The 144,179-nt window shown below is 43.5% G+C and overlaps 1 protein-coding gene across 1 annotated transcript; it reads left to right on the forward strand.

Moving 5' to 3' along the window:
* The first annotated feature begins 41,330 nt into the window (after nt 1-41,330).
* On the forward strand, nt 41,331-112,844 carry Rnf152 (ring finger protein 152). The gene is made up of 3 exons (XM_042668532.1): nt 41,331-41,410; nt 42,588-42,689; nt 104,568-112,844. The coding sequence occupies exon 3, from the start codon at nt 104,711-104,713 to the stop codon at nt 105,320-105,322; it is 612 nt and encodes a 203-aa protein (XP_042524466.1). The 5' UTR covers nt 41,331-41,410; nt 42,588-42,689; nt 104,568-104,710; the 3' UTR covers nt 105,323-112,844.
* Nucleotides 112,845-144,179: the final 31,335 nt, after the last annotated feature.

Genomic DNA, 144,179 nt, shown 5'->3' on the forward strand with positions numbered 1-144,179 from the left:
ATCTGTTGTTATTAGAGTTCTTGATTATAGCCATTCTAACTGGGGTGAGGTGATATCGCAATGTTGTTTTGATTTGCATTTCTTTTATGGCTAGGGAGGTTGAGCATTTCTTCATGTGTCTATTGGCCATCCTTCTTTCTTCTTCAGAGAAGTTTCTCTTCAACTCTTTAGCCCACTTATTTATTGGGCAGTTGTTTCTTTGAGGATTTGTTGTTGGGGGATTTAATTTTTTGAGTTCCAGGTATATTTTAGATATGAGACCCTTGTCCGTTGTATGGCTAGTGAAGATCTTCTCCCAATCTGTGGGCTTTCTATTGATCTTACTAGCTATGTCCTTTGCCATGCAGAAACTCTGCAACTTCATGCAATCCCATTTGTCCAACCTTTCTTTGATTTGTTGTGTTTCTGGGTCTCTATTCAGAAAATTTCGGCCGGAGCCAAGGAGACCTAGGGTTTCTCCTATTCCATCCTCTAATGTTTTCAGAGTGTCTGCTTTGACTTCGAGGTCTTTGATCCATTTGGAGTTGATTCTGGTGCAGGGTGATATATAAGGATCTAGCTTTAGTTTAGAATATTTTAGAAACATGTATCTTCTCATTTTATGTTTGCATTATCAGTTTCAGTAGCATAACATTTTTAGTAAATTATCTTCCACACTGTTTTGGTGACAAATGGCTTACAAGATTATAAATCTCATGAAAAAATAATGTCAGGCCCACAGAAATATTATGCAAAATTTGTCAGTATTGTCTAGAAGAAGTTAGCTAGTAGAGATGAGGATTTAAAAATTCCATTTTTACTTGAGGGGAATGGGTAAGTGTGGAGAGATGGAGAAGGATGGTATTGATCAAGGTGCATTGTACTCAGCCAGGTACCAGTGTCTTACACCTGTAATCCTAGCTACTCAGGATGCTGAGATCTGAGGGTTATAGTTTGATGCCAGCCTTGGCAGGAAAGTACATGAGATTCTTATCTCCAATTCACCTCCAAAAGGTTGGAAGTAAAGGTGGAGCTCAAGTGGTAGAGTGTCAGCTTTGAGAACATAAGGCCAAGAATAAGAAAATAAGATCTGAGAATTGTGATTCGAAGGCAGCCTGGGCAGGAAAGTCTATGAGACTTCTATCTCCACTAAACTACCAAAAGAGCCAGAAGTAGAGCTGTGGCTCAAGTGGTAGAGCACTATCCTTGAGCACAAAGAAGGTCAGGGACAGTGCCCAGGCCCTGAGTTCAAGCTCCAGGACTGGCAAAGAGAGAGAAAGTGAGAGAGAAAGAGAGAGACAGAGAGAGAAAGAGAATAAGCTAAGGGACAAAGACCAGGCTGAGTTCAAACCCCAGTCTGGCACACAAAAAAAGAAAAAGATACATTGTATTCATACATTGACATGTTGAATTGAAACCCTGTTGTACAATTACTTACAGGTAATAATATTATACTAATACTATTATGAATATTATGAGAGGTGATGTTTATTGAACCACCATCTTTTGGGGATTTATACTCAGGGCATCATACTAGGTAAGCAAGTGCTCTGCCATTTGAGCCATCCCTCCAGCCCCTTAAACTTGTTTCTTTATACTTTTGACATCTGCGTAGTTAATTGTGATGAGTTAACAAACCCTATGTATTTACTGAGTACCTCTTGAAGTACAAGCCCTGCCCCACACTGGAGGACAAAATAATAGATAAGGTAATTCTTATCCTTAAAGCTTTTAATCTAGTTAGCAAGTCTGTATGAACATAGACAATAGATGTGTGGAAAAGCAACTGAGGCTAAATGATTCATTTGCATTGAAGGCCTGTAGAATAGAAGAGAGCCGTGAGGAGATGAGTAAATCAGGAAAGTTGGGAAAGGTGAGTTTTAATGAATGAAATACACTATTTTCAGATAGGAGGGAAAAAAACCCTCTAAAGAAAAGGGACTGAATTCATCAAGGGCAGTAATTTATTAAGTAAATCATGTAGAAAGCATTTCTAATTAAATAGGTGTTATTTTTTCAAAGATTTGCCTGTGCTTTTGGGTTTGAAATGGAGACATAATGAGGAGCTCAGGAATGTTGATGTTCAATCAGGAAGGAATTAAAATCATTGAAGATTGTCATTGTTGCAGCATTATCTGAGAAGGATGGATAAAAGCACAAGGCTCCTTTCCAGCAATGTGTCCCGCAAACCTGCATCTCCCCCACTGCAGTTCACATAGGAGACAAATATTTTTTTTTCTCCAGGCCCACGATTTAATGCAGCAGAACTGGGAAGCAGTTTAAAGTCTATAAGGAGGAAATTGAATTGGAGCACTCCCTAACCCTTTTCAGGCCTTGATAACCTTCTAAATTTAGTCTGAAGAAGGTAAAGTTGTTAAAGGAGAGAGCAGCGCTTACTCTGCCCTGTGGCTACTGAGATATCTGCAGCCTAACAGTTCCAAAGGAAGTTTGATGTTGGAATGAAGTAAAACAGTGGCAATGGACACCAGTGGGTGAACCGGGCAGGGCAGGGGTGAGGTAGGAAGAATTAGGAGAAAGGAAGAAAAAGCCTTCCTACTTACGTCCTTATGTCCTCCTCACAATTGTGCAGAAATGTTAAGGATAAATTCAGGAAGGGATCATGAGCTCTGAATAGATTGTTTTTTCCCTAGTAGATTTGCTAGATTTCCCTAGGAGGTTGTTCATTTCTATCTAGTTCTCAGCTTTATGTACCAAGTTAGTGTTGTTTTTTTAAAGAAAAATTACTCATGTTGGACTCAGAACAAGGAAAAAATGATCAATCAGATAGAATTAGAGAATCATAGTGAAATAAGCCAAAGTTAAAAAGCCAGTTCTTGTATGTTTTCGCTTGTATGTGGAAGCTAGACCTAAAAGATAGACATATTCATGGATGTGTATATATGTCTATATACATCTATCTAACAGTCTAGCTCTCTATCTAAACTATCTATCATCTACAAGTAGAACATGATTGGAACTGAGACTGCCTTGGAGGAGGAGGGAAAAAGATGGGCTAATTGCTGGTAGCTCATGCCTTTAATCCTAGCTAATCAAGAAGTTGACACATGGAGAATCATGGTTCAAAACCAACCTAGTCCAGGCAGAAAAATCTGTGATACTTCATTTCCAATTAACCAGCAAAATGTCAAACTAGAGGCATGGCTCAAGTGGTAGAACAAGAGCTGTGAGCAAGAACACCTACTGCAAGCATGAGACCCTGAGTATACACAGACACAGACACAGACACAGACACACACACACACACACACACACACACACACACACACACACACACAGAGGGTGGGGAGAGAGAAAGGAGAGAGAGAGAGAGAAAAAAGAAAGAAGTGCTATTCAGCCAGATCACCTTTACAATATTTTTTTTAAAAAAAGAGTGCAGGGGCTGGGGAGGTGGCTCAGTGGTAGAGCGCTTGCCTTGCATGCTCGAAGCCCTGGGTTTGATTCCTCAGCACCACATAAGCAAAAAGAAAAAAGCCAGAAGTGGTGCTGTGGCTCAAGTGGTAGAGCGCTAGCCTTGAGCTGAAGAGCTGAGGGACAGCGCCCAGGCCCAGAGTTCAGGCCCCACGACTGGACCCCCTCCAAAAAAAAAAAAAAAAAAGAGTGCAAAACAAAAAAATAAAGAACAAATGGAAGAGAAAGAGGGGAGAGAAAGATGGAGGGTAAACAATTTCAAAATACAGTGAAACTATGTGTGAAGATAGCATCAGGAATTTCAGTGAAACCTGTTGATCAAGCAAGGATTGGTGGGTATGGGGGGAGGCATTAGAGAGGGTTATTCTGAGTAAAACATAATGTATAGACATTTTAAATACAATAGTGCAATTAATACACACTTAAAAACAAGAAGAAGCCAAGAGCTGGTGGCTCACACCTGTAATCCTAGCTACTCAGGAGGCTGAGATCTGAGGACTGTCATTCAAAGAAAGTCCCCATAAGACTCTTATCTCCACCAAACTATTCACAAAAGCCAGAAGTGATGCTGTGGCTCAAGTGGTAGAGTGATAACCTTGAGCGTGAAGAGGCCTAGGGACAGTGCCCCGGGCCTGAGTTCAAGCGCCAGGACTAGCAAAAAAAAATTTTAAATGACAGGAAAGTAAAGCAGGCTTGGATAGGGAACAAGCAGGAGAAAGGAAGGCTGATGAAGAGGGTCAAAAAGGATGAATATGATTGACATCATTGATTTATATATGTGCAAAGAATAATAAAACATACTGAAATTATTCAGCAAGTAATATGGGAGGAGTGATTAAGGGGGTAAGGTTGGGGTGCGGGGAGAGCAACAGGGGGTGAATGGTTGGGATCCATAATTTACATGTGTAAAATGTCACAATGAAATCCCCTTTAGAATTAATGCAAGCTGATAAAAAGAAAGAAAAGAATTATCTTCCTCTCTTCCATTAAAATTGGGAAGGGAATGGACAGAACAAATTTCTAAGAGTTGGGTCTCTCTTTCTTTGAGGACAATCCCAAAAGTCACAGACTACAAGACAGAATGATATTTAAAGAATCAATGTATAAGTCACTCTGAGACTCTTCTGTGTGTCCTGGCTACTAAATCCTTCTTCAGGACTAAGGTTGGGACTACTTTAATCACTTAATCCACAGATCTTTCTTGGAACAACTTCCTCATAAAGCCAGTCTTCCTCCTTTGAAGGGTCAGTCTGAGGATTAAAGAGGATAATATGTCTAAAGTACTTTGTGCCATTCTGAGTCCTAAGTAGGTAGAAGGCAGCGTGGGTGGGGTTCCTTCCTTCCTTCCTTCCTTCCTTCCTTCCTTCCTTCCTTCCTTCCTTCCTTCCTTCCTTCCTTCCTTCCTTCCTTCCTTCCTTCCTTTCTTCCTTCCTTCCTTCCTTCCTTCCCTCCCTTCCTTTCTTTTTTTTGTGACAATTAGTAGCATTAGACTTGAATTTTTACCAGCAGCCAAGGGCATTTTAGAGGAAGTCCAATGAACAGGATATGAGAATCAAGCCAAGACTTGGTCCTCAGAGTCCACTGGCTGGCACAGGCGGAGGTGGTTTCATGTGGTTCCATGAGCTGAAAGTGAAAAGGTTGTATTTCACTAAATGCTCCTGGAAAAGAGAACATTCTGAGTGTATCTCCAGAGGACAGCTAAGCTCGCCTAAGATGACAAGCTTCATGTGCATGTGTACACTCCAGTGTGCTTTCTGCAGGGCTCCATGGGTATTAAAATGGTAATCGAGGAGCTGAAGGTAGAGCTCAGTGGTAGACTCTCGCCTAACATGTGGGAGACCCCTGGGTTTGACTCTGAGCATCGCAAATAATTTTTAAAAATTTTAAAAGGAGAATCCAGCTATGAGCTTTGTTAGTTGGGGGGCTGAGATCTGAGGATCAAGTTCAAAGTCAACTCAGTCAGACAAATCAGAGAGACTCTTAAGAGCTGAAGTGGAGATGTGAGGGTAGAAGGCCAGCCTTGAACAGAAAAAGCCAAGCAAGTATGTGAAGCCTCGAATTAATACCCCAATACATACACATACACACACACACACACACACACACACACACACACACACACACACACACACACACACACACACACACACACACGAAAAAGAAAATGCATGAATCCAGAAAGGTCAATAAAGTCTTGGTTTGAAGTCTCTGAAGATTTGGGATGGAAGTGAGGATGAAAAGCCAAGAAAAATTACTGGAGGAGTTGCTGCTGAAGCTGTGGATGCCAGTACAGCAGTACAGCACTTGCTTTTGAGAACAAGGAAGAATGATTTCTGTTATCTGTATGGATCAGGCCAGAGAGACAGTGTCCTGAGATAGCTTCTTTGACTTTGTGGGGACCAAAGGTTTTAGAGTCAGACAGACCTAGATTTGAATTCTGGCTCCACTCTGTCCTAACAATTGGGCAAATTATTCCATTATCTTGTGTTAAGTTATCTTTTAAAAACTAGGGCAAATGAACACATCCTTCCAAGTACTTTCTAATTTTGTTTTCAATTCTTATTACAAAAAATTTCAAACAATAGTATCTACATAAAGAACCTGCACATATTTCACAACCTGTTTTAACAATTACTACCTGAAGCCAGTATTTCTTTCTCTCCTTTGCTCATTACCCCCACTGAAGGTTATTGTAAAGTAAATCTCAAGCATGTCATTTACCTCATGAATATTTCATTGTGAATTCTAAAAGACGGGTCTTTTCTTAAAGCTAGTACAATTTCATTATCATACTAAAAAAATGATCATCAATTTCATACTATTAGATATCAGCTCCTTAGTCAGGGTTTCATTTTCCCCAATGTCCTTATAATATTTTTTAACACTTGGTTCAGACTTTAGTCCAGGCATTGAAATTGGCTGATATATTTCTTCCGGCTTTTTTAGTCACAAATTCTCCCTCCCTTAATTCCTATTGATGCTCAAACTGTCCCATTCAACTCAAGTCATTTTGGTCTAACAAGAGTAGTCTTTTGGATGGAGAATGGTTCTAGTTTGTAGCCTATATCTCCACCCCAGACCTAGAGACAGCCATGTTCCCACGCCATAATCTCATTGCTTTGGTGCCCTTTGCTTATAGACTCTCTTCTAGATATACATATCCTCTATCCTTTGGTTTTTTTCTTCTTTCTTCAGGTTTCTTCACCTTCCAAATTGGTAGTAAGAGTCTCTTCTAATATTTCTAACTCAGATTCCCAGGTGTTTTTCTCAGCTTTTTCCATAATATCTCTGCATTGCTATTTTTGATGCTGACAAATCGTGGATTTTCCAACTGAACTAATTTATTTACTCATTTACTTTATCTCAAAATATACAGACAACAGTCTTAGAATATTAATTGCAGCACACTACTGCCAACAAGGCGATAAGCAAAAACAGTTTAAATTTTTAATAGTTCTTTTTGTCCTTAGGTGATATTTCACTAAAAGCTGTTTGTTTAAACGTTGGATCGGAGCCACTAAAATAATCCCTCTCTGTGTAGTCCTACAGCCAGCTCGATTCTCTACTAACTAGCTCATTCATTTACTTCTTTTTGCTTTAGATTTTGGGGATTACATATTTTTTTTGTTTTCAACTTATGGTTGATATATAGTTAGGGTATATTCTGAGAAGTCTAGCTTTGATCCTAGCCTTTTCTATCCTGTTCTCTACTCCTTCCTTCCTTCCTTCCTTTCCTGTCTCCTCCCCTCCTTCCTTCCCTCCTTCCTTCCTTCCTTCTTTCCTTCCTTCCTTCCTTCCCTCTCTCCTTCCCTCCTTCCTTCCCTCCTTCCTTCCTTCCTTCTTTCCTTCCTTCCTTCCTTCTTTTCCCTGACCCTTCTTTTAGTACAAGTGATTATTTTTAAATATAAACAAACATGTGGAAAATGATGAAAGAAGATACACTGTATTTATAAACTGACATGTTGAATGGTAACCCCTTTGAACAGCTACTTAAAGATCATAAAAATATAATTAAAAAACACAAAATACAAGAAAACATTCATTTCCCCTTTTCTAAGATAAAGGTATCATTATACATGCTTTATTCTACCTTACTATTCGTACTTAATCTCTATGCTGATAAGTACTTTATGGGCTACTTAAAATATGAAATAAAACATAGTCATTGTCCCTTATAATTGTCAAATCTCCAAAGCTTTGAAAACCCAGAAGTTTATCATAAACTTGCAACAGACACATGTAAAAAAATCAGAACTTAATGCTTGAAATTATTTATTGTCTTTTTAAAACTTTTAAGTAGTTATGGCTATCTTTACTGTGTTTTATTAAGATTTCTTTATTAAGCCGGGCGCTGGTGGCTCACGCCTGTAATCCTAGCTACTCAGGAGGCTGAGATCTGAGGATCATGGTTCAAAGCCAGCCTGGGCAGGAGAGACCGTGAGACTCTTATCTCCAGTAAACCACCAGAAAACCGGAAGTGGCGCTGTAGCTCAAGTGGTAGAGCGCTTGCCTTGAGCTGAAGAGCTGAGGGACAGCGCCCAAGCGCAGAGTTCAAGCCCCATGACCGACAAAAAAAAAAAAAGATTTCTTTATTAGCATATATTAATTTTACAAGGAGGGCTTCATTGTGACATTTCCATGCATATATTCATATGTTTCTAATGCTGAAATGTTATAGCCTTATACCTTGATGGAAAAGTTAAATATTTTACAGTATATTCACTGTGTCACCTTTCTAGAACCTGGAAACAGTGAATTCAGAAACTTATCTATTTCCAAGAATTTCATATAAGACATTCTGACCTTCATATATAAATCATTTATAGGTGACTTTTAGTCACCTTCTGTCTCCCAACACTTGCTCTCAATGTTTTTGAAAGGATTGTGACCATAATACTCAGCCTCTGTTTAAGGATAGCCCCATGAATGATATGAGCTTTGAAATACAGTTTGGAAAATGACCAGGAATCCATGGTTTTTCCTTGCTCAAACAATGTTGGGTGAGGTCCTTAGATTTCCTCCTAAGTAACATCAGGAACATATGTTTCTGGTTCCAAGTTTAGCAATATTAGTATTTTGAAACTTTGAAGCAGATAACATTTTAAAGATAAACTCTGGAAGTGGCGCTGTGGCTCAAAGTGGTAGAGCACTAGCCTTGAGCTGAAGAGCTCAGGGACAGTGCCCAGGCCCAGAGTTCAAGTCCCATGACCAACAAAACCCAAAAACAAACAAACAAACAAAAAACCTTTATTATCAGACATAGTCAATGCTTTCTGGGTTTTAATACTATAGAATCTCAAGGTGATGAGAGAGCCAGTCACTGCTGGAAAGTGTTTTCCAGAAAATTTGAACTGATTGACCGTGACTTGAACAAGAATTCTTTCCTAACTGTGTCTAGAGCTTTTATGAGGAGCCATTGCATTTATGGGGCTTACAGCGGCCAGGTATGACCTGTAATTATAACACTGCTCTCCTTTATTGCCAAGTGGTTTTCAGAACCATTACATCATAAGGTTTATTGGAGAAGTAACTTACGCCAAACTTCTCACAAGGAAGAAAACTGGGTCTTCTTTGTCGTAGAGATTGGACACCGTCCCAACACTTGCTACTTCAGTGTCTGTATCTCCTGAACAGAGCCATTGGACTTGCTCTGGACATGGCCTAGGAGTGAACACAGGCCACTTATAGGAAGAAGCTTAAAAAACAGCCTGTTATGTTATTTTGTGTGTGTGTGTGTGTCCTTTCTGCCACAAAACTGGCCAGTGAAAGTAAGCATGATCACAGCTACCCTGTGAAGGATATATACCATGAGTGAGAAACAAGCCAATGAATTTGGGGACTCTTTATTACCACCGCATAACCTAACTTACTGACTGATACACTTGCTAGGGTCATGCAGTCAATCAGTGGTAGATGTCATAAGAGCCCCCAAATCCACATGAATTCCCCAGGTTTTCCTAGCAGAGAGCAGTTATCCTTTTTTATTTCCTCAAATGTGCTTTCCTTATCTACTCCAATTTCTGAAATAGTATAAGAATCTAATTAATATTCATGAAGTTTGAGAATCTATGTATATGGCAAGTATTGAGTACTAAAGCATTAAAAGTTAGATATAGGAAGGGTAAACAAAGGAGGAGGCTGCAATGCTTGGTAAGAAATGTATGAATTATCCTGCCCATGTAATTGTAACCCCTCTGTACAGTATGTTCACAAATAAAATTAAATTAAATTAAAAAAAAAGTTAGATATAGCAAATCGGAAGTATTATAAATATTCTCACCATCATACAAGTGAAAACAAGGTGACTGAGTGATCAGTAATCTAGGAAGCAGAGGAGAGATGAGAAGAAGACAAGAGGCAAATGATGATGGATGAATTTGTTGGGCATTTTAATTTTCTTTGCTCTGATCTGACCGGGAAGACTTTTGAAAGAAAGGTGTTTTCATCAATTTTCTCATTTCCTCTCTAGAATAAGGAAATGGGAAAGATTCATCTCATGAAAAATAGTGGACCACTCCCAGACTGGAATTTTAAAATCTTCAGTTTGCATATGGCACCAATTTGTTCTGATATGCTTATATAAATATATTGAGTTTTGTGGCTAAAAGTCCCTCTCCCTCTTTTCTCTCTCCTCCCTTTGCTCTTTCTTCTTACTTAGAGAAGACTTCTAGGAGCAAACTATTATGCTAGTGTCCAAGTTCATATGAGAAAATGTGTTATAAAGGTTTTCATAGCTCAGGGACTAATGAATCTTGAATAGACTCCTGAATTCTGTATCCTTGTGGACTAAATAACTGTAAGGCATAGCTCATTTCTGCGGATCTCTGAGGAAATCAGTTAAGCATTGGAGATGGCACAAGAGCCAGGAATTCTATTTAGTGTCCTCTGTCATCAGAGAGATCTTGGATCAGTTTGCCACATGCCAGAAACATCTTGCTTCTACTCTGTATTGAGAAATTGCCTCAGTCAAAACCCATTGTGTATAGGGACCAGGTTCCCATAAACATTTGCTGAGAGCCTACTGTGTGCCAGACCTTTCCAAAACTCACTGCCAAAATAAGCAATTTGGAATAACTTCAGGTTTGGCTCACAATTCCAAATCATCTTGGATCCAGCTCATAATTAGAGAACAACAGAAAATCTTAGAGTAAACTCTTGAAAAGCATCAATTTGGCTTGATTTTAAAGCTAGGAATCGAATTAAAAGTGTGAGTTAGGGAACAAGACAGACCCACAGGTAAGCATCCAAATGGAAGAGAATCAAACTGGGCCTGGGGTGGGGGTGGGGGATGTTCTGGATTTTGGAAGGATTTGCATGGTTTATTTAATCAGACTTTGAGCAGCTGAGAGGCCAGAATCCAGTGGAGATCTCCTGAACTCACTGACTTTCTGTGAGAAATTTTATTACCAGTAAAGCATGCATTTCTTTGGAAGGATGACTACTGGACAGTGATTATGATGAGTCACACTCTACTTGGTGTAGAAGCTCCAAAAAATGCATAAAAAATCCTTATGAACATGGAGTTTGTACACACACACACACACACACACACACACACACACACACACACACACACACAGCATTCTTTCTATAGTTCTGACAGAACTGGAGGGAACAATTTTTTTTTCCTTGCCTTTATCCTGGTGTCAGTATGAATTCAAGTCCTGAGTCACCTATAATTTGAGGACAGTGAAGTTATCCTTTCCCTTCCATCAGCTTTTTCTTAGCTTGTAGATGTTTGAACAAGTATGAGAGAAATAAGTTCTGGCAAGCAATAACTTGCAACTGCAGCTGTTTCCGTTGTTTGAGGATAAAAGGCAAGAGCGTAAGTTCAGTCCACCACAAGAAGAACACCATTGGCTGTTGTCAGGAAAGCAGGAGCAAGGAGCAAAGACGGGCTCCCCACCCAGCCCCATCTCCTGTTTTATTACTTCCCTGCAGCAGTGCAGGACGGCTCTGACTATACTCCCAAGACTCTGAAGAAAAGAAAGCATGTTCATGGCTATAGCCACATCAGGTAGGTTGCACATATTGTTATTACAAGATCATTTGGGGAAGGAGCTGGGAAAAGAAAGATGAAAAAGATCATTAATGAAGGGCTGGGAAGGTGGCTCAGTGGTAGAGCGCTTGCCTATGCAAGGCCTGAGGCCCTGGGTTCGATTCCTCAGCACCACAAAAGAAAAAAGAAAAAAAGCCGGAAGTGGCGCTGTGGCTCAAGTGGTAGAGCACTAGCCTTGAGCTGAAGAGCTGAGGGACAGTGCCCAGGCCCAGAGTTCAGGCCCCACTACCGGACCCAAAAGAAAGAAAGAAAAAGATCATTAATGAAGACAAAATACATTCTTACACTGAAACCCATTGCCTCTGCTACCCATTGAAAATCAGAGGTTTATTCTGTGGCTCCTAGGGCAAGGTGGCAGAGAGCAACCTGTTGCTGGAGATCCTGGTTTTTACCTTGCCAAGATTTGGGGCATGGTGATAAAGGTCAAAACACATGTGTAATTCAAAAATCTGTAACAGAAAATCCTTGGTAAATAATGAAGTGTCTCATTAAGAACCAAAGGAAAACAGGAAGGAAGAGTTCTTCCATTTTCAAGTAAAAAGTGGCTAAATGTTTTCTTTTTTTTTTTTTTATTGTGAAAATACCATATAGAGGGGTTACAATTACATGGGCAAGGTAATGAGTGCATTTCTTATCAAGCATTGTTGCCTCCTCCTTTGTTTTCCCTTACCATCCCTTACCATCTACCCCCCTCCATCCTCACCTCCCCCTCCCAGCCAAAGTTCTAAAGTTCATTTTTGACATAACATCTTGTACATCTCATTGGTGCAATGGGTCCACCTGTATCCCTGTTTAAACAGTTTGTCAAAAAGTGGCTAATTCTTGATAGTCTCATAATTGTATGCATTCCCCATGTATTAATTACCTATTACTTGGAGACCAATTACTGTATAACACAGCAACCTCAAAAATAACAAATAACAAAACCCTCAAAATCTGCTGTCTGTCATGGTTTCTGGGGTTTAGGAAACCAGATGTGGTTATGTTGGTAGTTTTGAGGATGAGGAATCCAGATGTGGTTTCTTTTATCCCCAGACAAGGTATTTTGTGAGGTCACTGTCAGGATGCCAGCAGGGCCGCTATCCTCTGGAGGCCTGGGGTAGAGGACTTACTCTCAAGATCATTCTGTCACACTGCTCTGGGACAGGGGCTTTAGCTCTTGCCAAGTGGGCTTCTCAACAGGCTGCTGGATTGTCTCACAGGCTGGCACCAGTTCTGAGGGAGGGAGGGAGTGGTGCCATGGACCTTTTATGACCTGTTTTCAGAGTCTCATGTGCCTACTGCCAAAGTCCAATCCACACGTACAGCAGAGAAACTAGGCTCCACCCTCTGAAGGGAGGAATAGCAAAAAATGTGTGGACAATTTAAAATATCTACAGTAATGTATCACAGGAAAGCAATTCTGTCATGTTGTGGCAGAAAAGATATTTTTGATTATCTAATATGAATAAATTGTTTATTGTTCATAAGTCAGCCGTAAGTCAATCTCCCTTTGTTTATACACAAAGGTGTGGAAGAAAGACTTCTCCTGAGACAAAAGGTGACTTAGAAATTGTGAATATATATGGCAATTTAAAAGAAACTGGGGGCTGGGAAGGTGGCTCAGTGGTAGAGCGCTTGCCTTGCATGCCTGAGGCCCTGGGTTCACTTCCCCAGCACCACATAAGAAAAAAGAAAAAAAAGCCAGAAGTGGCGCTGTGGCTCAAGTGGTAGGGTGCTAGCCTTGAGCTGAAGAGCTGAGGGACAGCGCCCAGGCCCAGAGTTCAGGCCGCATGACCGGACCCAAATAAAAGAAACTGGAAGCTGATAGCATTGGAAACTGGAAGCAGGTAGCCCTGTTGTGTAGGAATTTAATAGGAGAAACAGAGAAGCCACATTCTGAGAGGTAGAATTGGGAGTCTTATTGGAGGGCTGGCGACTGCAGGTGGACTCCTATTGCAAAGACCTGCAGTCCCCTCGAATACACTTAACACTGTTAGAAAACTGAGCCATGAGAGTATGAGAGGAAAGAAAGAGCAACAAACCAGATCAACTCCAATGCCATGGTGACTGACTGGGAGCAAGCCAAGAGACATGAAGCATAACGTAATGACACCTAAGCTGGTCCTGGTCAGGGGGGCGGGTCGTAGGGAGCTTGAGAGTTCATGATCCAAAACTGGTAAGCCCAGAAACCTATTGTCCAAACCTCTGTCCCATAGGAATTCAGGCATGCTCATCACCTGAGAGGTGGGACTTCACTTCCCTCAACATGAAAACAAAATGGCCCCAGTTAAACCCAATTTCCAGTCATCTACCATGTGGCCAAGATGGCACTGGTTAGACCCAGTATCCTAATTTCAGCCCATGCCTATAATCAGTGCCCAGATCCTGAGTTTAAACCCCAGTGTCAGTTTACCCAGTACACGAGAGAAGGAAGGAAGGAAGGAAGGAAGGAAGGAAGGAAGGAAGGAAGGAAGGAAGGAAGAAGGGAGGGAGGGAGAGAGGGAGAGAGGGAAGAAGGATTTTTCAGTGGATATACTGAAGTATGGTTCTAGCAAAAGCCATGAGGGACCTCTCCATTCTAATTACATTCTAATGTAATGATACATTAGAATTGGGTAGAAAGAGGAATCATCATGTTAAGTGAACTAAGCCAGTACCACTAAGACCAGTTTCATGCTTTCCTCTCATATATTGAATCTAAGGGGAAAACAAAAAATGAAATAAAAAAGGAATGCTAATTAGGATGTGTAAGGGACAAAGGAAAATGAGATATAAGATTAAAAGGAGTAATTATGGGGGGGGGGCGAATATGATTAAAGTTGTCCTAATAAGCTAAAGGCATGGCTCAAGTGGTAAAGCATCTGCCTACCAAACATGAAGCCCTGAGTTCAAATAAAAAAGAAAAGGAAAGTGTTCCAAATAAAAAAGAAAAGGAAAGACAAAAAGAAAAGGAATGTTATAAAGAGCCAGGTGCCGGTGGCTCATGCCTGTAATCCTAGCTACTCAGGAGGCTAAGATCTGAGAATGGAGGTTCAAAGCCAGCCCAGGCAGCAAACTCTGTGAGACTCTTTTTTTTTTTTGCCAGTCATGGGGCTTGAACTCTGGGCCTGGGTGCTGTTCCTCAGCTCTTCAGCTCAAGGCTAGCACTCTACCACTTGAGCCACAGCGCCACTTCTGGCTTTCTTCTGCTTATGTGGTGCTGAGGAATCGAACTCAGGGCCTTATGCATACAAGGCAACCACTCTACTACTGAGCCACCTTCCCAGCCCCTTCTGTGAGACTCTTATCTCCAATTAACCACCAGAAAACCAGAAGTGGCACTGTGGTTCAAGTGGTAGAGTGCTAGCCTTGAGCTGAAACGCTGATGGACCGCACCCAGGCCCAGAGTTCAAGCCCCATGACTGACAAAAGAAAAGAAAAGAAAACTCTTCACTTTGTACAATTAATACACACTAATAAAAATGGGCTCATCCTCAGTGGAGATAACTCACAGGTACATGTTTTCCTCTGGCTTCTCAGGATTTCCCAGTAGGATTTCACTCTAGTTGCCCATGGTAGTAATTGGGTTGACAACATATACTTTATTGGCTGCTTTCCCTTTTCTTTCAATTCCCTACTCCCTTACTGGTGTTTCTAGAACCATCTCTCAAACTGCTGCAAATAAATCCTTCAGACAGGGTCTGTTCTTTAGAGAACCCAAATTAAGACAGTGGGCAACATGGCTACCATCTTCCATGCTTGGATGACTGATTGCCTGTGGAAGCAGGATCAGGTTTATCATCAAGGAGACTTAGATAATAGTTATTTGGAAGTGGTTTTTGTTTAGCAGAAAGAATTCTGTAATAACTCAAGATGCCTAAAAATGGAAAGAATTGCCTTGAGAGGAAATAAACTCAATGTCACAGGGAATGTTTACACAGAGGCTGGTTAACCTCGAGGGATATGTAATTGATACAGGCCTAAACTCAGTGACAGCCGAGGTCAGAGGTGGGTTTATACTGTTAAGGAAGCAGAAACTTTTCAATCCCTTCTAGCGTAAGATCCTTCCTATTAAGAGCCTAGCATTCTTTTGCCTGATCAGACATTTCTGTTATTTGCAGATCCTTGTATCACAATTGATTCAGAACATTGTCAGTTTCCACTCCTATTTAATTTTATTCTTTAACTCTTTTTTTTTTGGGGGGGGGGGTCCGGTCGTGGGGCCTGAACTCTGGGCCTGGGCACTGTCCCTCAGCTCTTCAGATCAAGGTTAGCACTCTACCACTTGAGCCACAGCGCCACTTCCAGCTTTTTTCTTTTTGCTTATGTGGTGCTGAGGAATCGAACCTAGGGCCGCATGCGTACAAGACAAGCACTCTACCACTGAGCCACCTTCCCAGCCCCTTCTGTAACTCTTTTAAAACACAACCTATTAGAAGTTAGTAGGCAGCATGTTTATAGAAGGGCTGGAAATAAACATAACATAGTGTGAAGTTACCTGGTTTTATGCACCCCGACATTTGGAATTGAATTTTAGCCTATCTGACACATCTTGTCTTGACAAAGCATGGTGGTTCTAGATGACACAGCATGCAAAAATGCCACTGATGCATCGTGATAGCCTGACATGAGCAAAAAAGACATTCCAGGGACAAAACACGGAGAAGACTTTGATCACACAGCTATGCCAGTCTCTATGGGCAACAGCAATTGTAAAAGTATTCTAATTTCCCTGTTAACATTTTTAGATTAAATCCAAATAGTTCTGGTCATTATTTGAACTGACGAAACATTTAAGTTTGATTAGGAAGGAAGTATGTTGGTGAAAACCCAAGATGTAATCTGAAAAAGCTTTTAAAATTTTGTCACCTGTTGAGATATCTCACTAGAAACAAATATTCATTTTTGCACCTAACTTCACATTCATAATTTATATCTATCATGTAGCTTATCTTTTTATAGCTTTTTTCAACTAAAAGGATTTTTTGTATATTTTTTATTATTATGAAGGTGATATACAGAGAGATTTTCATGTCATACGTCAGGTAATGACTCCATTTCTTTTTGAACAATGTCACTCTTTCCTTCTCTTTCTCTCCCAGTTTTTCCCTTCTGTCCCTGCCCACAAGTTGTATAGTCATTTTCAACATAATGTCTAGTGAGTACCATTGCTGTATTTGTTCACTCTTTGTTCCTCCATTTCTGTGCCCTCTCCTACCTCCCCACAAAGGCAGACAAATAAACATACCAGAAAAAAAAACCCAAAAACCTCAAGAGGCTGGGAAGGTGGCTCAGAGGTAGAGTGCTTGCCTTGCATAGATGAGGCCCAGGATTCAATTCTTCAGCACCACATAAGCAGAAAAAGCCAGAAGTGGCTCAAATGGTAGAGTGCTAGCTTTGAGCTGAAGAGCTGAGGGACAGCGCCCAGGCCCAGAGTTCAGGCCCATGGCTGACAAAAAAAAAACCAAAAAACAAAAAAACAAACAAAAAAAAACAACCTCAAGAAGCAAACAAAAAACACCAAAAAGTAAAAACAAACAATACCATACCATCTTCATCAACAGCAACAGAATCTCTGTTTATCTTATTTAAAGAATTCATATATAATTGAGGCCCATCTCAGTCTATAGTTCTTGATGATTCCTGAGTCCTTTGAAAATGTAAATGGCAGCCAAGTTTCTTTATGGTTTTGATTTAGAATATGTGGTAGAGTGGGATACTTAAATGCATGACCCTATAGCTCAGAAATGAAGAGAAGTTTTTCACTTATGCCTTTAATACAATCCTAAAATTGAAGTCAAGGCTAGAGAGACCTCGACTATCTCTATTGTGCCTTTGTTCCCTTTTCTCCCTAGAGGGGAACCATTTTAGATACCTACTCACATTTACTACAATGAATATTATAAGCCTGGCATGGTTATACCTGTAATCCTGGCTACTTGAGAGGCAGAGATTGGGAGATCGAGGCTTGAGGCCAACCCAGGCATAAAAGTTTCCCGAGATTCCATCTCAGTCAGTGTCTGAGGGTGATGGCGTCCTCCTATTATCCCAGCTACAGAGGGCCAATGAGGAGGATTGTAACTCAGGCTTCTGGGCATAAAGTGAGACCCTTCCTTGAAAATAAACTGAGTAAAAAAAAAGTATAGCTCAAGTGGTAGAGTGACCTGCCTCGCTAATGTGAGGCCATGAATGACATTCCCAGTATGGCCAAGAAAAGACACTAAATGTGTTACCATTATAAAAGTAAGTGGTGAGCCCATTCTTTTGAATGCTTTCTAATCCATGTCATACTTTCTCAAGCACCCAAGACACTTGATAATGATACAGACATATGTGATCATTTTAATCTGAATGATCAATATGAAGAGAAAACAAAACAGAAGACAAAATTAAAATTGACCTGTAACAAAAATAGATTAAACAGTGGGCTGGGAAGGTGGCTCAGTGGTAGAGTGCTTGCCTTGTATGCATGAGGCTCTGGGTTCGATTCCTCAGCACCACATAAGCAGAAAAAGCTGGAAGTGGTGCTGCTCAAGTGGTAGCATGCTAGCCTTGAGCTAAAGATCTGAGGAACAGTGCCCAGGCCCAGAGTTCAGGACCCATGACTCCCCCCCCCCCCCCCAAAAAAAAAGAGCTCAGGAACAGAACCCAGGTCCTGAGTTTTAAAAAGTGGATTAAACATTCCTTGACTACAAAGGGATAAAGCTAGATTAGTTTAGTAGAGAATTCAACAAATCACCAGTTCTACTTCTTCATTTTTTGGGGGGGGGTCTGGTCTTGGGGTATGAACTCTGGGCCTGGGTGCTGTCCCTCAGCTCTTCAGCTCAAGGCGAGCGCTCTACCACTTGAGCCACAGCACCATTTCTGGCTTTTTTTCTTTTTGCTTATGTGGTGCTGAGGAATCGAACCCAGGGCCTCATGCATGCAAGGCAAGCGCTCTACCACTGAGCCACCTTCCCAGCCCTCTTCTTCATTTTTATAAATAAAGTTTTATTAAAACAAAGCTGCGTTCATTTATTAATAGTGAACTGTAGCTACCTTCATGATAATATGACACAGACTGTATGGCTTGCAAAGACTCAAATGTTTACTGTCTGACCCTTTATATAAAGGGCTTGCCAGCCACTCATCTAGAAGGACTAATTGGGCTGAATACATCTCTGTGGAAGTAACAAGGAAGTGTTGATGAAGAAAATCCTTTCTCTCTATTTAAAGGGACATCATGGGGACATTAATTCTGTATGGAACTCAATGGGATTCCCATTGCCCTAGTTAGAGGAATTTAAAAATAAGACAAATTCTTTTTTTTTTTTTTTGGCTGTGGAAATTGTAAAGCTCCAGTGAGTTCAGGAAGATCTATTAGTGGCGACTACAGCAGGAGAGGAGAAAGAACAAAATATGGCTTTCATGTTCACTGAAAGTCTCTAAAATGGCAGTTCTGATAGAAAAAACAAAACTTACCTCCCCAGGCAGGCTGGGGCTGTTGAAGTGCAGGCCTGGTTATGGAGAGGGCCTCTCCCTGCCCCTGTCCACAAGCATATGCGCACAGTGTACATTGATGGCTCTGACCGCAGAGCTCACCTACCCCCATGTGTGTCCAGGGCTCCCTTGTCTGTGCTTTTGCTGTTTCTCTGTCTTTCCCACAGCCTTTGGAAGAACCACTCTTTTTTAAAAAACATTTTATTTTTATCTTTAAGTAGTTGTACAAAGAAGTTTCCATTCTACAGAACAGTATATGAATGACAACAATAGCATTGTCGCCCATGGTAGAAGCACCATTCTTTTGCCCCAGGAAATCTGGTTGTAGAGAACATTAAATCAGATTTATTTTCTCTCCTTTGGAACATGCTGGGAAACTGTGCTCTTCTATTTCAGTCTCCTGTATCTGTGCTCTCATTCTCTCTGCTGTTGGGTGAGTAAGAAAATCCAAGGTGTCTGATGAGTGGATGACTACCGCTGGACCTTCTTTCCAAACTATATTTTTATACGGAGAGGAAAATCCTAAATTTATTTAAGAGCAAGAGTCTGCAGTGGCAGGAAAATTTGTTGTCTCTTTTACAATCAAGAACTAAAGTTGTTTGTTTGTTTGTTTACTTTCTTCACTGTAAGCAAGACAAAGTTAGTGTTTTATTCTTTGACTGGCCCAGAGTCCCAAAGGAACTAGCTTGCATGTGTAGGCATGGTGTCTGTGTGCATTGTAAGAAACAATATGGAAACCTGGATATCAAAGAATGTTACATTCACACAGCTACCTGGCATTTTAGTGCCATATTAAAATAATTCTGAGCCAGGCCCTGGAGAATTATGCCAATAGTTCTAGCAACTAAAGAAGCTGAGATCTGAGCAATGTAGTTCAAACTCAGGCTGGGCAGGAAAGTCCATAAGACTCATGTCCAATTAACCACCAAAAGGCTAGAAGAAAGGTATGACTCAAGTTGTAGAGCACCAGCCTTTAGTGAAAAATGTTAAGAGACAGTGCCTAAGCCCTGAGTTCTAGTGCGTATGCACGCGCACGCACACACACACACTCATTTCATTGCTATATAGAGTACAGGACTACCACACTGCATTACTTGAGACCCTCCAGTGTCCCGGATGACATGTCACATGTAGTCACTCTGGGCAGGAGGTTAAAAGCATAGATTTTGAGCCTCAACATTTGGCTCCATAGAAGTTCCTTCCTCATCTTTATCACCGGAGGAATTACTGATCACTATTAACGTAAGCATTAAATGAACAAACGTATGACGCTTAAGAAAATGACAAATGCTTAACAAGTAAGCTTTTTGGTGGCACGTGCCTGTGCTAGCTGAGCACCTTCCCTGGGGGTTTATGTCACTGTAAAGTATCTTAGACTGGAATAAGGTTTGGGTGCAGCTGTGTATGATGGCCATGTATTAGTTTCTTCTGGCTGCGATAACAAATGAGCACACGTTGAATGGCTTAGATGCCAGAAATCATATGCTGATGGCTCTGGATGCTGAGAAGTCTCAAGCCAAGGTGTTGGCTGGGCCATGCTCCCATTGAAGTGTGGCTGGGAGAGTGAAGGAGGGTTCCTTCCCTGTCCCTTCCTAGCTCCTGGTGGTTGCTCACAGTCCTTAGCTTGTAGCTTCCTAACTCCAATCTCTGCCTTTGTCCTCACTTGGTCTATTATTGGGTTATACACCATAACCTCATCATAATGTTATTTACATCCGCAGAGGACTTATTTCCAAATAAAGGCACGCTCTCTGGTATCTTGAGTATATTTATTTTGGGGACACATTTCAATCTGGAACAGAGACTGTGAACAGAGTGAGGAGAGGTGGCAGAGAGGAGAAGGTCCTGTCCTTGGGCCTGATCCTTGATCTCAGACAAGTGATTGAAAGTCTTTTTTTTTTTTGGTACATTTTTTATAATAAAGATCCTGTACAGAGAGGTTACAGTTACATGAGCAAGGTCACGAGTCCATTTCCTATGAGCATGGATTTAAGGTCTTTTGCCTCCGTTTCCTCATCTATATCATCTATGAAATGAAACCACACCCTGTTCTTTACATTTGATGGTTTCATAAAGAATCTCAAATTCCCGATTGCTGAATGTGAATTCATGAGTCTCTTCTGTACATAGAGGTTGATAAAAACCTCCGAGCGGGACCGGTCAGGGTGGGTTTGGGGGCAGAGTTCCCTGGACTCATCCCAGAACAGCTCCTGAGAGAGGCCTTCATGTGCTGCCACCTCTTCTCAAACTTGTTCTCTTATTCTTTTTTTCATTTCAAATTGCTAGCTTTAAAATTTATTTCTATTTCTATAAAAACACATTTCTCTTCCAGTAGATGGTCTCAATCCAGTCACAACTTTTGAGCACTACTATGAGTCCAGATAAAATACACAGCTTTTCTGGCCTTAAATAGGACATCTTCCACATGGGACGTGAGAGGGATTTACATTCATTTTAGGATTATAGAGACCCAACTCTTTCAATAGGCCACAGACGTCCATGGAGGTCATTAGCTAAGATTGGACTAGAGAGTTATACCTCATGTGAACCTTAAATAAAGGGGAAATTTTCCTGTAGTCCAGCAAATATTGGATAAATAAAAATATTTGTTTCATACCTAGGAAGCAATTGAGTACATTTTATTGCCTAGTAAGAACCTCTAAGGTTCTCCCCAGAGTTTTCGTGTTAAATAACTTTTAAATCCCAATACTACTGGCATAGAAATTGAAGTTTTTGTTATGAATGATGTCATTACTAGGAAATAACCACCAGAATCACATTGTTTGTGAGGACTCCAGTGAATGTACAGCCTAAGTATGGATTTTTCTGTATACATGCATTAAACACCCTGTACTTGCCCATTTGGTTAGACAGCTTTCAAAAAAAATCAATTCAAAGAAATTTCTGAATAACATTTCTAAAATCTGTACTCTATATTCCATATCCTAAGGACTACATTTTGCCTTTCTATTAAGGTTGACAAGCATGGCTTAATATAACAGTAATAGTCAAAATGGAAATTCAGAATTTTAATTGAGTATAATAAAGTGCTCTGGAACTCAATAATGAATAAAACTGACAACTGTGTAATTAATTTCTTGATTTCTTAGGAAAGGGTTAGCAAAGGTAAAATTGAACATAGTTTCTATTAATTTCACACCGACTATGAGTTAGTGGCATCTGAATTAATGAGGTTTTATTTTGGCTATAACTTTATTTTTAAGTAACTTAAGTATATTAATATTTTTTGTGGTTATGTTCGCGATGCCTCTGATAACTGAAAATGTTCATTCATAATAACCAAAAATACTACCGACGATGATTACAATATTAGGGCATGCCATTTTTAAGGTAATTCTGATTTTTATAATGTGGTAGGGTTTAGTTTTGCTTTTGTGCTGATAGTGGGCTTGAACTCAGAGCCTTGAGCACTTGCTTGGTTTTTTTCTTTCAAGGCTCTACTGTTTAAGCTATACCTCCACTTCTAGCTTTTTGCTGCTAAGTCAGAGATTTGAGACTCTTAGATTTGTTCAACACTGGCTTTGGACTTGGATCTCAGATCTCAATCTCCTTAGTAGCTACCCTTAAAGTCATGAGCCACTGTCACCCAGCTGTGGTGGGTTATTTTGATCCTGAGTCAGTAGTTTATAGCAAAGCAATCCAATCCTGGAGAAGAGCCAGAAGGTAGAGTGGGTAAGATAAAGAATTCTTATAAATGTGAAGGGGAAAAAACAAATCCTTTAAATAGGGATACAGGTGGACCCATCGCAACAATGAGATGTACAAGTCATTATGTTGAAAACGAACTTTACAACTTAAGTGGGGGGTGGGGAGGAGGGGTGGGGGAGGGGTGGGGGAGGAGGATGGGATGGGAAGGGGAAACAAAGGAGGAGGCTAGAATGCTTGATAAGAAAAGTACTCATTATCTTGCCCATGTAATTGTAACCCCTTGTACAGTATTTTCACAATAATAATAATAATAATAAAGAATTCACACCCTAGAGATAGACTTGAGCTTCAGATGCTATTTCCACAACTTACTAGTACATAACCTTGGCCTCTTCAACTTTTCTAGGTCAAGTTTCTTATCTGTAACCTGAGTCCCCACAGGGTTAATGAGTTTGAACAAGATAAAGTTGGGGCAGTGTTCAAAGTACTGTCAAAATATTTGTCAGTGAGATTAGCTTGCTCAAAATCTCTCCTACCTTTCCCCAACCGTAGTGCCTAGAACTCATAATTGACTTACAGGAAATGTGTATGGAATAAAATTGAAATCACCATTATATGCAGGAGGAAGAAAGGAAATGGATGTCATTTCATCTTATTATGAGATAACTGGTCTGGATTAGATGATCTCAGAGAGGTGGTTTTTGTTTTGTTTTGGGGGATTTTTTTTTAGGCTTAATGCTAGATGAGCCTCTGGGGTATAATCATATATATTTGGTCCCTGGCACAGGGCTTCTAAAACTCTTAGACTCTGCTGATGATGGGGTGACAGGAACATCTTTGCCTATGTATAAGAAATCAGTCCACCCGTGCTTTTAGTAATTAGGTGACGCATGGTCAGGTCCTAGCAAACTTCAGGATGAGAGCTGGAGGCCTGAAATACCAAGCTTTGATTAGAAGATTGGATGTTTCGGCCCTATCTCCAGACCTCCAAGAAAGGGAGAGAGGCTGCAGACTGAGTTCCATCACCAATGGCCAATGCTGTATTCAATAAGGCTTATATAATGACACATCCCTTCAAATCCTCAGGCAACCTTGCTTCCAGGCTTCCAAGCTGGCAAACATATACTCATGTTTGGGATGGGCAACATACGCCAGTGTCACAGGGACAGAGGCGAATGTGCTAGACCTCATCCTCTGTGCCCCTCTCTGACTGTTCAATTGTGTCCATCATGATAAGCTAATAGCAAGTGCAGTCTTTGTCCGAGTCCTCTGAGTCAGGCTTGAAAATTAATGAGTCTGAAAAGGGGAGACACAGAGGAATGCCCCTTATAGTTGTAGCTAAGCTAGACTTAAAAAAAAAAAACATGTATAGCCCAGGTACCCCATTTGCCATTGGCATCTGAAACAATAGCAGTCCTTTAAGACAAAAGTCCTCAACTTGTAGAGGCTGATGCACAGAGGCAACTGAATTGTGGGGCGAGTGGAGAGTGTCGTTTGCTTACAGTAGGTTTTGTAGCCCATCGCATGGAGGTTGGTGCCAGGAAGGCGTGGTGTGTTTATTTGTGCCATGTCACTGATGTGGGGGAAGTGGATTGCTGCCACTGGGTGGACAACAATCACTGGTAAGAAATTGGTGGCCTGGATGAGCAACCTTAAGGCTGAGAGTCAAGAACATAGAGAGGTTGGTTACCATTGCCAAGAGTATCCCAGAACTGCCAAGGGCTAGCTGTGTGTAAAATTCCTCCACTCCTCCATGGGTACCGTACCTATGGTGCAAGAGTCTCAGATGTGTTCAAAGCCCCACTCAATCCAGACTGAAAATCTCCCTAGCTCGGGATTTCTCATTTGCTATGAGTCTTATAAAGTGGTCAAGGTACTACAAATACATACATAAATACATAGATGCATCTCCTCTTCATTATCTTATTATGTCATTCATAGTACCACTCCAAGGAACTCCCATGCCTCCAAGAACCACCATTTACTCCTGTGGTTCATATTTTCAATTTTGACAGTACTGGGATTTGAACTCAGGCCCTCATGTTTGCTAAGCAGGTACTCTTAGCACTTGAACCATACCTCCAGCCATACTTTCAGTTCTGAAATGCCCATCTATGTACCACTTTCTTTCTGATACTACACCTATGAAGTGAAATTAATTTCCTTGCCTTTCTTCTGTGGTGTCTGCTCAGCCCCGTTAAGTTAGATGTCAGAGGACATGTGTTCCAATGCTGCAGGAGAACTAAAAATGTTTTCCAGCTTGTAAATGGCTTTTTGTTTATTTAATTGTATTTTTCACGGGCTATAGATTCAGCACATGCCTCTGGGGTCTTTTATACATTAACAATTTAAAAACCACTGACCTATAATCATATTAAAATTCCCATTTTTATCTCCAGTTTAACCACAATAGAATCTTGGGTGCAAGTCTGGTGAAAAGATCATCTTATCGCTACAACACTAGGCCTGTGTGGAGTAACTAGGGATTATAAAATCAAATTGTGAGCCATTCAATTATGGTTCATAGTGTTATTATCACATGATTGCAAAACATTCCAAGCTTAGCCATCTCCTTTGACGTTTTGGTTAGGATTATTACACTTCCGATAGATTTCCATCTTATCAGGAAAGAAATGACTTCCAAGCTCTGGGCAGGGGATGAGAAGATGCAGAGGATCTCTGTGATTTAAAGGCAGAGTCTCTCCAGAATAACTCAAAGGTGGGAAATATGGCACTTCCCTGGCTTGTCTTTTCAAAAACATAGTTGCAGCAGAGCATGCCTATAATCCTAGCTACTTGGGAGGCTGTGATCTGAGGATCGAAGTTCAAAGCCAGTCCAGGCAGGAAAGTCCAGGAGACCCTTATCTCCAATTAATCACCAAAAGATAGAAGAGGAAGTGTGATTCAAGTGGTAGAATGCCAGCCTTGAGAAGAAAAAAAGCCTAGGAATAGTGCCTAGCCCGAGTTCAAGCCCCACAACTAATATATATATATACATAGAATAAAAAAGTAGTTTGAGCTTGGGACATTTGAAGTGTTGGCTGAAATTTGTTTCTCCAAGTAGACTATGTCCTTATTAATCTTCAGGTTAGTCCCTTGGCCTGTTTCCCAGTGAAAAGCTGAAAGTGTTTGTTTAAAACAGTGATGCTGAATGTCTGCCAGGTTTTGATTATCCAAACAAGTGATAATGTCATGTTAATGACAGTGTGATCTAAATTTCATTATTGACTGCTATGGAGAGTTAGTCTGTGGGAAAGCAGGGAGGCATGTTCAAAACTGCTGCTAGGCAACCTCTCGGCCCATTGCTGTGTGTGTAGACTTTCCCACAATAATTAGTTGAGTTTTTGAAACCATTATCTGGAGGATTACCATGAGGTGAAGTCAACTGAATCATAACCACTAACAGAATGGACTCTGTAGCACTGTATTTATTTTGGCCATGTTAAGACAAATGAGGCTAATTTTTTAAGGATTTATAAGCAATTCATTAGGTGGAAAGACCTTATGGATAGGAAGCAGACAGGGAATTATTTTTCCTTCCATTGCTGCATTCCTGTCCCTGACCTTTGCCAGCCCCGGGGCAGGGGCAGGTCTCATTGCCTTCTGATAACTGTCACTTATCAGAACAATCTCACTGGAGGGTGGTGACTCACTTTCAGGAGTTAAAGTATCTCTGAGTCCAAATCAAAACCAGTCTCCCTTTCCATCTAGAACTTCTTTCCTCCCACCCGCTGGTCTCATCCAAAGCCTCACAACACGTGACAAAGAACACGTTCCTTCACTCTTCCTCCTTTTTATGCTTTTTCCACCATCTTCTTAAAGACACCCCAGACTCCAAGTGGGGGGTCTCACAATGGCCACAGTCGCTCCTGCACTGAAGCCGTCTGGCTAATAACTGCGTAACTTTCTCCAATTACTCCTTCCCCCTTGCCAGTGTTTCTTAAATAAGCTGGAGGTGGACTCCGGGGAATTTCTCAATTGTTTTTGGCATTGAAGTTGGACTGAAATCCTTTGCCAACAAGAAGTGTCTCATTAAACATCTTTCTACAGATACATAGATCACAGCAATGGTATCATTGTAGAGAATCAGAGTTCTTTGCAGACAAGAAGTGGTTTCTAGTTCTTTAATTTACTAAGCAAGAAGAGACCACAGAAAGTGAGTGGGACCAGACATTGGTAGTTAATACCTGTAATTCTAGCTACTCAAGAGGCTGAGATCTAAGGATCCCGGTTCAAAGCCAGCCTAAACAGGCAAAGTTGAGAAAGTCTTATCTCCAATTAATAAGCAAAAAAGCTGGAAAGGAGTGGCTCAAGTAGAAGAATGCCAGCTCTGAGTAAAAAAAAAAAAAAAACTAACCAAGAGTGCAAGACCCTGAATTGAAGCCTCATTACTGGCATAAAAAAGAGGAAAAGGAGGGACGAAGGGTGGGAGGGAGGGAAGAAGGAAGGAAGGAAGGAAAGAAGAAAGGGAAAAAAAGGAAAGGAAGGAAGGAAGGAAAGAAGGAAGGAAGGAAGGGAGGAAGGAAGGAAAGAAAGAAGGAAGGAAATGGGCAGTGATTATGAACACTGTTATTTCTCAGGATGGGGATGAAGGGTCAGAGTGTCTTCTGAGTTGTCTCTTGTGCACACAGTGAGTGGTTTTGACGCTGGTGTCCACGTTGGCACAGGTGGAGATTCAACCAGGCTGTCTCCTCTCCACAGCAGGCTTCGGGAGAGTGTTGTCTGACCGTATGGACAGGAGTCCTGAGCTTTGTGTTGATTCTGCTTTAATTTGTTTACATTTTCATTTACCTACTCTGATGGGAATATATTAAATCAATGTGGCTGATTTTTGAAGAAAGCAATCTAGAAAATTCAATTATTTAGTGCCTGGAAGGGTTGTGAAGATTAAAACACTACATTAAAATGTGTAAGTGTTTGTTATTACAATCAAATCCATGTTTTCTTCATGCAATCAAATTGTATTGTCAAAAGACTTTGTACAGCTCCTCAAAACTCATTTTCTGTTCTTTTTTGTTGCCTCTTCCCCTAATTCCCCCAGGCACAATTAGAGACTGTTTTTCCTCTGTTACTCTGATAACTTTTTCCTCATACCTTCCTTTTAGCTAGATTCAACTGGACTTGATTTAGTTTCCAATAACATTTATAAAGTGAACTATGTGGCAGGTGCTAGGCTAAGATCAGAGGAATGGAAAGGTTGAAACCTGTCTTCTTTCATGGAGCCAGAGTGTTAAGGTGGGAGTGCGTGTGTCTGTGCCACCAGGTGTGTGTGTGTGTGTGTGTGTGTGTGTGTGTGTGTGTGTGTGTGTGTGTGTGTGATCTTTCATGTTGTTAGTTCTGTGACCAGTATAGAATTCAAAGATAGAAAAGGGAAGGCAACATCTATTATTGTTCTAGGTACAGGAAGAGTCCAACAATGATGACCTCCGCTGTACATTCTGTACCATCAGGTCTTTTCCTTTTTTTGTAAGGATTCACATGTTCCTGAAATCGATCTCCTCCCACTTCCAGGGAACAGCCTACATGGACCCCTTTGGCAGGAAAACTTGCCTTTCACCATGTCTGCCCTGAACTTGGTGAGCACACTTCGGCACACTGGAAATATTGCTACAAGTTTCCAGCAAGGATGCCAAGTGGGAGGGCCGGCTCCTCCCCGTCAGGCGGCTTCCTCCCTGCTCAGAACTCTGACTCGTTCCTTGGCTAGTTGATCCTGAACAAAACTCCTGGTGTTCAGGGAAAAACAAATAGCAAAGAACACCACTTACCATTCATGTAGCTATTGCTAGTATAAGAATCAGAAAATGAAGATTTTGACTTGTGTTAGAGATATTAAAGGGGAAGAACATAAAACAAACCAACATAAAACAAACCAAATTTATGTCCCTCCAAAATGTACATTAACATGGAAATACCAAAAAAAGAAAGAAAGAAACCCAAGATAGTATAAAACATTTCTCTTTGTTAAATATGCAGGCTAAAAATGAGGGTAGGGGTAACAAGTTTGATAAGAAATGCACTCATGGGGCTGGGAAGGTGGCTCAGTGGTAGAGCGCTTGCCTTGCATGCATGAGGCCCTGGGTTCAATTCCTCAGCACCACGTAAGCAAAAACAGAAAAGCTGGAAGTGGTGCTGTGGCTCAAGTGGTAGAGCGCTAGCCTTGAGCTGAAGAGCTGAGGGACAGCGCCCAGGTCCAGAGTTCAGGCTCCACAATCAGACCCTCCCCCCCCCCCAAAAAAAAAGAAAGAAAAAGGAAAAAAAAGAAATGCATTCATTACCTTACTTATGTAACTGTAACCTCTCTGTACATCACCTTGACAATAAAAAAAAAAAAATGCAGGCTGCTACAGCCAGGCACTGGTGGTTCATCCCCATAATCCTAGCTACTCAGGAGGCTAAGATCTGAGGTTCCCAGGTTGAAGCCAGTCAGAGCAGAAAAGGCCCTGTGACTCTTATCTCCAACTAACCACCAAAAAGCCATCAAAAAGCTAGAAGTAGAGCTCAAGTGATAGAGCACCAGCCTTGCGTGAGAAATCTCAAGGACAGTCCTGAGTTCAAGTCCCAGTACCAGTACAAAACAGAGACCCAAAAAGAATTGCATATGTAAATCTATGCTAATCTATTTAATGTCCCTCCATAAGGGTTGTTCCATACTTTACCATATATAAATTTGTGTTGCTTTTATTCGTTTTCTTCATTCAAATATTCAGATCTGAAATATATATATACACACATATATACATGCATACATGCATCCACTGGAGAGAAATTTGTGTATCCATATATATATATATATAATATATATATATTATCCACACATACATACATGGTTAAGCATCTCGTATTTTTGGCTACTCTCTTAACGCTACAGTTAACTTGGTCTCTTCAGTACACAAGCACATTTAGGTCTCCACTGGCCTTGAAGCTCTTCTCTCATGGCTGATATTTCCTTAGGCTGTTATCACACTCTCCTTATCTACACTAATTAAGTCCTTAGAAGTCACAATGCCAGGCATGGTGGTGCCACCTGTAGTCTCTGTGATCAGAAGGCTGAGGCTGGCACACGGAGAGTTCACAGAGGCTCCGGTGTGGGGTAGGCGGTGGAGGCAGGGTCAGGTGAGATATACTAGCTCTGAAGGAGTTGCAATGGGGTGGAATTCCAAAGCTCACATCCGGGCTCTCTGACTGTGTTGGGAGAAGACATCTTTTAGGCTGAAGCCGTGGTGACGAGTGAAGAACAGAGGCAGAGAACTGCGAATCCCTGCAGCGGCTTCATCCCGGTACCTTCTGCCTCCCCTTGACCAAGAGGGTGAGGGCGGGAAGGGGAGTGGGCAGCCTGACACGTTTGAGCATCTGTGGCCAGGAGAACTGCTGAGCAGAGAGCATGGCCAGTCCACAGAGCTGCCCGGAAGCCTCCGGAACCTTTGTGTCTTTGGCTGAGACCGGTTGCAACAGGGAATTGTTTCTCTGTGCACTCTCTCTGTCCTTATATAACTATAACTCCCAATATTTGAAGCTACTTGATGCAATTCAAAAGGGTTTTCTCCTTTAGAATCAGCACACCGGTGTGTCTATGGTCCACATGTACTCATCCTTTCCTTCTGAAACACAGATGGGTTATAAAATACTGTGGCTTCGCTAGGCAACCGTGGCTCACACCTGTAATACTTGCTACTCAGGTGGCTGAGATTTGAGCATCAGGGTTCGAAGCCAGCCCGCGCAGGAAAGTCTTACACTGATCTCAATGGAACTGTTAGCAAAGCAATACGACTAAATCTAGAAAGGCCCTGGCTTCGGAGAATAAGAGCTCAGGGACAGTCACTGACTGGGTCTCCCTCGGCTTCTACTTCCTTCCATGTGGATGTTCAGTCTCCCCATGGCTGATTGAGATGCCTACCGCCATCCCTGCAGGCTGACCTGTGAATCAGGAGAAAGCAACTCCTTTATTTCCATGGAAAATGTCCTAGAAATGGCTCACAATGGCCTAGCCTGTCATATGTCTACCCTTGAGCCAAAGACACAGGTCAGGGCATCTCCTTTCCAAACAGCCAGAGAAAGGGCGTCTGTGGTATGGGAAGGGGCAGGGGAAGTGCTGAGGCGCAGAGGAGTAACCAAGGGAGACACTGCACCCCAACTGAGAGAGGGTGAGGGAAGGGCGACACTGGCCAAGAGGAAGTGTACTCTTTACCTGACTTTTGTACCTGCAGCCCCTCTGTACATCACCTTTCTAATAACAATAAAACATTAAAAACCAAAACATTCCACCTGCAACCTTCCAATTCCCCTCATCTCTGCTCTCCCATTGCCCTTTCTGGGATTATCCATCCTCCAGCTTGAACTCAGGGCCTGGGCACTGTCCCTGAGCTTATGTTAACGCAAGGCTAGTGCTTTGAGCCGCAGTTCTACTTCTTAGTTTTTTGGTGGTTGATTGGAGGTGAGAGTGGCACAGACGTTTTCCTGCCTGGGCTGGCTTTGAACCGTGATCCTCAGGTCTCAGCCTCCTGGATGGTTAGGGTCACAGGACGGAGCTACCAGAGCCTGGCTTCCCCTGTTACACTGTCCTCGTTTCTCTGCAGCTATGGTGATTGTTGCTTTGTGCATTTGCTACTTGTGGACTGAAGTTCAGGTTGCCTGTCTTATTTTATGTCGCAGGGTGGTACACTGGTCAGTCCTCCAGGGAGGCTGGCCAACCAACAAGATGAATCAAAAGGCAAGACTTCCAATGAAGGGAAGGCTATGGTAGGTGCAACTTCGTTGATACTCTCCCCTGCATAAAGGCAGAGCCGGTTCTCCTAGTCTTAAATGTGCATTGTACTTATTGACATACTTTTAACAAACTGAATAAAGAAGAAATAATGCCATGGAACTTTGGATACTAGGTCATAAAAAACATGTGACCTCCACTACCACTACCACCTCCTCCTCCTCCTCCTCCTCCTCTTCCTCTTTCTTGCTCCTCCTCCTCTTTATCCTCCTTCTCTTCTTCCACCCCCTCCTCCTCCTCCTCCTCTTCCTTCACCTCTGTCTCTGTGTCTGTCTCCCTCTCTCTCTCCTTCCCTCCCTCTCTGTCTCTTTAGGCCCCTATCAAACCCTCAGCCAACATCTAGCTATTCCTTAGAGGCCCTGGTAACCCACCCCCAGATCCCTAAACCTAGGAACTAAAAGTGATAATCTATGTTTGACTATTTTTTTTCTTGCAATGGTTAAATTCAAGGGTAATTTGCTACACAGCAATACACAGATCCATTCCTGTGAATAGGGCTTTATAAAGAAGTGAAGTGAGGGTTTAAGAAGAGAATGATGTCCACCTGGGAAGAAAGTAGGTCTGTCTCCAAAGGAGACACTGGCATTGCAGGCACTGAGTGTTTCAGTGAACTAGGCAAACACATGAAGGTGAACAAGACAAGAAACATTTCAGAGTAAAGTACAAGGAGATGGAAGAGTGAAGACCGTGTTCAGGGATTTGTTTTCTGCAAAAAGTAGAACACCTTAAGAGCTTGAGCTTGCTCTTTCTCACCATTTGGTCCTTGAACTGTTGCCTTTTTTTTTTTTTTGTCAGTCATGGGGCTTGAACTCTGGGCCTGGGCGCTGTCCCTCAGCTCTTCAGCTTAAGGCGAGCACTCTACCACTTGAGCTACAGCTCTATTTCCAGTTTTCTGGTGGTTAACTGGAGATAAGAGTCTCACGGACTTTCCTGCCATGGCTGACTTTGAACCGAGATCCTCAGATCTCAGCCTCCTGATTAGCTAGGATTACAGTATGCCACTGGCGTACTGGCTTGCCTTTTCTTTCTTGAGCTGCTTTCTTGTGCTCTTTCACCTCTAGGATTTAAATCAAGTTGTGATAGGTTAAGATCCAACCCAGACAGAACTGCAGTGATTGTGTTCCACATCTCTGATCTTTCCAGCCTGAACATGCTATCCTATACCAGCATTGTAGCTCCCAAGTTCATCTTCTCTCCTTCTGTTCTTCACTGAGTGTCCTAATTCTAAAGATAGACCTGATGCATTTGTCATCACTGGGGTGGCTTTCCCTGGAGCTATGAATCTTAGTATCCATGTGGGAATGCCAGGAGAAAACAATCTCATGAAAGGTTTCTGACAGAACTTTACTCCACTAAATGGAAGTTTCTAGGACAATCCAGAGGAAGCCTTGTACATCTCACTAACTTTATAGTTACCTCACCCCCAGCCCCACCCCCATCAATGAATACATATTTGTGACACACATGTACAGGATTCCTTCTGTGGCATGACTAATTTTCATGACACCCAAAGCAGCAATTATCCTTTTATTTTGATCCTGAATACAACTGTTCCCAAGCGTGTGCGTGGCTGCTCTGGACTGGTGAGATTATGGGGAAGGCAGGTGCCGCAGGCTTTCGGCATTTCTCTGCAATGTGTTGTCAGGTCCCATCAGTTCTGTCTCCCCATTGTCTCCTGTCTTCAGGCTCTGCCTCTTGGCCAGACTATACTGCAGCCCAGAGGGGCTCCACCAGGCTGACAATTAGAAGCCTCTGGTTAGCTCGGAAAGCTCCCTCACCTGGGCCTCACCCAAGGCCATTTAAATCCGGCCATTTGGGCGGATCCCATACACGTTATAGAAACGTTCTATACGTCTATTCTATACGTTCTATCCTATACGTTCTATCCTATACAGGTTATAGAAACGTCCTATAGAAACGTTCACCTGTCAACTCTGATGGGAATGTGGTCCGGTCGGAGGAGCAGCCCGCCTTCCTCCACCTGGCCAGACAGTGCCCTCCCCTCAGTCACCAGGGAAATCAGTCACACCCCTGAGAATCCATTTGCAAGTCTATCAAGGGTGATAACTTTCTGTAGGAGAGGTGCAGTGAAGGGGACAGAGGTGTGGAAAGGTCGGATCATCATGGAGAACTAGGTACTCTGTGACAAATGCTGTTTTGGTTGGATGGTTTTGATTCTTGAATTGCCAAAGAATAGATTTTTTTCTGTATATTTGATATAGGCCATTTACTTTTAAGTTTTTACTTTTTAGTATAGGCCATTTACTCCCTACGTGTGTGTGCGTGCATGCGCGCGCGCAAGCGTGCACGCGGGCGCGCACATGCATGTGAGTGTGCCAGGACTGGGGCTTGAACTTAGGGCCTAGAGCTCGTGCTGAGCTTTTCTGCTCGAGGCTGGCACTCTACCAGCCTACCACTCTACTTGAACCACATCTTCTCTTCCAGTTTTATGCTGATTAATTGTCAACGTCTAGATTTTGTTTCTGTATATCTGATATAGGCCATTTACTTTTATTTAAAAAAGTATACTTTTATATTTAAATGGAACCACAGCTTCCCTTCCAGTTTTGTTTTTTTGTTTTTTTTGGTAGTTAATTAGAGCTAAAGAATCTTACAGACTTTTCTGCGCAGACAGGCTTCCAACCATGATCCTGAGATCTCAGCTTCCTGAGTAACTAGGATTACTGGTGTGAGCCACCAGCACTCGACTATGTTTGTACTTTTTAATTTTTTTAATTTAAATTTTATTATAAAGGTGGCACACATAGGGTTACATTACATAAGTCAGGTAATGAATGCATTTCTTTTTGAACAATGTCACCCTCTCCCTCATTTTCTCCCAGTTTTTCCCCTCCCCACCCCCTAAGTTTTTATTTTTTTAATATAGGCCATTATGGGCTGATTTTGAGCTGTGATGCTCAGATCTCAGCTTCCGGAGTACTTCCCATTTACTTTTTACTTCTGCTCCTTATCCCCTCTTTTTTCCTCCCAAAGTGATATCTAAATCACAACATTTGCCTTTTACTATTTATTTTTAAATAGTATTTTATCCCTTTCTTTAGCTCTTCCCCATTTATACCTCCCTTCTATCTACAAACAAAACTGTTCTAGAGCTCATATTTTCTTCTACCCCTCTTCCCTCATTGCTAGACTTTCCTCATTACCTGTACTCTTACCTGGTATCTAGATTGCCTAAACATCATTTGTTTTATTGTGCTTTTAAATCGTTTTTGTTGTTTCTTTCAATTCATTTTTTTCTTCTATGTTAGTGTATCAAAGATAATTATATGCAATTCTCTTAATGTCAACGCCCAGTCCTTATCCCAATACAACCTTAACTAGACTTTTTCTCCTTACTTCATCCCACTTTCTTATTACCTCTCATACTAAGCTAAGCTTTCTTTCCTTCCCTTCCTATATAACCCAATACCCATTACTATTTGTTGGTGTTAGCCACACCATCTCCTTCCTATTACCATCCTTGAGCAAGAATGCCAAGTGAAAGCACGAGGCCCTGAGTTCAAGCCCCAGTGCCAGCACACACATCTACACACACGCCAGCACCCTACCCAGCACCTACAGCCACACAAAGCAATAAAATATATGATTATGCTAAACTATTGGGAATATTGTTAAAGATTTATGAGGAAACAGAAAAGAGAAAGGTTGAGAACTGGGTAGGGGGGTCTTTACTCCATCCCCTCTTGGGAAAGGAGAAGACTAATAGCCGAGGGCAAACATGAAAGCAAGAAATGGGAGAAAGTATGTGGAGGCTGATTAAAATATGGTCCTTCAAGGAGCTCTGCATATCTGACCTCTGAGCCCTATCCAGAGCTTGCTACTTCTCCTCCTGACCACGAGAGGGCGCTCTGACTAGATCCTTTAGCAAGATTGGGGTGTCCACAGAATGATTCAGGCAAAACCATTTGGTACGCGCCAGGACAGACACCTGTACTTCTAGCTTCTCATTGGCTGCCCCAGTGTCTGACTGTATTGATAATTGTGTATGGCCCAAGAATCGATGTTTGAATATCCAAATGGTGGTTGGAAGAAAAAAGGTTCCCCACCTTTGCTGAAAACAGATGTTTGGGCAATTAGGCGAGTAACTAACTGCAGAAACAGTGAAGGTGAAGCTGAAGTCAGGTTTTGATCTGGAGCAGGCACAGGGTACCAGCTCTGCTTTGGTAAGGTGGAGGCTGGAGAGGGGGTACAGGAGCCTGGGGCCTACCCCAGGATGTAGCCAGGAGGAGCCTGGCAAGCTACTTTGAGTCTTGAAAAATGGTGGTGGAACCTCCTGGCTCTCTTGTTCCTTGTCTCCTGTCTTAAAGCACCAACCACCATTGCACTATCTGGCAGCTGGAGCAGCAGCCGGTTGAGGGAGGGGCAGAAGTCAGCAACCTGATAGCTGATGGGACACAAACAAACATCAGGAGGACCCTACAAACCACTGGCAGGAATAGAAGGTGGGGTGTATGGGAAGGGAAGAAGATTAGGACAGCAACGATTTATGGATGGAAGTAAAGATCTCACACTATGGCAGAGGGTATCCAGACGGCTTGCACATTAGAGTTGAAGCTGGCATTCAGCCAGGACACCATCATGGCCATAGTGATTGCCTGTGGGTGACATCCAAATGGATGGATAGATCTTTGATTTTGGTCACTTAATTCTGGCCAGCTGCTTCAGAATGGCATTGTGCATGTGGAAGATAAGGTGCGGTTACAGAAATGCTTCATTTAACTCAACACACTTGTTTTAGAAAACAGTCCTGAATATAATTCCCATCAAAATCCTTGGGTGTTTTCGCACTACTCTCGAATTTTGTTTCAGATAAGGTTTCATTGTCTTTGGGCAGCACTGGGTTTTAAATTGGCAATGTAATATGTCAAATAGAGGACCTGTCTCACTCAGAACACGGTACTAGAATAATGAATGTGTTGGGACTGGCTTATTCACTCTGAAATGAAATCCGATTTTGAGATGTGTACTATCTTTAGCAGTCATCATTGGTTCATTTTATCAGAGGATGTATGATTTCAGACGACTTGTATTTTAAGGTAGCAAGTATCATATAAAGGCAAAGTAAAATTTTAGACCAATTCTGTTTAAACAGCTATTGCAAAGGGTGACAATAATTTTGGTTAAGGATATTTCCATGTTTTCATTGATAGCATGGAAAATGCTTAAATGTAGAGTCCAACTCTATTTTTTTTTCTTAGTGTGTACTGGGGCTTGAACTCAGGCATTTTTTTCCCACTCAAGTGGAGCCACAGCTCCATTTCTGGCATTTTTACAGGTTAATTTAGAGATAGGATTCTCGTGGGTTTTTTTTTTCTGCCCCTTCTAGTTTCAAACCATGATCCTCAGATCTCAGCCTTTCTGTAACTAGGATTACAGTAGGAGCCTGGCTTCCACTGTAATGTCCTTAAGCAACCTTATTGAGGTATAATTTATACACCATAAACCCACTTAAGTGTAGATATATTGGTTCTCAGTAGATGTACCAAACTGCGCAAATATCACCACCATTCAGTTATGAAATGAAGTTTTAACATGGAAAATTCAAACATTTGGCATGGTACCCAGTCCAGCTGCTTGTCACTGAAAGCCAAAATACTCTAGAGACAAGGGTTGGTGGCAAGGGGTGACAAGGAGGAAGGTGGGGAGCTGTTGCCATAGAGCCCTATCTTAGGAAACTCGGGGTACAGAGCATTTCACTGGGGAGTAAAGGAGAAGCAAGGAGCAAAACAGAAAGGCTTCAAGCTGAGTGGTGTCTTGTCATGAAAATATGTATATTGTCTTCTCTTTTATTTTATTTTCCCTGGCCTGAACAATGCAATCACCCTTGATCTCTTGGGGCTAGTTACAAACATATTTTGTCTCTCTAAGTTAAACATCACAGCAGTTTATATGTGTTGTGTTCATTGTTGCACAGAATTAAAAAATAAGAAGAAGCAAATAAGGAGAGGCATTATACATTCAGATGTTTTCAGAAAGCAGCCAGATGTTCTAGGTTCTGTAAATGTAAAGGAAGATTATTTGGCAGCTAACAACTTGTTTTGTTGTTTTCCTTTGTGGAGAAGGAGTTTCGATGTGGAGTTCAGGCTGGCCTCAAAACTTGTTTCCAGTAGATTCTTCCAGCATGCTAGGATTTACCAATTGGTTGAGCAGTTAACATCATAATAGTGTAGGTGTAGCTTCTCTCTAGATTTTAGGATATCAAGCAAAGGAAGAGGAAGTAACCTTGCAAAAGACAACAACAAGCTGGAGAATAGAAAGTCTGCCTTCCATATTGGGCTGGATTTGTATGTGAAGAAGTCCAAGCACTGACCAAGGTTGGTTTCTCCCAATCCTCTCTCTCGGTCTTCCTTCTTCCTTCCCTGCCCTTCTCTCTCCTCAGTGTATTAGGTGCTGAGCACAGAGGTGAACAAACCCAGAAGACAATGACAAAAGCTATCAAACAGATCCTCACATTCTTCTGTGAAAGTGTCGTCCCCGATAGAAGGACGTCACAGGCATTATGAGATTATATTTATCTCCCAGATCAGCCCAGTCAACAGCACTGGGCCTCAGTGCTAGTGCAGCAGGTACACAGATGAATAAGAACTCAGTCCTGCTTCAGTCTCCTCGGACTCAGCGTCCATTCTTGTGGGATCCAGTTCCTGGGTTCTGACCTTTGCCCAAGGCCAAGGCTAGACCTCTTCTTGAACTGTTGCTGATAATGGGACTCATTTCCTGGCCTTGTGCGCTGCCCTACCTTCGTTTAGCTCTCAGGTCCAAAGGCACCTGATTAGCCTTCCTGGCCACCTGTCTAAAACGCTCTCCCTTCCCTGTTTTATTCCCTTCCTCTCTTTCCTTCTCCAACATTATTTATTTCTGAGGCTGCTTATCATCTCCATTGGAAGGCGAGTTCTATGAGCGCAGGAACTGCTGTGTCTTTTCTTCTGTTTTAACACTATGGGTATCTAGTCTGTACTCAATAAATGTTGATCATATGAAGCCATGAATATTTGATTTTTTTTTTCTGGTCTTGGGGCTTGAACTCAGGGCCTGGGTGCTGTCCTTGAGCTTTTTTGCTCAAGGTTAGTGCTCTACCACTTGAGCCACAGCTTCATTTCTGGCTTTCTGGGTGGGTAATTGGAGATAAGAGTGTCAAGAACTTGCCTGCCCAGGCTGGCTTTGAACTGACATTCTCAGATTTCAATTTCCTGAGTAGCTAGGATTACAGGCATGAGCCACTGATGCCTGGCTTGAATATTTTGAAACTTCTCTCCAGTGCTGGGGCCCCGTCCTCATGAGCCTAGTTCATCCAGACCCGGGATATGGTCTTGTGCAGGGCTTTGGTTCTGGCAGGATGGAAGAGCCTCTGATCATACCACTTACCACTCAACATGGACTGGCCTCGCGGCTTTGTTCCTGGGGCTTTCTCACGCAGGAATCTGTTACGGCATGTTCTTGCCCGCTCTTCCCCTGACTCTCACTGCTCCTGCCTGCCCGGGTGCTGGCCTCCAACTTGTCTTAAGAACTGGCTCATCTCAGACTGTCCCAGTTAATTAACCTTCTCTGTGTGACAGCTTTACAAGACTGGACAGAAGGCAGAACACCCATGATGCTCTGTGAATGAACCCAGCAGCCAGTGGGTATGAATGAGGTGGGAGCATTCCCGCCACACACACTAAATGCTCGCATCTTGAAAGTAAATGAAAAAGGAGTTGAAGCACTTTGGAATCACTGCTGTGTCCTGACATTAGCTTCATAAAACCAATTTGGAAAGTCACTCTTGCATCATATTACTATGTCTAGACTAAACTTTTTAAGCTTTCCTGGTAAGATCTTGAGATGTTATAATAACTCACCTGTTGGGCTGAGAATGTGGCCTACAGGTAGAGTGAGTGCTTGCCTAGCATGCATGAAGCCCTGGGTTTGATTCCTTAGTACCACATACACAAAAACAGCCAGAAATGGCGCTGTGACTCAAGTGATAGAATACTAGCCTTGAGCAAAAGAGACAGGGACAGTGCCCACGCCCTGAGTTCAAGACCCAGGACTGACTAGCCCAAACCAAACCAAACCAAAACAACAAACCTCACCTGTGTTAGTCTAAGCTCTGGCCAGCTTCTGAGTTGTCAATATCCTCATTAGCTTCTCATAATTTGTTTTTTTGAGTCAGGTGCTGGTGGCTCAGGCCTAGCTTCTCAGGAGGCTGAGATGTAAGGATTGAGGTTTGAAACCAGCCCAGGCAGACACATCCTCAAGACACTTATTATATCAATGAATCAGCAGAAAGCTGGAAGTAGAGCTGTGGCTCAAAGATAAAGTGCCAGCCTTGGATGAACTCAGGCCCTGAGTTCAAGTCCCTGTACCAGGGCAGTTTTTTTTTTTCTTCTGCCTACAAGCTGAAGCGCAAGATAAGCCTCTGCAAAGTTACCTTAGGCTTCTAATACACAGGGACATCTTGGCATTCTTGCTTCTTTTTCTTGGTATACAACATAGATTATACCTTAGGGCATAGTGGAACCAGGCTCAGCCGGGTGGCTGTACAATACCATGCTTGAAGTCGGATCCCAGAGATCTATTTTTTATAGTTGATTAATGTCAGGTCATCAACAGGTTGTATTTGTGGAACAAGACAAGGCCAGCCAGCTGAAAGCATTATGAGCTTTAGATCTTCCTTTGCTTGTTATTATCAGGACAGAAGCTACGTGGAGGAGGGAGGGGATGCAGCCTCGGGCATGAAGTCAGCTCAGCCTGAGCGGCTAGATGAGGCCCTCTGCTTCGCCAGTTCAGAGCCGCCTGAATTTTGTTACTCAGGACCCAAGAGAGTTGGAAGGTTCAGCTGTGTAAGTTATATTGTGTGGTGGTGGTGGTGGTGGTGGTGGTGGTGTGTGTGTGTTGGTGTTTGCGTGCTGCGTCTTAGCTTTTGCCACTCAAGGTTGGCATTCTACCATTTGAGCCACACCTCCACTTCTGGCTTTTTACTGGTGAACTGCGATAAGAGTCTCTGGGCCTTGCCTGCTGGGGCTGGCTGGCATCTCTACCCTCCATTTCAGCCCTCCGTGTAGCTACGATGACAGGGAGAGCCACCAGTGATCCTGCGTACAAGTTCCATTTTGTAGGTGTTTTTCCGTCCATTCCCCTCTGCAGCCGCCCGGGGACGCAAAGCCCTTTTGCCTTTAGATTTCACTGTGGAGGAAGGAGACGTTCGAAGCAAGCCCCTAGGGTGGGTGTTAGATTTTTTTGCCTTGCTTTGGCGGTGCTGGCGAGGGACTCACTCATGCTAGCCACGCACTGGACCCCCTGCTCTTTAGCCTCAGGCCGAAGGCTGGGTTTTAGGGCGAGGAGCCGGGTGGACTCGGAGGTCCCCCACGGGAGCCCCAGCATCTGCGTCCCCATCCTCCCTGGGCGCGGGGCCTCTTCGGAGGCATCGTCCAGGCCTCTGGGGGAAAGTAGCATCTGCCTGGAGGGACCACAGGAACTTTTAAGGGCAGCCAGAAAGTGTCAGCCCGCGGGGCGGTGTCCCCCACTCCTCGTCGGCCCTTGGCCGCCTTCGCGCCGCCTCCTTTCACACCTGATTCAGCTCTGCTCTGACCACCGCGCGGGGGCAAACCAATCTCCAGGTGCGGGCCCAGGGTCGGCAACTGGGCCGGTGTGTGTGCTGGGGGAGGGGGGCGGCCCAAAGGTGCGCCCCGCATCCCGGGGGAGTTGGGCGAGTCGGGACGGACAGACTGACGTGCGGGACGGGCGGCGGGGAGGGGGGTGGAGCCGCCGGGGCGGGGCGGGGCCGCGAGCGGCGAGCCCGGCCTCCCGCCCCCGCCCCCCCTCGGTGCCTCGGTCTCGGCGGGCGGCGACGCCGAACGCTCGCGCTCGGTGCCCAGCGCCCGGCGGGCCGCGTCCGATCCGGGGCGCGGAGGGTGGCTCGGCAGGTGGGGGCGACCCCGGAGCGCCAGGCGGGGAACGGGGTTGCAGGCGCACGCCGGCGCCGCCCCGCAGTCCGAGGCGGGAGGAGCGGGCGCCCCGGGACCCCGCGGCGATGCTGCCGCCCGCGTAGCGCGCCCGAGCCCGCGCGGAGGAAGGTCAGTGAGTTCGGGGCTGTCCCTCCAGCTCCGCGCCCTCCGGGATCCGGGGTGCGGGAAGGGTGTCCGCACCCATGCGGCCACTGCAGCCAGGGAAGCGCGAGAGGGCAGTTGGCGCCCAGGGTTTGGGGGGCGCGTTCGCCCCGTGCGCGGGGTGGTGGGGCCTCTGGGTCTCCGAGGAAGGGAGGGCGCGGTCCGGGGGGTCCCCAGAGTTGCTCCCGTCCCCCGGCGCTGGCGGAGTTGGGCGCGCGGCTGGAGGCTCCGCCGAGTCCTCGGATGCCCCCGGGGAGCTCGGGTCCCGGGGAGCCCGCCTCGGGCCCGCGCCACGCGCGCGCGCCTGCGCTCAGGGGGTGCACCGCGCGCGCGCCTGCGCCCCCAGCCCGCTCACGCCCTTGCCGGCCGCCTCGCCAGCCCCCTTTAGGGCGCTTTCTTCCACCCTTAGAAGTTGCCCCGGGGGGGTGTCCCTTCCCTGCGAAAAGAGGGCGCAGCGGCGGGCCAGGTTGGGGGGGGTCTTTGGTGCGGACGCGCGCGCCGGGGGAGGGGGGCGCTGGCTGTGGAAGGGCAGAGGCAGGACAAAGCAGCCTGGATTCGTGGGGTGCTGCCGGGGCGGCGGCGGCGCGCCCCGATCCCTTCTGGAGTAGGGGTGTGGTGGAGGGGGTCCCCAAGTCCGGCGGCGCCGCGCCGTTTGGGGGAGGGGAAGAGTGGAGACCGAGACCGCGACTTGGTGAGGGGGCCGACGGGGGCGATCGCGAAGGTGCGGGTGGCTGCGGCGCCGGGGCGCGTGTGTCTGGGCGGGTGGCGCCCCGCATTCCCTGAAGACCGGGTTCACCCAGTGTCGCGTCGCTGCCCCAAGATGGTCTTCTCCTCCCTCCCGGGTTCCTAGCTTTCCGAGGGATGACGGTCGGTCGCCCGCCGTCGCCGCCGCCGGGGAACTTGGGGGGGGGAGAGGGGGAGACTGCGGAGGGGAGGGATCGGGGGGGGGGGTGGGTCGACATCCCAGGCCGACGATTTGCGGCGTTACGCCCCCTCCTCGTCCCGCCGTCCCCGCTCGTCCCGGTCTCTCCCCCCACCCCCATCTCGGGACACCCTCTCCGGCCTCGCCGGCGCGCCCCGCGGGGTTCTTGGGTTCCTTTGGGCGCTGCGCGCGTCTAACCCGACTGCGTGCGTTCCGCCGCAGGCTGAACAAAGCTCGGACTGAATTGTGCCTCCCGGACGCGGACCGCTTCCACCTGATGTCATCACGCAGAAGGGGGTGAGAAGGGACTCGTGACAGATTCAGGTAACGCTGGGCCATCTGGGCAGCTGCTGGGGTGTCTCTGGGTCCCCCGGGCCCACAGGGCTGGCGCGGGGCTGCCTCTTGGGAGCCTTCCTTCCCAAGTATCCGAAGGAGCCGGGACTGCTGAAACTCTTGATCCCGAGAGAGAAATGACGAATGGCTTCTTTTCTTCCCATTGGAGAGGTCGTTGGGGGCCCGGGTACCTCGGAGGTTGTATGAATTCCACCTGGCTGATGGGTATTTTGACCTAACCAGTCTGTAGGCAGGTGTTTTGGACCGGGGGGGGGGGGGGGTTGGATGGAAGGCAGCGTTCTAACCTACAGGAATATATTTTGGCTTTAGTCTGTAGTCGGGGTATTCCTTAGTGGTTGAAAAGGTCTCCTTGTAAGGCTCATCATAAATCTGACGACGCTCAGTGAGAGCATTGGCCAAATGCTGTGACCTTCTTATGAAATGGTCGTCTCCGTCCCTTACCCTTTCTCTGCTACAGTGTTTCAGCATCAGGGGAGTGGGGCTGGTAGCTCAGTGCCTTTGTGGTGTCTGGGAAGGTTGTTGGGGGACCAGAAAGAGAACAGAGAAACTGGGGCCTTTAGTTATCTTGGATGTGGTCGTGAACCATTAGACTCTCATTTTGCATTGTTTTTTCCCCCTCCAAAAAAAAAAACTCCGGCCAGTTCTTTTTCTTTCCAATGATGGTTGTTTGTTTATCCACTTAACCCGCCCAAGGGTGATCTTGATGTGAAGTTTGGCAGATTTAACCTTCAGACTTCACCTTGGCCTTGGACTTCTGTCCTAGAGAGCCAAGCCCTGAGCATCCCACCCAAATAGACTGAGGTATCAATTGTTGAGGAAATGGGCTCTTGGATTCTCCTCCTGGGAGACAGATTGCTGAGGGCCAAAGGCTACTAAAGCTTTAGTCTGCTGCTGACTCAGGGCTTGGCAGATGTTCTTTAACCCTCTCCCCCCAAAAAAATCCCTTGAAAAATAAAGTTTAATGTGTGTCATTCACCTGTAAGGTAGCCTTGTTATGGAAGGGGACTTTAAAAAGAGCAAATGATACCTGCATTTATTTATTTATTTTACTAAAAGCATTCTATCTCTAGGGGAAGCAGTTATCTAGTCCCAGATGAAACAAAGGCCATTACTTTGCAAAGATGGAATTAGTAATCTGGTGCCTGGAGAAAGGTATTTTGACAAGTGATTTTATGTCAGCAGTAATCCGGGGTGTGTACTGTTGTGTTGCTGTAGGAGGAAGACCCACCTGATGGGATAATAGACAATGTAAAACTGCACCAGAAACAAGGGTGTGGTTTAAAAAAAACAGAACAAATAAATTCTTCACTTACAAAATTCCACACGGGACAACTACAGCTTGCACATGCAAATGCATGCCCTAGAACAAAGCTAGCTACTGTACTGGGCTAGTTTTCACTGTGATTTTAAGTTATCTACAGTGATAAATAAAGCACTGTATTGATGTCTAATTTCTTTTTTATTGGGAAGGAGGCTCCCTACCTCCAGCAATGTGTTTAGCTGTAGTTTGGAGGAGTCAAGCTTTGCTTCTAGCACCTTTCTCAATAGGTGTTTATGGGCAGCAGATAGAGACACGTCTGTGAGAATGTCAAGGGGTGTGGGTGAAGGCTAGACACAAAAGTGAATCAAGTGAATCACCTTCAGGACGCTTACAAGAAGACGGAGAAATGGGGGCCTGAGTGTCACTGGTTCCATAGGGCTTCTGAGGAGGCAGGTGTATTGATACATCCTCTGCTTGAATGCCTCTTTTCAGGGGGAGCTCTGGCTATCTGAGTGGCTGGGTCTGGGGTCAGCCTGTGATAGCCTTTTCTTCATAGTCCTTGAACTCGTCAGCGGAATCTTACAGGATCAGGGTGATCCTACCATGGTTGGGAGGTCTTCGGCGTTCACTTCTTCCAGTCTGTCCTGCTCCTACCTTCTCCTTCTCAACTCAAGGTGTTTAGTCCCTGATGCCTTTCAATTTTGAGACGAATTCTACTTTTTGGTATTACCTCCTTCAGAAAACAGATTAGGGGTGGAGAGACTTTTTGCAGGTCTCTCTCTTTTTAAGCAATGCTGTGTCTGCAGCAGGGGTTAGATGATACTGTGGTAATAACGATCTCCGAATATCAGTGCTAAATTCAGGTTGTTTTTGTTTGAGGCTGGATGTCTAGCATCTCTTGCCAGTGGACCTCGCTCTGAGCTTGGTCGTAGATCATTGCAGAACTGGAAAGGAAACATTACAAGCTGTCACTCTAGCAGCTGGTGCCCCCCACCTAGAAGAGCAGGATACTACTCCAGCAACAAACACTCAGGTGTTTAGTATTTAGTATTTCTGAGTAGACACAGGTGAACTGGGTATGGGTGAGTGTCTCCGGTACTTTCCACACTGATCTGATCCAGAAAAGAGAGTTTCTACCTTGTGTCCCACAGGGTCTGACTGGGTGCTTCGAGGTATTTTGTGTCCCAAAGCATTGATTAAACAAGATCTTATACTGGTTATCAAATACAGTTGTAATAGTCATCTTTGTTTTGGTCTGTTTGGAATACTGGCTTAGGAATGAGGGGCCAGTAGCTGTTTCCCAGCCCTGTGCTTAGGAGGTTGTGTTATATAATACAGAAGTGTCTCATACTTACTCTCTCTTGCCATCTGCTGTTTTTCGGAGACTTCCTGAGCTTGCTTGGAACAGCCCAGGTCTAAAAAGAATATCAGGTGGGCCTGGACCTTCGGGCAGCGAATGCAACAGGTAGCCCTGGTGGAGGCAGGAATAATAGGTTTTCGGGTTGGCCAAAGTGATTTGGTCACTTCGTAACTTGGATTTTGTTGTTGTTGTTCCAGTACAGGGGCTTGAACTCAGTGCCTGGACACTGATCCTCTTCCATTTGAGCTACAGCTCTACTTCCAGCTTTTTGGTGGTTAATTGGAGCTGTGTCTCATGGATTTGCTTTGAACTGTGATCGTCAGATCTCAGCCTCTTGAGTAGTTAGGATGACAGGTGTGAGCTTTATGGCCAAAAGGCTTTTTCACGCCATGTGGATCATCAAACACGCAGAATTCTTGCACATTTATGTTGGTATGAGGGTGGTGGGTTTGAAAGCCTTCTCTGCTGTGGAATAGGCCTGGAGGCTGTGGAATAGGCCTTGCCAGGGGTACAGATCAAGCAGTTGGCAGTTCGCAGAGAGATACGGCTTTGGGAAGAACTGGCCACTCACATATCCTCATCCACACTGCCACACTGGGAGAACTGCATACATACATTAGAATTTTTAAGAGTTAGAGTGGAATGGAATTTAAGAATGGAATTTCAGGAAATGGTATTGCTTCTGGCTCAGTCACCTTGGAGAAGTTGTTTTTAAAGAACATTCTCTGAATAGGTGACACAGTAAGTGGCCAAGTTACCCTCCGAGTCACAGTGACTGAGAGGACACTGGTATTATTAGCTTAAGGATGGCGAGCTCCCTCCTGGGCCAGCTTCATCTCAGTGACAAAGTTTATCCAAGGGGGTTCTGAGCTGGAAGATGAGCAGCTGAGAGGACCAGTCATAGCCATAGACTATCCAAGAACCAAGTGTTGTATTATGGTGTTGTACTAGGTCTTGAATTCAGGGTCCAGGCCCTGTACCTTAACTTTTTTGGCTCAAGGCTAACATGCTACCATTTGAGCCACAGCTCTACTTCCAGCTGTTTTGCTGGTTAGTGGGAAGTAAGTGTCCTGTAAGTTTTTCTGGCCCAGCTGCCTTCAAACTGTGATCTTCAGATCTCAGCTTCCTGAATAGTTAGAATTACAGTCAGGAGCCACTGGCCCCCACCTCAAAATACATTTCTATGTTGTGTGTGGCCTTTGAGTCCCGCCCTCTTGAGTGCTGTTTTGAAGACAGCTGTTTAGGTGGGGGGGGGGGGAGGGGGAATGAGTAAGGCCTGGTACCACCTGTAGAGGTCTCCACCACAGGAAAGGAGGAAGGTACTGGGCTTCCTGTTCCTTTCTGTACAAGGTAGGTCCTGCATCTGCCTCTAGGATGGAAATCCTAGTTGAGATACGTGCTTCCCACTTTTTCTGTTTCTAGTTGACTTCAACGGCCAACATAGGACTTAAAGAGAAGTCTCTAGCAGAATCTGTGGAAGTCCCATTTTCTTTTGGTTCTTGAGGCCCTATGTAGTAGACCACATAGAGCTACAGAGGCTTAGCCCAGTTGGAGGGGTCCTTTGCCAGCTCCTGAGAGTAGAGGAGCTGAATCAGTAAAGTTACTTTTACCACTTGATGTGTTGATTCCTGTATCAATAAGTCCGAACAAGCCCCCTGGATGCTGTCAGTCAGCCACCTGGACCCCTGCGGTAGCTCAACTCCACACAGCAGGGAAGGGGCTGATCAGATGGAGAGGTGCTGCCATCCAGGCAAAGCAAGGATGCTCCTTTCCATGTCTAAATGTAGGCAGGCACACTGGCTGCCAGTCTCACTCAGGTTGGCTTCGACAAGGACTGATGATATTTTCATTAAAGCTTCGACAGACACATGGGCATAGGGAGCTTTATTATTAATGCTGCTATTCTGCTTATTAATAGATTAACTGGCCCTCTTTGTAATAGTCTCTACATCCCCCTTAGGTTTATCCATGCCATGTCTGGCTGTGGCCCTGTTTTTTCCCTGGGCTATGAGAGTGTGCACCTGGTCTCTGCCTTGCACCTCACAGGCACTCTTAAGATCGGGAGTCTGTTTATTGTATTTTAGTTTTTGTGGGTTTTTGAACTTGAGGCATGAACTCAGGGCCTAGTAGCTGTCCTTAGGCTTTTCCACTCAAGACTAGCACTCTTCCACTGCTCCACATCTGGCTTTTTGCTGGTTGATTGGAGATAAGAGTCGTTCTTGTCCAGCTTTGAACCTCAGATCACACCTCCTGAGTAGCTAGGATTGCTAGCACCAGCCCAGGACGCTGTTTTTTAATGGTCATTTTTTTCCCTGATAACTTTTGGTGTCTGCTTTTTTTTTTTCTTTTTCTTCCTCTTCCCTTTTCCTCCCTGTCTCTTGATTCTCCTTTTTCTCCTCCTCCTCCATTTTTTTTTTTTTTATTATCACAAGTTATACAAGGGGGTTTCCTTGACTTTTCCACACTTGTAAACAAAGTATCCTGATCAACTTCACTGTCTTCCTTTTCTTCCCCCTAAGGAGGGGAAGTACACATTGTTGCCTTTCCTTTAGAGTTCTCTGAAACTTGATTCTAAACTTCCTAATAACTTCTAGACAACTTTGGCCTTTATTCCAACTTTAAAACTCCAAATTCACCAGAGTGGTTAATCCATAGTTGATTCAAAGTGCTTTTGCACCGTTCAAGCATGGTGTGACCGGAACTGCCTTAAAAAAAGTTTGATTCAGTGCTTAGCCTCATCTCATTTCATGTGTTGACTGACTCATTCATCAGCCCATTTTTTATGTTCATTCACGTCCATTCATTCTAGGAGGAGCACTTGCATGGAAGGGCTTGTATTAAAGAGTCTGCTTAATTGCAAAGAACTGAACCTCACTCAAGCCAGTTTACATAAGAGAAGGTACATTGAGGAGATGCCCTGGGCTTGCTTCTGTCACCAAGCCACATCCTAGAGTCTGCATGCCTAGGATCCTTCCAGCCATGGCTCATCCTGGCTCCCCACTTGTGTTGGACCCTGTTCAAGATATTTGTCACCATATCTAGGTATATGAACTGCTCAGTAAATTACCAGTGGTGATTTTGACGTATGGCGATGAAGAAATTATAAATGCTTTCAGCCTGTACTCTTTAAGGAAGTTAGAGAGAAGCTTATTTGTATGAGTTTCATCTGTTTGCATTAATAATGATTAAATGCTGAATCCAATTTGAATGACCAGGCTGCTGTGTGCATACCAATATGCCTGGAAGGTAGAGATCCTCTGGGGGAGGGGGTCATTCTAACAAAGTTAGTTCTAGTGATGTGTTTTTCAACTTCTGTTTGCCTGTGTAGGAGGGAAGGGAAGGGAAAAGGAGGGGAGGGGAAGGGGAGGAGAAGAGGAGGGGAAGGGAAGAGAGGGAAGAGGGAGAAAAGATCCCTCGGTGATATCTAGCAGGTAATGTTAGGGTTGTTCCTGCCCTAGGCCACCCTGCAATCGAATAGAATGTCCTGTGTTGACTGTGTTTGACATGACTGAGTGTCAGGAAGCCTACTGACCACCTTACCATCTTGAGCCTAAATGTTTCTCCGGCACACATCTGTGTTACCTCACCTCTTGATTTTGGAATACTCATTCATATGGTACTCATTTTTGCCACTCAGTGCTATTAGAAAGCAGGACATAGTTTTTCTCTGCTTGGAGACATCGGTGGGGAATACACAGCTGCCACAAACTTGCTCAGAGGGTTGTGAATGGATCTGAAAAGCTGTCTTGAAACCAGTCTTGGGTGTGATCATGCTTTGCGGTTGTCTCTCTGGGGTAGATTGGCAAATTACTTCCTTACAGGTGAATAGAGGAGAAAGAAAGGGACTGGTGAGCTCAGGGGCAGTCCCCAAAATTTGGGGGATTTGCCCATTCATTGCATGAAGCTGGCTGTTGTGGTAGGTGAGTAGTACATTACTGAACCATGCTAAATGAGTGATGGGAAAAATAGCACTTGGAACACCGAGTCTCAATGAGTAAACCACATATTGGGTAAATTAGTCAAAGATTGAGGGCCTTTGCATGCAAGGCACAATTCTGACAAAAATCTCCAAAGCTTAGTGTGTGTGTAGTTATAATAATTTTTTTCTCCCTCCTTCCTTCCCTTCCTCCCTCCCTCCCTCCCTTTCTCCTCCCTCCCTCTCTCCCTCCTTCCCTCCTTCCTTCCCTTCCTTCCCTTCCTCCTTCCCTCCCTCCCTCCCTTCCTTCCCTTCCTCCTTCCCTCCCTCCCTCCCTCCCTCCCTTCCTTCCTTCCTTCCTTCCTTCCTGTCTCTCTCTCCCTTTCCCTTTCCTTCCTTGATATAATTAAAAAGAGAGAAGAACAAATGTATCTGATACCTTTCTCTTAATTCCTTACCACATATTTTACTTAATTCAGTTGGAAAGTTGGAAGCATTATAGTTTTCTTTTAGTCCATTTTTAGCGGCACACGGATTGAGTCGGGCCTTGCACTGGCTAAGCAGGTGCGGCACCGCGGGAGCCCCAGCCCCAGCTCTGCTTTCTCTCTTCCTTTTAAAATTTTTTTTGCTTTTGTTATTTCAGCTATTGTTCTTGCTATTATTATTTGGGAAAGTCTTATGCTTTACAAGGGGCCAGCTTTAGAATGGAATCTTCCTATCTGTGGTCTCTTCGGTAGCTTGGATTACAGAAGTGTACCATGATGACCAGCTTATTTGTCTTGCTAACTTTTTTTTTCCCCCATGTCTGCCTTAATCACTGTACCCAATGAAAAACACGGAATTTTGTGTGTGTGTGTGTGTGTGTGTGTGTATGTGTATGTATGTACACACATTCACAGATTCTGGGACTTGAACACAGGCCTAGGTACTGTCCCTTGAGCTTTTTTGCTCAAGGCCATTGTTCTACCACTTGAGCCAGAGCTCTACTTTGATTTTTTTTTTTTTTGCTGGTGAATTAGAATAAGAATCTCAGGCCTTTCCTGTCCAGGCTGGCCTCAAACTGTGATCCTCAGATCTCAGCCTCCTGAGTAGCTAGGATGACAGGTGTGAGCCACCTGCACAGTAAGATGGCTGTGTGCTTGAATCTCAGCTCTGACGTAAGGCAGTGCCTGGCCTGTTTGTATCTGCATCTTCAGCCTTCAGTTATTGGGCTCAGCTCTGAATAAATGGTCCTGGTCTAAACTGGGGAAGAGGGCTGGAAGGTGGCTCAGTGGTAGAGTGCTTGCCTCGCAATCATGAGGACCTGGGTTTGATTCCTCAGTACCACATAAACAGATAAAAGCAGGAAATGGTGCTGTGCTTCATATGGTAGAGCACTCGCTTTGAGCTGAAGAGCTGAGGGATGGCACCCAGGCCCAGAGTTCAAGCCCCACGACAAAAAAAAATAAAATAAACTGGGGAAGACATTAAGCTAACCACAGCGTTCAGTGTTTACATGAGGATTTCTTTTGTGTGTTGTTGTCATGGTTGCCTTATCATGGGTGAATCTCTTGTGCTGTGCTTACCTGGTTTGGAGTTGGAGAAGACAGGTCCTCTCTGGAGGAGGAACCATTCTGAGGAGTGTGTCTGAGAAAGCAGGGAGCCCACTGAGGCTGCCTGGGTGCCAGACACCTTTCTTCTTTGGGCACTCTTCCCCTCGAGGGGAGGACATCCTGGACTTAATTCTCCTTCTGTGCTAAAGGTTTCTTGAGTATAGATGATTCCCCAGTTTGCATGTCATCAAAGTGAATGCTTAGGTAAAGGAATGTGTGTGTGTGTGTGTGTGTGTGTGTTGTGCCTTGGCTTTTCTCTTTCTCAAGGCTGGCACTCTACCATTTGAACCACACTTCACTGGTTAACTGGAGATGAGCCTCCTGAACTTCCAACTGGGATCTTCCAATCTCAGCCTACTGAGTAGTTAGGATTATAGCCATGAGCCCTATAGCACCCAGCAAAACTTTCCATTTTAAAACCAGACCAGTCTCAGGAAGATTATACCACGCTTCCCTTCTATACGGGGGTGCTGCTATTTTGTGATAGGGGTCTGGCTTTGTGGATGTAAGGTATTCAGGCTTCCATGGAGAGGCGGAAGAAGATGGGATTGGGATAAGAAAAGGAGAGGTGGTGTGGCTTTGTGGAGCTCTTTATTTATGAACCTACAGTTTGGAATGAGATCTTTTTCATTTTAAACCATTAATACTTTTTTTTTAAAATAGAGAACTCTTTTAATAAATACTAGGAAACCTAACTATAGAGTAAATATAAAAGTACAGTAGGAATATAAGGTTAATGAACTGTGTCAGAAGTTCCCCGCAAGGCTGGCCAGTCGCTGTGCCTGCCTGTCAGGGCTGTTGCTCGGGGCTTGGGGTGCAGCGGGCACTCGATGAGGACTTGCTGGGATCAGTTTACTCCTTAGAATAATAACATCAAGGCTGCACTGCAAAGTGGGAGGGGCCTCAGAGCCTTGAGGACAGGGCCAGGCTGGGTTGCGATGCCTGAGCCTTTAAACTCGGCCATCCCAGGCTGAGTTTTGAGGATGTCTGCAGGTCAGTAGGTCTGGGTATTGTCTTACAGTGCTATCTGGGGTGCATGTATTTCTGTAGGGATTTGTGCTTTTTTTTTTTTTTTTTGTCTTGGAGTGCTGAACAATGCTAGCAGACAATGGAATTGCCTCGTCTTTTTATTTGCAGCTAGGATGCTTCAGGAACCTTCCCATGTTGGAAATCAGCCAGTAGCGTGGACTGGACTGGGGGGCACTGTGTACACAGTACCTAGTGTTTTCTTCCAGAAGATTCCAGGGGGATTTTGTGATGTGGGGGGCAGGGAAGAAAACTACCACAGTGCAGGGACTGATGGGAAGAGATAAGACTCTGGGATAAGCCACACATTTTCTAGTATTTAGCAGATGATAACTGTCCAAGTTCTCTTTCTCCTTGGAAGGTTATCTGGGGCTGTTAGGATGGTGCAAGCAGAACGTGCATCAAATTGCCAGCCAGGGTAATGAGTTCGGCTGTCAGGTGTGATACATGTAGCATGTGAGGGTAGACCGGCAGAGGCTGTGTCATTACGTCCTGTGCATGCCCGTGCACACCCAGGAGCCCCGTTCATAGTACCTCACTGCCTCTGGGAAATCACCAAGAGAAAGGTAACGAGCTTGTCCACTGAGGGGGAAATCTTCTGTGCAAACAGAAAGCACCAGACATTGCTTTTAGTTCTGTACACTCAGGACTCAAGATGACTGCAGTGTTAAAAGAGTTTCTGGGTAGTCTGTAGTTTCATTTTCTTTTGACCTTGGAGTCAGATTTATTAAAATTAATTGTTCACACATCCTTGGGCGTGTAATAAAGAAATCTGTAAAGTATTAGGGACTCAGATCTTAAGGCAGTCACACCAAACCATGAGGCATTCGCTAATTTATGGAGAAAACTGTCTTTCCTAGAAAGGTATAAAAGAATGTTAGGCTTCAGAACTTCACTATTGGTGGAATCTCTGTCCATGGTGATAGCAAATCTTGTCTTATTGTTCTCCTTACAATAACATCATTTGGTCAAATCCAATCTACAGCAGAAATGGACAGAGTCCGTTAGAAGTCCTGGTAAATTGGGAAGGCTGCCACTGGTATCTGAGCACAGGCCTTGTGCTTGCTGGGCAGGCACTCTACCACTTGGAACACTTTCCGAGTCTTTTTGCTTTAGTCATTTTGGGGAGAGAGTCTCAGTTTTTTTTCCCTGGGTTGTCCTTAAACCACAATCTTCCTGATCTCTGCCTTCTGAGTAGCTGGGATTATGGGCATGAACCAATAAGCTTGCCCAGTTCAGTTATAAATGTGTGTGTGTGTGTATGTGTACGTATGTGTGTATGTATGTATTTATGCATGTATGCATGTGCTGGTCCTACTGGTCCTAGGACTTTAACTCGACCTAGGCTCTGTCCCCTAGCATTTTACCACTTAACCCACAGCTCTACTTCCAGCTTTTTGTAGTTAATTAGAGATAAGTGTCTCAGGACTTTTCCTGCCTTTGAACCGTGATCCTAAGATCTCAGCCTTCTGAGTAGTGAGGATTGCAGGTGTGAGTCACCAAGAGTCTGGCTGTAAATGGGTAAATGTGATTCAGTTTAGCTGTGGTTGTTTAAGCTTTTGTTTGGTTCCATGCATGACTGCTACACAGGGCAGTGCCCCTCCGTCCTGTGACCACTTTCCTAAAAGTGGATGTGGTTTCATTTGGACCCAACCAAATCTTGGGAGCAGGTTGTCTGGTTGGAGTCCATGGAATTCTTCCTTCACCAGCACAAGGGAACAGGCATGTGACTAGACTCCAGCTTCCAGAATCTACAGCCCTCATTTTATTTCCTCCTTGAGATTCGGGCTTATAAAGTAACAAATTCCTCCCTTTCCTTTCCTTTCCTTTCCCTCCCTCCCTCCCTCCCTCCCTTCCTTCCCTTCCTCCCCTCCCTCCCCTCCCTCCCCTCCCTACCTCCCTCCCTCCCTCCCTCCCTCCTTGGTATGCCTGCATAGTAGTCTTTCCTGTAATCCCAGACTTGGTGGGCTGAGTTTAAAGCTGGCCTGGACTACTTAAAAAGACCCTGTCTCAAAAACCCAAATAAAGAAACTAGTAAGAACAACCGCAACAAACCAGAGATAATGGTTTGACAGAGGAAGCTAAGTAAAAAGAAGAGAATGGGGTGAAGACTTATACAGGATTATGGTGTGTGTGTGTGTGTGTGTGTGTGTGTGTGTGTGTGTGTGTGAGAGAGAGAGAGAGAGAGAGAGAGAGAGGGAGGGAGAGGGAGAGGGAGAGGGAGAGAGAGCGAGCGAGCACTGTGCTTGCTTAGGCCCTTGAACTTTGTGAACAACACCTACCCTGTGATTTTTCCCTTTAGGTTGTTCTTCAGATGGAGAATCTCAGTTACAGCAAATGACTTTTGTTGTTGTTGTTTTTGTGCCATTCCTGAGCTTGAGCTCAGTGCTTGAGCACTGTCTCTGAGCTGCTGCTTCTCAAGGCTAGCAGTCTACCGCTTGAGTCACAGCACCACTTCTGGTTTTTTCTGAATAGTTTATTGGACATAAGAGTCTCAAAGAATTTCCTATCAGGGCTGGCTTTGAACCATGAACCTCAGATCTCAGCCTCTTGAGTAGCTGGGATTATAGGCGTGAGCCCCCAGTGCCCAGCTTTACTTACATTTCCTTTTCAATCCCTCACTGCAGTTGTGAGGATGGCCCACAGGTGAGGGTAAGAGCATAGGCTAGACCGCATTGCTCAGCGACACGGTCTGCGCCAGCGACACCGGCCATGGAACCGGCCAAGGCCCCTAGCCTTTCTAATACCAGTGTCACCCCGACTTTGCCACACAATACTAGCTTTCCATGAAGGCTGGGGGTGTGAGCACTTCTGGATGGGTCACATTGCTGAAAGCTCATGTTTGTCCTGTGTGAGAGATGCTGGAAGCTATGACTTTATTAAATACGTTACTAAAAGCCTGTATTTAAACAAAACTTTTTTTCCCCTTTCTTAGTTGCCAGTCCTCCCATCCCCACTCATACCAGCGGTAGAATAAGGCCAGCTTTTCTCCTCCTTTGCTCATGCAGTTCCAGCCCTGGGACAGGCTTCTCCCTGCCCTCCCCTCCCTCCCCCAAAGCCAGACGCTCCAAGGGCAGAAGACCCATGGGTTACACCTCCTACACGCCTTCATTCCTGTTCCTCCTGCTTATGCCTCTTCTCCTATTTCCACAGGCAGAATTCCCTTCCTTCTGTTTGGTCTCTTGAATCCCACTTGGCCCGTGTGCGATGATTCTATATAGGGTCCCCCCTCTCCTCCACTGTGAATTCTTTGAGTGTTTACTTGTTAAGGATGAATGAGTAGAGGAGAGAACAAGAACAAGCAGATTAATGAGTAACTCCTGACGTGTGGCTTTGCTGGGGTTGATCTGCACGTACCTTAGTGGAAAGGGATGGTATACCTCAGTCTGGATGTCTTGTGTGATTGTGGCAGACACTGGCTAGGTGTTTGCCCACATCTCAAGGCTTTACTATTTGGAGCTGGAGCGTTCTTTGTGGTTGGAGGCTGTCCTAAGGGCTGCTGTGTGATTACTGCATCCCTGGGCTCGCCCACCACTACATGCCAGTTGCTGATACAGTAGGAACAATCAGAGAGGTCTCAGGACAAACACTGGGGGGACCACATGACTCAACGTGGATGTGTATGAACCTAAGAGACAGCTCACGCTGGACTGCCCTTTATTCCATGTGTGCTCCACAGAGGAGATTTTAGAAGTCCTAGAGTAGGATGGCGCCATGACAGAGAAGAAGCCTAAGGGACCATGTGGGGTAGAACCTTCTTTACACAGCTGCAGTGGATGCAAAGGGAAGAAGAGAGAGGCCATGCATACATTAGGTCCTGAAGGCGAGCTGGGGAAGCTGAGGCCAGGCTGGGCTGAGAACCTGTCTCAGAAAACCACAAACAACAACAACAACAGAAACAAAAACTAGATACATTTATATTTTGGTTGCTTATTTGTTCTTGTAGAAAAATCTTTTTTTTTTTTAGACCAGAGGACACAGCTTTATTGCCATAATTCTCAAGATGATACGTGAATTTGTTATTCCTACCACTAATAATTTTGATGTGTGAATGATGAGCAGCTTTGAGCTATAATAAAACATCAAGGGTGTGGCTGTGTGTGCATCTGTATGTATAGCACCATAGCAAATGGAGATATTTGTGGCAATGCCTGTTTAATACAGTTTAACAGTCTCTTTTTGTGGGGGGAGGGGAGTTGATGACAGATGTGATGCCCTGAAGTCACAGCTGTTCCCCACACCATTAATGAATAAATCACTGCGTGATACAACTACACTTGAAATGGATGCTTACGGGCTCAGCCCAGCAGAATGCAGGATATTACTGTTCTTTACAAAGCTGAACCAAAAGGCTTGCTCTCTGTAAATTCAGTAAGAGAGTGCTAGATGCCTTTTACAGCAGTTCATTGTTTTCCTGGCTGAGTCTAGGCTGACCCACTGTCCAAAACACATAAGTCAAAGGCTTGCATTTCATGCCCATGTGGCTGACAGCAGCAGGGTTGTTTGGGGGACACAATGGCTATTTGTGGACGAAGCCCTTTGGAGGGTGAACACTCTTTGTGATTGGCTCAGCTGCCTCGTGTGCCTGCTCTGTTTTGCAAGGGATTCAGTCCTCCCCTGAATGTCACCCTATCTGTCTGTCTGTCTGTCTGTCTGAATCCCTACCAGGAACTAGAATAGAATGCATTTGGTTTAATGGTGATTAGATGCTGATACTTCTTTCTAGTAAAAAGTCTTGCAAGACATCTTTCCCAATTTATTTCTGGTGGTGCGCCCCTTCCCCATCTAAAACACTTTCACAATAGTAAAACTAAGACTTGCTCACACTGGTGACACCAATTACGGGTGCGGCCCTCGGGGTTCGGCATACAGTGCATACATCATCCTCACCTAGTGCCGCAAGGAAAGGCAGGGGTACTGTTAATATTTATTAGGCAGTTGAGGGCCCAGAGAGGCTTCATGCCTCTCCCAGCGTCACAAAGCAAGTCAAAACCAGGGCCTGGGTTAGAACCCAGCAACACGGCCTCAGAGTGAATCCAGGCTGAAGGTCGTTGCGAGCTGTGGCCTCATCTCATGCTGCCGAGGAGCACTGCGCTCTTCCAGGTTGTCTTGTGTTTTCCTCCCTTCAGCTAACACCTGTATATGACAACTTCAAGGTCTTGGCATCACTGCTTTGTGTGTGTGTGTGTGTGTGTGTGTGTGTGTGTGTGTGTGTGTGTGTGTGTGTGTGTGTGTGCGCGCGTGTGCGCATGTGCGCGTGTGTGTGCGTGTGTGTGTGTGTGTGTGCGTGTGCATGTGCACTCACACGTGTGCACCTGTTCAGCATGATTTCCCAGGCTAGCTAGCTGCAGATGCTCCTTGTCATCCTTGGCTCTTGCCATCATACTTCATGTCAGGAGACACTGAATTAGCTTGTTGATTTGGCTATTTTTCTATCGTGAAGTTACCTTGCGGGGGGGAAGCACGGGTGCCTGGTGTACTGGAGTTCACAGGAGGGAAGATGGCTTCCTGCTTGATAGAGCCCTTAGAGAAGAGTAGGCAGTGACTTGGGGCAGGTGGACGGCATTCCAGGTCGGGCCGCAGGCGGGCGTGGCAGGGGCAGGGGAGGTGATGCTTTATGACTGGAGCATGGGACTGTGGACGGATGGGGTGTGAGGGGTCAGGGAAAGGGGCCTTGGGATTTGTTTGGCAGGAGGTGCTCTCTGGGGGCCTGGAGGAGGATATGCATACAAACTCAATCCAGCAGCAGTGAGGCCAGACTGGAGAAGGAAGAGACAGCGATCGGAGACCATTGAGGTCAAGAAGACCTGAGCCTGGAGGATGGCAGTGAGAATCAGAAGGACCAGCGAACAGAAGAGACTCACAGACAAAATGAGAGTTTTAGAGGCTGCCTGGGTGAGAGGTAGGAGGTGGATGGGTTTTTAAGTGTGAAATTTTGAGTGGAAGATGTTCACAAATATTGTGGGGGAATGTCAGACTGAGGAGAAGTCCCGCGTTTAGTCTGGAAGGCGCATTGATTATGTCGGGAGATCCATGCTTAAATGGTCCCTGCGAATCTGAGCCTGAACCACATGCCAGCAGTCACCCGCAACCATGCTAGTCTCAGAAAGACATAATGGGAAGGTTGGTAATAACAAAGAAAAAAATTCTAGAGCCTTCTAGAACAAATACTTTTTTTGTTGTTGTTGTTGGTCATGGGGCTTGAACTCTGGGCCTGGGCGCTGTCCCTCAGCTTTTCAGCTGAAGGCTAGCACTTACCACGTAAGCTCCAGTGCCAATGCTGGTTTTCTGGTGGGTTATTGAAGATAAGAGTCTCTTGGACTTTCCTGCCCTGGCTTTGAACCACCATTCTCAGATCTCAGCCTCATGAGTAGCTAGGATTGCAGGCATGAGCCACAGATGCCCGGCTAAACAAAGACTTTTTGTATGTACTGAAAATTAAGTGATATGTTATTTGAAATGATGGCGTTGCCTGATTTATATTTAGTCCCAAATGGGTCATGATTTCTCTTGGATTTAAAATGTCCTATAGACTGTATATAAGGGCTGCTTCTTTATGGAATCCTGCCTGGAATATAGGGACCTTGGTTGAAAGAATCTCCAATCCACGCAGAGTGGTCAACTCACCAGCTCCCAGAGGGTGCCCAAGCCGGGCCCATTTACAATACGCACCTTCTCCCTCTAGTGTCCTGTTGAAATCTAACTTCCTGCAGTCCCCCATTGAGAGTCAGCCCTGATTCCTTATGATTTCCAGCGGAAAGTGGTTTCTGCCTCCTCCATCATCTTTATGTTGCCTTGGGCACAGCCCACTGTTGATCAGCGACAGATGTGGGCTCTTTGAAGGCTGGGCACAGCCTATCCCTTTGTGCATTCGGGCATCTGGCTTGTTCTTTTCATGGGTGCAGGGGTGGTGTGTGTTTACACACACATACATAGCATTACATCACTGCAGTGTTATTATTCTATTTATATCCCTTGCACTCTTCAATAGTATTTGTTGGTTGAGGATTTATCAAGAGACATTACTACCTCTTCTTGTATACTAATTACATCCTAGTAATGGAGGACTCTGTCTGGAATCTTAGAAGTCTACTAACATGCTGGTTATCTCCATGGGCTTAGTTTATCTATACAACTAAAGAGACACATGGACTTGAGTGCATGTGCATGTGACGCTGCAGATTCTCTAGCATTCTAGTCAGGCACTCAGTTCTATGCCTAGCCCTGACTTTTGAAAAGTCAGAATTTGCTGTATTAGCAGAAAAGAAACAAATGGCAGTAGTATAGTCTCAACCAAGTCTTAAATATGAAGCACATCTAAAGTATCTTTAGAATATGCACTTTTATAAGTAAAAAAAATAATTCCTAACAGGCAATAACTAATTCCAAATATTTTTCCAACTTAATTCTCACCAGTGTTTAAGAGTAGGTTCTGTTTTTATCCTTGTTTGGATAAGCAGACAGAAGTCCAACGAAGTTTAGTAGATTGTTCAGGATTGTTCTAGTAAGAAGCAACACTAAGATGGAAACTACAGACTGGATTGGTAGTTGTGTTGAGGTGTGGTTCATGATAATATAATACAAGAGACTTTCACAATTTTGTAGTAGTAGTTCTTCAAAAGTACCAGAAGATGCTCCCAGAAACAAGATAAGCCAATGATAATCTTCAGTAATTATTTGCTCTCTACAAAAATGAGCATGGCATTACAAACGAGATGCTAAAAAATTTGGTGTTCTAATTCAAGCCACTGTCTAGTAATAATAGAGTTGCAATTAATTATCTTATGGGGGCTACTTTGTTTCTACACCAGAAGTTCATTTGGAAATTATAGTGGAACAAATAGCTGCTAAGATCATGAGGCTGGTGATTATATCAGTGACATAATTGGGGAAGTAAAGAATAATGAGGTTATTCTGAAAGAAACCTGCTTTGTAGAATAGTGAATGCTGTTCACTACTATTCTGTTCCTGTCTGGGCAAGCCAGACAGGAAAAGAGGTCTCATTATGGATTGTGATATGTCATGGGAATGTATGAGGTTCAGGAGATTATAAAAATTGGACTGCCCAGGGTTAATTCAGAGTTTTAAACTAGACATTACCATGGTCATTAGCAATATTTTTTTGGCTCTGATAGATGGACAAAAGTCATGAGTTTCTAGCCTCTTCTAAGAGAAGAAGAAGGGACTTCTTCTCCATACCTCTGTTGCCACGTTCACTTCCTGAGTGAGCTCTCTTCTCACAAGAGGTTAGCTTTTGCTATGACTGCGGCAGGATGTCAGGAGCTCACCACCTCCCAAACTTATGGTTGAGAAAGCTTCACACTGAAAGAAGTCATTCGATAAGCCAGGGCCGCCTCTGCAGCTCCAAGATAGATCTTAATGTGTTTCGGAAATCCACCTTGGCTTTCTGACATCAGAAATGCCTGTAATACAGGCGTACCAGCTTGCAGAGCGCCTGTAATTGTGCCATGAGAGACAGACTCCTTGAGGCGTGGTGAAGAGGACATTGGTCTCTGGGCGGGCCGATGGTGATATGTCTGTCATGTTCTACTTCATATCAGCCTTGGGATCCTGAGCAATTCCTCAGCCTTGATGAGGGCAGCAGACGCTTCTTGGGGAAAGGTCATGGGAAGAGACGTCAGCTCCAATAATGGAGCACAAAGAGGCTCAGGGATGGCACCCAGGCCCTGAGTTCAAGCTCCACAAACCAACCAAAAAAAAAAAGAAAAAGCTTATATTTATATAGGATGAAGAGACTGTATCTTTGTGTGGGTGTTTAGGAGTTGGTTGTGGGTTTTCTTTTTCTATCCCAATATGAATCTTGTAGACCAATAGAATACATGCTTTTCTTGGAAGTACGACTAGAAGGTGGCCCCTGACATCTTTCAGCTTCAGAGGGTACAAGCCTGGAGGGGGCAGAGTGTGGTGTGAGTCTGTTCCTGAGGGCTTGTGCTCTGCCTGCCACGGGCAGATCTCTGGGCTGTGCTGCTCTTGTCCTGGTTCTGGTCTGTAATAAATAGACAGTGAAGTGCCTTCCCTGAAGGTGTCTTGAGGGGAAAGCATTGCAGTAAAGCACCTGGCATGGAGCCGTGTTCCTCAGCGAGCTAGACAAGAGGATTACAGCAGGGGAAAGCTTGGTGATAGGGAACCTGATTTGCAGAGATTTTTTTTTTTTTTTTTTTGCCGGTCGTGGGGCCTGGACTCTGGGCCTGGGCGCTGTCCCTCAGCTCTTCAGCTCAAGGCTAGCGCTCTACCACTTTGAGCCACAGCGCCACTTCCAGCTTTTTCTGCTTATGTGGTGCTGAGGAATGGAACCCAGGGCCTCATGCATGCAAGGCAAACACTCTACCGCTGAGCCACTTTCCCAGCCCCACAGAGATTTTTTAAAAATTAATTAATTAATTGGTCAGTCATGGGGCTTGAACTCTGGAACTGGGTGCTATCCCTCAGCTCTTCACCTCAAGGCAAACACTCTACCACTTGAGCCACAGCACCATTTCGGGGTTTTTGAGTGGCTTATTGGAGATAAGAGTCTTAGGGATTTTCCTGCCCGGGCTGGTTTTGAACCTCCATCCTCAGATCTCAGCCTCCTGAGTAGCTAGGATTACAGGCATGAGCCACAAGTACCAGGTGAGATTTTTTTTTCCTTTTTTTTTAATGGTGTGTTCTGGTCTTGGATCTTGTACTCAGAGCTTGGGTGCTGTCCCTTAGATTTTTCCCTCGAGGCTGGCACTCTACCACTTGAGCCACATCATCACTTCTGGCTGTTTTAGTGATTCCTTGGAGATAGGACTCTGAAGGACTTTCCTATGCAGGCTGGCTTCACGCTGTGATCCTCACATTGCAGCTGCCTGAGTAGCTAGGATTCCAGGAGTGAGCCTCCCATGCCTGGCTGAGGGGCTTTTGTGAGATGCAGACAGAGTGCACAGTGCGCAGCACCAGCTGCTGAAGGCGGGAAGGGGAGAGGCTCTGCCATCAAGAACATCCTCCCCCATCATCAGCTACAGACAGTGTGACCCCAGATGGGGTCAAATGGGAACAGACCTGAGAAATGTGGGAGGCAGAATAACCCAGGTTTGGTTATTTAGGAAGTTTAGGAAGCACTGGGACCAGTGTTTGGAAGCCTGGTTACTCCAGTGACCATTGATCAGAGAGATGGGCGATCGCGTCCCCGCTTGTGAGTCTTCCTTGCAATGAGGAGGAAATGACCTTTTTGTTGCCCTTGAGTTTTAGCATGGTTTTTCTTTGGGGATTAGAACTGATACTACTGCTTCTGCCTGAAAACACTGTTGCACTAAGTTCAGTTTTGAGAGAACTATTTTTTTTCTTTTTTGGTCATGGGGCTTGAACTCAGGGCCTGGGCACTGTCCCTGAGCTTTTTGTTCAAGGCTAGTGCTCTACCACCATGAGCCACTGAGCCACTTTTAGTTTTCTGGTGGTTAATTGGAGCTAAGAGTCTCGCTGACTTTCCTGCTCCAGCTGGCTTTGAACTGTGATCCTTAGATCTCAACCATGAACCACTAATGCCCAGCAGAGAATTTTTATTTTTAAGGGACAGTGGCTGGGGAGAGGTGGAGAGGGGGGCGAGGGAATGGAAACTTGGGCTTGGACAATTTGCAAAACATTTCAGCAGGTTTTCTCTCATGTAACAGTCAGATCTAAAATATGAGCATATGTGAACACGTACAGGATTAACTCATCTATTCACAAACAAATTGACTAAAGTATGGTGTACTCTTGGACAATGAATGGTTTAACAAAATGAATAACAGAAGACTGAAACGTGTGTGGTTGGGGTTGGGATTAGGAGGAGCAGACAAATGGGGAGAGATGGGTAGGCAAATATAGCCATTACATTTAGTGTACATGTGGAAATGGAACCATATAACTTGAGGGTATGGGTGGGATTGGGTTGAGTGGGGAGAACAATGGAGGAGGCATCACTGATCAAACTTACAAATTAATTTATTGAATGGAAACCCTTTTGTACATCTAATATTTAAAGATAATAAAAATTGGGCTGGGAAGGTGGCTCAGTGGTAGAGTACTTACCTTGCACGCATGAGGCCCTGGGTTCAATTCCTCAGCACCACATAAGCAAAAAGAAAAAAAGCCAGAAGTGGCACTGTGGCTCAAGTGGTAGAGCGCTAGCCTTGAGCTGAAGAGCTGAGGGACAGCGCCCAGGCCCAGAGTTCAGGCCCCACAACTGGACCCCCCCCCCAAAAACAAAGATAATAAAAATTATTTAAAATAAAAAACAGAGCAATAGGGGAACTCACAATTCTTTTTCCTTTTTCTTTTTTATCTGCCAACCAGGTTTGTCAGATGGATTAGTAATTTAGGTAGGAGCAGGCATGAATCACTGCTTCGAATTTTGCATATAATTTTATCCTGGAAGTAATTTCCTTTCAGAGTTTTTGAGCTGTAGTTATCATTAATGAATTAAACATTATGAAACCCAGAGAACTCCTAATTCATTTTGAAACAAGTAGACATTTAAATTTGAAAAAGAAACCTTAAATTTCTTTCCAGTGGTGTTTAAGATTTTCAAGCTGACAGAATGTGGGGTGGTGTTCAGTAGAAGCAGCTTTCCAGAATGGTTTGTGGTAGCAATGGAGTAAGTGTGTTGGCAGTTTGGCTGTAGGTTTTAGGTATGACATTGCAACATAGTAAGATACCTGTATTTATTTTTTTTCTCTTGGCATTTTATTTATTTATGTATTTGTTTTTGCCAGTCCTGGGGTTTGAACTCAGCACCTGCACACTGTCCCTGAGTGTCCTTTGCTCAAAGCTAGCATTCTACCACTTGAGCCACAGTGCCACTTCTGGCTTTTTCTGTGTATATGGTACTGAGGAATCGAACCCAGGGCTTTGTGCATGCTAGGCAAGCACTAAGTCACATTCCCAGCCACTATTCTAGAACTCTTTAAGGCTAGGATGCAGGTCACCTTTCTAAGAAAGCTCCTTGCTCTGCCTGCAGGATGGGAGGTTCCCAGCCATTGGTGGACAGCATCTGCTCTCCCTGAGCTTGCAAGGGTGATGATGATCTTGCCTTTGTCTCCCTGCCACAAGCACCCATTGTGAGGGTGAACACAGATTCTGCAGTTCCTGCCTCCCCTGAGCATCGCAGGGGCAGGGAGGGGTAAGAGGACCAGGGGGTTAGAGGCAGGACCCTGAATATACACAGCAGGGAAAGGAAAGAAGCCTTCCTTTCCACATTCCCACCCAGGCCCTTCTCTTTTTTAGGACGGATGCACAGCTTCCTGGAAGGAAGGTTCTTTGAAAAGGAGGCAGTCCTGCCTTCTGCTTTTTCAGTTCTACCAACCAGGTGACTCCTGCTGTGAAGGATGTTCTGAGTGACAAGGATTTTCTCTCCCCTGTTTGTGCTGCCTCCCAAGCCCATCGTTTGATTCCTAGGTTTCTTCTCCTCAGCCAGCCACATTGATTGGTTTCCTAGGGACAGAATAACCAGATACCACACACTTAGTCTCCCCTGCTGTGGAAGTTGACTACAATCAGGGTATCATTGGGCTGTGCACCTTGACACCCGCAGGGGAGATGCCTTCTTGCCTCTAATTTCTAAGTGGTTGGCAGTCCTTGGTGGCCTTGGCATGGAGATACTCCACTTTCTGTCTGCATCTGGCATCACGTGGTCATCTCTCAAACGTGCCTTTTCTGTTTGTAAGGACGGCGGCATGTTGGATTAAGAGCATATGCTGGAGGCTCACACCTGTAATCCTAGCTACTCAGGAGACTGAGATCTGAGACTCTTACCTCTAGTAAACAAAAAGCCAGAGGTGAAGCTGTGGTTTAAGTTGTAGGGTGCTAGCCTTGAGCACAAAAGCTCAGGGATAGTGCCCATGCTCTGAGTTCAAGCCCCAAGACCAGCAGGAAGGAAGGGACTGACCTTACTTGGATATGACCTTGATTAGTTCTTTTTGTTGTTGTTGTTGTTATTGTTGGTTATGGGGCCTGAACTCTGGGCCTGGGCACTATCCCTCAGCTCAAGGCGAGGGCTCTAACACTTGAGCCACACACAACACCACTTCCAGCTTTTTCTGCTTATGTGGGACTGAGGAATCAAATCCAGGGCCTCTTGTATGCGAGGCAAGCACTCTACCACTGAGCCACCTTTCCAGCCCAAACTTGATTAGTTCTGTCTGTGATGATCTTAGTTCCAAAGAAAGCCGTGTCCTCAGGTCCTGGGTTAGGATGCGCCCAATTGTCCTCACCCTCTGGTGGTGGTTTGTTGCTGTCCACTCCTAGGGGTCTGCGGCCTGGCTGCAGGAGCGGAGAATGCCACTGTGGGACTCTTCCCCAGGACTCTGATCCACGCCACTCTCGTGCCACCATGGGAGTGAAGCGTAGGAAGATGACACAGCATTTCTGAAGCAACTCAGTCTGAATTTGCTCAACAGTCTTCTCATGCTTGGGTGCCTGTTTTCACTTAAGTCAACTAAGGCAGCAACCAAGACGCTTAGATGGCACCAGGGGGAGGGACAGAAGCTCTTCCTGTTGTAGTGGAAACAATTGTGTTTATTTTTTTTAATCAAAAGTACTCAGGTGGGAGTTCAAGCAGAGGTGCCCTCTATCCCTGTGAATGGAACAAGGGCATGGTGTCAGTGACTGGCAGGTACTAGGGTGGGGATGGGGAAACGTCTGTAATATGGAGTCATGGCTGTAGGAAGTCAGTAGGACCCCTAGAGAATGCCTCTTGTAGCCTCCTGTACTTAGCAGCTACTCAGCAATCAACATTATCAGGAACACAAGAAACAGGGAGTTGTGATTCATGCAGTAGGACTGAGGCCAAATTTTGTTCTATTGGTTTATACTTCTTTTTTTTTCAGGTACTGGTGCTTGAACTCAGGGCCTAGCACTTACTCTTGGCTTTTTTTGCTCAAGATTGGTGTTCTACCACTTGTGCCAAACCTCCACTTCTGGATTTTTGCTGGTTAATTGGAGAGAAGAGTCTGCCCAGCCTGGGGCTCTCTTGAGCAGCCAGAATTACAGGCATGAGCCACCGCTGCCTGGCTCTGTTCTGGGTTTGTTTGTTTTGGTTTTTCTTCCCCAATCTTGTCTATGGATCTTAGCACACATTCCTTATTAAAATAAGACTTCAGTTTTCCTCATCTCTGAAAATGGGGAAAACTGCTGCATCATGATGTCTGCAAGACAATTATTAGGTTGCTCTATGCAACTACTGGCAGACCTCAAGCAAATGCTGGGGTGATTGTGAGGACAGCCACAAGATTGAGAGGCTATAGGCTGACACCGAGGGACTTGATGAAAGCAAGACCTGTGGTCTATTGAGGAGGTATTGGTCTTGTTCTCTGGGCCTGGCTAGATCTAGGAAGGAGGACTGTAGCATGCTTGGTAGAAGAGAGTTGCGGGCATAGGTGTCCTTTTGAGTAATGGGTCTGTCACTATGGCAAGTCTAGGGAGATGGCCTGGGGATCCCTCCTGAAATGGCTGATCCATGGTAGTATACAGGCTGCAGGGGAGTCAGGTCCCTCAGATCTAGAGAGCTAAGGAGCCAGCAGGGAAGATTCAGTGCTGAGGAGCCCTGGGCAGAAAATCAGTCAAGCCAACAGTTGGACCAGGGGCTGTACCAGAAGTACCCAGATGTCTCCACTAAGTTAGATCTGGCTCTGGAAACCAGGGATGCACATGGCAGGTGTTTGAGGCTGCAGCAGGTATTTGTCTTTCTCAGCCCCTGACTGACATTGGCCAATTTTATTCCACAGATTTAGTAGTGGCAAAAAAGGTTTAAAAAAAATCTAGGCTTAAAGACATGCCCATCACCTCAGCGTGCTGTTCAATAGTCTTATTATTTATATAATCACGGGGCAAATGCATTGTTTCGAAAAACACTGTTGAATGTAGATGTTTCTCTACTTCCGTGACAAATGTACTTTAAATGACTATTGATTAACAAGGCTCTGGCTGAAAGGTGTTTGTGACAGGCTGTCGTGTGAAAAGAGAGTGAACAAAGCCCAGATGTATACTTTTGGTTCTGGCCAGAGTCTGGAAGACATTGAACTCCAGGATGGGATTATTTGCTACTTTTGTGCCCTGTATGATCATAACATAGCCACAGAGCGGAAGGGCTAGTCATTGAAAAGAAGAACCAAGAGTCCAGGGCAAACATCCCAGCTGGAACAACAGGCTGGGGAACATTCTCTTGCCTTTGTTGCTTATAGAGAAAATGCTATTTTTTGTCCTTACCTATTGAAATTTTCTTCATTTTTCGGGATTCAAGCCAGAATATGTTCAGAGGCCAGAAAAGTTCAAAAGCAAATCCCAGGCCAAAAAAAAAAGAGAGAAATGGCTTTTGATATAAAAATTATTTTAGTTTTACCATGAAAATAAAGTCATGTGGATCCAGTGTGCTGAGTTCTAGAGCAGGAACTGAAATAAAAAGTTAGATAACCTGACTTTAGTTACTTAATAAGTCTCAGTTTTATCAGTGGCAAAATAGAAAACTTTCTCTATTTTGTCCACTTAAAATGTTGGGGTGATCATGACAATGTTTGAAAAACTGGGGTCTTGTACAACTCTGGGTAGTAAGAAATGTCAGCAACAAGGGTAAGAAGCTAGGCATTCTTTTTTATCCCTGTTCTTGTTTTAATTCTGTTCATTCTCGAGTTCTGATTGGAGAAATGTGGGTTTCTTCTTGTTTTACTACTTAATTAAATTAAAATGTTGTCCCAAGGAATGACACTGTATCTAGATGAGGATTATTAGGAGAGAAAGGATTGTGCATGAGGGTGTTTGTAAATAATGCTTAGGTGACACTATTGTGATAATTATGGCTATTTGAAGATGGGTTTTATAGCAAGTCTTCAATTTTCCTGTCACTTCTTCCCTGAGCTCTTCCACTTAAGCAAGCACATTTGTCACATGGAGCTAGCCATTCAGGGAGTTAAATCCCAAGAGAAGTCAGAAGCTCTGTGAATTCATTGTGTTTTTCTGCAGCTAACTCAAAGGTACCAAGATTGCTGTTAATGGAGCCAGTAAAGGCAGGCAGCAGGAAAAGATGGTGCAAACCTAAACACTCAAAAGCTTCCAACCCCAAGAAACGGCTGCTTTGTGTTAATCAACGTTCCAGTCACTGTAACCACATACCTGTGATAGAAATAACTTAAAGAGAGGAAGGGTTTATTTTGTTCATGGTTTCAGAAGGTTCTGTGCATGGTTGCTCAGCTCCCAAGAGCTTGGTCAGAAGAGCATCATGACAGGAAGAGAGCATGGTGGAGAATGTTCTTCATCTCAATGAGGACAGGAAGTTGAGAAGCAGAATATAGGAAATGACTAACCAGGGCAAGACAGAGCCTCAAGACCCATTTCTAACTATGGATCACCTCCTAAAGTTTCCAGAAACATTATTTTCCTCAAAATAACATCACCAGTTGGAAACCAACCGGTGATACATGATATCATCCCTGGATCAGAGTCACGTGACAGGCTCTGCCAGACCCTCTATGGCTGAAAGACTCCCCTCACCCAGGCTCTGAGTCTGCCATTTGTGAGGATCTGGGTATGGAGATGACATGCACAAGAGACTTACTCTCCTACAGACAAGTATCCCCCGCCTCTTGGGAGTAAATGGCTATGGTCCTGGAGGCTCTCCCACGAGGGGGTCCTGTTGTACATCATTGTGCTGCCCAGCTTTGGGGTGTTCTCTGGCATTTCACTTTTAAGGGTCTTGTTGTTACATCCTCACTCATATACTCAGAGTCTAATTTTAGATAGAAATCCACCAGTGTGGATTTTGTTAATGGACCGTTTGGTGGATTTAGAATCAGAATTGAGAAAGACTACCTGGTGCTCTAGTGGTTCACGCCTGTAACCCTAGCTATCCAGAAGGCCTCATACTTGAGGATGCTGGTACAAAGCAAGCCTGGGCAAGAAAGTCTATGAGTCCACTCTAATGTCTAACCACCAAAAAACTAGAAATGGAGGTGTGGCTCAAGTGGTAAAGCATCATCCTTGAGTGAAAAAGCTAAGGAACCATGCCTAGGCCTCGAGTTCAAGCCCCAGTAGCAACATACAAAAATACTGATAATTGAGAGAGGCCCTGGGATGTCTAGCTCTCTCCCCTCATGAATGCAAACCTTGACAACCAGAGAGGGTGAGTGGCTGGCCCAGCATTGCACAATGAGTTACTGGCAGAGCCAGGACACAATCCCAGGGCTCTTCTAGTACCTATACATAGGGGAACATTAATAAACGAGTAGGGAGTGATGAAGATTTAGCAGATTTTCTTCCTTTTACTTCAGCCTGTGTCATTTTGAGGCTGTGATACAGATCACATAATGAATTACCAGGGCTAGTTTTATTACAGTTTTATATTGTCTCCTGTTATAGCAGAATTCCTGAGGCTGGCACCCTTATGGAAAAGCTTTCCAAAGGCCATTAGTTTACTTTGCTGAGTTTGTGACTGACCACAACTGTGGCTTCTTTAGGCCTCAGAGAATCTTGACATCCTCTAGATTCATTCACACACTACTTACAACTATATGTGATGGTGTCTTTACTGCATAGATTTGGTATAAACACAAACCACACAGTGTAGACTAGTAATTGTCTTTCTCCATATCACCATCACTTATTTAACATCTTGTGTTTGTTGGAATTCTTCCGTGTGACCTTTAGAAGCCCTTTTTGTTGTTATTTGACAGTTTTTTTGACACTGTGGATGAGTTATCTCTAGTCTGGAAAGTCGTGTAACTTGCTACTGTGCCGACAGTTGCATTCTGATGAGCTATTGATCTCTATGCCTCCTCCCCCACACCGCTGCTTTCACATTACATTGAACCCAGTATAGGCAAAGCATCAGCTTGGCAATGAGAGCTGCTTGGTTCGTTTTACATTCTCCCATCGTTCAAGGGGCTATGATTCAGCACTGGGCTCCTTTCCTCCCATGAGGCATGAGTAAAAGGAGACAGATAAAACCCTAAGTAGGGGTAGAAGTATAACCATCCTAATAGGGTGTCCTTTATATAGAAAACCTTACTGCCTGTTCATTACCCTGGCTAAAATAATACCCAATTCCAGAAAAGGACTAGCTGAGACTCAGAATGTCACCCCTTCATTGAGAAGAACAGAGAAGCTGTAGAAAATCATCAAGGGGAATGGGTTCTGGTGCAATTTAAAATTGCTTGTATTAAACATGGAGAATACAAATGTAGCCTATTAGCTTTTTTTTTCTTCCAGACATGCTGTGGACATATGTGTCCTAACAAGTTCAAGTTCTTTTACATTCTTGAAGTTGAGAATTTGCTATTTTCACCCTGGGCTTTCTTGCACGACCGAGTCTGTGTAAGGACTTGCTGCTCAGTTGGCCTCTGGTTCTGTTGGGCCACAGGGTCTGGGTAGAGGAAGAACCTATCCACAGTCAGCCAGGGGGAATTGGTCATTTCCATTTGGCATGCTTTGCCTGTGAGAGAGAATAATTTAGAGTAAAAACACATCTTGGGTTGTTTATTTTTTGTGCTATTGGGGCTTGAGCTCAGGGGCTCATGCTTGTTTTTTTTTTCACTCAGAGCTGGGGTGCTGTATACCAAGCCACACCCACACTTCCACCTGCTTGCTGCTTCATTGGGGATTACAAAAATTCTTGGATTTGTGGACTGGCTTTGAACTATGATCCTCAGATCTCAGCTTCCTGAGTAGCTAGGATTATAGATATGAGCCACCTGTGACTATCAAAACCACTTCTTGTTAACAATCTGGTGAAAATTTGTGAAGGACAATACCACAGATGTCATCATTGCATAGCACTAATGCCTGACAAAATATGTCGTGGGGCCTGAACTCTGGGCCTGGGCACTGTCCCTCAGCTCTTCAGCTCAAGGCTAGCACTCTACCACTTGAGCCACAGCGCCACTTCCGGCTTTTTTCTTTTTGCTTATGTGGTGCCGAGGAATCAAACCCAGGGCCTCAAGCATGCAAGGCAAGCGCTTTGCCACTGAGCCACCTTCCCAGACCCAATAATGCCCCTTAAAGACGCCTTGTCCTAATGCTCGGTGAAGAGAACTTTGTAAAAGTGATCGGCTAAGTATCTTAATAGTTGGCTTAAGACAGTCTTTGCAAGAGGGGCCCTTATGAAGAGGCCAAGGGAGTAATAGGAGATGACATAGAAGCAAGAGGTTGAAGTAATGAGGAAGACTCCATGAGCCAAGGAGTGCAGGCAGCCATTAGAGGCTAAAATGGGCAAGAGAACAGATTCTCCCTTTGGAGCTTCCTAGGAACCAGCGCTGTCAACCCCTTGATTTTAGCTTGAGGCAATGAATTGTAGATATCTGGCCTCTCTAATCTAGAAGGGAATACATTCATGTTGCTTGAAAGTTTCGTGTAATTTGTTACTGTAGCAGTAGGACCTTAACACATTTGCCAATTTCATACTTTTTACCACGGCCAAATGTGACATTGTATCTTCTGTGTTTATATAAATTTACCAAGTGCTGTGGAGATGTTAGTACTTTTAAAATGGATATGTTCCATTCATCTAAAGTTGTGAGTTGAAGTGTTTAAGTTGTCAAGAAGACCAGGAGAACAGTACTGAGCTGCTTAATTTTGCCATGAATGGATTGTGTCTGAAGAATTTAAGCTCATGTTACTGAGTGATTCTTAACTATGAAGTCACTCTTGGCCATTAGCACCTGTGAAGCCCTTGTTAGGGGAGCAGGCGGTATGTGTCTTATTTCTTCCTCTGTATCTGTGGGTATGTGCTCAGTCGTGTTACTGGGTGAGCTTTGAAAAGTCCTGACAGTTCAATGAGAGCCACTGGAAGGGGAAGCAAAGCCTGGGAGCTTTTTCTAAGGCTCTCCCAATGATCTTCTGTGCCCAGCTAACACAGAGACCCACTTTGGAGGCTCAGTTCTCTTTGGAGGTGGGCCTCCTAGAATAGCTTTTTTTTTTGAGTTTGTGGGGAAAATGCTGTTTTGGACTGTGTTTCAGTGATCAGTTTTTGAGATAGGGTGTAGTTCCAGCTAGAAAAGTATTCATTACTAAGGGTCCTGAACACATGTAACAAATCAGCATCACATGATTGTTTAACCAGCAAACACTTGTTTCCTTTTACAAGGCCAGGAAGCTTGCTTCCTCCTCAGATAGGCATCTCTTATTTTTTAAAGTTATCTTTAAGTAGTGAGACAAAAGGGTTTCAATTCATCCTATCAATGCGTGTGTACACGCGGATTGATCCCCCTGAGCCCTTCCAGTGTTCTCCCCAATCTCTCCACCCCTCCCAGCCATTTTCACACATGGACACGAATTATTCTGACTATTGAGAATCGGTGGATATTGCTTTTATTTATGAATCATGTCTTTGTGTCTCCAGGTTGGAGGAAGAAAAATAGATTTGAAATTTCTTTTTTCAGAAACACTTCACAGAAGCCATGGTCTTTGCTAGTTGCCCTCACTGCCTTCCCTGTCTGTGTTATGGCCCCGGGTGCTTTGAGTTGTGATGTAATGTGCTGCTGAGGCTAGCTCTGGGCTGCTGGACACAAGCACTATGGACTTGAACAGTAGGTGACAGAACAGGGAGGATCTTGTGGATACAGTTGTTTTCATAAATCACAAGGTGCTGGGCAGCTGTTGCTGTTACATCTTCAACAGACCTTTAAATGCTGGGAAAATGGCAGAAGGCATGGGGAGAGCCTGTTGTCTTCTAACTATTAGAAGAACAGATGCAAAGGGTTCCTTGGTGGCTCAAGTGGAACAGCACTTGTCAGATTTCTGAGTAGCTAGGATTACAGGCATGAGCCACTGGTCCCAGCTAACCTGTTTTACAATAGCATTCACAAACAGATTATTGTGCTGTCATGAGTTTGTGTGTCTGTCTGTCTATGTAGATATGCATATATATGTGTACATATATGTCCTTTTAATAGAAAATGGTACACAATTTTTGAAGAATCTTTTAGTTGATTCTTTTGCATTTTTAAAAATTATTAACGTGTATTAGTTCTATAGGGGGGATTTCACTGTTACATTTCCACACATGTAGACAATGTAATCTATCACTTGCTCCCTATTGCTCCCTTCCTAAACCTTAGTGAATATTTTCTGTGCTCTAAGTAGACGTAGCCTTGAGTTTGCCTTTTAGTAACTTGAGTTTTATTAGTGGTTATAGCTATTCACAGAAATCTGGTGGTGATTATAATAGCCATTGGAGTTATTTTTAACTCTACTTTCCGAGAGTAGAAGGGAATTATTGTAAGGCTGTAGAATAATTGTAGCAAACGCTCAAAGAAATTGTGTTCTTTCACCAGTGTCTCTTAATCCCACTTTTGAAAAATGATGAGGATTATAATGATAATAATTGCATCCGGCTTTGAAGGCTATCGCGTCCAGGACAATGCGTGGTGGACTCTGAGTGTGTTTTCTCATTTCAGCACCAGGACCTGCCTATTTTCTTGGCTTTCACCTTTTACAAATGAGGGGCATGGAGCCATAGCAGGGTCAGAGAACTTGCCCAGGTTCCAATGGCGTGGCGTGTGGGTGGAAGGCCTGCCATTATTTGATTCCAGAAGGTTCTGACTCACGCCTACTTTCAACAACATTACTGTATTTTGCCTTGAGCAAAATACGAGGAGGTGGGGAGGAAAGAGATGGGGAGACTATGTATTGGCTGATGCAACTCAATGTATCCCTAAAGAGGCACCGTGTTTAGTACCTTAGCAGTAGATTGAGGACATAGGATGATCTCAGTCCTGAAGCGGGTGTCCCACATTGACTGGCAGCCATTCCCTGCGGAGACAGCTCACACCTCCTTAGGGATGGCGCTCTCCAGTTCAGATGCTGCCTGCTCTAGATCCCTCATTATGTTTGGAAGCAGTAGGTGTTGCCTGTGAGTCTGTTGCTGATTTCCGGTGTTACCTGGCAAAAAAAGTGATTTGGTAGCCAAAGGCAATTGATTTTCTTCCCTCCCTCCCTCCTACCCCTCTCCCCTCTCTCTTTCTCTCTTTCCTCCCTCCTTCTCTCCCTCCTTCCCTCCCTCTCTCTCTTTTCTCTCTTTGTCCTCCCTTCCTCCCCCTTTCTTTTCCTTTCTTTCTTTGTTTCTCTCTTTCTCTCTCTTTCTTTCTCTCTCTTTCTCTCTTTCTCCCTTTCTCCCTTCCTCCCTTCCTCCCTCGCTTCCTCCCTCCCTCCCTCCCTTCCTTCCTTCCTCCCTTCCTCCCTTCCTCCCTTCCTCCCTTCCTCCCTTCCTCCCTTCCTCCCTTCCTTCCTTCCTTCCTTCCTTCCTTCCTTCCTTCCTTCCTTCCTTCATTTCTTCATTTCTTTCTGCTGTTGAAGACCAAAACCAGAACCTCCAGCATATTGAGCATGAAGTACCCTTCCACTGAGCCCTACCCTCAGCCCAGTTTTTTTCCCCTTTGAAAATCTGTATTTGGCATGTAAGCTCTGAGCTTCTCTCTTAGGATATGGAGTCATTCCGACATGTACTATCTTTGTTAGTGACTAGAAAAATTGTACAATCACTAATATCCTTTGCAAAAATATTGTACATCCTAGAAACGTTTAACTAGTGTAGAGCTCCAGTGGCAGGAGCCCAGTCTTCCCTCCACCTCACCAGGTTTCCTTGAGATGCAGTTTTTAATTTGAGGTCTAGGAGTGCCTGGCAGGGTTCTGAGACTGGAGTCACAGCACTGAATAAAATGCACACGAGGCTGGTGTTCCAGGGAGACCTGATAGATGACTTTAAGCAACAGGCCCCAGGGCGATGACATAGGTGTTAGAAGATGGCACAGGTCTGGAGAAAAATATGCAAAGATGGGGAAAGAGCATGCTGGGAGATGTTGCTATTTAAAAAAAAAAAAGGCCACAAGAAAGACCTTTGTAAAAAAGCCAATTTTGACTGTAGACCTGCAGGATGTGTATATGTGAGAAAGAGAGGGGGAAGAGGGAGAGGGAGCCCCCGCAGAGGTAAGTTAGTAGAGACCAGGCCTGGGAGCCAGCAGGAAGAGGGAAGGCTGCAGTGAGGGGTGGTACTAAGTGGCACCAACTGTGATGGGCACTTCCTGTGGAGGGAGGGCGGGCTTCTAGCTCTGGGGACTGAACTTGCCAGGATATTGTAGGGGTCACACAGAGTGAAGAGGAAGCTAGACCAGGCAACTGACCACCAGTGTTCTCAATGAGAGCCTATGGCTTGGACCAAGACACATGGGCAGGGAGGAGGGAAAAATAGTGTGATTGCACATGTGTTTCATGTGGGCTTCTTGAATTAAGAGTCTTGAATAGATTCTGATGATGTGGGCCTGAGCCAGTAGGATAAGGCTGCCAGTAATTTAAGGGTAGGACTATGGGAAGAGCCAAGTTTAGAGGGTGAATTGGGGAGAAATAAAGAACTCTGTTTTGGACAGGTCAAGACCTTGGTGATCTCAAATGCTTGGCTATTGTCAATGCATGGATGGAAAGCTTAAGTCAAAAATGATCATCTTCCCAGGTGCCAGCAGCTCACAACTGTAACCCTGGCTACTCAGGAGGCTGAAATCATGGTTCAAAGCCAACCTATGCAGGAAAGTTTGTGATTATCTCATCTCCATTAACCAAAAAGCCAGAAGCTATGGCTCAGTGGTAGAGTGCCAGCTTAGAGCAAAAAGCTAAAGGTAAAGGACAATGCCCAATCTCTGAGTTCAAGACCCCCCATCATGGAAGTACACACATGGTATGTCTCAGAGTGGCTTGCTTTCTCTGAGGTATGTTTTTTAAATTCTTACTATAAAGGTGATGTACACAGAGGGGTTACAATCGTAAGTCAGGGAACGAGTACATTTCTTTTTGCACACTGTCTCCCCTTCCTTTGCTTTCTCCCAGTTTTTCCCTCCCAACCTTACCCACAAATTTTATAGTTCATTTTCAACATAGTTTCTAGTGAGTATCACTGTGAGGTATGGTGTTTTTGTGTATGTGTGTGTGTGTTTTTAATGTTTGTACCATGGTGGTAGTGTTGATTTTAAGAGTTAGCTTCAGGGTAAAATATACACCATCTTGTATTTCTGATTGATTCAAAACCACCTCTGCACAAGGAACACATTCCCGGACCCTTGGGGAATGGAGACGGAGCTAGGAGGCAGGCGGGAGGCCGGAGGCCAGAGTGGGTAGGAGGGAGGCGGGAGGCTGGAGGCTTTTTCCCACTTCTCTGGCTTTGACTGGAACTACAGCAGACTTTTGTTTTTCAAGCAGAGTTGAGTGCTCAGCATTATGCAATGAAAGTTTCAAGTCGACTGCAAAAGCACACCCAGCAACGGAAATAGCATAGTCAGCAGAGCCCTAATTTGTCCCTGTGTTAAAGCTTCACAGCCCCTTTATAGGTGTATTCATTCATTTACTTATTTATGTATTTACTTATTGTAGTGTTGGGGATTGAAATGAGGGCCTGGCACATTCTCGAATCAGTAGGCTTTGTCTCTAGTCCTATCTTGGCTTGCAGATGTTATTCTGATAGTTTTTCCTTTTGCTGTTCTCTTCATTTTTCTTTTGTGTTTATTCTGATAGTTCTGTTTTCCTTTGGTCATACCTCTGGCCCTCTCAACGATGAGGTTAAGCCATAAATACAGAAAGAGCCAGTGTTTACTGAGTGCCTAGTGTATGTACCACTGGGTGGAACACTGTGATAATCACACACACAACACACACACACAACACACAACACACACACACACACTCCAACCTAAGCATTGACCAGAGGAGAGATTGAGGTCTTCTAGCATGGAAGTTCCCAGATGGCCAAATTGGTGCAAGGGACAGCATGAATGGCTTACACTGAATGTCTAGCTGGCCTGGCATTGGCCTGTTGGTTTGCAGGAATTTTAGTGCTCTGAGCTGACTTCATTGCCTAGTAAGGGCCTGTGTATGTGTGTGTGTGCACACGTGCTGGTCCTGGGCCTTAAAATCAGGGCCTTGGCCCTGTTCCTGAGCTTCTTTTGCTCAAGGCTAGCTCTCTACCACTTGAGCCACAGCGCCACTTTCTTTCCTTAGTGAGATTTTATCTGAGATACTTAGCATGTCTCTTCTTAGATAGCACCAGATGTCAGAACTGTCACCTCCACAAATGAACAAGAAAATCCTCTTAGCCCAGCCCCTCTACTACTGTAGAAATCCTGTAGTGTCAGATTGTGGGTCCCTTTTCTCCACTGACAGTTCTGGGGAGGGCCAGAAGAGTCAAGCAAAAGAAGCCGGCTTTATTCCTTGCCCTACAGAAAGTGTTCATCACTAAGGAGAGTCAAGGGAATACATGTTCCCTTCCCCCCCCCCCCCCCTCGCAAGGGCAGTGTGAATATCTAAAGGTCATCAGAGCCTTCAGAAACCAGGTTGAAATGCATTTTGCATTTTCTCTTGAGGAATCATTCATTGCCTCATGGGAGGTAATGATTTTAAGCACATGTGACTTACACACCCGGTTACTGCTACTTTCCTTCTCAGAGTTAATCTGGGTGGAGCGATGGTGAATATTTTTTTGGGTGTGCTTGTGAAATCTTATCTTTTAGGTCAAAGATGTCCCTATCCTATGGTCTCTCAGAAAGGTAAGTTCATGGAACACCAGGACAGATGAAGTTATTCCACCAGATCAAAGTCCTTTTACCATGGTGAAGGGAAAAGGGGAACCACTGAACACTGTAATTTTTTTATGATTGGCTGACATTCCATAATTCCTCAGTTGTGCACAGTGCTATAGTTTGCTCATGAATCTTGAGGGTTCATAGAGAAAGGATAAGCTTCATTTCTGCTCTGTAAAGTTTTAAGCATGGTGTCTTGTAGGCAGGAGACCCCATCTTTCTTTATTTTTGTTGGGTTGATTTTGGTGATGCTGGGTTTTGAACTCAGGTTTGCTAGGCAGGTGCTCATGAGCTACTTTCAGCCATTTTTGCCCTATTTTGTGTTATTTTGTTCCATTTTCCCCCAGGCTGGCCTGGATAGTGAACCTCCCATTGAATGATGATGAGCACACACCACCCTATTCTGCATTTTCTGTTGAGCTGGATTCTAGTGAACTTTCTAACCTGGACTGGCCTGGAACCAATATCCTCCTGATCTCAGCTTCCCTTGTAACTGGGATGACAGGTGTGTGCCACAGCACCCAATTATTGATTAAGACGAGATCTCTCAAACCTTTTGACTGGACTAGCCTCAAGTAGCGGATTCCTCCCAATGTCTTCCTCCTTAGTAGCTATTGACAGATTATTTTTATATACTTGTTTATTTTTATTGTGTTAAAATACATGCAGTGGTTACCATTTCAACGCTAAGTGTCCAGTCGTTGGAATTAAAACACTTGAGGTCTCCCATTTCCTAACATCCCAGTTCCTAGGATCTGATGACCTTTATCAAGCTCATTCTCACTTCTCCTCCATCCCTGGCAGCCACTTCTACTTCCTATCTCTATGACTTTTTCTTTTCTCCTTGGTGTTAGAGATTGAGCCCCAGGCCTTGCTCATGGGACGAAAGCTATGGTTTTTGACTAGACTAATTACTCTAGTAGGATCATAGAGCGTGAGCCCCTTTGTGACTTAACTACAGTCAGTGTAATGGCCTGGAGAGGTTCATTTCTATCATAGCATGTCTCCACATTCCCTTCCTTTGTAAGGCTGAAGAGTACTCCCTTGAATGGGCTTACCACTGTTGGCTTATTAATTTATGTATTTGTGATGCTTGGGTTTCTTCATGTTCAGTCTATTTCAGATAACAATTCTATGACTGTAAGTGTTTAAATATGCCTTTAGATACCTAGTCCTGCCTCTTTTGATTTTTTTTCTGGATGTGTGTCCCAAGGTGGACTTGCTAGATCATATGGTAATTCTATATTTAATTTTTTTCCAAAAGAAACTGCTATATTTCCCAAACAGCTAGTACTAGTTTTTAAAAACAACAGTCCAACAGTCCTTGAGAATACTAATGTCTACTTTGGTGAGGCTAGAGCTGATGAGCTAGTGAAGAGAACAGGAAACATAGCAGAGACCCCAAGTGCTTTCTAATGAGATGGAGCTTTTCTGTAGGGCATATGTGAATTGAAGTTCTCTCAGTCCCTCAATGACGTTTCATGAGATGTTCCAAAGTCCTCCTAAGGTCAGGGATATGCTAGAAAATGCGGGACCCAAGCCACTGTGTGCCATCAGGATTACTGTGAGTGAAGGAATGGCCAATCTGAGTTGAGAAGCAGGAAGAGACTCAGGGAAATGCACATGGGAATGAATGTGATTCACAAGTCTCTGACCTTTTCCATGGGCGAAGGGAGAGGCCAGGGAGAGCCTTGTGTGGATCCCAAGTTTAATGAAAAATCTCCAGAGAAACACAACCCTTGTCCTCACTGGCTTGATTTGAGTGACAGCTGCCGGGCTTGTCCAAGCGATGACAGTGGCCTCCAGAAGAGAAGCCTCTGGGAACGTGAAAGAATGCGTTCTGCTTTTCTCGTCAGGTTTGTGGTCAGCTGTCAATTAATATAGAACTGAGCAGTGCATTAGAAAATGAGGCCACAAAGGGGCTTTCAGGAAATGTTGATAATGTGGGATTATTCTGATCCTCATTGTGTGGGTTAGAAAAACGGAACAATGGCTTGTTCCTGACAAAGTATACTAGGAAAAAAAAAAGTAAGTGGAATTTCTGGTTAAGAAAGTAATGAAGTAAATAGGATAAATTTGTGATGGAAATGAATGGCAATGTTTGGGGGAGGGGAGACACCGAGCCAAGTTAAGTATTGTGATTTGCTGTTTGGTTTGGTTTGGTTTGGTTGTGCTAAGTTGGTTCTATTTTACAGTGCTGGGAAATGAGTCAAGGGTCTCACACATGCTAGGCAAATGTTCAGTCCTTAGCCCCTGGTACTAGATTTGAAGTGATACCATCAGGTTTGTCTTGGCAGCTGCTCTGGTTTTTGAAATAAAGTTTTATTGGACTGTGCACATGTCCATTGGCATACATATTGTCTATAGATGCTTTCAATTATGGTGGCAGAGTTGAGTAGTTGTTACAGAGATGGAGTGGCCCATAAAACCTAAAATATTATCATCTGTTCCTGTTAGAAAAAGTGTATCAACTCTTGTTTTGGAATCATAGCTGCGCAAAGCAGCATTGGAAGATCATGGGCCTCTTAAAATGTTTAAAATGGGGGAGGAGCTTCATAAAGCTGCAAGGAATTACGTGTGCAGTTCTGCTTTGTGTGCTAAGGGCTATATTATTTTTTAATTATTACTATAAAGATGATATACAGAGGGGTTATGGTTACATAAGTCAGGTAAAGAGTACATTTCTTTTTGGACAATGTCAAATGGCTATATTTTTTTTTATTTTGTACTCCTCTTTCAGAGGAAGAGGGAATCTGTACCTTTCATTTCTTTGGTGTCCCCAAAGTTACAAATCGTTAGGCCAGCTGAGTACTGGTGGCTCACACCTATAATCCTAGCTACTCAGGAGGCTGAGATTTGAGAATGGAGGTTCAAAGCCAGCCCAGGCAGAAATGTCCTAAAGAATTAACCACCAAAAAGCCAGAAGTAGAGGTATGGCTCAAGTAGTAGAACATTAGTCTTGAACAGAAAAGCTAAGGAACAGCACTCAGACCCTGAGTTCAAGCCCCAGGACATGGAGACACACATACATTCTCTCTCTCTCTCTCTCTCTCTCTCTCTCTCTCTCTCTCTCTCTCTCTCTCTCTCTCTCTCTCTCTCTCTCTCTCTCTGTCAGAGGGAAGCCTTGACTCAGAACTGATTTCTGCCTGATAGGATGGTCACTTTGATCTTGCTACTTTACACCAGAAATAGTATGACTGGCTGCTGCTCATTTATTTATTATCCTTAAATAAAGCATCCAGATTTGCAGCATGGCACAGCAATGGAATGTGTCATCTTGTAACTATTATTAATGGGCCAGGGACTGTCTCTTGGATATTGGTTCCTTGGGCCTTAATAGCTAGTGTCATATCACATTGCAGATCCAGAGATATTTATTACATGTCTCTCCCACCTTAGGAAAAAAAAAAAGAAAGCTCTGATGTCCCAAATCTTCGGGCTTTGTCATGACTTTTTATGGGTACCCACTGGAAATCACTGCTAGTTAGCCTGACAGTGTTATTGGACATCCATCATGATTGGAACCCTGCAGGAATTGCTAAAAAGCAGAGGAAAGAATCTTCAGTGGCTGAGCCTGACCTGTAACCATCGCTTCCACGAGTGGCTCTTCCACAGCCCCATCGTTCTCCCCACGCCAGCCTCCTGTGCTAGGCAGTGGGCATGTCACTCCTTTGCTACCAGCATGGACAGATGTATCTGGAGAAAGCTGGAGCTGGGCAGAACAGAAAAGGGAGCGAAAACAATGGTGCTTGTAGCAAATGGTGCTTTCAGGGAAAAGGAGAGAGACTGAGAAGCGCAGGGCTAGCAGAGGAGGCTGAATGCTGGGATCCAAACATTCCCTGAAAACCAGCCTTGCCTTGGCTTCACTCTGTAACTAGCTGTGGGAGGGGAGTATAGGGCCATCACTGCCACTCCCTTTTGGTTTTCCTATTCATTGGGAGGATTCTCCTCTGGAAGAAGTAGCTTCCTGCAGTGCTAGACTGGCACCAGGCTGGGTACTTGGTGCTAGCTAGGGTGGAATCTTACAAAGAGCAGGGCTGACTCTCAGGCTGTCTGGGACCCAGAGATTCTACAGGCATATTTAGGAAGCCAGTTAGAACCCAGTACCCAGATGACACAATACAGTACAGGTGACAGTCAGATGGAACTAGAAGCCTTCCAACCAACACATGGGTCTTAAGTAGAGCAAGAGGACCTTTTAAGAGCCAGAAAGAACAACAGCTCTGCTCTGTGGCCTGAACATAGCTCGCTCTGGGGGGTTGTGGGTCACACACAAAAGGCAAAACAGATCCCTAGGAGGCTGTTTTTTTTTTTTTTTTTAACTGATGTTGGAGTTTGCCTGCATTATGGGATTTAAGTGTTTGGACATTGTCCTAAAGTCCTTGTGATGCTGTAACCAAATGCCATAGGCTAGATGGCTTGTAAACAACAACAACAACAACAAAAACCTATTTCTCATACTTCTGGAAGCTGAGAAACCTACGGATCAAGATGTGGGCAAATGCTGTGTCCAGTGAGGACTCTATTACCCATGTACCTGGAGAACCATTTCCCTTGAGTCTTCTGTTATAAGGGTATTACTCCTGCAAGTCCTCATGACCCCGTCACCTGTCACCTCTAGACCCTCAGTGTTTGTGCTGTGGCTTTCTGGGATTTTCCACATGCACTGGGGGGAGGGGGCATTGAAACTATTCAGGCCACAGTTGGCATCTCCAGAGTTGCTCACAGGACACATGTGTTTCCTACCTGTATCCATAACAAGCTTGGGAGCTGTGATCACCTGCATCCACCACATGGTTCTTGGTATCCAAGTGACATTTTTCATTGAAAGAGCTCCTTGGAGGAATGGCTGATTCTGGGCCTTAGGCAGGCAGGGGAACAAAGAATGATGAGGATGTGGCCAGGAACACAGGGACCTGCCTGTGGGACTTGACACTGGACAAGTGTCACATAGTATCATCAAAATAAATGCAACAATAGTAGCTTGGAACTGTTGAATATTATGAAATCATGGCTCTGGACCATGATAAATAAATATGAAATAAATGAAACTGTTCTCTGTAATAGAATGCCAGCTATTCAATATATGAATGCCAAAATTAGTAGGCAAAAGTTTGATGAGGAATAGGATATTTATATCGCCCAGGGCGTTCTTCCACAGAATGCTTATTAAATACAGTGGGTGGCTGGGTGCTCAAATACAGTGGTAGGTAGCCCAGTACCTGTGGCTTATGCCTGTAATCTGAGGTACTTAGGAAGATGAGATCTGGATCAAAGCCAACTCAGGAAGATAGACAACTCTGTGAGATTCTTATCTCCAGTTAACTAACATTGGCATTAGAGGTGTAGCTCAAGTAGTAACATGCCAACCTTGAGTAAAAAGCCAAACAAGTATGCAAGGGCCTGAGTTCAAACCCCAGTACTGACCAACACACACAGTATGAGAGAGAGACCAGAGTGACACGGGAAATTTAAGCTAATATAATACAACCACCTGCTAGGTTGGATGCAACCTAGCTCGCCTACAAAGTATAATCTGAATGTATTCATGGACACCTCCAGATTAGGGACTATTCTGTGAAATAATTGGTCATTTTCAAAACTGTCAAGGTTATAAAAGTCGAAGGCAGACCAAGTAACTGCTCCAGAATGAAGACCAAAGACACAGCAAACAATTGCTTGGGTTATGATCCCTGCCACTGTTAGAAGAACATTAAGTGACATTTAAGCGGGGATGGTGGTAGTGTATGCCAAGGCCAACTTCCTGACTGAGATGCTTGTGCTACCGTAGTGTTGATGCATGCAGGGGTAATGGTACCTTAAGTCTGCAGTTTCCTTTCAGATGGTTCTGGCCAGGAGCATTGGGGAGTTTGTTTCTTGTAATGAAGTGGAATCGATGCATTTATGAAGTGGAAGATGATGGCAGAGTTGAGCTGGGATTGCAGGAGTGGAGGCAGATGAGATTGGACTGGCAGGTTCTAACATCTTTTGCAGAGAAGCACATTCCAACAGGGATCAGGAAGATGAAGGAACAGATGGGAAGCAGTCAGGTAGGATGAAGGATGTCAGCCTACAGGAGGAGGAAAGAAATGGGAGCCAGGGAGTTGGGTCATGAGAAAGTCATGGGTTCTGGCTTTGTAGACATCAATATCGGAACGGAATGCTGAGCTTCAGTGGGCTTGAATGAGAGTGGGCAGCTGCAGCCCTTTGTGGACCCCTCCGGTACCATTCTGGTAATTGGCAGCCCCTCTTGTCTTCCCAGCCCATGTTAATGCCACCTGGGGACAGTCTGTGGATGTTTGGGGTCATGTTGGGATGGCATGAAGGGGTTCTTGAGGTTTTCAGAAAGGATTATGACAGGGTATTCTAGAAAGAAATATTTGGTTTGAACCACACTGGGGTCCATTGCTCAACTTCATTTCTGATCATGCTCATGAAAATCTGGTTGGCTAAAGACAAGTTCTACATATGAAAACAGAAGTATTATTCCTCCATCTTGGTTGGTAAATGAAACTGATCTTTTTGGCATCTTTTATGGTTGTTGCTCTGGGTCTCTGGGTCTTTGAACATGTCAAAGCAAATGACAAACCACGAGAGGAGCCTGGAGCTGAATTCAAGGATCAATGTTTCTCCCATTCACCAAATTCACCCATGATGTCTAGCATGGGCTTCTGCACTGTGATGAACAGATATGGAAAGCATGTTTGTTTCCTGTTAGAACATCCTGGAGTGCAGATTTTGGAGGAGAATGAACAAGTCATACTTTTTTTTTGGTCGGTCGTGGGGCTTGAACTCTGGGCTTGGGTGCTATCCCTCAGCTCTTCAGCTCAAGGCGAGCACTCTACTGCTTGAGCCACAGCGCCACTTTTGGTTTTCTAGTGATTTATTGGAGATAGGAGTCTCATGGACTTTCCTTGCCCGGGCTGGCTTTGAACCATGATCCTCAGATCTCAGCCTTCTGAGTAGCTAGGATTACAGGTGTGAGCCATTGGCGCCCGGCTTAAGTCATACTTTAATAAGGGCTGGGCAAAGGGGGGGGGGGGTCCCAAGCTGTGTGATGTGGGAAAGCCTTTAAATCAGAGGATGGTATGGGTTTGTTTCTTCCGAGAAAGGCACAGAGGGGAAAAGCTAAGGGGTTAGCTAGTGTGCTAAAGCCAGGGCCAGGCATAATGGTAGGAGATGGAGCTGGATCTCCAGAAACCTTATGTTTATTCCCTGAAGTCTAGAGGACAAAGTATGTTTGGGCCTTGAAAGCCAGGAGCCTGTGCTAAGACATTTTGCCTGCATAAAACATTCAGTCATGAAAAGCACCACATTGGGGGCCTTTGAGTTTATGAATCCTTCTGTATGTTGGAAAGGGAGGGTTGCCATCCTGTGTCGAGGCTCAGACCCCAAATCGAGGCTGCCTTCTGCTTAGAATCTTGGAAGCAAGGAAGAATTGAGCAGATGGGATGAAGGCACTGTGGGAAGGAATTGCATCCGTGTGGATGCAGATGGATCAGTAGTAAATTTTTGTGAAAATCTAAATCTGTACATAAAAAGAGAAAGGTACCAAGTCACTACTCTTTATTCTTTCCCCCCAGATTTGTAGGCAACACTTTGTCCCAGAATCCCTCAGGTTGTGTGTATCTGAGAATGAGAATGCTCCCCTGCACACATACAGCCCATTAGGACAACCGGGAACTCAGTAGTTAACCGCTAAGGCACAGCTCCTACTCACAAATGTCTTCTCACTGTAGGTTTTCTCTCTCCTGTGTTCAGATCTCTTTGTCATCCGTGCATTGTGTTCAGTGTCTTTGTCTCGGTGTCTTACAATCTAGGGCAGTGTACTTGATTTTTGCTTTTCCTTCTCTGACGCTGACAGTTCTCAGGAACCACTACCAGGCCTCCTCCTCTCATTCCCTCCCGATTAAGTTCAAGATGAATATTTTAACATGGTTCTGTATAAGATGGAGGTGAGCATTTGGACATGATTCTTCTTAAGGACATTGGGTTCTTCCACAAGGTCACATCAGGAAATGGGATTTTTTTTATTATTGGAGAGTTAACTGATCTTGGATGAAGGTGCTGCCTCTCAGATTGCCCCATTACAAAGATCATCTAGAGCTGATGCCCCATCATAAAGATTGGCTGGAGCCCACACTGGTGGCTCACACCTATAATCCTAACTACTGGGGCGGCGGCGGGGCGGGGGTGGGGGGTGGGGGTTGAGACCTGAGGGCTGCCTTTTGAAGCCAGCCTGAGCAACAAACTCCATGAGGCTCACATCTCCATTTCACTAGCAAAAGTCAGAAGGGGAGGTATGGCTCAAAGGGTAAAGCACCAGTCTCCAGAGAAAAACCTAGAGGATAGTGGCCAGGCCCAGTTCAAGCCCCAGGAGCAGTCACACACAAGTAAAGATGGAACAGATGAATTTTTGAGGGACATAGGCATTCAGTCCCTGATGTCATTATTCTTTCTTTATTTATTTTTTATTTTATTTTTTTATTTTTATTTTTTGCCAGTCATGGGGCTTGAACTCTGTGCTTTGGGCACTGTCCCTCAGCTCTTCAGCTCAAGGCTAGCACTCTACCACTTGAGCCACAGCGCCACTTCCAGTTTTCTAGTGATTTATTGGAGATAAGAGATCCATAGACTTTCCTGCCCCGGCTGGCTTTGAACCGTGATCCTCAGATCTCAGCCTCCTGAATAGCTAGGATTACAGGCGTGAGCCTCCAGCACCCAGATAAACGTCATTATTCTTTTCCACATTCATGTTGCTAGACTTGGCCAGCATAGTGCTGACTGCCTCTGTGAGCCTTGGTGGGTGTCCTCATTCTTTGCTGGTGACATGGTAGGTCGGAGGCTCACTGATTATTCTTCCTGTCCCACGTCCAGGAGAATCCTATTTTTCCAGAGATTTCAAGTTCTTTTTATTTATTTATTTTTGTCCAAGACCAGGACTGTAATTCAATATCTGAGGCATGGTTTTGCACATTGTCTGGCACTCTACCACCTGAGCCACACCTCCAACCCCAGATTTTAGGTTCTTTGTAGTGAAAAGTGCTATGTAGAAATAATGTCCTGAAATTCAGTGTGCTCAATATTTGTGGGCTGTTACTTCACTAGACTTTTCATTTAAATGAAGAGTATTAACTTCCATTTAAGCTGATAAGTATTATTATTGCCATCATTATTATTATTTTGTGCTGGTCCAAGGGCTTGAACTCAGAGCCTGGGTGCTGTTCCTGAACTTCTTTGGCTCAAGGCTAGCATTCTTCCACTTGAGCCGCAGCACCATTTCAGGCCTTTTCTGAGTAGTTTACCAGAGATAAGAGTCTCACAGACTCCTTCCTAGGCTGGTTTCAAACCACAATCCTTAGCCTCCTGAGTAGTTAGGATTACAGGCATGAGTCACCAGCACCAGGCTTGAAAAGTATTATTGTTAAGTCATGAGTTAATGGTTGTATTTAAATCAATATGAGTAGTGGCAATCTTCCCTCATTTCAATAATTTTTTTTATTTTGGGTCCGGTCGTGAGGCCTGAACTCTCTGGGCACTATCCCTCAGCTCTTTAGCTCAAGGCTAGCGCTCTACCACTTGAGCCACAGCGCCACTTCCAGCTTTTTTCTTTTTGCTTATGTGGTGCTGAAGAATCAAACCCAGGGCCTCAAGTATGCAAGGCAAGCGCTCTACCACTGAGCCACCTTCCCAGCCCTCATTTCAATAATTTTATATTGGAATATTAGAAATATATTCCACAGTTTCCTGACATCAGTACAAAACTGTCTGTGCAGTTTCTCTGGTGTATTGAACATGCAGACGTTTCAGAATCACTGGGCTAGCTCGCATCAGCCCCATTGCCAACAACCAGCCAAGTGGAGTTCAAGTTGCTTTGCAGTTTTTAATGCTGTCATAATTGAATGTGTCCTGTCAGAGTTGCAGAATGTCTATGTTCAAAAGTTGTTTACCTGAGTGGAGTCTCTGGTCAGATTGTGTCAGTTTGCTTGTTTAATACCAGGGTTAGATGTTTCACTTACTATTTTTTGTATGGAAAACATCGACATGGCTCAAAAGTCACAAGTTCACAAAAGGTAGACTAGAGAAATCTTACTCTTGTCCTTTGTCCCCAACCCAGCTTACCCTTGTATTCATGACCACTTACCTCATTTGATTTGTTCTTCCTGTTTGTCTTTGTAAGAACAAGTAAATAGTATTGAGACTCTTCCTCCCTCCCCTCCTGCCCCAACACTTACCAGTATAACCTTGCTATCATTTTGAATCCATTCAAAGATGCAGTTTACATGTCAAACCCAGCACCCCTCCATCAGGTGGGTAGATATCATTTAATTCACCTTCTCGAGTAGAATGCAGCTTCCCCGCCCTCCCCAGCAGATTGCCGCTGTGGATAATGGGGAAGGGAATGCCTTTTGATGTGTGACTTCATCCCTGGATGTCTTTTCACCTTGAGTACTGACAAGAGGAAAGACCCAGGCTAAGCACACCTTGTAGCTTTACGCCTTCTCCTGCCATTTGCTTCCCCGCCAGCCACGTTTGAACAAGCCTGTTCAGGAGAATTATGTTGAAGAACATTGGTGATTCTCAACCCGATACTGATGTGGTGTTTCATCTAAGAACCTTTTGTTTTCGGAGATTTTTAACCTGGTGTGGACCTCACCCCCAGATACTCTTGTATTCTGTTGTTGTTGTTGTTTATTGGTTTGCTATTTTTGTTTCCGTACCAGTACTGAAGGTTGAACTCCTAGCCTATTGCCTCTGCTTGGCTTTTTTTGCTCAAGGCCAGCACTCTACCACTTGATCCACAACTCTGCTGCCAGATTTTTGCTCATTAATTGGAGATGAGTCATGGATATGTCTGCCAACGTTGGCCTATAGGATTACAGGCAGGAGCCACCAGCAACCAGCATAGGTTCTTGCTCTTAAGGAACTCCCTTGCCCATGGAGATTGAAAAAAAAAAAACAAAACTGAATGTGGCCATTATGGAAAGAGATCTCTTGGATGAGGCTCAGAAATTTTCCAGGACAAAAAGGAGGAATAGCATGCTAAGCTAAAAAGAGCAAAGCCTTAGAGATGAGAGGGGACCATGGAGCTAGGGTGTGGATTTCCAGCTACAGTAGAACAAAAATGAGCCTGGACAACTAAACAAGGGCACATCTTTTGCTTTGGTTCCTGGCACAATAGTAAGTGCTCAATAAATCACTGGATGGTTGATTGAATGCACGATGACTTGCTGATTTGTGGAATAAAAAGGATTACAGTAGCTTTTGCTCAGTATATCCAGAAATAGGGGAATTGCTATCCTTGATATCTTTGATATTTTATCTCACAGATAAAACTGACTGTATGTTCACACAATAGCAATTGGATCATTAAAGTTGCCATAAATAAAAAAAAAAAAGACTGCCTCTTCTGCATACCAGAGCTGTGCCCAGGAAGAAGAAAGTTCAGATTATTGTCATAATATTTTTGTCTCTTGATCTGCTTATTAGTATCCAGCTTCCAGCACCAATGACATTTTTTTTAAAGCATAGTTTCCTGAGACCTGAAAAGCTCTGAAAATGTTTCTTACCAGCTAAAGAAAAACAGTACTCCTAAGCTAACCGTTCTTGGTTCGGTTATGTTAGCTCAAGCCTCATTTTTTGCTCAAAGCTAGTACTCCATCACTTGAGTCACAGCTCCATGGCTGGCTTTGTTGCAGATAAGAGTTTCATGAACTTTCCTGCTTAGGCTGGTCTCAAACAACAATCCTCAGGAAATGTGTGTGTGTGTGTGTGTGTGTGTAGGGGGGGCACGTGTGCACACGCACGCATGTGTGTGGTCTCAGTGGTATTCTCTTCAGTGGAATAAGAGGCGATGTGACAATTTCAGTGATCCTTGGAGAGTTGGAGCTTCTGGTGGAAGCTGGGATTGGATTGGAAATCCTAGCAGGGGGCATTGGGAATGACCTGAAATGCAAACATCTCTGAGATGTTGCTGTCTCCTCCATCCTCATTCACCCACAGGGGTTACCTATGACCTTGCTTTGTTTTAAGTTACTCAGTAACTTGAGAGCATTAGAGAATGATTTTCTGAAATGTACTAGTTATCTCCATAAACCAATTTAATCTGATTCTTGTGACCTACATCAGCTAATGGTTTATGAGAAATCTGTTCATTTGCATTTGTCATCTAAGTCTGATTATTGCTACATCTCATGAAATCTCTTAGATTATGCATAACGTAAGAGAAGGGTTCTGTGTTGGTAAAGATAGATCTTAATAGAAGCAATAGAATTACCAGCAAAAAGAATGCTTGCAGCCACTGCTCGGTGGGCCCAGTGGGCTGCCATGGGCCCCTCATTTCTTCTGCTTTGATAATTGCCTTCACTGAAGCAGATATGGATTTGTCCTGTTGTTTTAGGGACTCATAATGTGACAACAGACTGACAGCTGTGGCCGTGTCTCTTAAGTGGAGTAAAAGTCTTGATGTGCTGACTGGCAAAACGTATTGTCACCAAATTACTATTTGATGATTGCAAACACATTCTTTGTATTTGGCAAGGCCAAACACAGGCAGGGCTGTAAATATACAGTAGATTCTAAGATCCTAGCAATCTCATTTGCTAGCCCAAAAAGATTGAATCTTTTTTCTGCTTTACAAGATGCATCCTTGTTTAAATCAGACCAGTTTACAAAAGAATAGGTAAATTTTTTGAAACTATGAACTTAATGTTTTGAGATATACTTTGCAACTATCCCAAAAAGGAAACTTATTAAGGGATGAGTGGGGAGGGAAGGGGGGGAAGGAAATGAAAGCTGGACATTACAGTTAGTAAGTTAATATTGGGTTAAATAAGATTAAATCAAGAAGGTATGTGTGGCTATTTGATCATGTTTTTGCCTCACTGAGTTAGGATCGCAATTTCCACCAAATAAGACTTACCAATTACTTAGCTCAATCTACTAGCTTAGCACAAGTAAATATTCTGTAATATTTTAAGTGGTTTTAGTTAATACATATTTAGTTGCATATATATAAACACACTTGTGTACTTAAAGGAAAAATGAAACTTCTACACATTTCAAATGACAATAGGCTCTACTAATGTAAAATTCAAAATGCTTAAATTGAATTGGCTTCAGTTGTAAAAAGGCCTTTTGCAAGCTGGGCACTGGTGGCTGACACTTATAATCCTAGCTAATTAAGAGGCTGAGATCTGAGGATTGCAGTTCAAAGCCAGTCTGGCAGGAAAGTCCATGAGACTCTTACCTTCAATAAACTACCAAAAATCTGGAGCTGTGGCTCAAGTGGTGAAAGACTAGCTTTGAGGAAAAGAAGCTCAGGAGCAGTGTGCAGGTCCTGGTTTCAAGCTCCAAGATGGACACGAAAAACAAATGAACAAAAATACCTTTCTGCATTGGTTACATTGTGTTAATCAATCCTTGCCAATTCAGATGCTTAATCTATAGATTTAAAATGACACTTGAATACATTAGTTTTCCCCAAATTGAATGCATTTGATATTATGAAGGATAGTTACAGTGACTCCAGTTTACGGTTTAGGAAGTGTGTGTGTGTGTGTGTGTGTGTGTGTGTGTGTGTGTGTGTGTTGTGTGTGTGTGTGTTGTGTTACATGTGTTAGAGCTTAAATCCCTTCTGATCTTGATGGATAAACTGAAGTTATTCTGAATTATTCTGGGTATTCTGGAGATGAGTTTTAGTGTCATATGATTAGCATGTGTGATCCCCCTAGCTTTAACTCCCAGGGCTGCTAGAAAAAAGTATGGCATTATTATGACTTCCAGAAAAGGGAATACTGTTCTGATGGAGACATGCTAACTAGTGAGCGAGCGTCAGACAAGCATGTTCATCTGGCTGTTACTTAACAAACAGCCCCCAGGACAGGCTGTCTCCTGTGTGGACAAGGTTCAGGGCTTCATTTGCCCATAAAGCTGTGTGTTTAAGGAAGATGACGAACTCAAACTCAATGAACATTCAAGAGAAAGATGATGCAGCCCGGCATTTCCCGCCTTCCTGCTGTAATCACAGCCTGGGGTGCGGAGACGGTGGAATGTTTAAGAGCAGCAATGCTTCTGATTAGAGCCAGTCATTATTTGGCAATCTGAGGCTCTAATGGCCAGCTCCAGCTGGCACCGTAGAACCTCTTACAGGTATTTTCCTGTAGATTTTCAGAGATGAGCCAAATACAGCATTGATGTCAGGATTTGGGTAATTGGGAGATTTCAAGATTGAGAGAGTCTTAGCAGCGGCTGTCTGCCGTCATTGCCAGACCTCTCACCCCTCCCTGACTTTCATCATCTGCGCTGCGTCCCTCAAAAATATTCCCCCTATTAGTTGTCTCAACAAGAACCTGATGATCTCTCATTAAAAGAGAACTCATTCAGCGATTCTTGTTCATGCATGCTAAGGAAGGCTTCACTCAGGACTGGCACTATGGAGGCTTGCTGTTGGGAAGAGAGACTGGGCTCAACTCCAAATACTGGCCTGACAAATGGGGTTGACAGCCAAGGAGCCGGGTAGAGGCGATGGGTGGAGAGCTGCGAAGAGGAAACTCCGGGGCAAGGTGAGGAGGACTCTGGCTCTAGTGGCAAGCCTCTTCCAGGAGAGAGAACAGAGGATCTGACATGGCCTTGGTGATGGGTATGGACGATGACAAGCCTGATCTGCCACTGAAAGGGATCAGAGGTTAAAGCTGGGGAGTTCTTGCTAGAGCTGGATCGCACGAGGAAGTGCACTGGTGGGGCTGGGGGAAGATTCTGAAACCTGACTACAGTTTGGCTCGGCAGAGAATCTGTGTCATCCTGCGTGCCTCCTTCACCTTCCCACAAACCCCTTTGGCCTTGCTTCTCCCCCTCACCCCCACCCATCCTCACCCCTTCACTTCAGCCTGGCCCATCTCTCCCTGCCAGTCATCCCCTGCCACCAGGATGGCTTCAGAATAAGAATGCATAATTGAGTATTGACTCAGCCACACAAAAGGAAAGAAGACCCTAAAGACATGGCAAATGAAATGAGCCCCAGGGGTGTTAGAATAAGGTTAAAGGGTAAATAATTTTGTGGTTCTACTTATATGAGCTATGAAAAAACAAACAAAAACAGAAAAGGGCTGGGAAGGTGGCTCAGTGGTAGAGTGCTGGCCTTGCATGCATGACGCCCTGGGTTCAATTCGTCAGCACCACATAAGCAGAAAAAGCTGGAAGTGGTGCTGTGGCTCCAGTGGTAGAGCACCAGCCTTGAGCTGAAGAACTGAAGGGCAGCGCCCAGCCTAGAGTTCAGGCCCCACAACCACCACCACCACCAACAACAAAAAGCAAACCCAAACTCATAGAACAAAGTGGAAAGAGGTCAGTCAGCATGCTCTGGGGAGAGTTAAATTAAGAAGTTAATGTTGAATTGGTGCAGAGTTCTGCTGGGATGGCAAAAAAAGAAAAAATCTGAAAATAGTGGCGAAGGTTATAGACATTTACTGAACTGTATACGTTAAGATGGTTATGATGATGATATGAGGGTGCTGATGGCTCACACCTATGATACTATCTACTTCAGAGGCTGAGAATGGGAGGGTCCTGGTTTGAGGCCTTCCCAGGAAGAAAAGCTCCTGAGACCACCCTTGCCCCACTCCTTTGCAGCCCATCACTGGGTCTAGTGGTCAGCACTCGACACCTTAAGCTATGCAGGAGCATGAAGTCCAAGATGATAATTCCAGTCCAGCCCGGGCAGCAAAGGTCTGTGAGATGCTGTCTCAATGGAGGAAAACTGGACATCCTGCCAGCACCTGTGATTGCAGCAATGAGCCTCAAGCAGGCTGATCGCAGGCTCAGACCCATACCAGGGCAGCAAGACCCTGTCCTACAAAATAATCTACACAACACAGCTGTGAAGACGTGACTCGGTGGTATCACATTCGTCTAGCCCTCCGTTCAAAAGTACTACCCAAAATTTGAAAGTACATCTGTGCTGGCAGTGGTGAAGGCAGTCAGCTGGTTGTGGCTGTTTTTGTTGTGAGAAGAAATCCACACATGAGTAGGAAGTTGGGGACTGTCAGTTTTATCCCCTGGAGTTCTACCTCTCTTTCACTAGCCAAGAACCTGGGCCTCTGGCCTTCTCTCCCTGAGGCCTCTGCCTCTCTCCGCTGCCCTTGTGTGGGGTGGGGAAGGAGAGGGAGGCCCTGCTTCCAATCCCATTCTTGCCTCTGCCTCAGGCCAGCCCTACTCTTTCCAGTCCTGCTCCCGCTGCTGCTCAGAGCTGTCCACTTTGGCCTTATTTGGGTGTCTACGCCTGCTGCTCCCTTGTGACCTCATCCGCTCCCCTCCTGCAGGGAAAGCTGTCTGGCACCAGACCTGCACCCCAATCCTGCCCTAAAGTAGTGTGGTCGAAGTCTTGCCTGAACCCCACCTCTTTGCCACTCTTCCTCCACTGGGCCAGGCTGCTGCATTCACCTACACCTTTGCAGGCGCTGCCTCTTTGCCCTACTGTCTGCCATGTGCTGTCCTAACTACCTCGCAAGGTAGACACACATTGCCGCCCTTGCACAAAGTGGTTGGACCTGTGCCTTTGCATGTGCTGAGCCTCATCCTTGAGGTTAAAATCATACTGTGTGTGTGTGTGTGTGTGTGTGTGTGTGTGTGTGTGTGTGTGTGTGTGTGTGTGTGTGTGTGTGTGTGTGTGTGTGTGTGTGTGTGTGTGTGTGTGTGTGTGTGTGTGTGTGTGTGCGCGCGCGCGCGCTCCTGCCTGGGTTCCCAAACATGGCTACAGTTTACCTGTTTCAAGCCCCCCTTTTTTTCCTTTAAGTTCTCCAATCTAAGAAGGCCGCTTTGTTCTCAAAGTGTAATTTAAAAATGCTATTATAGTACAAAGTGGGAAGACAGTTCTTGTTTCTCTTGGGTTTTCTCTGAAGCGACAGTGTTTGTGTGAAAGTACATCCCAGTATGACCCCTTGCCCCCAAGCTAATGCCTGTGGGTTGGGTTTTAAATGTACAAAAGCAACCGGGTGTTGATGGCTCACTCCTGCAATCCTAACTACTCATAAAGGAGGCTGAGAGCTGAGGATCCCTGTTCCTAGCCTGGGCAAACTCTTTTCTCCAATCAACCAATAGAAAGCTGGAAGTGGAAGTGTGGTTCAAATGATAGGGTGCCAGCCTTGAGCCAAAAATGCCAGAACAAGAATGTGAGACCCTAAGTTCAAGCCTTGGTATGGTAATAAATTAAATAAACAAACGCAAAAGCATAGAAGAAGCAGAGCAGCCACGGCGGATGGTGGCCAGGGGAGGGCCAGGAGGATGGATGGACCTGGCAAGATTGGGTACATTTTGTGGTGGTGAGAATCTTTTGATTGGCATAGCAGTTACATGGTGAATACAGTTGTCAAAACTCATCAAATGGTACACTTACAATATAGGGTTTTCATTGTGGATATGCTTTGTTTCAAAGTTGACTAAAAAATACATTTAAGAGAAAGCAAGAGGAGAAATCTTGTGGGTTTATTGTTAGGTTAGGAAAGACAGATGAATGATGGATGGTGGTGTGTTTGCACCACTGTTCAATATGTGGTTTTGGGGTTTGTACTTTTTCTTCTTTCCTTGTTTCTTTGCCTAAATGGAAAATCAACCCTCATTGAATTACTGCAGCTGGAAGTAAGAAGAAGCAGAAGCAATGAACAAACTGACAGCCGACTCCCCTGGGGGCTTACTTTAGTACCCACGCCTTTAGGAATTCGTTGCAAGTTCAGCCTGAGTCCTAACTCGTGCAATGAATCATTAATGCTGAGGGTAGGTAAAAAGACTGACTGAAGCAATAAATACTCTGCTCAAAGAAAAATAATCATATGAATGGATTTTTTGTTTGGTTGTTTTTTTTTTTTTTTTTTTTTAATGTGTGTGTGGATACTTGAACACAGGGCCAAGGAGCTCTCTCTTAGCCTTTTTGCTTCAGGCTTGTATTCTACCACTTGAGCCACAACTCCACTTCCAGCTTTTGGCTGGCTGTTTGGAGATAAATGTCTCATGGACTTCTCTGCCCAGATTGGCTTTGAATGGAGATCCTCAGATGTTAGCCCCCTGGGTAGCTAGGATTACAGGCACAGGCCAGCAGCACCCCAGCCTGTGAATTAAATCTAAATAAACTTAAAGATGTCTGTAAAACCTGCTACATTTTCTTTTTGCCATTCTTTTCAACTTTAATGTAGAATGTTCTTTGGGTAGGTTAAATGAGCTGTGTGTGTGTGTGTGTGTGTGTGTGTGTGTGTGTGTGTGTGTGTGTGTGTGTGTGTGTGTGTGTGTGTGTGTGTGTGTGTGTGTGTGTGTGTGTGTGTGTGTGTGTTGTGTGGAAGTCAATGAGTTAACTATTAGGTGAGATTTGGGTTTGTGTTATTTTTCAGTTGAACCACACTTTTCCCTCCCTGTGTCACCCCTAGCTGTAGGCCATTTCCAGTTAGTGAAGCTCTACTTGTGGTGAATCAAGATATGTTGTTTAGACCTTTAAAGGAAGGTGTGAAATTCACACAATTTCCCACTGTATTAGTCAGAGTTCACTGGAGGGACAGGTCTCAGATATGTAGATAGATGCATAAGAGGAGAGTGTTTATGTAGTTGGCGCACAGAATTACAGCTGAGAAGGTCAAGGTGAACCACCCTACCTATGAATGTTACTTAGTAGACTGGCATCAGTGGTTCATTCCTGTAATCCTAGCTACTCTGGAAACTGAGATCTGAGAATCAAGGTTTGAGATCAGACCAGGCAGAAAAGTCTGTAAGACTCATATCTAACCAGCAAAAAAAACAAACAAATCCTGAAAGTTGAACTGTGGCTCAAATGTTAGAGTACCAGCCTTGCAAAGCTAAGGGAGCGTTTGAAGTCTTTACTTCAAGCCTCAGTGCTAACAGAAGACAAGCAAGCAAACAAACAAAAGGTACTGATGGATAGAGCCAAGATGACCAAGGTCAAATCTGGATTGCCCAGACAGCTTACTCCCAACCAACCCAGGATGAACAAAACCAGGACGTGCCCATCTCAGAAAGGATCAGCCATGTTTTTATGATGTTCCATCCAATGAGGAGTTGCCCTTTGCTGGAATTTCATGTTATGTGATAGTTTGGAGTTTGGTATCAGTTGTTGCTGTTGGTGGTGTGATCTGTCAGCTTGACTGGATTACAGAATTCCTACACATTGGGTAGAGCAGTATTTTGGGTGTGTCTGGGCAGAAATTAAAAAACAAATACGGAAGGTAAATTGGTCTTGTCCCCTTTTCTACCCACGTGAAATACCCTGGCTTCCTGCCCAGTACACTGAAGACTAGGCTATAGCCTTTGGACTCTAGACCTTGAACCAGCAGCCCACTGGGTTCCCAGGCCTCTGAGCTGACTTCTGCCCTTGACTTCCCTGGATCTCAGGCCTCGGGGCTGGTATTGAGCCACACCTGGTCATCCCTGGGTGTCCAGCCTGCAGGCAGCCTGTGGTGGGACTTCTCAGCTGCCTTAATCTCATGAGCCAGTTCCTACTAACTCTTCTCACCTATCTGTGTGCAAATATCTTATTGTGTAAGACCATACATATCACAGTGGGTCAGGTGAATGCTGATCATTTTATTGTGTTCTTGGCTCATTTCTCTTTACTGTAAGTATATAGTCATTTAAAATTTCTTACAGTTAGTTGGGGGTGGGGGTGGAAGGCAGTGGCTCACACCAATCCTTGCTACTCAGGAGGCTGAGATGTGAGGATTGCAGTTCAAAACTCAGGGCTTGAAGCCTTGAGTTCAAGCTCCAGTGTTAGCCTGTGTGTACCCACACGCGCACGCGCGCACGCGCGCACACACACACAGAGTTGCATTATAAAGCTATAATGTTTCATATGTAGACCTTATGATCTCCAAAAATAGAATGAAAATAATTAAAGAAATGCTTTGATTTTTGTAGATAGCCACAAACTCAGGAAAGGTAGCCATTGTTAGGAGAATTTGTTGGTTTAATGATAGACAATATACCAGAGTAGTATATAGAAAGGAAGGGAGGGGGAAGATAGGAAGGGAGGGAGGGCTAATAGGAAATTACATAGAGATCTGGAATCAGATGTGAAGTGGCCTGTTTTCATAAATGCAAAGGGTTTTTTCTTTATTGTTAGTGTATATTAAATGTACAAAAGGGTTTGTTTCCCTGTAGTATGCCCATACATGTATATACAGTTTTATTCAACTGTGAGGAAAACTAAAAACTTTGCCTCTGCTGTCTCAGTGTCTGGAGCTGTAAATTAAATTGAAAAATAAAGTTGATTCTAGGAGGAAGTGTTCATTTAGACTTGTAATTCATGCCTAATAATGAGTGAAAGGCTGGCCTGAGTAGGGTGTGTATACTGAGTTTATTAGGAAAGAAGGGGGAGCAAAGGCTGTTTTAAGAACAGCTAGCTATTATAATTAGGAAAGTTGGATAGTTTGTAGGAGTAAAAATGGGAAATGCATATGTATTTCTCTTCTTGATAATCTGAAGTCCCTGGAGGGATTTATGGAGTCGTTACCCCTGACCTCTCTCCTGGGACTAGACCTACTCTGAAGTGGGAATTTATGACAGTGTTTAGTCAGACAGGGGAACTACAACCAATAGTCTTTGTACATGCATTGAACTTTACCTCTTCAGCTTCAAGTGTCTTTATACCAATGTTGAGGTTCTCTGTGAGAGCCCCCACCCCAGAACATAACTCTCTGACTCCTTCATATTGTCCATGACTGCATGCATACATACTTGGGCAAAGGTGAGCACAGTTGCTCTTTGACATATGATAGAGCCACATTCCAATACACCCATCATAAGATGAAGGTGCATTTCACAAACCTATGAACATCATGGCCTGGTATCATAGGACTCTGTTGTTCCTGCAGTTCAATAGGTAGTGTTCAAAGAACACACATGAGGCAAAGGAAGGGGAATGGTTAGGTGGATAGGGGTGAAAAGCAGCAGACACAACCTGTGGCTGACAACACATGGCCCGTCGCGGTGCTTTGTGTTCCTGTAGTGCCTCTTCCGGTGCTTGCTCAGTGTGGTCCTGCTTTCCATAATGTCCAGCTTCCCTCTAAAAATCCTGTCTTGGTAGTGAGTTGGGTGAGTGGGCACTAAGATGGGAACCAACAGCATTAGCAGAGCCTCTTGAGTGCAAGCCATCAGGCAATCAGCCCGGTGCGACAGCCATACTGTAGAACTCTATAACAACTGCCCTCAAGACCCCAAGGGGCTCCTGGCTCCACACGTCCCCCTCCCCTGATGGGGAATCTGTACTCGACTTTTGCTTTCAATAAATTTGCTACTTTATATTACTACTCAATGCTTTACCTGTGGAGAATTGGATCCATACCCATACCCAGGATGGCATCAAATGGACAATAAGGTTTCATCTTTTCTGGAGTTTGCTGTTGGTGCAAAATTAAGTGTGGTCAGGTTTATTGGTACCCATTTCTGTAGTAACCTCAGCACTGGGGAAACTGAGGCAGTACTGAAATGTGATGTCCTTAATTAAAAAAATATTTCATCCCAATATATTTTATTTTCCATATGAAATATCAAACTTTTGGTGGGTCGAATGTATTTACATTTACTAGCTTGACTTAAATGAAATGCACTGAAACCTAGTGAATTCCATCACTGGCAGTCATGGCGGTTGGGTTAGTTGGGTTTCTCAGCAACTAAACTGACATGCACCACACCAGTAGCTTTTGGCTCCATTGTTCCTACAAGCAGGTGACAGCACCTAAGCTGTGGCCAGGCCCTTGGTTATATATTGAGTCCTTGGAATGACCTTGACGTGGTAGCTGGTATGTTGTTTTCCTTCTTCGTGTTGAACTACTAATAATCTCTGTCCCACCTTGGTTTACCTCTTTGCCACTTGGCCTCCAGCACTGTGTACATCCCCCTCTCCTCTGTCATCCCAGATACTGCAAGGACAGTTTCACTTTCCAGATTTTTGGTTTCAGCAAATGCCTTCATGCCTTCCATTAGAGATTGGAGCTGATGGAGTGCCACTGGCTGATGGAATTCTAGTTGAGAATGATCTGCAGCCAGTACCCACTCCCCTGCTCCATAAAGCCATGACAATAGTTGGACCAAGTGAACTATACTGAGCATGTGGCAGTTATGTCCTTAGAAAGATTATTCTTTGCTGTCAGAGTGAGAAGTCAGTGACACACCTGCCACCCAACCATTTCTGTTCTTACAACTAATTAGACTATTTACTAAGGTCCAGTGTAAGTGATCTTACCAGCTAATCTACCACATGAAATGAGATTATAAATATTTTAGTCTCATTTTAAGTACATTATCTATGTCAGAAATACATGCTGTTTTAATAGAAAAACAAAAAGAATGCAGTGATGAGTTGGATGTTTTTCTCAACATAATCATTACGGCTAAGGTTTTCATATAGACCATCGAATGGAACAATTCAAGGTCAGACATATAATCAGATAAGACCAGGCCTCTGATCCCCAGCTCCGCTTCATAATTAATCCTGTAGCCAAAGAATGCATGAGGATTCTTTAGAGTCTAAGTAGAGTAAACCTGTGTAGGTTGTTTATTTCATTCCTTTTTTTAAATCCTCAGGTGCATATGCCTGGACTTTTAAAAGCAGCTGGGATTATACCAATTCAGTGTTGCAGACTTTGCCATTTTACCACCCACTGAATTCCTGGAAGCACTTTGCCACACCCACACTGGGTAAAGATGTACAAAATTATAGTGGTCAAAAAAATCTTATTTTGTAAAAATAGGTTGATATTATAAAGGAGATCTGGATCCCTAATCATCCATAGCTCCTGAAGAATAGTAATGCACACAGACAACCCCTCCCCCCCCACTGTGGTACAAATGACATTATTTGTGAAGTAGTATTTTATGAAGATTTGCTTGAAAATAAGTTGCATCTTATAAGCCATAATTCCTTTTTTAAAAAAATTCTTTCATATTCACTGTTTCTGATTTTGTGATCTTATTTTGTTTTTTAGATTCTTAAAAAGATGAATTACAAGGACATTTAAACACTGGTCCAATATATTTCAGTATATAGTTGTTCTTATGCATTCTACCAAAGTACTCTTTCATTTTAAAATTTAATGAGTATTTTATTTGAGTATCACATCTTGCTCTCAGGAAGAAGCAATGCCAAGCACAGGTTCCTGAAGCAATTGCTAGTATGTGGTTTATATAACATAGTTGACAAGGAGCTCTGTGATTTTTTTCTAACCTACGTGGGCTTATCTCCCCCCCCCAACCTTTTTTTTTTTTTTTTTTTTGTCGGTCGTGGGGCTTGAACTCTGGGCCTGGGTGCTGTCCCTCAGCTCTTCAGCTCAAGGCGAGCGCTCTACCACTTGAGCTACAGCGCCACTTCCGGTTTTCTGGTGGTTTATTGGAGATAGGAGTCTCATGGTCTCTCCTGCCCGGGCTGGCTTTGAACCGCGATCCTCAGATCTCAGCCTCCTGAGTAGCTAGGATTACAGGCGTGAGCCACCAGCGCCCGGCCTTCCCCCCCCAACCTTTTTAATAGTTGACTTGCATCTTTTGAATGGATGATGAAAGAGGGAAAGAATGATTCATCATTAGCTTAGAGCCATAACCTCATAAATTTTCTTCTCTTTGACTAACTAATCATCATCATTACTAATTATGATGAAAATAAACTGGAATGTAATACAAGCTGGCTTACCATAGAACACATCGGAGTATAAATCAAAGAGGTTGCTGTCAAATTGGCTTTAGGGTTGAACACTGAAAAATAGAAACTGTTTTCCCTTTTCTGCTTCTGTGTTCAGCTCATATTGTAAGGCCTAGAATTTATTTGGATAGAGTTGGAAATTGAGTAGCCTAATCTCATTTTAAGGGAGCTTAACACAAAATTAAGTGAACATTACTTTGGACACAAATGGCTGGATAAAATTGCATGCTAGTTTTGTTGGGAGGGGGGGAAAAAAAGATGGTGTGGCAGGGCTTGGAGCAGAGCCAGGAAGAATTCTTGCATTCTCTGGTCAAAATGGCAGCTCTGTGATAATCAGGAAGCGCGGCTGGGCACTCTGCCTGGGCAAATTATACTTTGCATGTTGTGAATAGTGAGTGAACGCACTTGACCTTCAGTACAGTGCCACCATCCCTGCTGGGACCATGAGGCAGCAGGCTCAAACAAGTTAAGTGACTTGATCTGATGTCATAGCTAGTTAGTGAGTAGAGAGGCCACAGCTCTAGTGTTTCTCACTTGTGCTACATTGCTTCCCAGGCCCGTGTTTAGAAGATAAGGTCTATGGTATGGAAAGTAGGTGAATCAATAACTTGGTGGTCATTGTTTCGATACTGGTATCACAAAACATTTTTGTCCCCAAGGTTGAGAGCTTTTGACTTGGGGGCCATTGGTAAGGAAAGTTCTCTTTTACAGTATCCTGTCATTGTTTTACTACTGCCCTCAAACTGATACTGTTACCACAACTCAATCTTCTTACATGATCCATCTTCCTATATTCAGATTCACATCTCACTAGGATACTAGGGCCTGATTTTCTGTGAGTTTAACACTAAGGACAGATAAACCCAAGATAATGCCAACAAACTTCATGACCTCTCCCTCTCCCTCCCTCTCCCTCTCCCTCCCTCCCTCCCACCCTCTCTCTCTCTCTTTCTCTCTCTCTCTCTCCCTCTGTCTTATTGTCTCTCCCTCTCTCTCCTCTCTCCTTCCCTCCTCTTTAAGAAAACAAATTCATTACCATAGATACAGTTTGAAGAGTTGTTACCAACATTGATCTGGCTGCTTGCCATAAGAAAAGCCAATAATTGGTGGGCTGAAAGTCAGTTGTATTCAGGGGCAAGCATCCTGCAAAGATTTCAAGCTAGATCTTGGTAGCTGGATGAAGGACTTTCACAGAGTGCTAAAGGCGCACCCTGGCTGAGCAGTTTCATCATCCAAGGCTTGTGTCTCCTTTTCTCTCCTTTGTCAGATGCCTCCATCTCCTGGGACCAGTATCTATGGTTCTTTAAACATTTTAGACACATTATTTTCCTCCAAATAAATAACAAACAACAGCAATGAACGTGCTTTGTGTTAGTTGATACCCAGAAGAACTAAAGAATGTGTCATATTTTGATGTAATCTTTATGCCACTAGATGTTGTGGTTTCTGAAAATCTCAAGATATCCCAGTAGTTTTCATCTGCATCATTTACATGTGGCTACCCTACAGAGTTCAGGATATTGAGCCTTGAAGGGGTCGTGGCCTTGCCAGGGACCATCCACAGGAGCGGCCACTATAAGGTAATGGGTCTCCTTTCCACTTTGGTCCCTGCAGGCCACTCTCCTCTCCTTTCGGTCTGGCTCTGGCTGCTGCTTCTCCCCCATGGGTGTCACCTTAATCATGTCCAGTGTTGACTTTTCAATGTCAGCCCCACATTTTCTAGCTTCTCTCGATTCTTCCTGTATAACTTAACTTTTTCCCAACACCTGCATGGAATATAGCCTAAGCAGAACTTTGTGGCCTCTGATCGCGATTTCTCTCAGTGATGCTGTGGTCTTATCAAGACTTAACTTGGATTCCATCTACTTTATGACCTCATTCAATGCATTGCCTGGTCTGAGCTACTCTTATTATAAGAGACTGTAACACTTCCTGTCACTCCCATATGCCTGCTTCCAGCCACTCTTCATCTCTTATCTGATATTATAGTAGCCTGCAAACAGGTCTTTGTAACCTGTCCCAGATGAATCATTCTACCTTTAATGTTTGATGTTTTCCCATTGCCAACTATAAACGCCAAGTTAACCAGACACTAGGTTTGAACCACAGTCCTAGTCTGTGGCTTGAGCCTGATGGAGCACATTTCTCTCTCCCTATGGGATCTGTTGTCCTGGCGGGGCCTAGAATGAGTGCATACAGATTCTGTAAGTGCCATCTATGTCAATGATAGAAGTTTAAGAGCTAAGGATATAAAATTCTTTAAATTCTATAAGGAAGCCAGTTGCTGGTGGCTCACACATGTTATCCTAGCTACTCAGAAGGCTGAGATCTTAGGATCTCAGTTCAAAGCCAGCCTGGGCAGAAAGGTACACAAGATTCTTATCTAATTAATCACCAAAAAGAAAAGGTCAGAAGTGTAGTAGTGGCTCAAGTGGTAGAGTACTAGCCTTGAGCAAAAGAGTTCAAGGACAGTGCTTATGGACTTAGATTTCAAGCCCTGGGACTGGCACCAAATAAAAAATATCTATAAGCAGACATCTATAAGTCATTCTAGGATTAGGGGAAAAATTCTAGTTGATGTCTCATGTAGAAGAGAGAAATAATTAGAAATAATTTGGTAATGGTTGACTTCCTTTTCTCTTCTCATACTGATTTCTTCACTGGAAAACAGCTTGACCTCTAATTCCTGTCTGTGGTCCAGAGTACTTGCCTAGCATGTGTGAGGCGCTGAAATGGTTCTTGACACAAGCCTAAATAGTAATAATACAAGAACTGACTGAGAAATATTTGTGGTTTGTGTGCCTTTGTTTGACCTTTACTGTCTGAAGGTACATTGCTGTTCCATTTTTCTGATTGCTTCTGATGAGGTGATGAGAATTAAACAGGTGGTGAGAATTATCAGATGGTTCAAATGCTTAATAAGCATTATCTTGGTTCAAATGATTTGGTGGCAAGGATTAAAAAGATGGGCTTCTTCCAGCAGAGTCATGTTAATAACCTTTGAGAAAGGAGCTTTCCTGGCCCATAGCAGCAGGCTGGTTACATGCTGCACGCGGAGATTGCCTGAATCTGGCAGCTATTATTTACAGGAGGGTGAGTAGGAACGGATCGAGAGAGCCAGAGGACTTCATAGGAAATACCACAGACATATGGGAAAAGGGAATTTCTCTAGTGTGTTTTAGGACAACCCAGGTTCCAATGCAGTACACAAAAGAGAAACGACAGACTATTGTCTCTACCTGTTGATGGAATCCATTTCTTTAGAAAATTTTGTCGTGCTTCCTTAAGGAAGCTGGGAACATTACAGAAATCCCACAGCCTCATTTCTATGCTTTTGACCCAAGATCAATACTTTTGAACTAGGCTATAAATCCTTGAACTATACACACCTCACACCTTCTCTGAATGAGTTAAATCATTCTGTTTGTGTCACTTGTCTCCTCAGAAATGAATGCACGCGTCAACGCCAAAGGCCTGCAAGCTCCGTGATTCCCCTTGGTGACCTGGGAAGGACAAGGTGGTGACCACTGAAAACCAGCTCCTCCTCCTCCTTCCTGTGGGCCCCACCCTTCCTACTCACGGACCACCATGGAGACCCTCTCCCAGGATTCTTTGCTGGAATGTCAGATCTGTTTCAATTACTACAGTCCTCGGCGCAGGCCCAAGTTGCTGGATTGCAAACACACCTGCTGCTCCGTGTGCCTCCAGCAGATGAGGACCAGCCAGAAGGACGTGAGATGTCCCTGGTGCCGGGGCATCACCAAGCTGCCCCCGGGCTTCTCAGTGTCACAGCTCCCCGATGACCCCGAGGTCCTGGCTGTCATCGCCATCCCACACACTTCCGAGCACACCCCAGTCTTCATCAAACTTCCGAGCAATGGGTGCTACATGCTGCCTCTGCCCATCTCCAAGGAGCGCACTCTACTGCCGGGCGACATGGGCTGCCGTCTGCTGCCTGGGAACCAGCAGAAGTCTGTCACAGTGGTGACCATCCCAGCTGAACAGCAGCCTCTGCAAGGTGGTCCCCCACAGGAGGTGGTGGAGGAGGAGCCAGACAGGCGGGGGGCTGTGAAAAGCTCCACCTGGTCCGGCGTGTGCACTGTGATCCTGGTGGCCTGTGTCTTGGTCTTCCTGCTGGGCATTGTACTGCACAACATGTCTTGTATCTCCAAGCGCTTCACTGTGATCTCCTGCGGCTGAACCCCAGGGCAGGGAAGGCTCTTGTGGGTGCCAACGTAGAGGTGGAGCAGGTGTTGGTGATGGGGATCCCAGTGAGATGGGGGAGGGGGTGACACTACTGACCGTTTGGTGCCAAGCGCTGGCCTCTGGGTTGCTACTTGATCCACCCGAAGGACAGACACAGAGGGTGGAAGGCGAGGTCTGAGCGAGGTGGCAGGCGAATTGCTGTGCGTGGATGGAGACGGCTTTGAAGATGATTGCATGCTTCCTCATAATCATGTATGAAATGGGCCTGTAATTTATGATTTCTCAAGATCACATTATGAGATAGACATATTCTACTTAGACATTAAACTATACGCGTGCATACAACAATCTCTAAATACAGTAGGTTAAAACGAAGATGCTGTGTATATGAGTAGAATTAAACCTCGAGTCCACATAGAAATTCAGTAAAGACATCCAGTGCTGGCTTCTTGGCCTTTTTCTTTCTTTCTTTTTTCTTCTATTTTATTTTCATGAAACTCAGTGTTCTTTTTGTTGCTAAGGCATTTTATACATTTTGAAGGACACCCAAATCAAAATAAGTAAAATGGATTGTGGTGATTTGAAGAAAACATTTGAACAAGTGTCTTGTCATGTACCTTGATTTCTCTTGCGATTAGAATTTGCTACTTGTTTATTCATCTGAAAGCAAACAAGGGAGCAATAAAGAAGAAATAATGAGAAATGTCTAATTCCACAAGAAACTTGTATGCCGATTTTCCTCAAGCCATCTCACAATTTAAAATGTAAATATTTGTGTATTTGTGTGTGTGTAGCGTGTGTGTAATTTGATTTACCTCAGGCTTTTGAGTCTTTTCAGAAGAACCCTGTGAGTCAGACCTCACAGGCACAAATAAGTTAAGCATCTGCAACATTGGCCACCCTGTGGACACCTGGATCTCTGTGTCCCTCCCCCGCCCCCCATGAGGGGCCTTGTTTGTCACCTCCAACACTCACCTTTGTTGTATGTTTTTATGTACTGTATTTCTAAGGCATAAATGGAGACTGTCAGAAGAGCTTGTCTTTTCTTCCAGTTTTGGGCTTTGTGAAGACTATGAATGGACGAGCATCTGAATTAGACAGATTGCTTTTTGAAAGATGTTTTCCTGTGAAAGTCAAACCTTTTAGAACTCCAATGTTCTCTTGAGATATAACCAAGAAAACCTTTTGTATTTCAAAATGTGGTGTTTTTTTTTTAATAGAGAAGAGTGGCAAGGTAAACAGCTCACGTTCCCATCAATGAGTCAGTTCCTTACGAATTGAAAATGTAACTACTGAAAATGTATAGTGGTCTATGGGTGCTCATGAAGAAAGATCTGTTAAAGGATAAATTCCTGTGAGGGGGCATTCAGGTGGGAGCTTTATACTTCTTTTCTAGTCCCCTTCATTGATTTCAGGAAGCAAGCCTTCCACTTAAATATGATTTTAAGTTCTGTTGAATCCCAGAAAATTGCAGGAACGTTTGGGGAGAAAGAAGAGAAAAATAAGAAGTGACAGATTTCAGAAAGTAAAGCTAGACAATATCCCTTTAAGATTGAGACAATTTAATTTACCTATTATATGCTAGCTGTTACCTTCAAGCAACATAAAAGTATATGCATACTAAACAGATGGAATTAATGTGAATAAATTGAAAAACTAATAACTAGAATACAAAGCTCACACTTAATTGGCATGAAAATTCAATGTAAAATTATGAACTCTGATTTCTCAAATCTTTCAAATTTGTCATAAAACCTTTAGAAAATGTATTTGAAAGCTCAAACTAGAAATTAGGTTACAGTGCCATTTTATTGTGTAAGCTATTGGGCATTATACAACAAATAAACTAGGATTTATTTGGTATTAATAATTTAGGTATACTATTAGCCGCATACTATCCTGTATTATGTAACACAATATGCTGTTGGGTTAGTGTCAGTTTCTCAAACTCCCAGGATGCTGTAATGCATGTCTGACCTAATTTCTATTTTTCTCGGAGGGAAAAAAAATACATAGAAATGTTGCATTGAAAATGCGACGTTTCAAATAGATTTTATCCTTACAGTTCTAAGCCATGGAATATTTAAATTAATTTGATGAGTGGAATCTGCATACATTCATGTACAGTGTGAAATGACCAAGCCTCTAGCATAGTCTGTGATAGAGTTGTGCTTGTTCAGTAGGCTATGTAGCCCCCACGGACACTAATGTGTGTGGTGATGCGGTGTCCTGTGTTTCTTAGTCCAAAGCTGTAGAGTAAAAAAACAAATGTCCATAGAACTGTTCACTTAAAACCAGCCATGTGCTGGAGCTACAGTGACCAGTGCAAAATTAATTGGCTCTCTGGTAGATTCTGGACCTTAAAATGAATAGTACCTACCCAAATCAGAATGTGTGTGTGTGTGTGTGTGTGTGTGTGTGTGTGTGTGTGTGTGTGTGTATTCAAGAAAAATTATTTACATTGTTAAATGAACTGTACCAGCAACTTGCATTCCCGCTCATTAGAGTGTGTGTGTGTGTGAAAGACCTACAAACCTTCCAGATAGAATTTTTATGTGTTAAACAATGTTTTAATGTTACCTGGTATTCATTGCCCTGGCCTCTTTGGAATTTCCTTGCAATGCTAACAACCTATATACTCCATACAATACGGCTGCCAGAATTTGTACTTGCCTATCCGTGAAAGGCCACAAGTGGAAAGCAGAGAAAGTTAGAGCTGAAAGCAACCTCTGGTGGCAGACATCAGTTTGGAAGTGAGTCCATGGGGCTGCAAAGGAGAGTGACAACTTGTAATTCTGCAGCAAAAGAATGCTAAAGGCCAGGCATTGCGATGCCCTCTTGCTCATTCCTGGATCTGTCACCATCCCTGCCTGATAAGTGATTCTTTTCAGGGTTGATGAATATCCTTTTTCATTCAACTATTGCTCTCCTGTTTGTTTTTGTAGGTTTATTTTCATTTTGGTTAGGAACTTCTCTGGGAAACAAAAGGAGGGTTGATTTAAGGATGAGCATAGATGATTGAAGAAACTTTTCAAACCATGTGATTTGAAGTTCTAAAAATTGCTAAACATTGGTTGGGTCCTCCTTCCTATGTGTAAAGGACAATGAATGTTGTATAAATAGTAACCCATAAGAAGCATGAATTTTCATCTTTATTAGTGATCTTGACAAACAAGTGAATGCTTAAATACGTTAAGTAGAGCCAAGTATGCCACCAAAAAAAAAAAAAAAAAAGCATTGTCTTTGGAAAATATCTGTATAGTTATCTGTGGTAAAAGTTACGATGAAAAGAGGCAAATTGATTCTGAGTTCTATTCACCTTTTATTATCAGAAAGCTCAAGGTATTCTCTTTACAAATAAATTTAATCTTATGCATGACTTACAGAGCGGGCCCACTGGAGGGTCAACTGTGTGCTAGTTACAGCCCATGGGATTTTCTAGATCAATGAGATTTTTCTAGATCAATATAATTTTCTAGATCAGTATGATTTCTAGATTGATGCTATTTGATAGAAACTTGAGAGATGATGAAAATGTTAAAAGTCGAATTGTCCCATGTGGCTAGTGACTACCATAGTGACCAGAGGCATCCAAATGTTCCTAAAATAGTGAAGTAGAGAGATTGTTTATGGGCTAGTAACACAGAGTTGGCAAAAAGAAAGCTCTTCCATTCTGGGCTTAAAAAGTGCGTCATCTTCAGTATGACAGTAAAAATGCATCTGCTGCCTTTGGAGTGGACCAAGGACGAGCAATAAAGCTTAAAGTGGGCTTTATTAAGTCCCTTTTCTGGAACCATAAGCTGCATGTGAATTTATTGACCAAAAATAGTTAGATTGTAGCTGTAAAATGTTTTAACTTGCAAGCTGTGCATGACCTGTGTTGTGAAATTGTGTTTAGGGTCTTGTGTCCAAAAAAGTGTTTCAGAAAAAAAAAAAGCCTATGAGTCCCCCTTCACTCCCAATGTCTTTCCTGAACTCCATTGCCACATTAGTAAGGTGTGAAATCTAAGAGCAAGCATGTTTTGCAGAGTTCAGAGTGTTTTTGTATTCTTGGGAAGTCTGACAGCTTGTCATTATATTTGATGTAGGAATCTGTGAATGTCAGTTTTCAGATGCCAGACTAAAGTGTGGATGCTATTTTTAGAATGGGATTTGACATTTTTTATTTTAGTTTTCACTAGTTTGCACCAAAGCACTTTTTAAGATTATCATTAAGCAGTTGTACAAAGGGGTTACAATTCCATAAACAAAAGCACCTTTTACATTTTGTTTTCTACAATTGGATGCATTGACAAATGGAATTGAAAGACTGGAAGAGTATTGAAGTTACTTGAATAGTTTTTTTTTTAATTGAGTAAAGGAAAGCAGGAAATTCAGTTTGAGATGAATTTCCACATAAAACTCAGACTCTTCCGGATAAGCTGATATTTATTCCAGTCTAGATAATTATCTGAAGAGTTCCCATTCTTGTATTTAAAACTTTGTGTCTCAGAATTGGTTAATTCGCTTTTGGTTATTTTCCATGTGTAATGTAAACCAAAGGCATTTGCTTTAATCTAGCAGACTTAGTTGTTTTTTGTTTTGTGTGTGTGTGTGTGTGTGTGTGTGTTTAATTCTAGAACTTGTGAGTGAACGCAACTGCTCCTCTAGATTTTTTGTCAAAGTGGCTGTTTTTCATTAGACTTAAGAAAATTTGAAAGCTCAAGGTTATTAGTGGACAGGAGTGATGTGCAAAACACTGTATTATGTATCTTCCCTTGGAAAAATGAGGCTACCGGCCAGGCAGCATTTTGTTTAAAGGATCAATCGGGCCATTTGTCATCCTTGACCTAGATGAAGAATCTGTTCCTTGACAATTCCATCTTTCCCAGCAAAATGTCACCCACAAGGTAATTCTTACCCAAACAGTTTCTACACCATACCAGAGCCAAGGAAATTTCATGACAGTTTTGAAGCTAAAAGTAAAATTTCAAATCAACAGTGATCAGTTGCTGAATTTTGTGAAACCGGAAACATTCTTGAAACCTAAGTAGAGAACTAGGGGCATGGCTCAAGTGGTAGAGGATTTGCAAAATAAGCACAAAGAAGGCTCCAAATTTCAACTCCAGTGCCAAGAAAGTGGATAATCAAGCATTAATTTTTTCCCTGACCTACTGTGCATGCACACATATATACACAATTTAGCTGGGAAAGGAGTGAGCTAGATGGTAAGAACCATCCTACTTTCTAACTTGCAGGGATTACACAATGTTGAATATAGAGGTTGAATTCCTATCTGTTGCTATGAGCTCCATACATAATGTTAGACTTTGGTAGTAAACTTTGTAGGTAAGCTTTTTAGATTTTGCCAGTGGGTGAAGAGGTGGGTTCTGCTGTGTTCATTTAGAAAGCATCTGTCACCAAGGCACATGAGCAGATGAGGCATTCAGTTTCTTACTGCTCAAGGGATCAGGGTAGTATGCCATGATTCTCCAGCTCTTCCAGTGTGGCTCCCATTTTTCTGCACAAATTTCTTTGTTCTCTGTAGCCAGTAGTCTTTGATTCACTGCCTGGGGAAATCCCACTGTGTCTCTCTCACTCACGATGTAGTGGTGCTTGAAAACATTCATCTTACTAGCTGGATTTTACTCTAGCTTAAGGTTTTTGATACTAATCTTATGATACTTCTAGGGACAATCAGTAATTAGTACAAAATACTGAGGGGCCTCCTCAGATTCCTGACAGCATGCTATTTTGTGTTTTGTTTTGCAGGGATGTTCATTTTTATCTTATTTCTAACCATACAGAATGCTGCTCTAGTTTGCAAGGCTAGTAATCCATGGCACAGTCTCCTGTCATCTCCCTGAGGTGTGAGTTATTTTGGGGTTATCCTACAAAGAGTTTTCCAAAGGAATGATTAATAAAAATGTCTGTAAGCACTTGTATAGTGGGGGTTCAGTTCCACAAATCAGTTTATAAGTACAATGCATCTCTTTTTAATGTTATGTTTTACTTCAGTAGTTGTACAAAGAGGTTGCAATTCCATAAGTCAGGTTATGAGTACAACGCTTCTTGATAGCTGTCACCCCTTTCACTGTTTGCCATCTTTCCCAACCCCACCCATGCCCTTCAGTTATAAGGTTTCATGTTCATGTGTGTTCATTGAATATAAGGGTAATGTGCTCACCCACCCTTCTCTAGTTCCCCTGTTCTCCACCATGCCCCAATAAAACATGTTTCAGCTTTCCGATGTCCATTTTGCTAAACTGTTAGTTGTTTAGAAGTTACACCACTAGAGGAATCGTCAATTTTTAATTTGACATTTGCCTTTTGGGAATCCAGAAGTAGGTGATTGGATGTGATGGTGGAGAGGAACTGTTGATATCTCTAAATAGTACGCAAAGCAGTAAGTACTCAATTGCTTTATATTGTTCTGGCTGGACTGGCTAAGATTCCACTCAACTGTTAAGAGGACTTTGTATGGGAAAAGTAGAGAAAAGGCCATGGATGTCTGGACAGACAGGTAGACAAACCCAGAGAAGAATAAAATACTTAGAGAAAGAAAGTCTGTGATAAGGATTGTAGCTGGGAAACAAAACAGGTACAAAAGGACATTGTGGACAGAAACCGGCTGAAGAAAGCAGCCGGGAGCAAGTGAGAGAGCTCAGTGCAGCGCGATCTGCGCTCTGGCCGGGATGACACATGCCGACGAGGACGACTCTACAGAGTGCACTCAGTTGATGCGAAGAATCCCACAGAGGCCCCTGTTTCCTGTCATCTTCTAAACTCTTGACCATTCAAGAGTATGCTAGACAATTCCAGAACCTTCTGTAGAGATGGTGGCTGAGTCAGTACAAAGGCCCGCGGTCCCCTTCGCGGTGGAATGCAGTGCTTCGCTCCATGGGTCTGTCTAGGCTTGAATTCCCTACCATTGATCATAGTTTCTATTTATCTATCCCACCACATGTTCATGTTCGCCTCACTGGACGGTTGCCATCGTGTGGAAGCTGGTTCCCGGTGGCTGCCACAGACTCACAACAGAAGCCGTGTAGCTGCCACCGGGGTCCCTTCCCCTCTTAGGTTCCACCAGTGTGTTCCCACGCCCTGGCTAACAAACTCTGGTCAAATAGCAAGATGCTGCTCAGAGGCCATTGACTCCAGTCCTTGACATGTTTCATTTACAGTTATGTGGATTATTTATTTTTAGGAGCTTTTAAAGGGCCAAATTGCCCTACAGATAAATGAACTGCCGGTCCATGTAGAAAAAAAAATACTGTCCAAATGTTGCCAAATATTGACTTTGTAAAGGGGATATTAAGCTGCTGTTTATTAATCTGAATGTCTTAAAAGCATTCTTGCTTGCTCTCTGTTATAGATGGTGTCTTAGCTAGTCCTGAGTTTTTCCAATGAACTCAATTTTAATATATGGTATTTTTGTATGCCAACTGGTGTCTTGTCCTTTGTATATGTGGTAATGTTAATTTTATGACTACTGTTAAAACACATTTGCTATGATTAAAATTCAAAATGATTTCAAGTAGACTCAGATGTTTTTCTTCCCTCCCCCTCCAACTGGCAAAGAAAAGTTAGCCTGAGATTTGTCACCATCAGTTACTCAATTGTAGTAGACTTGGGTATTAACGCCATAAGGAATTCCTGAGCCAGGGATTTTAGTAAAGGTGACTCTCAAATGACTCTGGAAAAGCCGAAGAGTGAATTCATAATGAATGAGTAAGCCCAAAGTTGTTTTTGCCACTTGGCTTCTTGTGGCTCCATCTTTGTCTTCCACTGTTCAGACATGACAAGTGTACCTCTGGCCCCAGATGGGCTGTTGAATTGTATTGCAGCCCCTGCCCTGGTCAAATTGCTCCTTTGATAAGTGCTCTCATGTGTAGCACAGAAGGTGTTTGGAGAACCCTTTCTGGCAACATGCATGAACCACTGGAACCACTGGATCATGCGAATTTCAGTTCCACTTAGTATCTTAATTGAGGGGTAATCAATGCTCTGATCTATGTATGTGCTAGTGTAAGCTTGCTCTGGTTCTGTATGGAAAATGTATTTTTAGATAATCCTTCTATCTCTGGAATGATTGTGTCAGTACATCCTGAGGGAGGGGGCAGAAGTCAAGCTTTGTATTATTAGTGAGTCAAGATTATTGAGAGCGCCAGGCGCTGGTGGCTCACGCCTGTAATCCTAGCTACTCAGGAGGCTGAGATCTGAGGATCGTGGTTCAAAGCCAGCCCGGGCAGGAGAGACCGTGAGACTCCTATCTCCAATAAACCACCAGAAAACCGGAAGTGGCGCTGTAGCTCAAGTGGTAGAGCGCTCGCCTTGAGCTGAAGAGCTGAGGGACAGCGCCCAGGCCCAGAGTTCAAGCCCCACGACCGACAAAAAAAAACAAAAAAGATTATTGAGAGCATCATTTATTTTTTACCTATTTTACAAATTCTAGTGTGCTTTTCCCTGGAGGCAAAGGTGGGAGTGGATAGCAATTCCTTCACTGGATTCACCTGCTCAGGCTCCAGCATGTCCATCAGCCAGAGAAGCCGGCGGGCAGGCGGCAGGGGTTGTTTAGGACAGGAAGTGCCTTTCTTGGCTCCTTTATGAATTGGCTCCCCAGGGCAGGGAGAGATGGTATCTTTGTCTTATCTGGACCTTAGCTGTATACTCATGGAGACTGGAGGCGGGGCCATGGGGAGCCTTCGTCTTGCCTAGGGACATCAGTGCTGGTGATCCCTTCCCGTGACACACTGGGTAGCACAAGTTCTCTGCCTCTGATGTAGGGCTGGGAGGTTCGGAGGCTGTTAACATTGGAGGTACGTAGGTTCAGAGAGTGAGTGTCACCAGGTCTAACATGTGCTGCGCCATACTGTCAATACGCGGGCGTGAGCGCACACACACATGCACACACACACCATTCAAAGGCCAGGAACATTTTTCTGAGACAAGTGCGTTATTTTTGTTAACACTTTCACTTCCAGTGTTAATTTCTGGAGAAGAAATCCCCTTTTCAATGTTAACTATCCTGAAGAGGCTGGGTAAATGGCAGATAGGGAGAAAGGGAGCCAGTTCTAGAATTAAGGCTGAGCCTCTGCTTTTCTTTTTATAGGTCTGAAAACTTCTACACAATTCTACTTGACCCAGAAAATGGTACAGCTGCAATCAGTTTCAGCTCCTCTCTCTCTCATCTCTCCCCCCAAAATCACTGCTCTGTCTCCATCTCTCTTCATGCCTCAGTGCTGAGTACATGATGATTTGTTTTCATCACTGTTTATTTGAGAAAAAAAAGTGTGTGTGTGTGTGTGTGTGTGTGTGTGTGTGTGTGTGTGTATGTTTGTGAGACTTACTTGGAAATCATGGCCTGCCCAAGTTAACACAGGAACCTCATAGGGGACAGGGATTATAGCTCAGTGGTACAAAGCTAACCTGGCATTCGCTTCTTCCAGATTTATTTGAGTGAAGAATGTCATTTTTGCATAATATCTGTTATTATCTAGTAGAACAGAGTTGGAGGAAGGAGGCTATTGGAATGTTGCAATTAAATATTGAATCACAAAATTGACTTACCCTAGTCATTTTTGCATTGAAGTCATCATGACAGCGTTGTACTAAACAAGACAAAAAACATACATGAAATTCTTAATCTGTATTAAAAGAGCTAGTGTGATGCATGTCTGTAATTTTGGCACTGGAGAGATGGATGTATGAGGATTGTGAATTTAAGGCCAGCCTGGGATACACAGAGAAATCTTGTCTCAAAACAAACCAAAGGTACAAAAACAAAACCATGAGCTTGTGTTTGCCTTCTCGTTTGAAAACAATGTCATGTAAACATGTAATAATCCAATTATGGTATGAGATTTGCCCTGGTAGGAGATTTGCATGTAAAATCATATACTATACACATTACCAGTGCTCCTCACAGGGACAAATTACAAGGCCAATATCTGCACACATTTGTTGAGCAATAAGGGTCGAGATGATTCACTCTGGAATGCATTGCATACATATCAGAGTGTAGTTTTGGAAAATTATAGTCTATCATTCATAAATATTCATTACTGCATCTTGTGGGGTTAAAAAACAACTCATAACAAACCAAATTGGTAATGAGGAGGAAAATTAACAATAATTTGCTATTAAGAAGCAAGAAGAGCAGCAATTAGGTAACATGATCAATTCAAAGCAGTTCTGATAGTAATTATCTTTTTCCTGAAGTTGTAGGGATTTCAACCATTTCCATGTGCACTTGTGCAACACAAGCTTGCAATGTGAGTGAAGCAATGAGTTAGAAAAATACTGAATTGAGCCAGGGGCCTGTGGTTCAGGTCTAGAGTCCCAGCTACTCAGAAATTGAGAGCTGAGGATTGTGATTTGAAGCCAGCCTGGGAAGACAGAGCTGATTCTTATTCCCAATTAGCCAGTAAAAATGCAGAAGTGGAGCTGTGGCATAAGTGGCAGAGCACCAGCTTTGATCATAAAAGCCATCTCTAATCTCTGTGAACTGCAAAAAACACAGATTTTTAACTTTAAAATGTCAAATTTAGAAAAACCATAGGAAGAAGTTGTAGCTCTTCCCCCACTTACTGCCCCACCCACCCCGCAGCAGAGGGCCACATTTAATGGATTAGATGAACAAAGGAATCTACAGACATGGACTAGACACAAACTAAAAAATAAATTTTCTATTCTTAGTAAAAATAGAACATCATTTCAATGGAAATATGAATTGCACAGGATGAAATCAATAGTTGTGATATTTACTTTCATATATACTCAACCTGTGCGTCTATAAATTTCTCTCTGTTTGAATTTACATTAAGCACATGATCTCTGGCATCTATTGGTTACATTCCTTCTTAAATGACAGCCCTCAGCCCTAATATTTAGCAGAACCATCATTTCCTAGCTCTGTGTCCAGAAATGGTCCAAATTTTATTCTATGTTATTCTGACTCAACCCTCACCCGCATGAAGGTAAAATTTACTTCCAAGTAAACCTGAGGTTTCAGCCAGTTCCTCCAGTCTGTTAACACCAAAGATATTTGTAGTTTTGATATGTATGGAGATGTGTGTGTGTGTGTGTGTCTGTCTGTCTGTTGTGTGCCTGTACTGCGGCCTGAACTCAGGGCCTGGTGCTGTCCCCTGAGCTTTATTGCTCAAGGATAGTGCTCTACCACTTGAACCAAAGTGCCACTTCTTGCTTTTTGCTGGTTAATTGGAGATAAGAGCCTCACAGACTTTGCCCAGGCTGGCTTTGAACCACAGTCCTCCAGATATCAGCCTCCTGAAGATTATGGATGTGAGTCACCTGCACTTGGAATTGGCTGTCAGTTTTTGGAATGACTTCTGCCTATATAAAATGGAAAATAATAATTGGCTTAAAAAATAGGACAGACTACATGTGTAAACTTTGAAGATATGCAGTGTTAGTGGTGGTAAGGTGACATGGGGGAAACTTCCTGCACGAGACTGAACCAGGTATGGGGTGCCATGGTCAGAGAGACACTGCCTCTATGCCTGGGGTCTGTCCCCAGAGACAGGCTATCCCTCCAGTGCACTGAGCACTGCATCCCCACAGCTCCACACTCCGTGAGCACTAAACCCAAATGAAAGCCTGCACATCACCTCATCTGCTGCGGAAAATTAAGAAACTTAAAGCTGCAGGTGCACTGTCAGTCTGGAATATTTCAGGTGGTTGGGACTCAGTGCTGAGCTCACCATTTTCTGTACTTAGATCCTACTTTTGTTCACTTTTCCTTCCTGCCCATCAAACCCATTTTAATGAGCTGTTCCTGTTCAGCTATCTTCCTGCAATGAAGTCATATCCTCTTCCTGACAATGATGCTCAGGTCTGATGAGCTGATGAGCTTGTTAAAAAGAATGAACTAATGTCAAGATCCATGACTCAGCTGGGCATTGGTGGCTCACATCTGTAACCCTAGTTATTTCAGGAGTCTAAGATCTGTGGATAACTGTTCAAAGCCAGTCCAGGCAGAAGAACCCATGAGATGCCTATCTCCAATTAACCAGCAAAAAGTCAAAGGTGGAAGTGTCATTCAAGAGGTACAGTAGCAGCATGGAGTGCAAAAGCCAAGGGAACACATGAGGCCACAAGTTCAAGTACCAGAACATGTATACATCCACACAATTTATGACTTCTCCCTTTCATTACCCACAAATGCCAAATCTTCCTGCAGTCCACGGATTTGAAGACCTCACATCCGATTCTGTCATTCTGTTGGAGTCTGTTATGGCATGTGTGGTGGGGGTCAAAATGGAGGGTGCAGAGCCTGGGCTAGCGTGAGGCAGCTAGGGCACTGAGATGGACATTTTCAGGGGATTTTCACCCTCTCCCTTTCCTCATCCTGGTTCTCACCCTAGCAGGGGGACAGGAGGACATGCTGGTCCCCTCAACAACTGCCAGCAGACTTCCATACCTTATAAACACTCCATGTCTATGTGCCAAAGAATAAAGTAATCCAAGTTGCAAGGTGATAGATTAAATTCCCAGAGACCCAAAAGAGAAAAACATGACTTTGGCCAACTTGAAATGTATAAACTTACGTAGACAGATATGCCAAATATACACTTTAAATAGAATTCATTTGAATTGTTAACAACAGTTTGGATCATGTTATTTTTCCCTATTTCTGTCATTTTGTCTGGGACAGAGTCTCTAGCTGTTATCTTACTTCTGGTTTCTTGCTGGTTAATTGGAGGTAAGAGTCTCATGGACTTTCCTGCCTGGGCTGGATTGGAACTGTGATCCTCAAATCCCAGCCTCCTGATTAGGTAGAAGTATAGCTCTGATCCACTGGAGCCTGGCTTCCTGTTTACTTTCTACAAAAACAATGTTATCAGATAGCCTGTATAAGAATCTCAAATTAGCAATTGCTTCAGATTATATGGAACCTGCTTTGTAGAGCAAAAAATGCAAATAAAGGATTTAGAACTGGAGACACCTATTGGCGACACCTATCTGCTTTCAGGATATATTTGCACCAAAGATCTTTTTCCATCCCTTCACTAGGAATTTGTGTCTATCTTTGATTGTGAAATATGTATCTTTGATTGTGAAATGTGTTTCGTAGGGGAACCAAATGGTTGGATCTTGTTGTTTTGATCCAATCTGTTGCTGTCTTTTGATTGAGGAATTGAGCCCATTGATGTTTGTGACTATAAAGAAATATATCATGTTTCCTGCCATTTTGTTGTTTTCCTATAGCTAGCTTGCTTATTTCCTCTTTTTATTCAATGCTATCTTTCCTAGACTTGGATTGTCTTCTTCAGATAGTATGGTTCCCTTGATTATTCTTTGTAGTGCTGTTTCAGTGTTCATGAATCCTTTAGTTTTTGTTTGTCATAAGAGGTTTTAGTTTCTCCATCAATTGTGAATTATAGCCTCACCCGGTACACTAGTTTAGGTTGGCAATTGTTATTCAGGGCTTGGAATATACCACTCCAGTCTCTCTTTGTATTCAGAGTTTGTGTGGAGAAGTCTGCAGATTTTCTAATCTTCTGTCAATTGTAATAAAGTTTCCTCTTTGAGACCAGAGTTTTTTCTATCATATGTCTATAAGTATTTCTTATCTGATCCTGTCTTCTAGGAGTTCTGTATGCCTCTGTCAGGTAGGTGAGATTCTCTTTCTTGAGGTTGGGGACATTTTCTGTTATTACTTTGTTAAATGGGTTTTCAGTAGCTTTAGTTTTGAAATGCTCTCCCTTGTTTATCCCAGTTATGTGTAGATTTGATTGTTTGGCTGAATCTGCCAATTATTGAATGTTCCTTTTGTTCTGAGTATGTTTTCCATGCCTTTGACTTTTTTATTCTAATTCCTCTATTTTATCTTCAAATCCTGATACTCTGTTTGTATTTTTTCTCTTGCCTATACTTCCAACCGTACTTTGTAATAGGGAGATAGAGCCTTTCATGTTTCCAGGCTTTGTGTTGCAGTGGATTCTCATGTCCTTTTTTAAAGTTCTTATGGTCTATCTCCTTGTTAATTTTGTCTTTCATTTCCTTAATTGATGTGTGTAAAGAGTCTGTCTCCTTGTTAATGTTGTCTTGGATGTCCTGCATATTCTTCATCTTTTCCTTGCCCTGAACTGTTCTAGTTGTTTGTGAGTCTGCTGTTTGCTTAGACTTTGATTTTTGATTCTTTTGTTCTTTATTGCTTCTTTACTCTCACTAGAGTCCTCCCTTTTGTTGTTGTTGGTTTTTGAGTGTGGCACATTGTCTTGCTTGCTTGTGAGATTTGTGATCTTTTCCTGTGCTTTAGACATTTAGGTTCAGGGTTTCTGGAGGCTGTTAAAATTAGGTATTAGATTCAGTGGTAATGGGCTGCAGTTGACTAGGTCTTTTGTGGGAGCTTTGCCAGTGGTGTCTCACACATGAGTCATGAGTGGGCTTCTGGGTCTAACTGGTCGCAAACTTAAGTACTGTGGGGGACTGGTGATGTCCTGTGTGTCCTGTGCAGGGATGCATAGGTGGGCTTTGGAGCCCAGTTGGCAGCATGGGTGGCTAATATTATTCCAAAATGGGGAGGAAGAGGCTAGGTGGTGGTCCTAGGGGACCAGTGTGCAGAGCAATGCCAGTGGTTTATTGGGGTTTGGTTGGCTACCCTTTGTGGTGGGGCTGTGCAGGTAGGGAGCATGCAGGCAAGCTGCTGGAGTTCACTAGAAAGTTGCCTTTGGCAGCCGTCAGAAGAGGGGAGGGGAGGAGTGCTAGGCTAGACCCCTCGCTGCTACAGGTATTAGAATTCCCACCAAGTCCTATAGCAACCTCATAGAGATGCTGTCTCTGAGAATGGCAGCCAGGCCCAGTACGGTTGCATCAGGAGTTGGGGTTCTGGTTGAACACTCACTACTCCAGTGTTAAGGGACTGTCTGAGACTGCTTCTGGAGTTAGGGGTCCATCCAATTCTGCTTCCAGAGTTAGGAGTCCTGCTGAGCTGTGTAGCAACCTCATGGAGTCACTGTGTCTCTGAAAATGGCATTCCCAGTGAATGCTGCTGTGCTGCTCTTCCCAATTCCAAGACTCAGCTTCTGGTTCCCAGGTATGCAGTTTCTGTCTGCCTGTGAGGCTGAGTCACTGGTGGGCAGTGAGGGGAAAATGGGAGAGGGAAGGCTAAGAAAAAAATCCAGGAAAGTTCTCCAACCAGAGCCTGTGCCTTCAGGAGAGTCATGCTGTGGGAGTCATCTGCTTAAGTTCCTCTGTGTTTTTTTTCCCCTCTTGTAGATGCTTAAATTTTAATCTTCATTGGTACCAAGCTCTGATTGTTTCTAGTTAGTGTGTTGTGCTTTCTGGAAGTGGAGTTCTGTGCTAGGGGCCCTATTGCTGTGTTTGATCAGCGGGAGCTTCCATCAGTCCCTGATCATGAAGCTTTTGTGAGTCATGGCATTTTAGGCTCACACCTTTCTTTGTGTGTACATGTGATGGTACCAGAGCTTGACCTTAGGGCCTTGCACTCTTGCTTATCTTTTTGAGCTCATGACTGGTACTCTCATCACTGAGCCACATCTGCCTCCAGTTCTGACTTTTTGTTGGTTCATTGGATGTAAGTCTCTTATGGATTTGTCTGCCCCCACTGGCTCTGAGTGATTCTCAGAACTCAGACCCCTGAGTAGCTAGGATTGCAGGCACGCGCCACCTGTGGCCCTGCTTTAGGCTCCTAACTTTTGCTTTCCTATTGACAAATATAACTAGGGAAGAGTTGCTAAACCCCAGGGTGAAGGTAGTGTGAACTGGGGGACTGTGCAGGATAGGGTGAGGGTGACAGAAATGGAGGGGTACCTGTCTCAAAGCTCTACACAGTCCTGGGCTCTTTCTGTGGCAGGCCATTCATTTTATGGTTCACAAAAGGATGACTCTGGGACTCACCAGCTGTCCTTTAAAAGTCTCTACGAGTTCAATCTAGATTCATGAGGGCAAAATGAGAGCTGCTAGTCCCCATTGGTGGGAGGCCCGGTAGGAACAATCCTAGAAAAGCCAGATCAGAGGCTCTTCTGCTGATTTGTCCTTCTGAGAAAAGTACCAATACCCAACGATCAAAGGACCAGGTGCTAGTGGCTCACACCTGTAATCCTAGCTACTGATGAGGCTGGGATCTGAGAATCATGGTTCAAAGCCAGCCCAGGCAGATAAATCTGAAAGTCTCTTATATTAAATTAACCATTAGAAAGCTAGAAGTGGAAGTTTGGCTCAGGTACAGAGTGCCAGCCTTGAGCAAAAAAAGCTAAGCAAGAAAGAGAGGCCCTGAGTTCAAGCCCCAGTACCAACACACACACACACACACACACACACACACACACACACACACACACATACATCCTAAAGAACAAACAAACCCAAAGCAAAACAACAACAACAAAAAACCCAGAATGTTCTTTCTTTTAGGTCCCTCCCCAGATGAACCTAAGGTTTTGGAAGCCTCTCTCCTGGCAATTAAGGAAATGAATTACCAGCACAGCCATCTTTCAGGCTGTTCCTCCTACCAGGTGGCTCCAGAGGCCATTCTTTGTCTTTACTGGCTGGGATAAAGTGGCTGATTTTTAAAACACTGAATCAAACCAACATAGCTTTTGAAACGGCCTCTGAGCCCTAAGTGCTCTCCAAATGGAAAATATTATTACAGCAAGACTAATCTCTTTTTACGGCAGTAAAATGCAGACCCAGTCATGTAAGTACATTGGTTGAATCAGCCAGCTTTAACTCCAAATGGAAAATGGTTTTTGGACAAATAAGTCTGGGAGCAACCCATAGATGATGTACTTAGCAAGAAGTGGAAGATGTGACCTTGGCTGCTTACAAGGCCCTTATGTTGAGGATACAGGAGAGCAAAGACACCAAATAACATTAGTGTACATCAGAGAGCTTCAGGGCAGGGTACCCCTCAGCTCCCACAGACGGCTGAAAAGCCTAAAAGCAAATTAAGCCTAAATAGGTCACCAAATGCTTTTTTTGGTCTTCTCGATGATGGAGACAGGTTGCCACAGCCTTTCCATCTGATGCAGAAATGTTACCCAGGGAGCAGGAGAGGGGCAGATGTATCCTGTCAGGCAGCCCATGATTCTCTTTCCCTGTACCACAGCCCTGTGTTGGTGTGCAAGTGGATTCTCTGTCTTTTATAGATCAGACCACTAACAGTCCTTCATTCCTTCCCACTTGCCGGACCACTGCCTCCCAGTCACTAACTCTGAAAATTCTACCACTGCTGGGTTTCTGCTGCCTTTGAACATTTTCATTTCTCTACTGAGTGCCCTCGTGTTCCGCCAGCTTGCCTTTGGTGGAGAAGCATAGTTGGGAAGCTGCTGGAGTTGATGGGGTATAGAGGATACACTGGATTGTGATCCTTAGATCTCAGTCTCCTCAGTAGCTGGGATTACAGGTATGAGCCACTAGCACCCAGCTAAGAAAAGATTTTTAAATATCTTTGTGTTAATATGTTCACACCTATGCCTGTTGTGTATGGCATGGCTGTTAGCATTATTCCCCCAAATTATTATCATTCTCTCTTTATTCAGGTGCAGATGCTAAGCTCTGAAAGGTGAATCACTTTTCTAGGGGCAAATAGGGAATCTGGGTTCAAATGAAGTTTGAAAATCACTGGTTTGGTAAAATGAAGATCCCTTCATTTTAAGACAACTGAGCCTTTGAGTGATGTAGAATTAGGCAGTTTTGGTGCTAAAAATATTATCCTTTTATATGTCTATACAGTTAGATTAGAGGACTGGGGACAAGAACCATGGGGGAGAGGAAGAGCAGCAACTGAAGGAAGTGGGCTTGACCGCAGTAGGGATGTAGAAGGGCATGTTGTGACTTCACTGTGTGAGCTATCTAGAATAAGCAAATTCATAGAGACAGAGTCTTGAATCAGAGTTGAGTGCTGATGACTCATGCTCATCATCCTAACTAGTCAGAAGGATGAGGTTTGAGGATCCTGGTTTGAAGCTACCCAGGCAGACCAATTCAAAAGACTCTTATCTCTAACTAGAAAAATGGTGGAAGTGGTGGTGTAGCTCAAGTGGTAGAGCACCAATCTTGAGTGTAAAAGCTAAACAAGAGAAGTCCTAGGTTCAAGCTCTGGACCTGACCAAGGAAGGAAGGAAGGAAAGAAAGAAAGAAAAAAATTAAAAAAGAAAGAAGGAAGAAAAGGAAACAGAAAGAGAGGGTATAGTGGGGGAAGGAAAGAAAGAAGGAAAAAAAGGAAGAAAGGAAGGAAGAGAGTGAGGGGAGATACGAACAGAAGAAAGAATTGAAGTTACCAGAGTCTACAGGGAGGGGATGTGTAGAGTTATTATATAATGGGTAACAAGTTTTTGTTTAGAGCAATGAGGAAGTTCTGGAAATATTAGTGATGGTTATAGAACTCTGGGAACATACTTAATGCCACTAACCTATATGCTCAAACGTTAACATGAAAAATACGATCTATGTTGCTTCACAATAAAAATATGAAAAGTAAAAAGTTGGGAGGAATAAATTTCCATTATAACAGAATTGCAGTCCAAGAACAGTTGCCTCCTTGGAGAGGCACAAAGAGTGATTGAGGGCCCTGCCATTTGCTCTCAGCAAACAGAGTTTAATTAATCAGGGCCAACTCCTGTTCGACAGTTCTTACAAGCATGCTAGAGGCTCAGAACAATTACTATTGACAGAGCAAAATCGTGTGGAGGGGGACAAATATCTGTAATTTCCTCTTCAAAATTAGGGAATTATGCAAAGTAAGTGCATTGTATCTAATATCAATTTAACCAGGGTTTAAGTGTATTCTTCATAAAGTAAAACAATCATTTGAAATGCAAAAGGTTAGGTGAGAGAGGAAAGAACATCTCTTAAGCTGTTCACATTGAAGAATAAAGCCAGAATTGCAAACAGATGATCCTCTCCAGCCAGCGATGGTTTTACATGACCTACAACAGGGTTTATTTTATAGGCTAGTATTTTGAAATCTGGATGTTTCTTGTGGCTATTTGGATGTCCAACTTTTCTTGAAAAGTGAGGTTATTATTAGAGTGATATAAGCTCCTCGCTTCTGCCCAGCGGACAGGCTGAGGCTGGGCCATCTCCACTAAGCATGTGGAATTAATTTACCAATCCTTCCATCAGTCTCTTCTACTGGTATTTTCTATAGGGGTCCTGTGGATATTTGAATTTTCTCTCCATTCCCCCCACCCCCCTCAGTCCTGGGGCTTGAACTCGGGGTCTTCTATTCCTGGGCTTCTTTTGCTCAAAGCTAGTGCTCTACTACTTGAGCCACGGCACCACTTCCAGCTTTTTCTGTTTATGTGAAGAATCAAACCCGGGGCTTCATGCATGCTAGGCAAACATTCTACCACCAAGCCACCTTCCCAGCCTAACATTTGATTTTTCTTTGTCAAGTGGAAATGTTACCTTTTCTCTACCTCATGTCCTCAGTGTATCTTTTCCCAAGGCAAAATAGATGAGGAATCAGGGAAATTAAAATTAATAAATATTAAAAAAGGAAAGACACAGGCGTTAGAACCAGGAAGTAAAACCTGAAAATTCAAAGCAGGTAGTTCCTCCTTCATAGCACCTCCTTTTAGATGCCAAGTTACAAGAATACAACCCATAAGACTGGAAGCATGGATCAAATGGTAGAGCACTTGTCTAGCAGACATGAGGCCTCAGGTTCAGTTGCTTCTGAAGCTACAAACCAACAAAACCCCAATATCTTAAGTCAGTGTTTCAGATCTGTAATTCTTGCTACTGATGAGGCTGAATGTAGAAGAATTTTGGCTCAATAACCAGGGCTGAGGGTAGGGCTCAAGTGGTGGAATACTAACTTAGAAAGCATAAGGCTACCAGTTCAAACCCCAGTACCACCACTGAGAAAGAGACAGACAGAGACAGAGAAAGACAGAGACAGAGAGAGACAGAGAGGAAAAGAACAGAAACTAAAAAGACTAGGGACTATCTGCTTTCTGGAGAAGATGTTAAAAGTTATAAATGCTTTACCTTTGGTTAAGAACAAGAAATTGAAAGACAATTGTCTGGCAAAGGAAATGCTATTGTCCCTGTGTTTTAGACCTGCCTAGATATAATCTCTACAAATCTTATCTACCCAAAGCCATTGTCTAAGAATTAGGGTTTTTCCAGTCCAGAAAGTATAAAGGCGACTGGTAAGAGTCACCATTTTGGCTCTTTCACTTCCATTCTCCGTGAGTAGAGAAGGAGGTGTTTTTTTCTTTTTCTCCTCTCATTATTCTGTTACATTAAAACAAACCCTAGCTAAAACTTCCAGCTTGTGAGACTTTCCCAGTGTGACCCATTGAAATCCTCATCATAGGCTGGGCTCATCTGTGATTTTGATTTGTGTGTGTGTATGGAAATAAGAAAGCTGAGGGAACCCCCACATCCACCATTCAGTGACAGATTGACCCTGTGTTCCAGCAGCTCTTCATTCCTGTAGCATTAATTGCATTTGTACCATGCTGGGTCCTGATTGTGAACCTCCTTTTAGAGTGTGGGGTTAGGTGTCACAGAAAGTTTCTGAAATAGAAAAGTTAATTATTTGTCCTATTTTCTTGTTTTTTTTTTTTTACTTCTGTTTCACAAGACACAACCTCTAAATAGATCTATCTTCTAACCCAAACTAGACCTTTACCTGTACATACTGCCTTTTAAAAGATTTGGTTTTCTTAGATGGATGCACATGGCTCACACCTGTAATCCTAACTACTCAGGAGGCTGAGATCTGAGGACCACGGTTCAAAGCCAGCCTGGGCAGTTAAGTCTGTGATATTCTTATCTCCAATGAACCACCAGAAAACAGGAAGGGGTACTGTGGCTCAAGTGGTAGAGATGCTTGCCTTGAGTTGAAGAGCTCAGGGACAGTGTTCAGGCTCAGAGTTCAAACCCCATGCTAAAAAAAAAAAAAGAAAAGATTTGGTTTTCTTAAACCAAGCATGGGTTGCATTGGTGTCAATAATGATTAATCTGCTTGGGAGGTCTTTAAGAACAGAGGTGACATGTTAATGCAGCCAAGGGACTTGATCCCTTAGAAAGTGAATCCTTTAACCACAGCTTGTGGTCCTGGACCATGTCTCATCCTCTGGTCAATATGTTCAAAGGGCAGAACATATGATGAACTCATGCAAACCCATCCCTCAGTTTTGGGGGAGGACTTCCTGGCTCCTGAGTTGGCCTGATCACTTCTTTATGGGACACTGTCCCTGAAATACTAAAGACATTCTTTATCAAAAGAAAACAGCAGTTACTTATTTTTATGTCCATAAAATAATATTTTATGCTGCAGTATTTTGCGTAGATCAGTTCTGAAGTAAGTGTTATCTCAATAATTGGAAAGACTTATGAGATGGCGGTTTGGAGATGAAACAAAAAGACTATGACACAATCCAAGTGTTGATAGAGACCAAATGAAGTTCATTGTTCAAGTCCATTGAATTTGAAGTTCAAGTCATAGTTATTTGTAGGAAAGGATTCTTGGTCTTTCAAAAGAAAAGGAAAGAAACAAAATGGAATTGTTTCTGCATAGTTTAAAACTAGAAAGAAGGACAATGACAAAAAAAAAATCTTGCAGTATTTCTCAGTAAAGTTAGCTATAGGTCGTTCTTGGTCTGCATGGTTCTGTGCAAATGGAAACATACATATACTGAAGATGTCATTTTGTAAAGTTCCTGTATACTCTGGTTTTGGAAAACATTATACCAGGTAAAATTAGAAAAACTTGTTGAGTTTAGTGAAGGTTGGTAAATCACTCTTATCTAGAAAGAATGAAAGATAAGGAAGATGAGTGGAGATTTCATGATCACTTGAAATAAACTAATGAGTATGAATAGCCAGTTATTTGTCCTTGAATTTTTTTTGTGGGGGGGTCCAGTCATGGGGCCTGAACTCTGGGCCTGGGCACTGTCCCTCAGCTCTTTAGCTCAAGGCTAGCACTCTACCACTTGAGCCACAGTGCCACTTCTGGCTTTTTTCTTTCTGCTTATGTGATGCTGAGGAATCGAACCCAGGGCCTCATGCATGCAAGGCAAGTGCTCTACCACTGAGCCACCTTCCCAGCCCCTCGTCCTTGAATTTTTGATGATTTATTTGGAAACATTTTGACTCCCCTCGTCTTCTTTCTGGCTTTTCATACAATCTGCCGCAATAGAGCATGTGTTCGTCAGGATGGCTAAGTTAGGTTGCAGTAATGAAAACCACTCATTTAAATGTCATAGCTACTACCACTATGCTTACTTCTCAAACTTGTTTGGGATCTAAGTGTACAAAGTCTAAGTCACCCGACCCTTGTGTAACATCTTAGGACACAACTTGAGCAGAAAACCCACATCCTGTATCACTTAGCACATGCAGGCCTCTTCAGTTGATGGGACTGAGGAAGTCTTGTCTCTTGTGGACTTTAAATGGTTTTGTCTGGAAAGCTCTGGTTCATGGCCCTAGCAGACTGCATGGAGACAGAGAACTGTTATCCGCACTCATGCCCCAAGGCAAGGCAGGCAAGCTGACAGTAAGCAGTAAAAGTAGCCACTGCACACTTCCAATCAGAGTCTGAGTTTGTACAACTGATAATTGCAAAATTTCCAATTGTTCTCTATAAACCTAGCTTCAAGGAGCAGACAGTGATATAGTTTTATTTAGAGAGTTCAGTGGTCTAAATGTGTTCCTCCAAAATTAATACGTTGAAACTTAGCTGCCAGTGTAATAGTCCTACAAGATGGAGCCTTTAGGGGTGACTGGGTGGAATTAATGTCTCGTAAGAGAGGCTTCATAGAGCCCTTTGGCCCTGTGGCTTTCTTCCATGTGAGGCTACAGCAATGAGATATCATTTCTGGAAGAACAGAATCAGCCTTCACCAGATATTCAATCAGCCAGTGCCTTAATCTTGGGCTCGATAGATTCCAGAACTGTTAAAAAGTAAATCTTTCTTATTTATGAACTTCACAGTATGTGGTAATCTTGTTACAATAATCTGAAAGAACTAAAGCAACTCTGGAAAACAAGAAGTGCCCATCTGTCTATCTACCCACCCATCCATCCATCTCCCTTCTATCCAATAATTCCCAAGTTCCTACTGTATACAAAGCATTGATCTAAACGCTGGGATTCAACAATAATCAAAACACATAAAGGTCATTGTCTTCTACACTGTGTATTTTAATAGAGAAGTTAAACAATGGGACAAATCACAAAATAATATTATATTGTAATTAAGTGCTGTAGAAAATCAGGCCCAAGTAGAAACTTAGGGACAGCAGTGGGCTGGACCATTTTTAGATAGATTATTCAGGGAAGGGAATGAAGAATGCTTTTATTTTTATTCAAAACATATTTGAATGCTAGGGGGAAAAGTCATGGTAAGGATGCTACTAGAAGAAATGCTGATATAGATTTTATTCCTTAAAGGATTTTATAATGTAGAAAGGAGCTCAGAAATATATAAAGGGAATATAATAGCAGTTAAATTGTGATTTAAAAAATAAGAATTAATACCTACTGAATGTCAGCTTCATGCCAGGCTTTGAGTTAAGTACCTTTTATGGTTTAGCTTATTTAACTTTCACCAATGAGTGAATACAACAGGTACTTAGAAACTGCTTTTACTAAAAGCACTTGGCCTGCAAATGTCCAAAGGGTAATTAAAAGCAGAAAAAAAATCTGGATCCTGGTAGCTTATGCCTGTAATTTTAAGTACTCAGGAGACTGAGATCTGAGGATCAAAGTAAGAACCCAACCAGGTAAGGAAAGTCCATGAGACTCTTATCTCCAATTAATCACTAAAAAGCCAGAAGTGGTGTGACTTTAGTGTTAGAGCACAAGTCTTGAGCACAAAAGCAAAGGGACAGTGCCCAGGTCCTGAGTTCAACTTCCAAAACTTTCACACACACACACACACACACACACACACACACACACACACACACACAGGCTAGGCATTCCTGACTCCATTCTTCATCTGTAAAATACGATTCAGTCTCCAGTTACCTTGTAGCCCCCCTGGAAGGCAGGAGGGACAGGATTGATCAATAATGTCTTGTGACAAGAGTCAAAGCTAACCCTATAGGCAATAATGATTTTCCTATGGTGACCATGACCTGCCTGGCCAGGTCAGAGCTGCAATGCAGCTGGACCACAGCCCTGACCTATGATTATGATACCACACTGATGACAGGGATTGTTTCATAATTTGCATAACTTTTATTTCCTGCCCCAGTCCTATGACTGTTTTAAAAAAAAGCTCATGCCTGTCTATACCCTGAAGACGGGCCTGTGTGCTTCCTCTACCTCTTCCTACATCGTACCTGTGTCACATAGGAACTCACGTTGCTCTGCCCTTCAACCACTATTCATCATTCATCTCTGTTTGGCATGTTGGGGGAGAATAATTGGATCTGATATAAGGAATGCCTGGGATTGGGCCTCTGGCTGAGGACTGTAGTGATCTGGGAACCTCATTTTTCTTTTTCTCTTTCTTTTCCTCTCTCTCTCCCCCCGCCCCATGTGTGTGTGTGTGTGTGTGTGTGTGTGTGTGTGTGTGTGTGTGTGTGTGTGTGTATACACATGCTGGTCCTGGGGCTTTGAACTCAGGGTCTGGGTGCCATCCCCAAGACTCATTTTTTTCTCAAGGCTACTACTCCATCACTTGAGCCACAGCTCCACTTCTGGCTTTTTTAGTAGCTTTTTGCAGGTTAAGAGTTTCATGAACTTTCCTTCTAGGGCTGGCCTAAAACAGTAATCCTCAGATCTTAGCCTCCTGAGTAGCTAGAATTACAGGAGTGAGCCACCAATGCTTGGTGAGCAAAAAGAGCTCAGGTACAGTGCTCAGGCCCTGAATTCAATCTCCCCACACACTGACAAAAAAAAAAAAGCTTGGAATTGGGGGGGGGGTGCACTCTTGTAATCCCAGTAATTGGGAGGTTGGCACAAGGGAATCATGAGTTTGAAGCCAGCCTGAGATACCTAGAAGAGCTTATAGAAAATCATTATCACTACCACCACCACCATCAGCATCATCAGCATCAGCATCACTATGGGCATCTTCGCATGTATTTGGGCAGGACAAGGAATTTGTATTTGGCTAGAAATGGTGAAGGGAAGAGATAAGACTAAGCTTGGAAAAAAGACTGGAGGTCAGATCACAAGGAGGTCTTAAATGCCAGGCAGGAGTTTGAAGCTTGTTGAAAGAAGCAGTTGTGATTATTTCAACTCTTGAGCAGAATGAGGAAAAGCGTTGTGCTCCTATAAAGAAACCGGCTCACGGTGTGACGGGCAGATTGGATGGGGCTGGCCTGGTCAGAGAGAGCAATTAGGAGCACTGCAAAGGGCAGAGGCAGCGGGGTGGAAATACAAAATGAGCAGACACGTTGGTGGTAGGGCCAGTAGCATTTATAATGGACCTGGGAGGGAAGCAGGAGGGAGGGAGGAAAGATAAATCAAGCTGGTGAAATGTCTAGATCATTCTTTATTTTCTTACAATTCACACTTTGTTTCTGCTTTAACATTTATCTTTGATCCCCAGACAGGAGCCCAATGGGAATTTTACCGCAGACTCTTTGTGAGATTCCGTGAATGCCAATCGAACAAAGCTTCTTATATTATGAGCTGTAAAGCTTCGGATCTCTTCTCCCAATGAAAATCTCATTAGCCTAGCATTTGAAAAGCAGCACATTTAAAGCTGACTTTGTTTGGCATGTACAGTTTGATCTCTTTAAAGTGATAGTTTTTCAGGAGTGTGGCAGGAAGCCTGAAATTTCAATTAAATAAGCCAGAGGTTTACCTGTTGGAGGGGAGAAGGTATTATCTTCCTGTTGCTAGGTGATGGGTCTCTAAAGCTATAGGTCAGTCTGAAAGGATCAGAGCGCTTTCTAAATTCCTTTGCTTTTGAAAACAAACATCCGTTTAAAAGTAACCCTAACTACCCTGCTCCGGTTCAATAAGGACTAAGGCAGCCTGCTGCACAAATCCACCAGACCTTCTGCTCATCCCAAATTGCTGTGGATGAGCAGCCTCCACCTGGCCTGTGGGGATGGGGAACATGGTTGGTTCAGCCTAGGCCACACACTGTTGTGCACACAGCACCACATCATCATTCTACCTTGGAGTTCTTGGAGTTGGAAGATGGGGTTGGAGGTGGGGGTGCATGCCTGTAGGCCCAGTACTTAAGAGGTGGAGGCAGGAGGACCAAGAGTTTAAAACCAAACTCTTTCGGTGGCTCATGCCTGTAGTGCTAGCTGCCTAGGAGCCTGAGATCTGAGGGCTGCAGTGCAAAGCCAGTCTATGAGGCTCTTCTCTCAAATTAACCACCCAAGAGCTGAAGTGCAGTTGTAGCTCAAGCGGACGAACATTAGCTAGCTTTGAACAAAAAAAACCCTCAAGAACAGTGCTTAGGTTTTGATTTTAAACCCCAAGAACAGTACAAAAGCGAGAGAGAAAGCGAGAGAGGAGGGGGAAAGAGAGGAGGGAAGGTGGGAGGGGAAAAAAGAAAAGAAAAGAAAACTGCTTTGTTCATCCCAGTCCCTGTGAATTCTTTGGTGCTCTACAGGTTCTGCTAGTGACTCATTTAGACCTTTAGAAAGATGATACTCTGATTTGTGTCCAGAAAAAATAAGAAAGAGAGACAGAGAGAAAGGAGAGATAACTGAATCACAAATGTCTTTCTCTTTCTCTTCCCTTGAAGACAAAGACAGAGACATAGGGACATGGTCCTTTGGGAGATACATACATACATACATATATATATACATATATGTATATATATGTATATATGAGAGGCCAGCCAGCTGTGTCAGAGTTCAGTGCCTTCCAGAGGGAGCAGAGTATGAAGCAATGTCTGGGGCTGGGAGGGCAGGTGTGTTTGGGAGGAGGGTTGACCTGTACTTTTCTCTGTTTTGTTCTTACTGGGATCATTGGCGCCCAGGGCACACAGGACCTGGGAATACACTGGGGATTCCTTCTATAAAATCCTAACTTGTGAGATATTCTGTCCCTAAATACCAATGGCTTAGGGATGGGGTACTGGGGTAGGTTGTCTGCACAGATGGTGATGGTGATTTCTCTATCTGCCTTTCTGTAATTCCCTTCCACATGGATGCTGGACTCTGCCATCAGAATTGCTTTGATCCACATGATAAATAAATAGCAAATGTGACACAATTTGAGATGTGAAATATATTTGACCCTCTGATTTTGAAACTCCCAGTTGACTTGGAGAATCGTCAACTAAATCAGATGGAGTTAAGGGAGGTTTTGTTATGCAGCAAAAGCTGCACAACCAGATAGATACCAGAGCCTGTCTTCCCTCCACATACCATTGCTTCTCAGCAAGTTTCTAAAATAGGTGTCTAGCAACTTAAACCCAGACCCAAGATATCACAGGCTGCTAACCTCACAGAAGCAGCTTTTGTTTACCTTCCTGTGTTCTATATGATGTTTTATATGATTTTTTTATTTGAACATAAACAGACTGTTGTAGTTCACCAATATCAAAGGATACCTTTCCCCCAAATCAAAATTCAACAGTGGAGGATATTTCATAGTGAATTTTGGGGGTTCTTCCGCATCCTGATATTGATGTGATGCAGGTGAATTTACATAATATTTTACATTTGCTAAAAATCTCAGCTGCATTCAAACAATATCATTAGAAATTTAACTGAAAGAATTATAATGTGCTGCTGAAGTATAATCTTTGTAGACATGGCAACCCTATTGCTTGTTTGGTTTCTTATGTTTTCACAGCCTCCAGAGTCTAGAACGTAGGTGGTCACCACGTATTTGCTTAATGAATACATGGAGGATCAAGGGCAGAAAAGACTTGAAAAGTACACTTTCTTTTTTAAGGCGCTATAATTTTTTGTTCAGATTTTCTCTTCTTTAGCAAATGGATTACTATCTCCTATTTAATTATCCTCACAGCCCAAGTCCTAGTGTTAAAAAAAAATTGGAATAACTCTTTTTTAGAATTTCCCTTCAGTTCTGAGAGCCATCAGCCATTCTAAAAGAGCACTAGACTGCCACTGCTTATATTATCTCTATTTATATTCCCTTTAATCTAACAAGGAAGTGAGTCCTTCAAGACCTGTAATAACTGATAAGACCATTCATTATGCAGTCTGCCAGCGAGGTCTGCCTGGGACAGCTCTGTGCTCTGTGAGTGAGTGCTATCAGGTCCGCTGCATGGGCTGCAGCATTGAGAGAGCTATTGAGGAAAGCTAAGCATTTGGGCTGTGGTGTCCTCGGTAATTATTCTTCAATAGGCTCTTGGATTCTAGCTCTGTAGGGATTGTCTAACAGTTGTACTGAAGAGTGCTTAGCCTTTCTTACACATTTGACTCATGTAAGTCTTAAAAAAAATCTTCTATATGGTATTTGTGTCTGGATAAATAAGGATACTGTACTCACCTGCTTAATTTTTCTCTAAGCCTAAAACTGCTCTAAAGAACAAAGAGCTAGAAAGAGAAAAAGGAAGGGAGGAAGGAAGAAAGGAAGGGAGGATGGAAGGAAGGGAGAAAGGAGGCAAGGAGATAGAAAGGAAGAAAGAAAAGAAGGAAGTAGCTCCTTGGTGGCAAATGAATAAAGGAGCTTGATTTTGTTTCTTTAAAAAAATCAATTAGACCCACATAGGGTGGTCATGCCTGTAATCCTAGGTGCTGGGGAGGAAGAGACCCCTCAGGAGGCTCTCTGCTTGAGGCAACCCCTGGCCCAAACCACGCGACACTATCTGAAAAATAAGCAAAAAGCAAAATGGGCTGGAAGTGTGGCTCAAGAAGTAGAGTGCTTGCCTAGCCAATGCAAGGCTCTGATTTCAAAACCCCAGCAGGACTAGAGAAAGACAAATCTATGAGATGTGAAGAGGCGTGAAGTATAGAGGGACTCCAGAATCATGCCAATGTCTGGACCTAGGGAAGCACTATTGAAGAAAGACACTACTCTTGCACATACACAGGGTCATCTAAGAGAAAGCATCATGGAAATCAGAAGCTCTCTTTATTTTAGTAGAGATACAGCTCCCTGTCTGTGCAAGATAATAGGCTTGAATTTAGAAAGTCTGAGCACAATGGGGTTAAAGAGACCCCTCCCCTCATATGTTTACCGGGAGAGAATCTAAGGGTTGGCTCAGGGTCCTAATTATAGTCATAATGGAGCACTCTTCACAATAAACTGCAGGAAGCATCCTAATTAATGAGCTCAATTCATCTGAAGTACAAGTCCACCGACAGTGCAAACAGGAGACACATATCCATCAAGCCCAAGCAGACATGGGGCCTGCGGAATGAGTTCTATTAATGCCATTGAACATCTTTTATCAGTGTCTCTCTCGGAGCACTTTATAAACATTAGCTCTCACTGCACTCTTGGGAAAGTTTCTGTTAACACGCCGGCTGGCAGGCAAACAAGCCTTAGCCTTGCATCACCCCAGGAGAGCCAGCTTCCAGTGGACCTCAGAGCCTGAGGGCCGTGTGTAACATCTTGGGCTGGAGGCAGCCAAGGGAGGAATAAGCAGAAGTTAGTTGGGAATCTGACCCACACTGGAAGCAAATCACAGATTTCAGTGGCTTCCTTGAGAAACAGAAATGGTATCTTCCTCCTCCCACCCCAAGATTGTTTGTAGCCAGATGCTCTGACCCTTTTTTGGGGAGGGGGATGTTTTCCTTGCTCCTTTGAGCCCTGAACTGTGGTTTCCTCCCAGGGCAATACAATAGTACTGTAAAGTTGAGTCGCCCAGCATTCTTCACACATTAATAATGTGTAATATTATTTACTTCCAATTCCAATTCCTTGTCTCCCAAGTTATCATAAGCTCTTAGCTTCCCTGTGGCACATTGTCAAAATTGCACTTCGATTGACACTGCCCCTCAAATGATGATGTAGAGTCCACCCATTCTAATCTGATTACCCACAAATAGGATGCTGCAAATTATATGTAGACCGTGATTCATGTCTAGAAATTGGGGTCATACAGTGACACTGACTATATTTTCCCATGAGAACTCTGCTATAATTGGGGGTTGTGTTTCTGATCCAGAATTCAATATCAAATAAATAGTAGATAAGTGAAATATGTGCTATAAAACCAAATTTACACAACTATTAACCTCTTCAGTTAATTAAAATAGGTAGGTCTGTACACTGGGTATAAATCTACTATGTACATTGCACACAGGATACCCACGGGTGATAAAGTGCACATAAAAATTATGAGTGGGTGAATCAAAGATGTGACCAAAATAGAAGCTGAGGTCCACCTTAAATCACAGATTAACATATATATATATATATATATATATATATATATTTTTTTTTTTTTGGGGGGGGTCTGGTCGTGGGGCCTGAACTCTAGGCCTGGGCGCTGTCCCTCAGCTCTTCAGCTCAAGGCTAGCGCTCTACCACTTGAGCCACAGCACCACTTCCGGCTTTTTTCTTTTTGCTTATGTGGTGCTGAAGAATCGAACTCAGGGCCTCAGGCATGCAAGGCAAGCGCTCTACCACTGAGCCACTTTCCCAGCCCCCATATTTTTTAAACATGTGTCTTATTAGGCTATGCAAAAAGTTCTTTTGGGTGGGTACTTTTGGGTGGGGAAGATATGGGTTGAATGAGTGGTGCTATTAGCAATGGGGCTCAAGGACTAGCCTGGGATTCTGACCTCTTGAATTAATCCCAGTTTGCACAGAGGTCTTTGCATTTGGTTTTCTTAGCTAGTGAATGAAATGTCCAGCTCTAAACCTCCATGATTCCAGAGCCTAGGAGGAAGTTATGAAAATAATTTGAACAGTTCAGTTTCTTAAGAAGCCATCTAAAGATATTTCTGCTAGTATTTATGTTTTCCTAGATAAATTCAGCTTTTGCAAAGCAGAGGGATTCAAAGTCACTCCATCTCCCCTCTGTGTGGGATAGCTGTGAGAACAGGTCTGGGATCTTATTGAAAAATTTATCAACTTCCCACTTAGCTTTCCTGTTTCTTTGACTTAAGGATACGCACATTGCTGCGTAGTTCAAACTATATATAAGCAACTGGAAAACAATAAGCCCTTTAAATTATTTTCCTGGACACATAGTAGAACCTTCTTAAATTAATTCACACTTGGTTAGAACTTGCAAGTAATAAAAAAGCCATTGTATTTCAGACAGAATGCTGACTTGATATCATATTGCCTCTGCAAGTCTTTAAAATTATTTTCACGTCCATTAATGAGCTAGGAAGAAGGGAGAAATACTGAGAAACCAAGAGCTAAGTAGGAGCTTTGATTTATAGAAGAAGGTAGAACTTTGAATCAATTTTTTTTCCCTCAAGTGTATTTATTGAAGTCTAGTAAACTAGAGATTGGTGCTCAGGTTTTATGAAGCTGGAGACGTTGGCAAAGCCAAATCTAAGCAGAGGTCTCATACAGAAAGTGAGAGTTCAAGGGCTTGTGTCCTGAGGGTTATGACATTAATCTACTTCTGGATTGAAGAGGAAAGGGAGTCTACAAGAAATGCTTATCTTGAATCTTGGAGAGGACTACAGGAAGAATCAATTCTTCTTGAGAACTCAAAATTGTAATCCTGCCTTCACACATTCTTGCTGTCAAAGCTTATGATACCTGGTGATTCCTAAAACCTAAAGTTCAGGGTCCACTGGCGCCCCAGGTATCTGGAAAAAGAAATCGAGATCCTCTCTGAAGAAAACTACCTTCAACACAGGCTCATCTGAAGCAATTTTCAAAGATAACATTCTAAGAACTATGAGCCTACAGTCAAAAATATTACAAATAACAGAAATAAAACATCATAGAAGTAAAATAGCAGAAATAACAACACTGTTATTTATATAATTTATATAAGTTATCAGATGCAGAAAATAAGTTTACTGATGGTTGAAGGAAATAAAAGAATACATTGAAAATACCCACAAAGAATAAGAAATTATGCTGGGCAACGGTGGTTCACTCCTGTCATCCTAGCTACTCAGGAAACTGAGATCTAAGGATCACCGTTCAAAGCCAGCCTAGGCAGGAAAGTCCATGAGACTCTTATCTCCAATTAACCACCAGAAAACCAGAAATGGTGTTGTGGCTCAAGTGGTAGAGCGCTCGCCTTGAGCTGAAGAGCTCAGGGACAGCCCCCAGGCCCAAAGTTAAAGCCCCTTGGCCAACGGGGACAAAGGGGGGGGAGGGAGGGGAGAGAATGAGAAATTATCCAGATGCTGGTAACTCATGCCTGTAATTACTAGCTACTCAGAAGGCCAAGTCAGCAGGATTGACATTTGAGGTCAGCCTGGGCAAAAAAATAAAATAAAAAAATTCACAAGACCCCATCTCAGCCTCTCCCCGCCTCGCCCCTCCCCCCAAACCAAAACTATAGCTGCTTCCTCAACTACACTCAAAAGTACAAAAAAGAAGATCGTAGTCCAGGCTGCTGTAGGCAAAAAGAAAGTCTCTTTCTCAAACAAACAAACAAACAAAAAAACAGAACAGAAAGGGCTAAGCAATAGAGCACCTGCTTAGCAAGTGTGAAGCCTTGAGTTTGAAACCCCAGTACCACAAATAAGAGAGGGAAGTAAAAAGAACAGAACTAAATACATTTGAAGACGGAGTTGTAAATTGGAAAGACGATTCACGGAAATTACCTGAAATGCACTAGAGAGCAATAGAGACTGAAAATGAGAGAAGGAAGTTAAGATAGCAGATGCTAACGTGAGATATTCCAGCATACATCTCACAAGTTTGAGAAAGGGAAGTGAAAACAAAAGGAACAGAGGAAACGTGTGAAACAAGTAAGTCTGAGTTTTCCATGGTAGTTGATTTCAACCAAGATGGAAGCGCATGTCCTTGTAACCTTGTTACTGAGGTGGTATCCCATCTCTCATGACACATCCAATTTATTAGACAGGAGTCATTAAGCCCAGCCCATAACACAAGGGCATGAATGATATGAGATTAAGGAAAAGAAAATTCAAATTAAAACCAAAATGAAGCTTGGGGGTATAGCTCAGTGGTAGTGTTTGCCTAGCATTCACAAGACCCTGCATTTGATCCCCAGGTTCACAAAAAGAGAAACAAAATGAGGTACTACTCTACATCTATTACAATGTTTTTGTTTTTTAAAATAAATGACAGGGCTAGGAAGTTGGATCAGTGGTAGAGTGCTTGCCTCACATGCACGAGGCCTTGGGTTCGATTCCTCAGCCCCACATAAACAGAAAAAGCCCGAAGTGGTGCTGTGGCTTAAGTGGTAGAGCACTAGCCTTGAGCTGAAGAGCTAAGGGACAGTGCCCAGGCCCAGAGTTCAGGCCACACAACTGACAAAAAAAAAAAAAAAATGACAGTAACTATGGTGGTAAAAAGTGAGACAAATAGAAGTTAGTGAGAATGTAAAATGGTAAAACATTTAGAAAACAGTTGGCAGGGTTTTTTTCATTAGCATACATTAATTGTACAATGGGATTTCACTGTAATATTTACACACATGCATATCAACCACACACCCTCTCTCTCCCTTCCCATTCTCACTTCCCCTCCCCAAAATACTTTCAACGGATTTCATTGTTGTACTTTATATATGCAGATAAATTATTTCAACCATATTTCTCTTCTCTTCCCGCCCCCCTCCCCCCGCTTGGTAGTCTTCTTCCCACCCAGTGGGACCCAATCACCTCAATGGACAGTTTTAAAATAGTGCAGGGCTGGGAAGGTGGCTCAGTGGTAGAGCACTTGCCTTGCATGCATGAGGCCCTGGGTTCGATTCCTCAGCACCACATAAGCAGAAGAAAGCCAGAAGTGGCGCTGTGGCTCAAGTGGTAGAGTGCTAGCCTTGAGCTGAAGAGCTGAGGGACAGCACCCAAGCCCAGAGTTCAGGCCCCACGACCGGACCTAAAAAAAAAAAAAAAAATAGTGCAGTATGTATGTATTCTATCATTTCATCCATTTCATCTTTCATTTATGAAAGAAAAATGAAAATACGTATGTGTTCCACAGAGATTTGTGCAAGAATGGCCATAGTATATTTATAGAAACCAAGACAGCCCAGTGTCCATCAACAACTGAAGAGATACACAAATTATGACCTAGTTATACAACTGAATGTCACTCCATAATAGAAAGGGACAAACTGTTGATAGACACAATAATATGAATCAATCTCAAAATAATTAGACCAAGGGAAGAAAAACTGATGAAAAACACTGATGAATTATTCCACTTATGTAAAATCTACAAAAAGAAGCTAATCTAAATTAATAGTAAAGTGATTTGAAGGCCAGGAAGCAATACCAGAAAAGCAAACATTGTGTAGTGATGAAAAATTTACAAAAAAAGAACAAACTACCAAATATACAAATCAAAACTGATGTAATCATAAGAAAAGGATGAAAAATTTACTCTTATATTGGGCTATTATAGCCTTTCAATAAACAGAAATTAGTAAAGCAATAGAAGACAGGAGAATAGTAGATTTTGTATAATAGAAAGCACATATACACACACATTTGCATCCAACCAGTTAAGGACCACACCATTTTCATTCTTTTTTCTTTTTTTTTTTTTTTGTGTCGGTCGTGGGCCTGAATTCTGTGCCTGGGCACTGTCCCTCAGCTCTTCAGCTCAAGGCTAGCACTCTACCACTTGAGCCATAGAGCCACTTCCAGCTTTTTCTGCTTATGTGGTGCCAAGGAATTGAACCCAGGGCCTCATGCATGCAAGGCAAGCACTCTACCGCTGAGCTACCTTCCCAGCCCCAGGACACACCATTTTCAAACCAAACAGAATATTTATAAAAACTGATCATAGATAGCTTATATAAATTAAAGCTGACCACATTTCAAAGAGCTAATGTCTTCTATGCAATTTTCTCTGACAGCAATCAAGCTTTGTTATAATTAATAGCATAATAAAATGACTTACAAATCTCACATGCTTGGAACATACTTTGACATAATGTTGCTATTTCGATGCTAGATTCTGAGTCCATGACAGTTTATTATACAAGTCTAGTTTTGATTGCATTTGAAAAATTTCAAAATGAAAATGCACAAAATTATAAAACAATCCAGATCAGGTAAGAAATCATAAAAAATATAGAAATAAATGATAATGAGACCACACATCCAAACTTGCAAGGATTTTAGCTTCATATAGTTATGTTAGAAGAGAGCCACATGAACTTTAATGAGTTGAGTTGACTGAGAATTAGAAAAAGATCAACAGAATAACTCCAAAGAAAATAGAAATAAAAAGGCAAAGACAAAGAAGAGAAGCAATGGAGAGAAAAAACAGGGCTCCACTGCAGTCCAAAACATATGTATAGTATCAAGAACAAGAGACCTCATGGGGGAAAAAAACCAACCACAAAAACAAATAGAATCTAGCATGATCTGTGAACCAGAAAGTGGTTGTTCCCAGAAGGATGGTGTAAAATTTCCAAGGTGAGTAATGGTGCCTGAGGCCGTTTCCAATGGTCCCTTGTAAGGCAGCAAGTGAGGCCTAGAAGAGGCCCAGCTGACTCAGCAAAAGGCACCCACTACAAATTCCCCTGGCTGTCCTGAGAGGCTGCTCTCTGCAGATAAGGCTGTTCATCCAGGAAGGTGTCCCCTTGGCTTTCAGAGGAGACCAATTAACATTACTCACAGAGGAGAAACCTCTGTTCGAATTTCATCTCTCCACAGCGAGCTGGAGTGAAACAACTTAGCAGAGTTGATTTAGGGCTTCAGGATTCAGCAAGAAGCAGAGATTTCTGATCCACTCTGTTTACTGGAAATATTGAAAATGTTTTTTTTTTCTTTCTTTAGGCAGGCCTTCTATCTGAAACCTTGTCAGAAGTCTGCAATTTCCACTCTTTTTCCCTTTGTAGCCCATTTCACTTCTAATAATCACCTTTTCTAAACTTCCTGCTAAGAAGTGAAAGTGTGACATTTCACAAAAAATCATGGCTCGAACAACACTTAGGTTTCGAAATGAGACTTGTGAAATATTCACTGTTAAATCTTCCTGACTGCTGTTTTCCTACTTGAGTTAGACAATAAAACCAAAACCAAAACAAAAAAAAAAAAAACAAAACCTCAGGTTCTGTGGTTAGTTGAATGCCTTGATTTCCTTTCTATTGCTTGTGGAAATTTCCTTCTAATCAAACAACTCCTTCATCCCCAGAAAATGGTGGTCAGTGACATTCTTAGGTTTTTAGTTTGTGGGTCTTTCCATCTTCAGCTTAGATCTAAAAATCCATTACAAATCACACTCCCCCCGCCCCCTTCCATCTCTTCCTGATAGAAAACCTTGCTTCATATTGCTTCACGCTGTATAATTGACTTTCTGGATGAGAAGTTGCGCCTCAGACATTTAGCTGTTCCCCGCCCCCCCAGTCAATAAATGAATAAATTGAAAGCTTTGGAACAGCTGTGGTTTCTGAGGCTAAGAATCATTTTGCTTTGGTCACATGTCTTCGTTTCTCACCCTACCCTTCTAAGGCTGGGGTAAACCTGGTGGCTAACTTTCAGCTTCCTTTTTTTTTTTTTTCTATTAGAATTAGAAAATCAGACATTACCAAAAATAATTTCATCATACAAAAAAAAATTGAGAGTAGAACCATAAAGCATTGCCCATTCTCAGCTCCTCATTATTTTCCCCCAATAGATTAAAAGATACTATTTTAACTGAGTTAAAAGGCACGCTTTGGTGACATTGAATATGCTTACGATGTTTTTTGTTGTGGTTTTCTTTTTGCAGTCACGATCACAATTTACTTCTAGAACTTTTTTTTTGGCCGTGGGGCTTGAACTCTGGGCCTGGGCGCTGGCCCTCAGCTCTTCAGCTCTAGGCTAGCGCTCTACCTCTTGAGCCACAGTGCCACTTCCAGTTTTCTAGTGGTTTATTGGAAATAAGAGTCTCATGGATTTTCCTGCCTGGGCTGGCTTTGAACCATGATCCTCAGAGCTCAGCCTCTGAGTAGCTAAGATGACAGGTGTGAGCCACCAGCACCCGACTCTAGAACTATTTTTTTTTTTATCCTGAAAAGAAACCTTGTACCCACCAAAGAATACCTCCCCAGCTTCCCTCCTCCCAGCCTCTGGAAATGCCACACAACCAGCAATCCCAGGGCTGGCCAGGAACTAGCCTCCCCAGCTCTCCAGTGAGAGCACATAAGCGTCCCATTGGACCACACTGCTACTTACTGCTTCCAATACAAGTTTTCTTTCTGTGATTTCCTCTGTTCCTGACTGTGCAATCCAGTGCTTCTAAACAGGTCATTGAGAAAATTGGATGACTATATCAATGAGAGAGGCTTTCTTATGTGTATTTCTTAAGGTTTCTTCCTCATATATGCCTCGCCTAGATAAAACTGGTGAGACTTTGGCTTGAATTATCACAGGAGAGATGGGCCTCGCTGAGTGTTCTGCTCTGCTGAGTCATCGTTGTGTAACCTTAAAAGTCATAGCTGTGATTGGAGAAGAGATAACGTAAATGCTCACTGAATGAAAACGGCCAGGCTGTGTGGGAATGTAGACGTGTGCTCTACTGTAATGATTTCTGCTTTTTTTTTCCAGTTCTGGGGCTTGAACTCTGGGCTTGGGCACTGCCTCTTAGCGTCTTTGGCTCAAGTTTAGTGCTCTACCACTTGAGCCACAGTGCCACTTGTAGCTTTTTTGTGAGTAGTTTATTGGACTTTCTTGCCTGGGCTAGCTTCGAACTATGAACCTCAGATCTCAGCCTCCTGAGTAACTAGGATTACAGGCGCGAGCCCCTGGTTTCAAGCTTGATCTCTACCTTTTAACACTCCTGGGCCAACATCTTCCCATTCATTCCAAATGTGTTACAGAATCTGACAGCTGTCAGCCTCATAACAACCAGAAGTTGCTAGAATATAACACATATCCAATCATCTTTTTTTTTTTTTAATTGAGAACCGTGGTGCCACAAACAATAATAGTTACTTCCTTAGACACAGAACCTGCACAGAATCTCAAGAGGGTTATCATTATCCTTATTTTCAGTTGAGGAAATGGAGTTTAAGGAGATAGTTACAGTTAGCAAATGGCCGATCAGTAAAACTGTTGAAAACACAGGTCCAGAATGGTTTAGCAATAAGACAAGTTCCTCCAAGCAGGTGAAACAGATGTGACTTGAGCATAGAACATATATTTTTTGTCAATTATTCCCCCTGCTTGAGTAGACCTCTGAGCTCCTTCTCCAGAGGAGATGATCACCTTTGGCAATGTTACTTAGATTTTCCTTTTCTTCCTTTTTTTTCCTTGGGGGAGATGGTAGTGGAGGGGCTTCTGGTTGTGTTTGTTGGTTTGGTTTACATTAAACAGGGAGAATTTCACTGTCATGTTTACACACCTTGACAATATATTCCTAAATTATTTCATCCCCTTCTTCCTATCATTCTTCCTGCAACTCCTGCATTGTGAAGTCAAATGAGAAGTACTGGCATCTAGACACATCCTTGAAGGTCCCTTACAAAGATTCCTTCAGCTACAGATTTGGTAGACACTTTCCCTCAGTAATGTCAGGGGACTGGTCCCAGGACCCATGAGGATAACCCCAATCTATGATTCCCAGGTATATTCCAGAACATGGCATGTGCTTGCCTATCTACTCTCTACTTTAAATCTTCTGTATGTAACTTCTCAAATCTCATAAAATGAAGAGACTACACAAGCAGCTCTTGTTCTGCATTATTTAAAGAATAGTGACAAGGGAAAAAAATCTGTATATGTCAGCACTGATGGACCATTGTAAGCCTAACCACCTTTTTGAACTTCAGCTGGTTAACTGTGCAGATGTGAAATCTGTGGATAGGAAGAGCCAGCTGTACTGTTTGGAATCATCAAGTGCTGCTGGCATCTCTCAGGACTACAGCTTCCAAAGTACTGTTTTTGACATCCCCGATTGCATTCTGGATGGCCAG

This window comes from Dipodomys spectabilis, unplaced genomic scaffold (assembly GCF_019054845.1).
Source record: "Dipodomys spectabilis isolate Male_0828 unplaced genomic scaffold, ASM1905484v1 ptg000455l, whole genome shotgun sequence".
Classification (NCBI taxonomy): domain Eukaryota; kingdom Metazoa; phylum Chordata; class Mammalia; order Rodentia; family Heteromyidae; genus Dipodomys; species Dipodomys spectabilis.

Bases quoted from the DNA above. Each gene is read 5' to 3' on its own strand.
- Rnf152 (XM_042668532.1), top strand. From the start codon at position 104,711: ATGGAGACCCTCTCCCAGGATTCTTTGCTGGAATGTCAGATCTGTTTC.